A 139,272-nucleotide genomic window follows, 5' to 3' on the forward strand; every position below is an offset into this window, starting at 1 on the left:
GAATCAGGAGAATTCACCAAAATTTATCCAGAGTAAGACATTGGGGCATTCGACATATCCCTAGGGAACATAATAGAGAAACTGATGGAATTGGAAAACAATTTAAAGAGCGGAGAAAAGGCCTTCAAGTTTTTGAAGTTTCCCTGTTGGGGAACTAGTTATTTTTTTATTGTAATCTTTTCAGTTTATTTTACTTATTTCACAAAAAAAAAAAAACTAAATGCACTACAATTGTTAATATATACAATTTACGGAGGTAATAAAATATGCATAATAAAATTAAAATGTATAAATAAATTAAAATAATGTCTTTGTTGAGTGGTAGAATTAAAGATTTTGCAATGTAAATGGCATGGGTTCAAATTTCACCATATGCATATTTTTATTGTTATTTTTAAATTAAAAAAATTGGATTACTTTCAAATAATATAACTTAGTTTAAATATAAAATGTCATTTTTGTAATTTTCCCAATTGAGTTGGTATCTGGTTAACTCATGACACCAACTCAATTGGGGACTTTATTAATAGTATAGATATAAATAATAATATAATTCTTATAAAATAAAAAGAGATGAGAGAATAAAGAATAAAGAAAATATGAAAGCAATAGAGAATGTACTTTATTAATCAAAGGGATAATTACAATGCTTCATCAGAGTCTCTATTTATAGGCATAAGAAGTATAAAAGAAGTAGAGATCTAATTCTAATAACTATTAGAATTTAAAGTACATTAAAACTTTATATTGATCATGATGGATATCCACTTAATAAGATATTCATAACACTCCTTATTGGATGTTCATTAATAGATAGTGTGTCTCGTTAAAACCTTATGAGGAAAAACCTAATAAAGGAAAAAGAGTACACAATAATCTATTACAAGCTGCCTCGTTAAAAACCTTTACCAAGAAAACTCAATGGGGTAAAACCTTGGTTAAAGGAAAATAGTAAAACTTGTTTTCAGACTCCTCCTAATGACAACATTACATTGCATCTTTGAGTCGACGCATTCCAATCTAGTGTAGTAGTCTTTCATATGTTGAAGTTGGCAATGTCTTAGTAACAAGATCCGCTAAATTCTTACTAGAACGAATTTGTTGAACATTTATATCACATCTTTTTTCAAGATCATGAGTGAAAAATAATTTTGGTGAAATATGTTTCGTTCTGTCACCTTTGATATAATCACCCTTCAATTGATACATGTTGCATTATTTCGTATAAGATAGTTGGCATTTTTTCCTATAAAGGCAACTTACATATCTTTTGAATATGTTGGGTCAATAACCTTAACCAAACACACTTGCGACTTGCCTCATGCATTGTAATTATTTTTGCATGATTTGAAAAAGCAACAACTAATGTTTGCTTTGTTGAACGCCATGATATGGTAGTACCACCACATGTAAATAAATATCCTGTTTGAGATCGACCTTTATGTGGATCTAATAAGTATCCAGCATCAACATAGCCAACTAATAGGGATTTTGAATCATTTGAATAAAATAACCCCATATCAATAGTCCCTCTGAGATATCTAAATACATGTTTAATTCTATTCCAATATTTACGTATTGGAGAAGAACTAAATCTTACTAACAAGTTTACAGCGAAAGTTATATCAGCTCTTGTGTTGTTTGTAAGATACATCAATGCCCCTATGTCACTTAAATGTGGTACTTCAGGACCAAGAAACTCTTCACCATTCTCGTAAGGATGAAATTGATCTTTATTTACATCTAATGATCGTACAACCATCGGAGTACTTAATGGGTGTGCTTTATCCATGTAAAATTTCTTTAATATCTTTTCCATATAAGTTGATTAATGAACATGAATTTCATCTTTTAAATGCTCGATTTGTAAGCCAAGATTAAACTTTATTTTTCCAAGATCTTTCATCTCAAGTTCTTTATTTAAATAATTTATTGTATTTTGAAGCTCTTCAAGAGTTCCAATAATATTTAGATCATCAACATAAATAGAAATTATTACAAAATTTGATCCAAACCTTTTTATAAAAACACATGGCCAAATTGGATCGTGTTTGTAACATTTTTTTTAACAAATATTCACTAATAATGATTGTACCACATATGTCCAGATTGTTTTAATCCATATAAACTTTTCTTTAATCTGAATGAGCAAGTTTCTCAATAAACTCTATATCTTTTTGAAATTTTAAATCCTTTTGGGATTTTCATATAAATTTCACTATCAAGTGTACCATATAAATAGGATGTAACAACTTCCATTAGATGCATGTCAAGTTTTTCACGTACTGCTAGACTAATAAGATATCTAAACGTGATTGCATCCATCACAGGAGAATATGTCTCTTCATAATCAATGTCGGGCCTTTGCGAAAATCATTGTGCTACAAGTTGAGCTTTATATCTTACGACTTCATCAATTTCATTTCGTTTTCGTACAAATACCCATGTATATCCTACCGGCTTTTCACTTTTAGGTGTTTGGACTACAAGTCCAAAAACTTCAAGTTTAGAAAGTGAATTTAATTCTGCTTGAATTGCATCTTTCCATTTTTGCCAATCTTTTCTATTTTTACATTCTTCACTAGATTTAGACTCAAGATCCTCATTTTATTTTATTATTTCAATAGCAATATTATAAGCAAAATTGTTGTCGACAACTACATTTTTTTCGGTTCCATCTTTTTCTCGTATTGACATAACTTATTGAGTTCTCTTTATTTTTATCATTTTCATTTTCACTTTTAGGTAGTTGAATCTCTTCTTGAGTTTTATAATTAGTTATGTTATGGGTCTCTTTAGGAACTTCTGCCTCCACTATATAACCATCTTGAATGTTTGCTCCTTTCCTTTTACGAGGATTTTTATATTTGGAACCGACCGATCTTCCACGCTTCAGGCATTACTTTCTTTTTCACTAACAGTTTGCCCTATTAGGACATCAATTTGTATTGGAGCATTTTCAGCTGGTATATCAGATTTAATGAATCTGACAGTTGATTTGTAAAATGAATCATCTGTTGAACTTCTGGTTCACATTGCTTTGTACGAGAATCTTAGACATTGATAATTCATTTCAAGTATTATTAATCCAGCTTTTTATCCTCTCCCCCTAATATTGGGAAAACTGACAACTCATGTCATAATTAAATCTCGAATTAATACCTCAAATATTATAAGGAGACTCATATAAATATACATTCCCAATATCTTATTATGACCCATCTTTGTGTGTTGTGGTGGAGCAGTTGGAACATATACCGCACATCCAAAAATTGTAAGATGGGAAATATTTGGCTCATGACCAAAAATCAATTGTAATGGGGAGTATTTATAATTTATTGGCTTGATGCGTACAACATGTAAATCAATACAATCTCATGTTGAAATATAAAGTTTTGTTCTCATAAGTAATGATTTAACTATTAGTTGGAGGCATTTGATAAACAATTTAGCTAAATCATTTTGTGTGTGAACATGAGCTACAAGATGTTCAACTTTTATCCCAATTGACATACAATAATCATTGAAAACTTGGGACGTAAACTCACCAACATTAACAAGATAAATTGTTTTAATTGCATAATCTGAAATTAATAATTTAAACAAGCAATCTCGCAAACGATAGGTTGCGAGTTGATAACGCATGTGATTATTTTGTAGATGCATCTACCAAAATCATATAATATCAAAACCATCCACATGGTGGATGAATGGACCCACATTCATTTCAGAAATGCAAGACATTAAATCTCAACTTTAGCTAGTAAGTGTCTAAGAATTAATTTTCATTAAGAACAAGTAACTAATGAGAATTCTTTAATGAATATCCATATGAATTCTCAATTAATTTTTGCATCATATATGATCTAGGATGCTCTAACTGGTCATGCCAAGTAATACATGCATTTTTATTAGTAAACATCTGGTTTACTTTAACATGTGTTTCATCTGTACTAAATTGTAACAAATTAATAATTTTACTATCATTCCTTTTACTTTGTATCCACATATAAGTGTTATTGTGACATTTACTACTGGAAATGTCTAAATCAATGTGAATATTATAATGTCACTAAGTCAACAAAATAAATATAATTTCCAAACAATTATATGCAATATTCACTTCAGGGAATATGTCATATTCGCTTCAGGGAATATGCCAAAATCTTCAAATATCTTAAAATTTTTTTTGCTACTTCAGGTGCATCCAACCATAACGAGCTTTAGATAGAATTATCATATATTATTGCTCATAAATAGATCTTTCACGGTAAAATATTTTGCTTCCAACCCCTTAATGGGAATGATGGCAAAAGAAGATCACAAAGATTAAAATATAAATTTATAACCCAATCCTCTCTTTTTCATCCTTTTAAAATAGATATTTTTAGCAATAGTGATTCATATGAAATATAATATTTTCCTCATTCATAATCTCAATATAAGGTCTATTGTAAATATCTTTTAAAACTAATGGATTAACCATCACAAGATATTAATATATTAGCTCTTCTGGAGCTTTCGACTAATTTTGTACTACCAAATATTGGAATAATATTTGTTTGTTTCAGTACCAAATAAGATAAATATTTTCTATCTGTAATGATAGAATTCATTACTACATTCTCATATCCTTCCTCAAATAATATTAATAGAAACAAAATATTTGGACAAACACCGCATATATGGCCAATAATATTTCATATCATATTGATAACACAAGTTATCTTTACCTTTTGAAGAGTTATCTTAAAAACTCTTATTGTTCTCTTATATATTAGTATGTTCTCACTTTTAGTGGTTCATTATTATATATGTTGTTTTCTTTATATTTGCATTCACTTCAGGGAATGCAATAATAAATTTGGTAGGACAAATTTCTAACGCTTTTATTAATTTTTTTATTTCATAATCACCGTCGTAAACATGCGTGGATTTTAAATCAGAATCTATTCATTCATGTTGTCATGATTGTTCTTCAATTATAATAAGCATGATATAATAAATAAAATATAGTAAAATATACCTAAAGATCTTTAACATCAACGTCATTGTCTTGACATAATCCATTCTAAAGAACAAAAAGTAAAATAACTTAATCAAAAAGATGGTAACGTATAATGAAAGAAGAATGAAAAATAATAATCAAATATGAAACATTAAATAAAAAAAAACTTCCTGTAAAAACTTTGCATCTTGCCGTCAAAGATATTGAAAATCATGAAGGATAAATTTGATCATCGATAAAAGCAACTATCACTTTGAGTAAGATCGTGCTGCTAATGTGTTATAAAATAAAGAGAGATGGAGAGCATAAAGAACAAAGAAAATATGAAAGCAACAGAGAATGTACTTTATTAATCAAAGGGATGATTACAATACTTCATCAGATTCTCTATTTATAGGCATAAGAAATATAAAAGAGGTAGAGATCTAATTCTAATAACTATTAGAATTTAAAGTACATCAAAACTTTATCTTGATCATGATGGACATCTACTTAATAAGGTATTCATAACAATAATATAAATCTCGTAAAATATTTAAGTTGTTAATGTTTAAAAAATATAAAAAAATTAATAAATATAAAATGAAAACACAATTTTTTTTATAAAATTAAAAAATAATAAACAAATTTAAATAGGTTTGGATTCTTTAAATATATATATTGTGGGGGGTTTGACAAAATTTACATTGATAAAAAAAAAATAAAGTTGAAACGCAAACAAAAACTTAAGGAGGAGGAGAAACTCTAAACTCAAGTGAATAGGTTTACCCCATATATTTAGATCGTTTGTCTCGTTTCCAGATTAAACTTAAACTAGAAAGAATTGAATCTAGGTTTTACATAGAATAAAGCTACCCCAGTTAAAGAGTGAGTGGCTTTATTTCAACTTCATCGAGTCCATTGAAAAAACACATTAAGGATTTAATTGCTTCTGAAAGAGTTAACAATAATGTATGATGTTGATATCTGATTCGATTTAGAAATTATAAAAGGTGTTTGGTTCGTCGATTTTTAGATTACGTTTCATAATAGGATTACGGGTGGGATGTAAGATTACTTTGTTTGATTCATTTGACTGGAATGTAATATTTAGATATTCGGTGGACGGAATGTAAGATTACTTAGAAATACATTTTACTCAGATTGTCTTTGTTATAGATTTTGTTTTTTTTAACAAGTTTAGTTCCTTTAATATTTTTTAGTCTCAATTTTCATAAAATTATGATAAATTATTACAACTTTTATTTTTTATTATAATTTATATATTAATAAGTAAATATATTGTGTTGAAATAAATTTATAAATCATAATTATAATAATTTATGAAAATTGATGGCAACACCAACCATAATTAATATATTAATAAATAAAATATAATGATTGTAACATCCTTTACCTGAGTAAACTCAAGCAACGAGTGTTACGTTTAAAACTGAGCATTTATTTACGAATTCAAATACAGTTAAATTGGACTTTTATGAATAATTTTAGATCCTTATTATGCTTTTAGGAACATAATTTGATCGATAATAAAGATTAATTGCATGTAAAATTTGTTTCGAGTCTCATATCACCTAATTAAAAATATTGTATTGTAGGTTTGTATGTCTCGAGACATTGCCATGACATTGTAGAAATTTTGTTTCAAAGTTGCCTGTCTTGAGACAATGAGGCTTTTGTCTCGAGACAAAGTTCAATATGTTTCGAGACATGACATTATTACTGTAGATTTTTAAGATATGCCAGTTTGAAAAAAAATACTTTAGGGAAAATAAAAGTTGATGCAAAAACACTATGAGGCCTAAGATATACATGAAAAAAAAATCGATTTTCCATTCTTACAATTAAACAATGAAGTTCAAGAAAAAAAATTATATAATATAGAAGCATACCTACCAATTCGATGTAATATTCTAAAGTTCATACAAGTTGGTCCGACTTGTATAAAGTTGTCATCCATAATCATGCTAAAAGAAGCATACCATTTGATACATAAACAAAGATATCGGTGTAACCAGGGGCAAAGCTAGAACAAATTTTTAGGGAAGACCGAATGAAATTTTAATTTTTTATAGTTTATATCTTTAAAATTTTTAAAGGATTAAATCGAATTTTTATAATTTAAAGAGGGGTCAAAGTATAATTTTACCTTTATTAATTTAAATTTTTTTAAAAAAATTAAAAGCCTAAATAAAAATTTTACATTTTAGGGGGGGCCGTGGCCCCTGCCAGCCCCCCTAAATCCGCCTCTGGGTGCAACCAAGAACTTTGATCAATGCATTATTCTAAAATTGAATGCAAAGAATGATTCAAAACAATCATATGCAATTTCTATTTCGAGTACTCCCCGCTAGATGCATATTCTAATCACCTTTTTTTCTAGGTACCAATTGTTATTAAAAACAAAAAAACAAGGCATCGAAAGCACAAATGTACCTAATTTGGATATCAAAAGCTATCAAAAGTACAATGATACCTAACATGAGCATAAAAAGAAGAAAATTCATGCAAGCATACTCTATAAACAAAGACCATGAGCGGATCAACCATCACGAGTTATCACTATGCTTAATCAAATAAAAGTTTTAAAAAGCATCCACAACCACTACAAGGTGAAGCATTGTAATCATACAATGGGTATCAATGTGAGTGTGATGTGAGGGGGTGATTATGACATTCATACAAATTAGTACCAAATGCAAGCTTAACTAAACATGCTACGACAAAATGGTATATGAAGATATATCAAATTAATGGAAGATACCAGTGATGATTTATCCCAAATAGGATCTACAAAGGTAAAGGGAAGAAGAAAAAGAATAATATATAGAGAGAGACTCAAACATATCATGTTTGGTAAGGAGTTAACCAGAGAGTTCCAAGCGACAAAAGCTCTATACAAAAGATAAAAAGAAAGCTTCGCTGAGAAAAGAAACATATCAAAGTCGGTTAATCATTTGATTATGATGGATGGAGATCCAATAGTTTCTTGGTTAGAACTTCGGGTTTAAATCACTTGAGTTTTAGGCCATTTCAAAGAAAAATAAATCATAAAGTTGAAAGAAGAGGAAAAAAATTTGGTTTGGTGTGTTTCTTTGCCAGAGAAGGAGGAGGTTGGATGTAGCGAGTTCATTGAGATACAACTCTAATGAAGATCCTTGAAACCCTGAAATTTTCAAATAGATCGGTGACCAACTTATAACTTCTTTTAAATTGAGTGACAAAAGTGTAAACTTAATAATAATTAATTGACCTTAAGTATGGTTTACTCTGCGATGAATAGTGAGTTAATGTCACATCTAACATCTTTTACCAAGTTAATGACCTAGTAATCAACGTGTAACTTTTAAACAGTTCAATGATCAATTTGTAACTTTTTAAAATTGAATGACAAAATTGTAAATTTATTAATACTTGAGTAACCTTGGGTGTAATTTACCCTTATTATTATTGAGCGTAACGAGAGAAAATCTTTGATTCTAGTCGAAGAAGCATAAATTCTGTCAAAAGAATAAGGAAAAGGTGTTACTGTGTAAGCATTGAAACTTCAAATAAGAAGCCGGCATTTACACTGTTTGATTCATTCCTAGGTGTGTGTACATATATATACTATTATATATAACACCAAAATAAAAGATACAAATTTGCAAATCACAGAATATTCGTAAAATTCCAAAGAAATCGTTTAAATCAATGGCAGCATTGCTTACTGTTAGCCGTCACCTTAATTTTTTTCAAGTTTTTATCCAATGAATTAACGAGAAAATTTAAAAAATCGATAATAAAGATGGCAAACTCGAGGCAAAAATCCAACTCCATTTGCTATTCTCTTATCATTAATCCACGTCGAAACCAATGAAAAGACAGTCTTAACAATGGTGTCTTCTCAAGTTCAATGATTTGCAACGCAGGTAAAGATCATATGTACTGTGAACTTCATAGGGAAATTCAACATCGAAAAAGAAACTGACCCATTGTTTGGTTTTGAATTTTGATTCGTAAATGACAGGTTTTAGCAGAAGTTAACTTAGATTGTTCTTTGTTTCCGGCATGGTCAGAGCTTGAAAAGTGTTTGGTTCTACGATGAAGACGTCTTCCTTGTTTTTTTTCCTTGGAGGGGTTGTTGTGTTAATAATATTATTGATTATAGTGTTAATGTATTGGAAAATTTGGAAACCAGCAGGGATTAAGAGTTTTATATCAGAGAGTAGAAGGCATGCAGGTAACGTATTTGATGAATTTGCTGATAAAAGAGTGAGGTATGATTTGGTTGGGAATTATTGGCTTGTGAAGTTTAATTTTATGCGTCTCTTGCAGCATCGACGGATTTCTTTAGTGGGGACCTTCGAACTATTTTCTATTTTGACTTCAGGACATTGAAGAGAGCAACCAAGAATTTTCACCCTGATAATCTCCTTGGAAAAGGTGGATTTGGGCCTGTCTACAAGGTAAGCAAGCTCAAATATTCGGACTTTTCATTTTCTTTTCAAAAGTATTCATGTTTGATATCCGTGTTTGTCACATAGTTCAGATATAAGGTATGATCCTCTAAATATATGTCATTACTTTTGACAAAATTGAGCGTCCTTGTGTGGGATATATAACCGTATCCAGCACACATCCTTGAATTTAGATAACATAGATGCATTAGAAATAATTGAGCATAACTATATAATAGTTGTATTCAAAACTCGTCATCAAATCAAGAAAATATAGATATAGTGCAGTGTACATGTGTATATATATTATTTCCATGTATCTATAAAGTGAGAGATATGGTATGAGCCCTTGTTGTAGTAATGTCTTATTTTGAAGTTTCAAAGTCTTGAGAAATATGGTTAGTTGTAGGAGTTACCTTTGTACCTTTAGAAATCATATATTACGTTGCTTTTGGGATGCATTGGGCATTTGAAACTGACAAAAAAAAATGAGGATTTTTTTGCTATTTTTCTTTGAATATTTGATAGGGGAAGCTTAAAGATGGAAGAATGGTTGCTGTGAAAAGGCTGTCCCATGATAAATCCCAACAAGGAGAGTCAGAGTTTCTGGCAGAAGTGAGGTTGATCACAAGCATCCAACACAAGAATCTGGTTCGCCTTCTAGGATGTTGCTCAGATGGGTCTCAACGTTTACTTGTATATGAATTTATGAAGAATGGTAGCTTGGACCACATAATCTATGGTACATGTAACTCACCAACCCCAATTTCTTCTTCTAAAAATCATACATACTATTATATATATATATATGCTGAGACTTGTTTGGAACAGCCGTCAAAGTTTTTGTCTAGCTCCTAAGTGACAAGAGTTTAAACTTTGTCATCTCCCTTATTTCTTTCCCGATATTTTAATGATAAAAAAGCGGTAAACTACAGTAAATGTCAACCAACTATGAAAAGTTACAAAGTGGTCACCCAACAATTCAATTTTGTCTTTTTTGGTCTCCAGATGGCTAATGTAAAAATAGAAACATCCAAAAATCTAAGATAGCTAGGTGACAAAAAAAAGAGAAAATTGAATAGCTGAGTGATCATTTTGTAACTTTTCATAGTTGGGTGACCAAAAAAGAAAAAAAACATAATTGGGTGACTACTAATATAGTTTACACTAAAAAATCTTAGGTCAATGATGCATTTTACTCTTACTATAATTTTTATATGTACTCTTGCTAGCTACATGAAGGAATAATCTGTCCTTTTTTGGTACAAAGAATGCTATATTCTAGTCATAAAGAGAAGGGGTTGCACATATTCAGGCTCAAATTTCGTCTTATTACAATGCCACCTCTTAAAGATGATTACATGAACATATTTGGATTCAAACTTGTGCATGAACTTGGTTTATATAATGTGTTTTTCTTTTCTTTGTGCAAGAAGGTTTTTGATGATTTGCTAAACAAAAAATCTCCATGATTTTGTAGAACTAGAACTATACATACATATATGTAATCCAAACCTTGGAATTAACTTGTATATATATATATGCAGGTAAGAAAGTGTACTTGAACTGGGAGACTCGGTTTCAAATAATATTGGGTGTAGCACGAGGACTTCAGTATCTACACGAGGATTCTCATCTAAGGATTGTTCATAGAGATATCAAAGCAAGCAACATTCTTCTTGATGATAAGTTTCATCCTAGAATTGGTGATTTTGGACTGGCTAGGTTCTTTCCTGAAGATGAAGCTTATCTTAGCACCACATTTGCTGGCACTTTGTAAGCCCTCTCTTCCCCTATAATGATAAGTAGTATTGGAATTAATGTATGATGATGATGATGATGATGATGATGAAATGATTGGTTTTGATATTGTTAAAAGAGGTTATACAGCGCCAGAATATGCGATTAGAGGAGAATTGTCTGAAAAAGCAGATATTTATAGCTTTGGAGTTCTTGTGCTTGAAATTGTTAGCTGCAGGAAGAATACTGATCTTACTCTGCCTTCGGAAATGCAGTATCTACCTGAATATGTAAGCAATTTTTAAGTCCTTCTTCTTAATTTTAATTTTAATTCATAGTTAGACAAATCAAGATACATGGTAAAACTCGAGCACTTTTACAGATTTTATATCGATCCACTCCGAATAAGAAGTATTTTTTTAATTAAAACAACGGGAGTTGCGGTCAATAGAGCAAGGCGGTTTTAGTAAATGCCTACTCTGTTCCACCCGGTCCTACTTTTTAAAATGTTTTTATGTGTTTTTTTATCTATTTAATAGATATATGAATTTATAATCATTATACATATTTTTATAATAATAAATTAAAAAATCATTACTAAAAAGTATAGTAGAAGTGCTAGTTTACCATTGAGATTGAAAAGTGCTTTCTAAAAGTGTCGTAGAATTTTAAAAAAAAAGTACTTTAAAAAAAATTTGATAGTGTTTACTATTATTATCAAATAATGCTTCTGATAAATAAAATGACAATTTTAGACATGATGTTGTAAACTAAAGTATAGAAGATTTAAAGAGTGGATAAAAAGGTAACTTAATTGAAAAATACTTTTCTTAAAGCCAGAAGCTAAAAATTTTGATTTTTTGGTTTGGGTTAAAATCCTAATTTAAAATCAAGGTTTGGTTTGAAAAGCTGCTTGTTTATCTTTTTTTTTTTTTTAAATCAAAATTGAGTGAAATGATTATGATGTGATTCATAATAATTTATGGAAACAGAACGTCAACATAAAAATGAGATGAAGGTGATGTATACAATCCCCAGTCTAGACATAGCAAAGGAGGGTAGGTTGGGGATTGATACCCCTCTCTCTTGTAGTGTTAATGGAATTAAACCGAACTGGTTGGATTTAAAAGTGACAAATATGTTGGTCCAAGTATAGGGACTGAATTCATCTTTGAACGAATTAATCAAAAGTCCGAACTGATAAAAATTCTAAAATTAAGACCAAAAGCCAACGACTGAACCAATTTATAAATTTTTCAATATTTTAATTATTTATAAAATTTTAGTTGTTTATGTAATTATTATTAAACCAACGATTAAATTAATTAAATCGAAAATTAATAATCAAATTGGTTTGACCACCAATTTGGCTTTTAAGACAATGTCCCCTTGGATTGTTCAAAAAATTAGTAGAGGAAATCATTTTGTTCCTAAATTTGTATACATGTATGTCATTGACAAAGTATTAATGATTATTACTGCATGTGTTTTTTAAAATTAGCTAGGCATGGAAGTTATATGAGCGATCTCGTGTGCTTGATCTAGTAGATCCAAGACTGAAACAACTAGGATCATTGGTGGAGAAAGATGTGGTTCGTGTTGTAAACGTAGCCTTCTTCTGCCTTCAGCTTCACCCGAACCTAAGACCGCCCATGTCCGAGATCGTAACCATGTTAACTTGCACCCCCGAAATGGTCGGAACGCCCTCCAGACCGGCCTTTTTTAATCGGAGCCGACGTAAGAAGAATAGTGAAAAGCTGTCACATGTGTCTTGGGATACTATGCCTGATCCTTTCCCTTCTCCACTTGAATCTGAATCCACCCCATCAATTCAGGCTCACACTCAATTGCCTTGTTGAATATCACTTTTGTTTGTAGCTTTAAAGCACCATTGTTTAATTTCTAATTGCTTGAATATTTTTTAGGATATAAGTAGAGGTGTAAATGAGTGCTTGTGAACCACTCGAGTTTGAATCGAACCAAGTTTAAATACTTTTTTAGTATTTATCATAGCGAACAAGCTGATTTTATCTTAATAATGCTCGACTCGAGTAGTTCATAGCTTTAAATATATATTTTAACTAAATTGTTTTTCTACCCTTAATAGCTCAAAATTCCATTTTAGGGATACTTTTCTGATTATAGCTAGGAAGAGAAAAAAATGTTACTTTTTGTTTGCTATTTGTTAATGGAAATGGAACGCTTGTAATTTGGATATTCCGAAAATGCACACTTGTATATATATCATTTTTGTTATTGGTATTTGATTCCCCATAAATATAAATTGTTGAAATTGAACAATTCGATTTTATTTCAAACTAAACTTGAGTTTAGAAAATGAAACTCAATAGAACTTGAATCCAATGCTTTTAAAACCGAATTAATAGTCAAACTGGTCAAACCATTAGTTCATCGATTAAGCCGGTTCAACCAACTCTGATAAGTTCGATTAAAAATTTTAAAATTCAAAAAAATATATTAAAAAAATAACCAAATTTAACCTGATCTGTACTAATTCTCGATCCAACTAATTCAATTACATTTCTTCCAACCAATAATTGATCGATTCCCGATCTAACTAGGCCGATTCGGTCTCGCATCATTGTTTGAATCAAATAATGAGCCAGAAGTCTTGAATCGAGCTTGTTATTATTCGAGATCAACTTAGCTTGATTATAGCCCTAGATAAGAGATAATTTATGGGTTGCTTGAACCACACGTAGCATTTTTTTCAAAAAATTTGTTATAAATAGAAAATCGTTTATAAAAACCAAAATTACATGAATCCTCTTCTTATCTACAATTCCAACCAAGAATAGAGAGTTGAAATTCATACCCGTTTTGCAGGGAATTCTGGATTTGATTCAACTCACAAAACTGTTGCCCATTGAGCACTTCAAAATTGTGAATTACTGAGGAAAGTCACCAGGCATCTTGTTCGTTGAAACATTGTATCGATTTTCTGCCATACGTCAGATTGGATTTCAAGGAGCTTCTTTGCCTTGCCTTGTAACTTCGGATGGCGTCGTATCGTTTCACCGTGGATCTGAAAGAATATGATATGACATCAAAGAAAAACCAAGACAAGCCACATTAGAAAACAGGGCAGAAGATTAATGACGATGCATAACCAATTGTGACTCAAGATAGCATTAAATATATTAATCAAGGAAAACTAGGTCAAACACTTCGAGATTATGATGCTGGCTCTCTCAGTTTATGAATTGCTTTGGGCTTGGTTCATTTCGTGTTTGGAGGTTTTGGATTACTACATGTTCAAATCATTTCGGATTCGGATCATATCTGGTTTCGGTCATCTTCGAGTTAGGTCAGGTGAGTTCAGGTCGTTTACTATATATAATCAAACTGGGTTCAGTCAAGTTCAAGTTTAGGTAATTGGTTGGTTTTTCAGGTTCGGGCCATGACCGGCGCGTCTACATACCCAAAGTGCCTATTGGCCAAAAAATTCCTAACCATATAAAATAGAATTCCTTCAAATAAGGTAAGAAAACAATACCTTCAGGAATAACCTGATAACAGCTTGTATGAACTCAAAATTATTCTTGTAGGAGATCTCACAAACAAAATAATCCAATAACAGTTCAATTGAAATCATCTCAGGTTTCCCATCAAGATCTTCCAAATTCTCATCGTCTATGATCTGAAGCATCCGAAGCTCCATGTCCAAAGCCGAAGGAGATAAACCTTTAATATAATCAGTAAACGCTGAAACTGTAACATGTTAAAAACACACAAATATTATGCAAAGACGTTTTTGACGAATATTTGATAAAATCTCAAGATGGAACTTACAGTTTTTTATCTCCGTGGAGGACTGAAGAAGTTGCAAAAAAGGAGACGGTGCCATGTCAAGTTTCCTATCATTCATTTCCACGCCATTGCCTTTTACATCACCATTAGCTTCACTAGGTGTAAATAATATTTCTCCAGAAAGAGATGGAACTGAAGGCAAGAAGAAAGGAGCCTTCTCGGGTTTCTTCGGAGGCTCAATTGGTTTGTTGCGAACCTGCAATTATAAATAATACAATACTGGAGTCAATCCTCACGGAAACCCTCTATCTAAACGGAGTGCAAAAAAGAAACCAGAATCAACATATTTAATTCCAATACCCAACTCTCAAAAAAAAAAAAAACAAGAAGATAAAGAGAGACCTTTATAATGTCTAAATTGATCAAGCCTTGCCATTGGCTTTTTGGCAATAGTGAGAGAGTAACTAGTTCCGGTATTTGCTTAATGAAGGTTGGAGAAACAGAAGCATCTTTTGAAACTGAGTTGTCCGTAACAGGTTCATCGGAATCCTCAGTTTGGGATCCATTCATAGATGAGATGGATGGCAACCTGACATTTACAACTTCCTTTCCGCTTGCAAAAGAATCCACATTTGAAGCTCCAGAGAAGATCGACCGGTTAACCCTGATTTAACAATTCCAGCCGCTTATTTTTTTTATTACTAAGAATTAAAACTATAGTTACACGTAACACCTGCATATTAAACACTGAATGTCTAAAATATATAACATTTATTGTTGCCACGTTCCAGTTTCAAAAATTATCATTCATGTTGTTTACCAAGAAAAAATTTCATCATATCAATAAGATTCTTTTTTAAGTTTTTCAGCTATTTAGAGTGAATATAAGATCGTAAATTAAGATAATTGAACCTAATAGCCAACTTCTTTGACCCATAAAGATAAAGGTGATACAAAACTGGAAACTTACCACAGATAAACCCCTTTCTGATCAACATGCGTGGTTGCTAAAACATCCATATTTGGTGACAAGGACAATGCTGTGATAGATACATCAACATGTATAGCGTCAATTTGTCTCGCTAAGACAACATCCCAAATTCTCAGACTCCCATCCATGCTGGATGATAGCAGCCATTTGCCATCCTCACTGAAACATAAATCAGTGATACGGTCTGTATGGCCTTCAAATTTACGAACCATTCTTAATGCCACAACATCATACAAACGTATAACCAAATCATCTGTTACTGTGGCCAAAAGACCTGCAAAATACAGTCAAAATAAAAGCAGTTGCTAAATATATGTTTGAAGACCAGAAAAGACCAAGGAAGAAAAGCAGAAACAGAGATATCGTAGAGAGGCAGGAGTACATGCCCAATGACAGACCGACACACACACAGAAAAACCAAAGGTTAAAGGCTGATAATAACAAATACCAAAAGAAGCACTCACCATTGAGCCGATTGTAAACAATCTTAACCACAGTACATCCAATTTCCCAGCTAGATTTTACGTAACATCCCTTGAAATCCCATACCTGCACAAAGAAACAAAATTATTAAATTACACCCGGCAAAAACTCAAACAAAATTTTCTCTTTGTACTGCATGCTTAACGTAAGTTTTATAAATTAAATTTCAATCAGCTCTTCTCATTAACAGTAGGAAAATATTTCAAAGTAAAACATAAACCAAGGTGGATCAATTTCTACAGTTGCTTTCTTGTCTACAGAAAAACAAAAAGGTGGTAAAAATGCTTTCCCCGCAACAGAATCTAAAACCTATGTAAGGCTATAAATGCCCCTACCTTGTATGTAATTTCCTTTTCACAAAATCTTTATGGTTGGGCTATTAAAAAAGAAACAACAACAACCACCACCACTTTCAACTGACTTGCAAAAGTCAGATTCAATCCAAAACATCCAACGTATTCAAGGACTACACCTACCTGATAAGGGGTACCACAATATTTAACACATTTCCAAGCAAAGCACACTCAACAAGTTAAAAACCTTTAGTGGACAAATGACACAAAAAGGCAATTACCATCTGTCTTCATCTTTTAGTTATTTTAATGTAACTGAGAGAAAATGCTGCTCAATTTTAAACAACTACACCCAACAGAGGAATATCCAAAGCTATAATGACATGTTACTCTTAGAAGTGCATGTTAAGAATAGGAAAATAGAACAAGCATCAGGGAAAGAATATACCTTAATGTCTCCATGATACCCTGCACTTATCATCAAGGTATTTGTAGAATCACATGCAACTCCAACGACTTCTCCATCATGAGCACTTCCTTTTGGCGTGTCCACATAACTACCTCGACTTATTCCAGATTGGAGATTGAATCTCTCAATCCAACCCCCTGCCGTCCCTAGAACCGCAAAATTACCACAAGCGCTGATGGCACAGGCCTGCAACCGGATAGAAAAAACCATCAGTCACAATTCGTATAGTTCAAGAAATACTAGTTTCTAGCAGGGTTTCTCAACTTTGAATAGTTTAATATCAGTAGTATTTGCTGCTTAATGTTTTAAATGAAGATGAATACATCAGCCATCTTGGCTATATTCTATAAATAGATAAATTCAGAAAAAGCACTGAATGTATTCACTACATTTTGGTGCAGGGAAAGAGATATTAATACATAAAACTCGTGGAACTAAATACTAAATAGTAGGAATTTGATAGAGCATAACCTTCACAGGAGTTGGATTTTCAGGACATGGTCTCAGGATATGCTCACCAATCACAAAATTTTGAAGTCGCCACACATATGCCTGTTCAGTATCCATATGGCATGTAACCACATTGCACCAATCTCGTTCCCTGATTTCAGCTTTTTTATTGAAAGAGAGAGCCAAACTTAGATCACTTTGACATAACAAAAGAACATACCACCGTGCCAAAATCAGACGGTTTGCAAATTTTCATTTAAGTTTAAACGATAAAAGAGCATATAGCAGAAGATCATACCACAATCAAATGCGATAACAGGCTTTAATTTCAGTTCCTCCTCCTGAAATTGAATATAAGAAACTAAGTTGAATGCAAAAATTCACTCAAAAAATTACAACAGCCGAGTAATACATGCAGACATAGCCAGAAAAGTGCCAACATTTCACCCCAGCCATACCTTCATTCTTAGTTTCTTGGCTCGCTTAGATATGTGACCTTGAGACAGCTCTCTGCTTTGCTGATCCTGATCATAACAAAATTGACAATTTTTACCAACAAATTATAAAATTATATTAATTGTGAAGTAGCATGTAAATATAGAAATTCATGGATGGAGGGTGAGAATAAAAGCAAACAATAAGTACAGTTTACCCAAGAACCAAAGCTCCTTTCAAATTGCAGATTAGATAAATAAAGGATTTTAGCAGGTCTTAGAATCAGACAAAAAAGCAAAGTTTATATGATATTCACACCCAGATTTAGTTCAGACAATTTAATCAATTGAAGATCAGATTTGCATCAAAGAACCAACATGCAAAAGTAAAGATATGGAATCTAGGATAGTATTAAATCCTACACACAAAATAATACATGGATAACCGACCTCTTACAAAAATAATTGTCAATACAAGTACCAATAACAAAAACTCCCATTATAAAAATTTTAAAAAAAATGAACAAAAACAATAAATAAACAAAGATTAAGAAAGGAAATCTTTCATGGAAAAGCAGATCAATTAATTTCAAACATAAATGATCAGTATAAGAGATAGAATAAAAAGCCTGCAGATTGCATTGATAATGATAAATCTAAAATCATACTTATCAATGCATGAACATGGTAATATTTCCTTCTATATTTTTCCTGTAAACGTAGTGTAATTGTACAACCATCAAAAGAAGATTTGAAGAATTGAACATTGTACTAAACACGCGTGGTACATTATGAACAGATTGAGGGGTATGTGTTATCTACTTAAATAGATCATTGCCACCAAAAAACACTCAAGAACTGCATGCAAACCTTTTGATTAAAAAGGCCATTGGGATGCATAAAAGTTTGGGCAATGGTCAACCAGAAACTTCATGCATGTCAAAAAAAAAAAAAAACCCTCTTTCAACTATAGATGCAAACCTGGATTACAGAGAAAAGGCGAAAAGCGCGATCTTGGCCGGCAGACAGGATATGCCTTCCATTGGCATAGAACCTGCCAAAGTGGGTAAAATTGCAATTAGGTATTTCATGAGCAAAATGATCTCCCAAAGAAAGCTTTGAACTAATTGAAGCACAGGTTCGATAGAAATCCAGTACAACAAATATTAAATTTTCAGAATTCATATGCCCAAGTACTACAAGACGAAGATTAGCACACTTCTTGAATTGTATTGACCATATTCACAATACGGTTCTAATACGATTTTAATTATTAAAGATATTAGGGGTGAAATGAATATGTAGAATGTTGCATATGGATACAATATATGGAGTACTATTACCTGATGCAAAGTGGAGGAGCACTGTGTCCACTTCGAAACCGCAGGAGACGAGGATCTCCATCACTTGTGTCAAAGATCCACATCTGCAGAAGAAGATAAATTCGAAATGCATTTCCTGATAATATAGATGAGCATGCAAGGCATAGACCATAATGCAAGGAAACACCAATAATTTACCACTGATCTGAAAGAATATCAGGAATGTAGCAAACATGCATACAACCCATTTTTGCTAGCAAATTTCTGTATCAAAACAACAACTAGCCAAAGATGGTAAAAAGGAAACTTGTCATAGTGGTAACAATCTACATGTATCTAAAAAATCCAGCCTCTTGTTTAGGAAGAAGAAGAATAAGAATCAGACTTGGCAAAATGCATAGGATAGATTAGTTTCAAATTTTAAAAAACCACAACATAGTTCATGCCACAATCTAAAGCATCAAATATGATACAAAACAACTAAATGCATATGCTGCATCCAGATTGTGCTCCACCTTACTTTAACCACTTAAAACTTTCGACATATCAAATTCATCAGATGGTGCATAAAAGGAAAAAGATTGATACTAAATCAGTCATACCTTAATTGAGTTGTCAGCTGATGAGCTCATTAGCACAGGCTCATTAGCAAAAAAGTGAAGTGAAATAATTGAACTCTCATGAGCCTCTCGTATGACCGATTGGAGCCTTTTCTTCTCAAGATTCCATATGCTTATGACACCAGAAGAACCTCCAGATGCTAGAAGGGGCTGTCCATCTGCAGAATATAGAACACAGATCAGCATAAACATGCTAGGTGGTGGCTTGAGTAAACTGATATTTTTCTAATAGAAAATACTAGGAAAAAGCCCTATCCTAAACATCTACCACTGTTTAGTATTAAAGTTATCGAGTCTAATTGACTTGAGATTGAGTAGCTGGATTATATTTTGTGTCAAAAACAAGAAAATAAAGCTGGCCAAGATCTAGTCTGGCATGTGCTGGCTTGTCTCAATTACCCTACTGCAGCCTAAGCAAATTCTGATATGTCTACAAGCTCGAGATCAAGGAAAAAGCTCTTATTGGGAATACCTGTGCTGAAAGATAAGGCAGTGACAGTGCCTCGTGCAGAATGTTTAAATGTTACAACTTCTTTATCATAACGAATATTATGAACATGAATTGTTCCATCAGAACAACCAACAGCAGTAACATCTAGTGCAGGGGATGAAACACAACTGCAGATACTCGAATTCCATCCCTTGAATTCATAAAGTTTTTTCTTTGCGCTAATGTTCCAAAGCTGCAAAGAACCCTCCTGACTCCCAATAAGAACCTGTTCAAATCTTTTTAGTTATACATGTTCATTTTATCATAACATATAAATTCATCTATTACCATATTAGCAACAAATCAGGGACTGTTACCTTGTTTAAGTAAGTATCTGGATGCATTATACAAGTAGGAGTGAAGTTGGCATCTAGCTTAATATGTTCAATTGGAGCAGGATTGTCTTCAATTCCTTTAAACGACCATATGAAAACATTACCATCAGCATCTACACTTAGAATGTGGTCCCCAAATAAAAGCAAAAAGTTGACTTTAGCACTGTGTCCGCTCCAATTTGCTACCTACAAATACATTAATTTAATCACCAAATCCAAAAGAACAAAATCTTAAGGATAAAAAAAAGTTCTACATAAGATACGGTGCTCAAGCCAAGAGACACATTCACATTAGCTTAACCATTTGAGAACTAAACTTGAAATAAATAAAAGACCAAAGATAAACCTGGTGAGCTCGTTTAAATACGGCAATATCAGTCCCATAGGCAGCAAATGTGAAATCACGGTACGAAGCAAGAGCTCGAATCTTCTTAGGTAGTTGAGGACCTACATGAACAGAATTAGGGCCATGAAAAAAACTTTAACCGAAAGCTAAATTCAAACACACACACTCACCAATAAGCATCAACTTGAGGTTTGAGCACTGCAAAAGGAAGCTAAAAGTGAGAAGATGAATAATTTCAACATCAGAAATTAGAGAGAGAGGAAAGATGAGCACTGACATTGTAAATCTGAAAAGCTTTGCCGACGGTGACCGTGACGAAAGTTTCGGTGCCCAATCGTTGAACGGAGAAAGGAACTCCGCTAGTTATGTAACCTATTGCTCTGTACGGCTCAAATATCCCCATTTTTTTTTCTCTTCTCTTTTCTTTCACTTGACCTGAACGGGAAATACTGGTTTGGTTTTGGTTTAAAAGTGAGATTGGCGGAGAGGGTTTAGGGTTTTGGCCTTTTGGACGAGAACTTAAATGGTATTTAAGGGCAATAGACGTAATTTTCGTTGATTGTTTGGGTATTTTTGTCGTTTCAGGTGTATTTTTCCATTTCATTGTAAATTCTGATTTATTAACTTTGAATAATTGTAAGAGTATGCACAAAAAAGGAGGGAAAAGGACTTGTAAGAAAATGGATTTCTTTTCTTTGTTCAGCTTAAAATATATTTTTAAGACATTTCCTAAAAAATCCATAATCCTCGAAATCTTAACTCGAAGATTCATTGAAAATTTAAGAAGGCTTGAACAAAAATATTAGTTGTTTAAAATGTATGTTAAGCTTGAGTTTTAATATTGAAAACCTAGATTCAATTTGACTTCTTTTTAAGTTTATGATAGATTATTTTTTATTTTATTATATATATTATTAAATGAGTAAATAACACCCAGGTCATTAAGCTATCAATAAGTCTTTATTTTAGTCATTTAATTTTAAAAATTTATAAAATGGTCACTGAATTACTCGAAAATTTTTATTCAAGTTATTGTGTTGTTAAAATCGTCGCTATATGACCTTCTTTGTTTGTGCCAATCGAAAGCTCTATTTCCTCTTCTCTTCTGCAATTCAGTTTCTTTTTATGATGTAGTTTTAAACGTTACGAATCTACAAATCAAAATTCAAATAACTTTCTTCTCTGATCTCTGACACTAACCGTCAAATGAATTTGGATTTAAGATATTTTTTTATTGTCGATAGGTATTGATCCACTATATTTCTTGTCAAATTGTCACTTGGAATTCATTTGTTAGACTTTTAAAAAAAAAATTAACAACCTAGCGATGACTTAGATAAAAAGTTTTGAATAATTCAATGACTTGAATGAAAACTACTAAATAGTTCAATGACCATTTTGTAACTTTTTAAAGTCAAATAAACAAAACGTAAATTTGCCAATAATTTAGTGAAATGGGATGTAGTTAACTCTTATCTAATTATATATCATATGAAAATTAATATACTATTATTATAGAATACCTCACAACCAGAAATCTGACCCGACCTTGTGACCTGGAATCCGACCCTTAACTGGCACTCTCATGATCTCGTGAGATGGACATCAATGTCTGTCACGACATGGAACACCTTGCAAGATGAAATGTCAGCCTCTCGCGAGGGAAAAAATGCAAACACACCTCGCGACCTTGTGAGGCAGGACATGTGAGCACATATGACGACACTTGGGTGTGAATCCTATTAGAAAGACTATACGTGTCAAACCTAAAGGGGATATGTGTGTGTCGTCCTGAGTTATATGTATAACACCTAATTACCTCCCTAGCATATCACATCAAGGGAAACGTGACATATAAATAAGGAAGAGCCGCTCCCAAGTGAATGAGGTAGAAATAAACCGCAACAACTATATTGTAATATGAATATTAAAAAATATACTACATACTTTATAAATAATTAATTAAAATAATAATTATGTTGATGGAGTTTTAGCGTGTTAAAACATATTTATCTTCAATTTAAGAATTGTGAAGAGTTATAAGTAGTTATAGACATTATATAAAAAAACAATTAAAATAACTATTACAAGAGTCAATAAACAAAAAAAAAATTACACTTTGACATTGAAAACTTATAATCCAATTTTTATCTCTAATTTTTTTAGCTTTTCCCTTATATATATATTTTTGAGAATTTTACCCTTACATATTTAATACTTATAATTTTATCATTTTATATTAGATTAATGTACAATTTGAAATTTGAGTTCGATTTTAACCTATAAGTAAGTACTCAAGCCAAACAACATCATGTGACTTAATAAATGTTTGACATATGTTCTTTAATAAAAAAGCATAAGTATCAAAGTGAACATTGAAACTAAACTCAGATACCAAATTGGAATAAAATATTCAAGTACCAAATTAAATATTAAAGTCAAACTTAGATACCAAGTAATATATTAATCAGGGGAGAAACCAAGAAATATTTTAGGGGGCCAAAATTAAATTATATATTTTTACGATAGTAAAAATATAATTTCATCATTTTAAATTTTTATTATCTATATCTTTATAAATTTTAAAGAATTAAATAAAAAATTTATTATTTTTAGGGGCTAAAATTATAATTTAAATTTTTATAAATTTTATAGCGGACCCAGCTACCAACACCCATGGTAAGTGTATAATATATGTTTTTTTTTTTTCTGTTTAGATTAAAACGTAAATTAAAAATTTTAAATTAAAAAAGAAGAAGAGAAAAACCGTTAGCTTGGCGCGGGAAGATAGGAAGCTAGAAATAGAAAGGACTCAACTGAGAGTGATTGGATCTAGAATTTTGAATGAACTCGAAATTTCAAGTGAAAGATTACTGGTTTTGTTGATCGAAATTTGAAACTAAATAGTAGAGCAATTCTTTTACTGTTTTATAAGCAGATCAGATCGGTAGCGAAATGCTTCGGCTAAGGGCGTTTCGAGGGACCAATGATAAGATTGTAAAGATGGCAGTGCATCCAACGCATCCTTGGTTAGTAACCGCCGATGCCTCCGATTATGTCTCCGTTTGGAACTGGGAGCATCGTCAGATTATTTACGAGCTCAAGGCCGGTGGTGTTGACCGTAGACGTCTTGTTGGTGCTAAATTGGAGAAGCTTGCTGAGGGCGATGGTTCGTAATCTATTTCTCTTTTGATTTTTAATCCTTTTTTTTTTTTGCGTTTGATTTGATTTGATTTGACAAATTTTTTTCCACTTAACAGCTTCCAAAGGGAAACATGCAGAGGCCATTCGTGGAGGGAGGTAATTAATTAGTAGCAGTGCCTTTTTTTTAGCCTTTCTTTTTCCATTCTTTAAATCGAAAATCTGAAAGCGAAATCTGAGGTTTCGACCATTTTTGTTTCGTTGAATCGTTGAAAGTGTTAAGCAGGTGAGCTTTTTTGATGATGATGTGAGGTATTGGCAATATTGGCGTAACCATTCTGCTGCAGCGGAGGCGCCTTCTGCTACCAATAATTTCGATTGTGCCTTTCGGCCTTCATCAATAAGAGGACAACATTATCTCGTCGTCTGTTGTGAAAACAAAGCCATCTTTTTGGACCTGGTTACCATGCGTGGCCGTGATGTACCCAAGTTTGAGCTTGACAACAAATCGCTTCTATGGTGAGTTATCTTTACTTAGCTCAGTTTGAAAATAGCAGTTCCATTGTCATATTTGAAGTACTCCATACATTTATTAGTGTTGATAAATAGCAAAGCACAGCTTCATTTATGTCACATCATTTTCTGAGCACAAAATCTAGAATTGAAGCTTCTTATTTCTTGTTGTCTGTTGGCTTTTTAACCGCGAATGCTTTCATCCATTCATATCCTTGAATGACCTGTATTAGGCGGTGTTATCCTTTATCTATTAAGTATTAGGTTTCCTTTGGTTTTATATCAAAGTTAGGCCTCTCCACCTATTACCAATTGATTTTGAGCTGAATGCTTTATATGGTGTGAGAGCTTAGGTTTTGTTGTGTTGTTCTTTCTATGTAACCCACGTGAGGAGGTTGATGACCCCTGCTGCGGTTGTCCATGTCTAGCTCTGTGAACTTTACATGAGAGGAGTTCTAAGTGATGTTACTCTCACATTTGTTAACTAATAGGTTTCTTGTGGTCTTATGTTAAAAGTTAGGCCTTCCATCTATTATCAATTAGCTTTAATCTGGATGCTAAACGACTTGCATAGCATGTTGATTTCATTGGTGTGCTCCTCAGTTTTGCAAGGTGTTTGTTGCCTTCGACTATGCTGACTGCCCCTTATTTTCTCAGATTATGGAACCATTTTAAGTAGCTTTTGCAGTATCTATAATCCTTTTTCTGCTTTATTTTCATTTTAGCAACTATCCCTACGGTGATTTTAGTTTTCTTCTACCATCGTTTTTCTATCACCATAATTTACACAAATTCACTGATATCTGGCTTTTTTTACAACAGTATGGAGTTCCTTCCTTGGTTAGCTACGGGTGATAGTCCTCTTGTTGCGTTTGGTGGATCTGATGGTGTTATTAGGACCCTTTCAATGATGACATGGAAGGTTTGGTCTTTATTTTTTGTCATATCTAGCTAATATGTTGCTTATCCCTTTTTAGCTTAAAGTTCTAGTAGGTTTTATTATGGCATCATCGTTATTTTGTTTTAAATTCAGTTTATTTTGGCAGCTTGCAGCAAGATGCATGGGGGGGCATAAAGGATCAATTTCTTGTATGATGACATTCCTGACTTCTTCCGGTGAGGTAGGTCATAGTTTTCAGAGCAAAATCAATGCAGCTATTATTTGTTTTGGAAATCCTTATTGTTAATGAATAACAAATTTGCCCAACTATGAACATTAAGTGTGAGTTAATTATAACTTTATCATGATGTTAACACTTAGGTGGTCACAAGGTTACTGCAAATCTTATCCTTGATATCAAATCAAGATAGCCAAAAAAAGAAAAAAGAAAAAAAATAAGAATGCTGACTTATGAATGAATAAAAATACAAGTAATTTGTGATGTTTTTACCAGGATTTGACAAATTCGAGTGCCATACCAGTGTAACATGACATGACATGAAATTGGTATAAGAACGAAATTTACATCTTTAGATTAGGTGGTATAGCATAGAATAAGGATTTACTTCTTTCTACAACATAACAGTAACTAAACGTCTACATCCATTTCTAAAAACACTAAAAATGAAAATCCAACAAAAATGAAAATCCAACAATTTGACTTTCAATGTTAACCAATTTCTTCACTCGTTGGTGCAGATCAGCATGTTGTAGGCTCAAAAATTGGGTCAGATTGGCTGTTTCAAGTCTGGTCAGGTTATGAATATTTGCTGGGAATTACCTTTTATCAAATAGTACCTTACCAAGGATGATAGGTTATGAATAAGACTTACAAAGACCTTATAACAAGTTGAATGACATTATCAATCGAATAAACCTGTTGTTGGTAAAGATCTTAATGCTAATCCAGGGTTAGAATATCAATAAAAACTAGGTATAGTAATAATTTCCTACTTAATAAATAATAAAATAATACTTCATTCTTAGGTTAGACAAACGATATAAAAACAATAATTAATAGGCATATAAAGAAGAAGAAGTCCATTTGCTTATTATCAAGATCAAGACAAACAGGTACAAGTTGTTGTTACATTTCTACTATTCGATTGGAACTTAGAAAATGAGTAGTAATTCTGGGGCTAATTCTATTCATTGAGTCAGGAAATAGTAAGCAATAATCTAAGAGCAACTTGACAGTCATGGATGGGAAGAGGAAAAAGAGGTAGACAGAGATAGACACATAAGGTGAAGATTGACTCATTTGGTGGTGGATCTAAAACATTGAAAATAATGGAATTCTTGGTAGAAAAAGAGATTAACTATGTTTTGAACGGATGAAATGGAGAAAGAGAAATAGGCAAGATCGGTAAAAGAAATGCTTTATAGCATTTAGTAATGATTTAATTTTTATCCACAGGTTAAAAAGAAGTGCCAAAACTTTTAAATTTTGTATTGGTGTTATTCTCATTAGTGTCAGATTATTGCTTTGAGATCTTTCAAGTTTTTTAGGATGTTTAGATAAATTGAGTCTCTATTGTGTTACAAGTCAACATATAATTTCGTGTTTAAAAATATTATATAATATTTATACATATCATATAAAATGAAATAAATACATTCTTTTCTATTTTCTATCTTCTCTAAAATTTGGTTACTAAATCATTTCAAATTAGCTTGTAACATATTGATATTGGAACTATAGTGTGGTTGAATATGATTTTTCACTATCATACAATATATTATGTATTTTTATTATTATTATCTAGCAATCAATATATATTGTTTTGCGATCTTGTATATCTAAAGTTTGGTTGAATATGATTTTTTATTATCATGCAATATATATTTATTGTGTAATTTTTTTTTTAAATTTCAATTGCAGGCACTTCTTATTTCAGGTGGTAGTGATGGTTTACTTATAATTTGGAATGCACTCGAAACACACCATGGTCATGGTGTGCGAGATCTTGTAGCCAAGCTAAGCATGAAGGTGCCTCCATCTTTAATTATTGACTCACCTACTTAAATGTTAATAATCAACACTAGAAATTAATCATTCATTAATTTAAAAAATCTGAAAGGAATAGCATTCTAATAGACATTAAGAGCCAACCTCAATTAAAGTTGTCAAAAAAAGAATTATGTACGGTATGGTATGTATGTATGTGTGTATGTGTTTGTGGTGTATATAAAATATGAAATTCTTTTTATCGGCCGATATGCCTGATTACCTTATGATCCTATCTTTTTTTGTTAAATGCTCTTTAATGGGAAATAGAGTTTGATCCTTTAGGGTACATCAAATGAGAAGGAAAAAGAAAAAAGAAATTAAATAAATTTCTTGTATCATATTAAAAAAATTATGTTTATACTGATATTGTTGGGAGGATAGACGAATCCTGAACATGAATGGAACCAAGCTTGCGCCTCACCTGAGAGGGTTTGAAGCACTTTTATTGTCTAGCTCTAACGTGCAAGTACAGGCTCGCGTAGGCGTACCGATTAAGAATAAGGTGTTTTTTTTGGATTGTATAGGTTTCTGTTCTCTCCTTGTGAACTGCTGGAATGTTAATGCTCTATAATAATAAATGTTGCTTTTACTTTTTCCTTCCTTAAAAGAATTCTTCAATCTATATATATTTTATGTATTCACTTAAAACTTTTAGTACCTATTTTGTGTGCATGTTTTCTGGATGCACCTTCCATAGGAAACTTTTCATTTCTATATGATATCAAATAGGCACACGACGGTGGAGTTGTTGCTATTGAGCTTAATAGAGTGATTGGAGGCAGTCCTCAACTTATTACAATCGGTGCAGACAAGACATTGGCTATATGGGATACAAACAAATTTAAGGTTTTATACTGTCTCTTGAGAAGTTTTAATAGCTGTGAATAGCAGTTCCTCTAACCGAAATCTCCATGGTAAAGAGTTGCCATGTTTTCTCTTTTCATTCCTGTTAACTTCTCTGCTACAGGAGTTACGTCGAATGAAACCTGTTCCAAAGCTTGCCTGTCATAGTGTGGCATCTTGGCGTCATCCTCGAGCTCCGAACCTTGATATTTTGACTTGTGTTAAAGATTCATATATATGGTACGCTAAGTTTTTGGTTTTCTCAATGGTACCCACTTAATAGATTCATGTCTTCTTCTTCTTCTTCTTCTTCTTTTTTTTTTTCCACTCTACTGCGGCTCTTGTTGTTACAGTAAACTGGTGGAAGCTAAATGCTTTAAATAATGACAATTCAAGGCAGTATTATTTGTTTAGTTATTTCAAGGATATCATACTTTTTTGCAGGGCTATTGAGCACCCAACTTTTTCAGCACTTACAAGACCATTGTGTGATCTGTATTCACTTATTCCTCCTCTTCTAGTTTCAACGCATAAGAAACTCAGGGTATGTAGTTGTTTTTGTAGTTGTGATCTTAGGACCTCCATTGGTTGGGAATTTTTTCGTAAAACTTAAGTTTTAGGTTTAGTTCAATATTATATGTTCTTAATGTTATGTTGAGTGTTAATATCACTGAAGCCCTAATTATTAATCTAATGAGCTATAAAGGAAAGAAATTTACATAGATAACAAAAATGGTCAAGCGCTTTGGGTAATTTACTAATTTCTATTTGCTTGTACTAGATCCCAATTAAGGGTATAGAGGAATGTGTTGGATCCCCATTGATATAACCTTCGGTAGCTAGATTAGGCTTGTGCAGATGTGTTAAAATTCCTTGTGATTATCTCTGAAAATTCAGAAACTATAGCACTAGAAGCATTAACATATCATCTACTTACTCTATGAAGAAATTAAATGTTATATCTATTCTTTTCCCTTGAATGAAATTGGCCTTTATATGATTGTCATTCTTTTCACTTAGTATGATGTTTCTTTTCCTTTGTTCTTCCTCCTCACCTCCGAATATCTTTCCAAAGATATCTGTTTTGACAACTATAAGTTTCTATTGCAGGTTTATTGCATGGTTGCACATCCTTTACAACCTCATCTTGTTGCTACTGGGACCAATGTTGGTGTTATTGTCAGTGAATTTGATCCAGGATCTCTTCCTCCTGTTACTCCTCTCCTAATGTCAGCCGAAAGTCGAAACCTTTCTGCTGTCTGCATTCTTGCTAAGGAGCTGAAGCTATTAAATTTTCAATTGTCCAACACAACGGATCCATCGCTTGGAAATGATAACTCTTTATCTGAAACAGGAAATTTAAAGGGTGATTCACTTGAACCATTGCATGTGGCTCAGACTAGAAAGCGCATTAATGCACCTGTTCCTCATGATTCATATTCAGTTCTTTCAGTAAGCAGTTCTGGAAAGTAAGTACTCTTTACTTTTGTTTCGATTTGATTGTTGATTTGTTGTTTCTTTACTGAGTGCCTGTTTCAGCAATAAGTGTAGTAGATGATTTTGGATGCGGACATGCATTAAACTTTGTGGTCTGTTTACATGCTATTTCATCTCCAGTTTGGACAATTGTTTCCTATTCTTCTCTCCTCCCAGCCTGGAAGAGAAAAATAGAACACTATGCCCTTGTCCCAGTCAACTATAAATACATCCTACTTTGCCTTGTGCATACACACATGTTATGAATGTAGAGAGAGATTTCAGCTGGAATATGCAGCCCTTTAACCATACTGTTTATAGTGAGACGTCATCTAAGTGAAGAACTTCCGTGCAGGTATGTTGCTATTGTGTGGCCTGATATTCCTTATTTCTCAATCTACAAGGTTAGCAATTGGTCCATTGTTGATTCAGGGAGTGCAAGGCTTCTGGCTTGGGATACATGTTGTGACAGATTTGCTATATTAGAGTCTACATTACCTCCTAGAATGCCAATTATTCCCAAAGGAAGTTCATCAAGAAAAGCTAAAGAAGCAGCTGCAGCTGCAGCTCAGGCAGCAGCAGCAGCAGCTGCTAATTCTGCTTCTGCTAATGTTCAAGTCCGCATTTTGCTAGATGATGGAACATCAAACATATTAATGAGGTCCATAGGTAGTCGCAATGAACCGGTATTTTAATCTCCTTGCGTAATGTATCTGTTACTTCATTTCGGTAGAATTTGATTCATTCAGGATGCATTGGTTCTTCAAATATGAGAGATGATTTCTTAGCGCCAATGTGTATGTAACAAAATTTTTATACAAATTATGTTTTCTTTCAACAAATCATTTTTTTTTCTTTTAACTAGGGGAGAAATTCTGATCATGCTAGTTGTGTTTATTATCTGTGAAAAATAACTGGATAGATTCTTTGCTGCCGACTATTTCTGGAAATTTCAATGACTTGCTGAAAGAATTTGTACTTCCAGCATTAAACAGCACCAATAAGATTTCGTATTGTTAGATTTGGATGTGTTTCTCAGAACACTCCATTTTTGCTGCACAGCACAAGGTTAGACTCCTATCATAACTTGCAAATTTCTCTACTAGGTCGCTGGCCTGTATGGAGGGGCACTATTTGGTATTGGCTATCGAACATCTCGCAGGGCTACCTTTGGTTCTGCAATAACTATATCAACAATTCAGTCTATGCCTGTGTCGGGATTTGGTTCTTATGATGATGGGTTTTCTTCTCAGAGATCTACTGCTGAGGCGGCGACTCAAAACTTTCAGTTTTTCAGGTGAAAATTGTTGAAATATGTATATATTTTAAATTTATTTAGGTAGATAAATCTTATTTAGGTAGATAAATTTTATTCATATTTTATTTTATCTTTTAGTAGTTTATTAGAATAAGGGAATTATTTTTCCTTATGTTTTAGTAGTTGATTAGAATAAATGAATTATTTTCCCAATTTAGGATTAGGACTCTTTTCTCTATTTAAGTTCAATTATTTAGTTAATAAAATATAGAATACTTTTATTAAAAGCTCTCTTGAAAACTTTCATGGTACCAGAGCTAGGTTAAATCTCTAGTAACATCATGGTTAAAACAGTCTTCACTGGAGATAAGAGATCCAGCAATCAAACAGAGGAAGAAAGTTCTACCGTTGAAACAACTATCGAGAGTAGAATGACTCAAGGGACAGAGGCGTCTCACCTTTCTTTTCAGCTAACATCTCACAAGCTGAATGGCAAGAATTATCTGGAATGGTCGCAGCCCGTAAAATTAGAAATTGATGGGCGTGACAAGCTAGGTCATTTAACTGGAGAAGTCAAGCAGCCATAGGTGGGCGATCCAAAGATGAGCAAGTGGAGGTCAAGAAATTCTATGATAATTGCGTGGCTTATTAATTTCATGGAAGCATCCGTAGGTAAACCTTTTCTTTTTCTCCCGACTGTTAAAAATGTTTGGGATGCTGTAAAAGACACCTATTCAGATTTAGAAAACGCTTCACAAATCTTTGAGTTAAAAATAAAACTTTGGAAAGCTAGGCAAGGGGAAAAAGAAGTTACTTTTTATTATAATGAGATGATGTCTCTTTGGCAAGAATTGAATCAGTGTTATAATGATGAATGAGAGTGTCTCGGAGATGGTGTAAAAGCTATGAAAAAAGAAGAGAATGAACGAGCTTATTTGTTTCTGGATGGTTTAAATAAAGAATTTGATGAAGTGAGATCTCGGATCTTAGGGAAAAAACCGCTTCCAAAACTTCATGAGATTTTTTTTGATGTTAGAAGAGAGGAGACAAGAAGAAAAGTAATATTAAGGCCAGGGTTTGAAGCTAATGATGATAATTTTGCTCTTGTAACTACTAAAAATAATGATGATAGTGAAAAAAGGAAAAAAAACCTTGGTGCGATCACTGCAAAAAATATTGGCACACTCGAGAAACGTGTTGGAAGCTCTATGGGATGAATGGAAGAAAAAAGAGTGGCAATGGTCATGATTCACAATCAGGGGATAGCAAAGCTTTCCAAATAACTAATGAAAATTATGAGGGCCAAAGTTCTCTGGAAGGGTCTATATTCACTAATGAACAATTAGAGCATCTACACAAGCTTTTTCAATCACCATAGTTTTGGATGAATTCTTCTATTCCTAACTCATCCAATAATCCTTCTTCTTTTGCCCAATCAGGTATTGATTTTGCTATTTTTTTCAATGTCAAACCTTGTAAAACAAACATGTGGATCGTTGATTCTGGAGCTAGTGATCATATGACTAGTAGCCATTTTCTTTTTTCAACTTACACACCTTGTGCAGGAAACAAAAAGATCAAAGTAGCAAATGGGTCGTTCTAAGCAATAGCCGAGAAAGGCATTGTTAAAATTTCGTCTTCCTTGGTTTTACATGATGTATTACATGTGTTAAATCTAGCTTGTAATCTCATATCGGTCAGTAAATTATCCTAGTTCTTGAATTGTCATGTTATATTTGACTCCTCTATGTGTAAATTTTAGGACATGGTCTTGGGAAAGATGATTGACAATGCTAAAGAATTTGGCAAAATTTACTTTCTTGACGACGACCATCTAAGTCAACCAACAACTACTTTATGTTTAAATTCTGTTTCTAATTTTGATAAGGTTATGATTTGGCATTATAGGCTTGGACATCCTAATTTTTACTATTTAAGATATTTGTTACCTAATCTATTTAAAAATAAAAGTCCTTATCACTGTGAATTTTGTGAATTGGCTAAACATCATCGGTCATTCTTTCCACCTCAAAAATATAAAGCCTCCAAACCTTTTTCATTAATTCATAGTGATGTTTTGGAACCTTCAAAAGTTTCAAATTTTTTAGGAAAACATTGGTTTGTCACATTTATTAATGATCATACTCGTACTTGTTGGGTGTTTTTATTAAAAGATAAGTCTAAAGTTAAAAATGTGTTTCAGTCTTTTTATGCTATGGTGAAAACACAATTTTGTGTGAAAATAAAAGTATTTCGGAGTGACAATGGAGGGGAATTTTTTAGTGACCAATTAGGTGGTTTATTAACCAAACATGGAATAGTCCACCAAAGTTCTTGTACAAATACACCACAACAAAATGTGATTGCAGAAAGAAAAAATCGACATCTTTTAGAAGTAACTAGAGCCTTGATGTTCACTAGTCAGGTACCACGTTATTTTTGGGGCAAAACCTTGTTAACAGCTACATATCTTATTAATAGAATGCCCAATAAAAATCTAAACTATAGAACTCCTTTTCACCTTTTTAAAGATAACTTTCCTAACTCTAAATTGATCACAGATTTATCCCTCTGAGTTTTTGGGTGTAGTGTTTTTGTTCATCTTCACAACCAAGGTAAACTAGATCCTAGAGCAAAAAAATGTGTCTTTGTTGGCTATGCTTCTAATAAAAAGGGTTATAAATGTTATGATCCACTTGATAGGAAGATTATTGTTACCATGGATGTTATATTTGTTGAAACACAATCTTATTTTGATTCTAACCTTCAGGAAGAGAATTATAGTAAGAGGATTCTATAACTGATCAATAAAAGACTAGGAATATACAACATAAGGATTCTAATAATGGGGAATGCGAATTTATGATTAACACAGAAATTAATGATGTTAATGTTGTTAATAAAAATGAGTATGAAGGTGTAGAGTCTGATCATGAGAATAAAGAACAAACAAAGGAGTTAATTGTTCACTCAAGAAGAAATCGAAATCAAGAAAGTGGAATCCACCAGATTCATCACCAAGAATTTGACCCGCAAATTCTTGTCAAAAGTCCAGGTAAATATCATAATCTGACCAATGAATTTTCTAATTTAGATATTCCAATTGCTAAAAGAAAATGTGTTAGAAATATTGTCAAATGTCCCATGTCTAACTTTGTATCTATAAAGCCTTATCTTCGACATTCTCAGCCTTTGTTTCGTGTCTCGATACTGTGAAAATACCCAAAAATGTGAAAGATGCTTTACAGGTTCCTGAGTGGAAGGAGGCTATTTTAGAGGAGATGCGCGTTCTTGAAAAAATAGGTACATTTGAAACAATAGAATTACCTGTAGGAAAAAAAATAGTGGGCTGTAAATGAGTGTTCACAACCAAATTTAAACCAGATGGATCTTTAGATAAACACAAAGCCCGATTGGTGGCTAAAGGGTACACTCAAACATATGGGATAGATTATCTTGAAACATTTGCTCCAGTAGCCAAATTAAACTCTGTTAGAGTTCTTTTATCAATCGTTGTTAATCTTGATTGGTCTTTACAGCAGCTAGATATGAAGAATGCTTTCCTAAATGGGAAAATTGAAGAAGAAGTTTACATGGATCCTCCTCTAGGTTTTGAAGAAAAATTTGGAACTTGAGTATGTAAACTCAAGAAATTTTTGTATGGTCTAAAGTAGTCTCATTGAGCTTGGTTTGAACGGTCCACTCAAGTTGTTAAAAAACAAAGTTACTCACAAGGGTAAGCTGATCACACAATATTCTATCGACATTCATAAAAAAAGTAGAATAACAATTATTATAGTTTATGTTGATGGTATAATTCTTACAAGAAATGATGTGGATGAAATAAGGCGTCTCAAGGAGCATTTAGCATTGGAGTTCGAGATCAAAGACTTGGGTCCTTTGAAATACTTTCTTGGAATGGAAGTTGCTCGATCAAAGAAGGGTCTTGTGGTCTCTCAGAAAAAAATATGTAATTGATCTTTTAAAAGAGGTTGGGATGTGTGGTTGCCGCCTAACTAACACACCAATCGATCCAAATGTAAAATTAGGAAATAAAGAAGGTCGATTAGTTGATAAAGGGCAGTACAAAAGATTAGTTGGTAAGGTAATTTACTTATCACATACAATGCCAGACATAGCTTTTGCAGTCAATTTATGCACTCCCCAATGGAGGAAAATGAAGAAGCAGTGTTTTGGATTCTAAGATACTTGAAAAGTTCACCTGGAAAGGGCTTATTCTTCAAGAAATCCAAACAAAGAGGAATTGAAGCTTACAGATGCAGATTGGGCAGGCTCAATAATAGATAGAAGATCTACATCAGGATACTGTACATTTGTTTGGGGAAACCTTTTGACTTGGCAAAGCGAAAAACAAAGTGTTGTAGCAAAAAGTAGTGCAGAGGCTGAGTTTAGATCAATAGCTCAAGGAATTTATGAAATGATGTGGTTAAAAAGAATTATGGAAGAGTTGAGGAAACCAATAACTTCACCAATGAAGTTGTACTGTGATAGCAAAGCTGCCATTAGTATTGCTCACAACCCAGTCCAGCATGACAGAACTAAGCATGTTAAGATTGATAGACACTTTATCAAGGAGAAGATTGAAGAAGGCCAAGTATGTATGCCGTTTGTTACTTCAAAACAACAGATTGCTGACATACTCACCAAAGGGCTTTCTAAGACAAGCTTTGATTTTCTTGTAAGCAAGTTCGGCATGATTGATATATATGCACCAACTTGAGGGAGGGTTTAAATTTATTTAGGTAGATAAGTTTTATTCATATTCTAGGAATATTTTATTTTATCTTTTAGTAGTTTATTAGAATAAGGGAATTATTTACCCAATTAGGATTAAGACTCTTTTCTCTATTTAAGTTCAAATTTTTAGTTAATAAAATATAGAACAATTTTATTAAAAGCTCTCTTGAAAACTTTCAAAAATGGTTATTATAATTCCTGTATGCTAGTAACATGATTTTGTCTGGCATAAATAGTACAACTTTTGGTTGGGTTCTAAGCATAAAGCGTGAATTAAGATATTTGAGAGACTAAATTTGTAGGGATTTGAATAATTTCCACTCATACTAAAAAAGATGATTACATAAGCTTTTATACAAAGAGAAAAAAAAGGCAAGAAATAATATACAATCTCTAATATCAAGGATATCTAATCTCTAATTTACAGAGATTGAAAGAATCTCACGGCTATCAATATTGCTATCGTCAGCTAGTATTTAAAGTTGTCAATACTCTTCTTCAAGTTGGTGCATAGATACTACATATACTCAACTTACAAATCAGGTTCAATTACTTAATCCTTTAGTGAACTGCTTGTCTGATGTCACATGAACTAAGTCTAAGAGATTGAGTTCAATTTTTCTTTGATGAAGTGGCGATATATGTCAATATGTTTTGTTCGATCATGTTAGATTGAGTTTCGAGCTATGCTTATTGCAGCCTTATTATCACAGTGCAATGGTAATTTTCCTTTACTTGACAGTTTCAAGTCCTCTAACACCTTCTGTAGCCAAATAAGTTCGCAAACACCTTGAGTCATAATCCTGTATTTTGCCTCAACACTAGATCGAGCAACTACGTTTTGCTTTTTACTTCCCCAAGTGACTAAATTTCCCTCCACAAGTGTGCAATAACCAGTTGTAGACCTTTGATCGTTTAAAAATCCAACCCAATTTACACCTGTAAAAACCTCTATCTAGAGGTGACCATTTTTAGAGAAGAAAAATCTCTTTTCTAGAGTAGATTTTAAATAGCGTAGTATGTAAAAGACAGCCTGCATATAAGGTTCTCAAGTATCATACATTAATTAACTAATCACACTAATCGAGTATGCTATATGCTATGTCTCGTCTAGTTTGTGAGAAATAAATCAAATTCGCCACTAATCTTTGATACCTCTATCCACTGTTTCTCTGATCCCAACTTGCAACTTATAATGCTCTCCATGGGTGACTCTGCAAGTTTGCAACCCACCATGCTTGTTTCTGTCAAGAGATCAATGATGTATCTGTTTTAGGAGATGAAGATTCTTTTATTTGATCAGAAAAAATTTAATTACCAAGGAGTACTGCAATTTCCCTAGATTTTTTATTTCAAATTCTTAAGTCAACCGTTGCTTCAGTTGAACAATTTTTTCCTCATCATTTTTTGTTACCACTATATATATCATCAACACAAACAATAAGAATGACAAACTTATCTTTATGATGTCTTATAAAAAGGGTATGGTCTGCATCACTCTGCCGATAGCCAAAAGAGATTATGACTTTATTGAATCTGTCAAACCATGTTCTAGTGTCACGGGGCTAGAGTTTTCTCTTGCGATCCGTGCGGCCTTAGGCGATCCGTTCGTCCAAAATCGCCTAAGTCAGCCTTAACTCAAGTGAGGATTCCTTAAGAACTCCTCCAAGGCACCAAATTGAAGAGCGGAAGCGATTTATGCCAAAAGAAGCTAAACCAAATAATAACAGAAAGAGCACTCGCAACGCGTTTGAGTTAATACTTTCAATTCTCTTATTCACAAAGAATAATAAAACAATGAATGGAGTGAGTACAACTGAGGGGGAGGCTCTCTATTTATAGTTGAGCTCCCTCAAAATTGACGGTTAAGATACATTTACATCGATGGACGAGATTAACCATATCCCTTTATTTTAGGGATTTACAAGATATGTCATATCAAATCTAATCTAATATTTACAAGATATGATTCCCTCTATCTTCTAAGATTAGTTACCATATTAGCCTAAGTTTCTATGTCTTCATCATCGGGCCAACTAGGCTTAAATTTGACAGGCTTCTCCAATAGCTCTTTGAATCGGGCCAGTTCTCGTGAGCCAAATGATCCCCATCTAAGCAATAGAACTCTATTGGATGCATTTGGTGCGATAGTCACGGGCTTTGAACTGCGGCCCGTGACATTCTCCCCTACCTATTCTTGTAACGTCCTTATTGCGACTTCCGAATGGCACTGACTTGATTTGCCTCGATCTCGTCTCGACGCCTTAGCCTTTCCCTTCCTTCGGGACTTCTACCTCGGCTTACGTCGCTTCTTAACTCAAACCGTCTTACTCGTTTGTACATCTCGATGACAAGAAGCTATGTCACTCTCTTGTCCACATTCTAACTTTACTCGAACAGAATCCTCTTGATTCACCACACTTGGCTTCGCTTTGCCCACAGTCTCTCGGCCTCTTTGCTCAAGAACTTCGAAAGGGCCCCTACGTTCTCGCTAAGTCAACAAGTTAGAATGCAACACACTATTAAAGTGTTCGGAATGTACCTTTGCATTTACTTTGGTCAACTATCCCTCATGCATCACTTCTTTTTCCTAGAAGTTCGATGCACCACCCACCTCTCCCATAGGTGGGAGCCTTGTCGATGACTCGGCCAACTCCGACGCTTCACTCAACTTGAGCCTCATTTGTCCCAGCTTTACTGTTTTCACCGTAACTTTTCCTCTAAGTCTGATGACAAACTCACATTTTCTTTGGGTGGAAGCCCCTCCGATGACTCACCAAGCTCAGACATTGCCTTTCCTTTGACTCCGGCTTACTTTCGACAGTTCCGCAACTCATATAGACCACGGCACAAGAAACACTTTACTCGCTTCTTTTTACTCCTTTTTACCCTCTTAGCTTCGACTTTTCCCTTGCTCGAACCAAGTTTCTTGGGCTCTTTGTTTGCTACATCGTTCCCTTCGATGACAGACTTCCTCGGACACTTCCGCAACCTATACGGACCATGACACAAGAAGCACTCCACTGGCTTCTTCTCGCTTTCGGCCTCCTTGGCTTCGATACCCCTTGCGCTCGAACCAAATACCAAAGCCTTACCCACCGACTTCTCTTTAAGCACGGATTTCCTCGGACATTTCTTCAACATGTGTGGACCGTCGCAGAGAAAGCATTTCAGCTTGTCCCTTTTCCTCTTGGGTTTCTTATTCCCAACTCGTGGTTTCCCATTACCACCATTGTCACCGTTGCCATTGCCATCAACAATATCTTCCTTGTGATCCATTTCACATACGCCCCTTTCCTCGGACTTGGAAGACCCAAGCTTGTCTTTCCCTAGACCAAGCTTGACCATGGACTTAACTACCGTCATGGCTTCCGACAGTTTTTGGACACCTCTTTGTTCCACCTCCTGTCTGACCCACGACTTCAATCCATTCTAAAAAACAAGTAATACTTCTCTTTCGGTCACCTCTGAAACTTGGAGCATGAGTTCCTTGAACTCTCGAACATACTCCCCCACTGTGCCCCGTTGCGTTATCCCTTGCAACTTTTCTCGAGCTTCTTCCTCGACAAATTTTGGGTAAAATTGTCCCTTCAATTCGCATTGGAACTCTTGCTACATCCCAATCTCATCTTGCCTTTTATCTGTGGTCCAGCCTCGCCACCATAAAAGCGTAATGTCTAGGGGTGAGCATTCGATCGAATCGAATCGAATCGAATCAAAAATTTTCGAGTTAATCGAGTTTTCGAATCTCATTTTATCATCCTAACTTTATTTGAAGTTTTCTCGAATCGAGTCGAGTGAGATGGAATTCGAATCGAATATATTTGTTCGAGTTAAATTTTAAAAAATAATTTTGGGTCCTTGTAACCGTTGTCACCCATCGTAATAAAATTTGTCTACCTTAATCAAATTTTTTATTAACTTTCATCACCTCATAATTTATTTATTAATTTTTTATATACTGGTTAGCTTCTTTACTTGCTTAGTTGTTTCAATTATCTTCAGATTCTTGTCACTATGTATTTTGGAATTAAAAAATATATTAAATATAAAAATATGATTTTTTTAATAAAATTTATTTTAAAAATAAAATGTGAAATTGATAGCAATATAAAATTTTAACACGAATATTTTATGGCATAATTAATAATTCAATTTTAATATAAATATTCAATATGACTAAACAATTCAATAATATAAATAATATAAAATGTGAAATTTAATTTAATAATATAAATAGTAAATATAAATAAAATTATTATTATTTATGTTTAATGATTTTTTTTGGATAATTTTGATTTTTTATTTGAAAGTAAAGGGTGAGAAGTAAAAGTTTAGGGGGAAAATAAAAAGTTTTGGAGAATAAAAGTTTGAGGGAAAGTAAATAGGGGAGAGTAAAATTTTGGAGGGAAAATATTAAAAAAAATTGGAGGGGGGAAGGTTTGGGGTAGATGGGAGGTGGGATGGAAAGGGAATAAAAGTTTTAGGGGAAAAGTGGGAAGGAGTAAAAATTTTGAGAGAAAATAAAAGGTTTTGAGGGTTTTTGGGAGTAAAATTTTGAGAAAAAGTAAATGGGAGAGTAAAATTTTGGTAGGAAATGGATTTTGGGTAGATTGGGAGGGGAGGGGAGTAAAAGTTTTGGGGTGAAAGTGGGAAGGAGTAAAAGTTTTGAGGGAAAAGTAAAAATGTTTGGGAGTTTAGGGTAAAACTGTCAAATATTATAGTTTGATATTCGAATTATTCGAATTATTCGAGTTATTCGAATTCGAAAACTCAACTCGTTTCGAACTCGAAATTCGAAAAAAAAAATTCGAGTTGATTCGAATAACTCGAATAACTCGATTCGTTTAACTCGAAATTCGAATTTTTTTTCGATTTTTTCGAGTCGAATCGAGTTTTGCTCACCCCTAGTAATGTCAGTAAGAAACATTGAAGCAGTGTTTACCTTAACCGCATCATCCATGATGCCTTGGCACGTAAGTAGTTTTCCATCCTCCACAAGAAATTGTCCACATCGCATGCAGACCTTGTCCCCACAAAATCTTTCGGCTTAGGAACATCCTCGTTACTGAGTGCTGCATTTGCCACTCCTTTCCCACGGTTGCTCGGCACAAGGCCAGCTCTCCCTCGAGCTCCTCTATTCTTGTGTTCAAAGCCATCGTCGTGGCTATTGTTTCCTCCTTCAAAGCCATCATCATGGCCTCAAGAGCATTATTCCTTTCCAACAGCTTATCCCTGTGTGAATTAAACAACTCGTTTACCTTATCCATGGTGGAATCAAGAGACATCTTTACATAGTCTCTAGATTGCTCCTTCCAATTTGCTATGCGATCTTCGACCCCATCGAGTGCCTCATTTACATCCTGCATGGATCCTTTGAGTTTACCCACACGTTCCTTTACTGCCGACAATGTCTCCCTCAAAGACTTCCTCGTCCACCTTTGTTCGAACTCTTCTTTCGACATCCCAATGGTACCTTTGAACCAATAACTCAGATATCACTTGGTTTGAACCAACAGCTCGGATACCACTTGTCATGGGGATAGAGTTTTCTCTTGCGATCCGTGCGGCCTTAGGCGACTCGTTCGTCCAAACTCGCCTAAGTCAGCCTTAACTTAAGTGAGGATTCTTTAAGAACTCCTCTAAAGCACCAAATTGAAGATCGTGAGCGATTTATGCCAAAAGAAGCTAAACCAAATAACAATAGAAAGAGCGCTCGCAACGTGTTTGAGTAAATGCTCTCAATTCTCTTATTCACAAAGAATAATGAAACAATGAATGGAGTGAGTACAACTGAGGGGGAGGCTCTCTATTTATAGCTGAGCTTCCCCAAAACTGACGGTTAAGATACATTTACATCGACGGACGAGATTAACCATATCGTTTTATTTTAGGGATTTACAAGATATGTCATATTAAATCTAATCTAATCTTTACAATATATGATTCATTCTATCTTCTAAGATTAGTTACCATATTAGCCTAAGTTATTATGTCTTCATCATCGGGCCAACTAGGCTTCAATCTGACAGGCTTCCCCAATAGCTCTTTGAATCAGGCCAGTTCTCGTGAGCCAAATGATCCCCATCTGAGTAATAGACCTTCAGTGGATGTATTTGGTGCGATGGTCACAGGCTTTGAACTGTTGCCCGTGGCACTAGGAGACTGTTTTAGCCCATATAGGGTTTTTTTGTGATTTAAGGGTAACTCACCAGAAGAAGAAGATTCTTGGCGCATAGTAGGTTGCATGATGGCCTTTTTTGTTCCATGCCTCCTTGAATACATCTTCAAATTCGGTCTATCCAATCACTCCACAATCTCCCCCTCAACATCAATCTCTATTTCTTCTACAGTAGCCTCTTCTTGACCTTCTAGAGTTTGATACTCCATTCTTTCTCTTAGGACAAGTTTTTTCAAGGTTATTGAGCTAGGTATCACTTCTTCTCTATCATTCTCCCCCTAAAGAGGTGATTTGTGTAGATCATAGTAAGCCCTAGTTTCTTTGAAAGTGACATTCATACTAACAAAGACATGTCGTGAAGGAGGCCGATAGCACTTGTATCCTTTTTATGTTGGAGAATACTCAATGAACACACATTTAAGTGCTCGTGGGTCTAACTTTTCAGCTTTCTGATCATGAACATAACAAATATATCCAAACATTCTTGGAATAATATATTCGTTTTTACCTTTTAAGATTTCTAAGGGACTTTTGTAATCAAGGCCTTTAGAGGCATTCTATTTATAAGGTAACCAGTTACGAGTATTGCATCACCCCCAATATGGTTTCGACAGATTTATAGTGAAAATGAGAGATCTAACTCCCTCAAGCAAATGCCGGTTCTTTCTTTCCCCTAATCCATTTTGAGCACTAGTTCTTGGGCAACTAGTTTAATGAATTATCGCAAAACACTCCAAATAGTCGTCACAGTTGTACTTTGTACCATAATCAATTTTAAAAAAATTGTATTTTAGCATCAAATTGAGTATACATCATTTTATGAAAAGATTGAAAGTACACAAATACATCACTCTTCGACTTCAATAAATATATTTAAGTCATTCTTGTACAACAATTAATAAAGATAACAAACCATCGATTACTAGACAATGAGGTATGCCGAGTTGGTCCCCAAACATCAAAGTGGATAGTAATAAAAGGAATGATACTTATGTTATTCCTCAAAGGATAAGAGTTCCTACTATATTTAGCATACTCACAAACTTCACAAAACAACGAATTAAACTGAGTCTTTGAAAATAACTTGTTGAGCGCTTGAATAGGCTAATCATGTGCAATTGCTAACATTGTCCTTGACTTATAACTTGTTAAGGACCATGAGTTGGACCTCAACATATCTGATATTGTTTTTGGTGGGGTTTTCTCCTGTGAGCCTGAGTATCTGAGGAGATGGCGATTCATAGAGTGGAGTGCCTTGTTGGGTGGTTATGTAGGCTAATCATGCGCAATTGCTAACATTGCCTACATGTCGACAACCTCACCTAGGGTTGTTGACATCGTATGCTGTCAGGCAGGAAGAACAACATAATATAATTTGGAATCTAATCCCTCGTTAAAGCATCCAACTTAAAATCGATCGGTATTGGATGGAGGGCCCAGCTTTAATATAAAATGCTAGAAAACCCATAATAGATGTGGGATGACACCACTTGAACAAGACTCCAGAATCGACTACCTAGAAGTCTTGTTTAACTTGAATTCCTGAACCAGCCTTTGTATATGTATTGTATGTTTAGTTCCAATTTTTCTGTTACCCTTAGTCCTGAAGTAATTGCTTTGAGATATTTATGTTGCCTAATATCCACTCCATTTTTATGCATATTTTAGTTTTACCATAAGTTGAGAAAGACAGAATGCCATTTCTTTTTCTTTAACATAATAATTATTAAAGTGATAATGTACAGTTGGGAAACTTGTCAACCAGTAGGTAGTTTTCTCCCTCAGCCAGAGTGGACCGCATGGGACCAAACCGTTGAGTATTGTGCTCTTGCTTATCAGCGTTATATTGTCATCTCTACATTGCGCCCCCAGTATAGATGCCTTGGAGATGTTGCAATTAGTCATGCCACTGGAGCAGTTTGGCAGCGGAGACAATTGTTTGTGGCTACACCAACTACTATCGAGTAAGATATGGTTCCTTTTTCAGAATTTTTTGTTTATATTAAGTTGGAAGTTTGTGGAAAGTTACTTATTTCAGTTGAGATTTACATTCTTTGCTGGATAATTATCCTCTTATTTCCTTCTTTGAGCAATATAATGAAATTGATGCCAATTTCAAGCATTTATGTCAGTCAAAGCATTGAAAATTATTCATAAAGCTCCATTTCCTTCTGTTTGATGTCCTAAGGCCTAATACTCTCCCCCCCCGGAATGCTACAGGGGCAGAGTAGTAGTTTTGCAGTGCGTATGTAATATGCTGCATTTTTCAGATGTGTTTTTGTGGATGCTGGAGTTGCACCCATTGACATAGAAACAAGAAAGAGAAAAGAAGAGATGAAGCTAAGAGAGGCACAGGCAAGAGCACTTGCTGGTCATGGAGAGTTGGCTCTAATCAATGTAGATGGTCCCCAAACTGCTAAAGAAGAAAAAATAACACTGAGACCACCTATGTTACAGGTCAGAATTCTTATATAACTTGTTTGTAAGTTTTATGTTGGTTGTCATTAGTGTAGGTTGTGCTTTGCACACTCCCTGTCAATGTTGTCAAGGCACATGCAGTGGCACTATGGCACAAGATGAACAAGCCTTCAGATGAGGCAACTTTAATTAGGCACATGCTTTTTGCGCCTGGGTACATTTTTTAAAGTCAAAAGGTGCAGAAAATTATGCTTGACTTAATTTGTCCTTTGGTTTCTTTAGGTTCTTTTTCTTGTTCTAAATGGAAGTGAAGAAAACTTGGAACTTTGTTTGATGATGTTAGTTGTGATACTTCTTGATCTTTGGAACATTAAGCTGTGTAATGTTGTACAATATTTAATGTTTATTAACAAAATCATATACTTTAGGATTTTAGCATTTTAGATATTTTAAGTACAATATATTATTATTCTTAGAAATGAGCACCTTACTTCACTCGGGCAAGCACCTTTTTGCACCTTCCCCCTTTGCCGTTGTAAGGGTTCTAGCATGTAGTCTGCACCATGCACCTTTGACAACGATGCTCTGTCATGCTAAAGATATTCCAAGCTAGTCAAAAGAACAAATTACAGGAAATACACTCAAATAGCTAGCACTCAGTTGACTTCTTATTGCTGTAATTAATTATCTCTTATGGTCCCAAGATAGTGGATTATTCAGTATGCTATGCCTTAATGTCTACAATTTGATTAAGGTTCTTTATTTTGCATCTATGTTTTTGCTTGTCAGGTGGTTCGACTAGCTTCTTTCCAGCATGCTCCTTCTGTGCCACATTTCCTGTCGTTGCCAAAGAAATTTAAAGTTGGTGGGGATGACATGGAAGAAAGAAAGGTTAATGAGATAGCTGTTGGTGGTGGAGGGGTCTCAGTAGCAGTTACTCGTTTTCCAACTGAGCAAAAGCGACCAGTCGGACCAGTAATTGTGGTTGGCGTGAGAGATGGAGTTCTTTGGCTCATTGATAGGTAGCTTGTCCTGCAACTCTGAGATATTTAATGGCTTGCTAAAGCATTTATTAGTTTACTTTTATAGGTACATGACCGTGCATGCTTTGTCCCTAAGCCATCCAGGAATTCGTTGTCGGTGTCTCGCTGCTTATGGAGATGCTGTTAGTGCAGTGAAATGGTATAGCTTTCTTTTATATTTCAAATGAGACCAATTTTGTGCAATCTCATTATTTTCCTTTGCAGGGCAATTCGGCTTGCCAGGGAACACCATGATGATTTAGCACAATTTTTGCTTGGAATGGGATATGCGAATGAAGCACTTCATTTACCTGGCATATCTAAGAGGTTTGCCTTACCTGTTTTGTATTTGATTTCTTTTATGGTTATTATGTCTGCTTTTTTTTTTTTTTCAATTTCAAATTTGAAATGAGCTTTTATTTCAGTCATAACAATTTTCAATGTTAAGATTTTCTCTCCCTTTCACATACTCACATGCCTTTGCATTCTTGCTTTCATATTAGCTATCGTTTCATGTGGCTATCTGTAAATTAACCTGCAGGAATGCCGCTGCTTGCTAAAAAATGTAGGGAAGGAAGTTGATGGTGGAAGGGCTGTACCAGTTAGAGTTTAGATTAGATAATCAATCTCGATACACATATTAAACCATCATCCATGTTTGTGCCAATTAGAGTTCACCAAGAACCACATGTTATTCTTGCATTGCATTCTGATCCCTGTTTTTTCAATTACATTGCTATTCTATATTTACAGGTTAGAGTTTGATTTAGCCATGAAGAGTAATGATTTGAAACGAGCTCTTCAGTGTCTTCTTAAAATGAGCAACAGCAGGGACATGGGACAAGATAACCCAGGGCTTGATAAGAATGATATCCTTAATCTAACAGCTAAGAAGGAAAATTTGGTTGAGGCTGTGCAAGGCATAGTAAAATTCGCAAAGGAGTTTTTGGACCTTATTGATGCAGCTGATGCTACTGCCCAGGTTGACATTGCTCGTGAAGCTCTTAAAAGGTTAGCTACTGCAGGTTCAGTGAAAGGAGCTTTACTGGGGCATGAGCTAAGAGGACTGGCTCTTCGCCTTGCAAATCATGGAGAGTTGACACGCTTGAGTGTAAGTTGGTGATATTTCTAATACTTTCTTGCTATCCAAATATATATCTCCTATGTTATTTAGGATCGGGTGTGAATGTCGGACATAGGTATGTGTCCAACACAGGTATGTTTACTTTTTCTGTCTTTTTCATGTACTTGGAGTGTCCTTTGAGGACCATAATCCATAATCATGTCTGAATGTGTCAACTGCGGGTTATAGACATGGATACTTTAAGAAAAATGAAGAGTCGATGCAACAATTTTATATCCATATCCTTGTTTAAAGCAATTTTCTAGTTTTAGTTTTCACTTATGAGAAAGGTCTTTAGCAGTTCTGTAATAGTTCGAATGAGTTTACTAATTTTTCTGTTTGATTTTTGAATTAAGTAATCATTGTCACGGAGAATATTCAGTTTATCATTATCATCTTTGCACTTGGCGTTCTTGATTTGATCACTGTTTGGTAAAGATATTCTATGTTATTGCAGGGTTTAGGAACTAACTTGATATCACTCGGATTGGGACGGGAAGCGGCGTTTGCAGCTGCATTATTGGGAGATAATGCTCATATGGAAAAGGCATGGCAGGATACTGGGATGCTTGCAGAGGCTGTTTTACATGCACATGTATGACGTGGTTCATGTCAACAATTTGTTACTCATCCGAACCATGTTTCTTGCATTTCCTGACCAGTCTAAAATTTGCTTCAGGCTCATGGACGATCAACATTGAAGAGCCTGGTTGAGGCTTGGAACAAAGTGTTACAGAAGGAGGTGGATCACATTCCAACGGCAAAGACAGATGCTACTGCTGCATTTCTGGCTGTTCTTGAGCCGAAACTTTGGAGTTTGTCAGAAGCAGGGAAGAAACCACCTATTGAAATCTTTCCTCCTGGGATGTCAGCACTCTCTTCTTCAATTGTTATTAAGAAAAATTCTGCTCCTGCAACACAGACTTCCCAGCAACAATCGAACAAACCATTGGAAATAGAAGGACCACGTCCTAGTGGACCAATTGGAGCACCAATAGGTGCACCACCCCCCAGTGCATCAGCTGCAGTACCAGGCACTCCAATAGGAGCACCAACTCCAAGTGCACCAGCTGCAACACAAGGCACACCGGTAGGAGCAGCACCTCCTGGGGAAGCAGTTGCAAAACAAGGCACACCAATAGGAGCGCCATCTCCAGGTGCAACAGCTGCAACATTGGGCATGCCAATAGGAGCACCACCTCCTGGCACAGCAGCTGCAACACCAGGCACACCAGTAGGAGCACCACCTCCCGACACACCAACTGCAACACCAGGCATGGCAATAGGAGCACCACCTCCTGGCACACCAGCTGCAACACCAGGCATGGCAATAGGCGCACCATCTCTTGGTACATCAGCTGGAACACCAGGCATGCCAATAGGAGCACCACCTCCCAGTACATCAGTTGCAACACCTGACATGCCAATTGGAGCAACTCCTCCCAGTGCAGCAGCTGCAGCACCAGGCACACCTATAGAAGCACCACCACCTGGCACTCAAGCTGAAATATCAGCAACGCCATCAAGAGGACCACCTACTGATGCATCAGCTGCAACTCCAGGCATGGTGACAGGAGCACCACCTCCAGCAGCAAAGCAAAACACAACAACAGGAGCATCACCTCCAGCAGAAACATCAGGCATGACAACAAGAGCACCAACTCCTGATGCACCAGATGCAACACCTGGCAAGCCAATAGAAGCACCACCTCCTGGTGCACCAGCTGCAAGACCAGGTACGCCAATAGGTTCACCATCTCTTGCTGCGCCAGCTGCAACAACAGGCATGCCAGTAGGAGCACCACCTACCAGTGCACCGGCCGGAAAACAAAGCACGCCAACTGAAGCACCATGCCCTGCTGCACCAGATGCAAGACAAGGCTCACTAATAGGAGCACCAGCAGCAACACCAGGAATGTCAATTGGAGCACCAGCTTCAACACCAAGCACATCAATAAGAACGCCACCTCCTGGTGCACCGGCCGCAACACCAAGCACGCCAATAGGAGCACCACCTCCCAATGCACCAGCTGCAACACTAGGAAAGCCAATTGGAGCACCACCTCCTGGTGCACCTGCTGTAGCATCAGGGACACCAATAGGATCACCACCTCATGGTGCACAAGAAGCAACACCACACACATCTATAGGAGCACCACCTCCTGGTGCACCCGCTGCAGCAGCAATAGGTGCACCACCACCCATATCAGGAGCAAGTGAACCTGGTTCAGATGATAAAGCTGCTATTTCCTCATCAGGCAATCAACATACGACTGCTTCAGTAGAAAGTAATCCAACAAAGTCTACCAATGACAAACCAGCAGATGCAACACCAACAGATAAACCATTGGCAGATGTACCATCTCTAACACCAGATAACCAAGAAACAAGTGTTCCAACTACAGACCCAACAAGTGAACCACTTGCTTGAGTCTGTTAGGACTAGGACTAGCACATAATGAGTTTATAGTAATTTAACTGATTCCAGACAACAACAATTTGATTTCATTCATATGAACTACCGTGATCCTTGATAGGATTCGGAAAAAGAACCAGCAGCAGGAGCCCATTTTTGTGAGTGCATCAATGTGGCCATATTTGATTTATCTAGACTTCGGTTTGGCTTGATCGAAATCTGTAAGTAGGGATTATATTTGTTCTTGATTTGGCTTTTCCACTCCAGAGCTGCCCATATGAGTAGTTTAATAGGATTTGTTGCAGAGTTGTGCTGTAAGCCTTGCTTGTTATCGAAATTTTATTCAGAATGCATATTAAAGTGCAGAGCTTGCAAAATGATGATGTTATTTAATCGTCGCGGGGGCTTTGTTTCTTGTTTTTTCTTTTGCTACACTTAAATTTACACTTCCATCTCCGGTGGTTGATCTAGTGGTTAAGGTTCGAGCATTCAAGGAGTAACTGATATGTCTTTTTTGAGCAACTCTCTTTAAATTTAGTGTATGCATGTGTAATGTAAATATGTTCCTATCACCACAATCATCTTATAAATAGTTAAATATTTAATTTACTAAAAATTTAATATATATAAATACAATTTAAATAAATATGACATAAAATATCAACAGAACCACAAATGTAGTGATAAAAGATTTGTGTTAAAATTTTTAGTTGACATACCTCGAGTTTCCTCATATAAAAAATATGGCATGAAATATAATAAATAAATTATGCAAGGCTTAATAACTATTTTGGTCCTTGTACTATAGTGAATTTCTCATTTCAATATTATTTTGGGTCACTTTATCTCTTCTATTTTCGTTTCATCCATTATGTTAGCCTCTTGATTATTTCCATTAAAAAAATACGTGGCTATTAAAGCTAATTAAATGTGAACATGTGGACAATAATAAAACGGTTAAAGTGAGAATTTCACTATAGTACAGGGGCAAAAACATGTATTAAGCCTATTTTCAAAAGGCGAACATGTGAGATTTTCTTTTAACGAAAATGTTCAAGGGACTAATGTAATGGATAGAATGAAAGTAGAGGGGGCAAAGTGACCGGAAAAATAGTTAAAGGGTCAAAGTGAGAATTTCACTATAGTACAAGGGCCAAAACAAATGTTAAACCATTATACAATTATAAATTATACTTAGATTTTGTACGTATGAATGGATCGTAATTTGTAAAGCCCAAACTTTAAAGAGCCCAAACCCGAAAGGTTCCGAAATACCCAAAAGTAAGTCCTTTACTCTTTAGTAAGGCAAAACTGTGACATAGAATCACAGAGACCGGCAATGGCGGCCGATCCCACAGCCACAACTAGAACAAGAATACATGTTGGAGGTTTGGGGCAAAGCGTTAACAGCGATGATCTGCGGAAGATATTCTCCGCCGTGGGAACGGTGGAAGGAGTGGACATCGTAAGGACCAAAGGTCGCAGTTTCGCATACGTCGATATCCTCCCATCTACCTCAAACTCCATCTCCAAGCTATTTAGCACGGTGGGAAATCTTTGACCACTGTATGTTTAGGGTTACTGTTTTAGAAATTCATGGTTTGATTTGTTTTTGAAAATTAATACAGTATAATGGGTGCGCTTGGAAAGGCGGCAAGTTGAAGCTTGAAAAGGCTAAAGAACACTTTCTTATTCGCCTGAAACGGGAATGGGCTGAGGCAGAAGCTGAAGATGAAGCTAATGAAGGAAGCCATCAAGCTAAGCCTTCTTCTTCAGATAGCAACAATAGCAAAAACAAAGTTCAGGTTTCTCAAAACAACCAGCTTCGGATCTTCTTTCCTAGATTATCAAAGGTTAGGTTTCTTTTTCACTTAAATTTTCAATTTTGTATTGCAAATTGCTCTCTCAAATCGGTTGTTTGTGTTGTTTCTCCTATATATGTGTGTGTAAATTGTAAAAAATTAAACATTCCCATTTCCTTGTGTTGGATATATACCAGTCCCAAATTCAAGTAACATTGTTCTTTGTTATGTTATAGGGAATTGTTTAGCTTCAGCTGAAACCATAGATGTCATTAGAGACTTATATGGAACCGGATAATTCTAACCATAATTACCTGAATCCAAACCCAATTTGATAATAAAAAGTCAACTGTACTAGGGGTGAAATCGAGCCGAGCCCGGGAGCTCAAGCTCTACTCAAAATTTAGAGCTCGATACTTGGCTTGAGTTCGATTGAGCGTCTAGTTTTAAGCTTGAGCTCCGCTTGAGATATATTCAAGTTACTTGAGCTTGATTAAGGTCATTTATCAATTTTCATACTCAAACTTGAACTCAAGCTTGACTAAGCTCATACGTATTGAAGCTCGATCTCGGCTTGATAATTAAGCTTAGAGTTAATAATATATATTAAGGACAATAAAACAAGCTTGATAATTTGGCTCGATTGGTAGCTCAAACTGCTTGAACTCCAATTCAGCTCGATAATTACCAAATTGAGTTCGAGTTTTATTCGTGTTGAGTTTGAGTAGCTTGTAAGCACTGGTGTCTCATTTACATTTGAAACCATCCAACCCAAATCCGAATTGACTTTAACAAGTAGCCCAAAATGACAAAAATCCAAAGTGATCCAAACCGGTAATAATCTGATTGGCAAACTCAAATGACCCAAACCCGAAACAACATGAACATGAATTGAACTGAATTTGAAATGGTCCAAACTCAAAACTAACCAGCGCTAAAATGACTTGAAAATTTTAAAAGTGGAATTAATCCAATCTAAAACCAACTCGACCAGCTCAACTGACAGGTACTTTCGTGTTGTGCAGATAAAATCGTTGCCATTTAGTGGGACTGGAAAGCATAGATACAGTTTCCAACGTGTTGAAGCCCTTGCTTTTCCTCTACATTTTTGTGATTGTGCAGAGCACTCTGGTCGCTTCAATGCTGTGAAACAAAAAGAAGTTCGACGTCATGAGGAAATAAATGATGGCATGAATGAGGAAGAGCTTAGCTTGATGAGCTCAGTAATGAACAAGCTTTTTGAGAGGGAAAATATTTCCAACACTAGCAGGCCCACCATAGTAAAGGAAAGAAACGATTTCATTGAACCAGTCAAGGATTCGCCCTCCAATGAGGAAGAAAATGATGACGACGATGATGATCTCATAATTAATGTCGTTTCTAATGCAAATAAACGAACAGCTATGTCTAGGATCGGAGAGTCTAAAAAAGTCTCCACTGAGGTATAATCTGATGTTAGTTACTGCAAAAAGCTGTTTGATTTCATGGTGTGTTAGTGTTTTGTTCTCCTTGTAATTAATTTCATTCTCTTGCTCTATTTGACACACAGAAAACTAGACTTAGTGAAAACAAAGTTTCGAAGGATGGAGCAATTCCGAGTGCAAGCAAGTTGCAGAAAAAGAATGCTTTGCATGCTGAAAAGAAGAGGAAACCGAACAGAGATGATAAACATGAAATCACTTCTCTTTCATCTCAACTGAGAATGAATTCACAGTGTGATGAGATTGAAGCAGGTTTTGAGGAGGATGATGAAACTGATGATGACCTCGTAATTAATGTGGCGTCAACGGAAAGCAAAGGGAAGGCTTTGTCAGGAAGCACAAAGCGTGCTAAGGTATCACCAAAACAGGTATACCCTCTCTCTTGATTGGTGCAGAGTAGATGCTTTCTTATATGCTACTAGGATTATGTATATATGTACTATCGGGTCCTAATTTCTTCATATTTCTATGACACCTAGAATTTTAAACCGAGTGAGACACAATCAACTGAGAATGAGCGCGAAGAGAAGAAAGATCGTTTACTTCCTAAAAAGAAGATGAAACTAATTTCTACCAAAGAAAGGGATGGAAATGAAGCTGTCTCCACTGTACCTGCTGAGAAGGGACCCCTCATTGCTCAAATGACTGAACAAGATTGTAGTCTCAAACCGTCGAGTACTAGTTGTTTGTGGTCTCAAAAGTCTTCATGGAAGGCACTTGTTGGAGGTAGAGGCGACAGTGCATTCAGTCTCTCCAATATTCTTCAAAATGCTGATACCACTGAGGAACAACACATTTTTGATGATCCCAAAGTGGACAACACTCTTGATAGCAAGAATGACAAGTTGTCAACACCTGAGAACTTGGAAGGGATGTCAGACAACATGGAAATTGCGAATGCTATTGCAGAAGCTCAGCCAAATAAACCTAGCATGACTTCGAGTAATACAGGAAGAGGTTCTTCATGGCTCCACAAGTCCTCATGGACTCAATTGGTAAGTGATAAGAGCAATTCCTTTAGTATCTCACAAATTTTGCCTGGCACTACTACTTCACAAGAGCTTGCAAAGCCCACTGGTGAGGATGTGGTGCAGTCTGCTGATGGAAATTATACCAACGAAGTGGACCGATTTACGACTGAAGGTATTGGACAAGGAGACTCTGTTGAGAGTATTCCGAAAACCAGCCCTCAAACTCTTGAGGGCAGTAACAATACTTCTCTCCCAGCTGTTGAGAATATAAGCAACTTTGAACCAGTCAAAGGTTTTGCTGTAGATACTAGCACGGGGGGGACATGTTCATTTATGAGAAGCTCTACTTCATTGAAAGAATGGGCTAAAACTAAGGCTGCCCTAAAAGGGTCACGGAAGAAGAAAACAAAAGGCGATTCAATGTAGTAGCATTGAGGTATGTTGTTCAGATTTAAGTCTCATTGTTGAATACATGTATGCTTGGATTTTTTGAAGTCTTTTCATGTATTTGGAGGATCCTTGAAGGGTCAAAATTTCATACTCAGATATGGATTTTGAAAGAAAAAAAATGAATAGTCGGAACAACATAGGTGCTGTGGTTCTAGTGAAATGACTTTGTTCTGATTATTGAATGACATTGTGTTCCATAGAAATATACCTAGAAAAACCAGCTAAAGTCTTTGGTATGCTTTTCATGGTATCAATTAAACCAAGGATTTCATCATTTTCATTTGTGATATTTGTTCATTTCTTCAAATATTCTCAAATCCATTGCTTTCTATTCATTTATAGTCATATATTAAAGTCCTGTGCACCCTAATTACAATTTATTTCTTTAAAATAAAGACACAAAAGAAGTCTTGCATCTCTTCTAAACATTATCAGTTTTCATCACAAACATGACCAAATTATCAAAAAAAAAAAATATTGACAGAAATACTTAAACAAAAGCAGGAACTGTTTTCAGTCATTGCAAAGACTTTTAGCATAGTGAAAACTGTGGAGGGATTTCTGACTCTTTTGGGAAAAATCTTCTAAGTATTGTCCGTCCAGAGCTAGCGGACTTCCAACACGTTCAGTATTGTTACAGGTGGGGGTTTTGTATCCCGATTTTGTTGACAGCCCGAGCCGGAGGCAGGATTCACGGAGCGGGAGTGTTCAATTTGACGAGGTACTCTCACTCTCTAAGCCCTTTGCCACCCTCGACGAAGTCAAGAGACAAAACCCTGACTTAGGACAATACCAAACATGTCGAGGAGTCCGCGACTCTAGGTGGACAAGACTTAAAAAGACTTCTCTCAACATGTTAGAAATATCTCAACAAAAACAAAGAAAGTATTCTTATTCCTATTTATTTTGGGATGTTGGTTTTTAGCTGCTTTCTCCTCTATGCCGCTTTTGACATTGTTCAGATTCAGTAGTTTCAGAGGCTTTATGTTTGGGTGAATGAGTTGAAGAAGAACAATCTGTAATGGACTTAGCTGATCCAGATTTCTGGAAGAAGCTGGCAGTTTCAGCTGAAAATAAAAATGGGTTTTCACTTGGAAACATTTTCTTATCGGCTGATCCAGATTTGCGACGACGTTCATCCATAAGCTTTTTCAAGAGCTGTCCTTGTTGCTGTATTTGCAGCTGAAGCTCCTTTTGCACCTATTGAACCCCAAAAGAGAAAAACACCGGTAAAAAGTGTTCGCAAGAGCATGAGCTGTCGTTACTCGTATTCGAGTGTAAGTGTTGGATGTTCATATAGAAAAAAACTCAAATGGTATAGCTATGAGATAACATTAACACACCTTCAGCTGTTCATGCAACAGCTTTTGAACTTCAATTTGCATTTGCAAGGTCTCTACTACATCGACTTCCCTACAAATAAATGCCATTGAAAAGATGATATTAGTGCTTAATTTTGTGCCATGAATTAATAACTCAAAAACAATTATAAGTTACTTGAATTTGGATCACACCTTCCTATGTTGCCATCACTTTGATGATCATCACTTTCAATTAAAGTTGCTCTCTTTTCTTCAAATCTTGAACTTCCTTTATCTACTAAGTGTAAAAGCAGTAAGTGCATGATCTTGGCATATGCTTAATCAGCAGATTGATTTATGAAAAATTTAAGGGGAAAAGGAGTAAAATGGGAAATGGTATGTGTGCAATATATGTTATCAGGATTCTTTATTTTCTCTAAAGTAACCGTGTTTGGGATTCATGTCTAACACATTTTCTTATGTGTGAGTTGAGAGAATAATCTTCGAAATATGTGAGAAAATTTAAGTTAAAAGTCTATATATTCATTATTGGAAAAGTTTTATCGAAACTCACTTGCAAATATTCTTTAAATTACATTCTAAATACTTAATCAATCATTTTAGTCCACATCATTATTCTTATTTAAATTCTAATCGTCCTAAAATTTATCCAAAATCTACTACAAATATTATAATTGATCATCATATCTATAAATGTAGTTTAAATGGAAAACTACTTACAATTATTAAAATATTTTAACCAATAAAAGAGCATTATATTCAACCCTACTCGTAGCTACATTATAGTGGTTTGGTACCTCTCATAAAAAACTTTCCATCTAAATCTTCAACATCATCTTCATCATGTTCTCGAAGAAGAGCATTGCTAATATGTTTGGTTTCTTTAAACCACCTAATTCTAGCAATATCAAAAATTTCTTAAATTACCATTAAATGTTGGGTGTAGTGGTAAATCGTATTGCATTTCTAATGAGATAATTCAAATTCAAACTTTGAGGATGATAATGTTAAGAGACATAGCCACAAACTCCGAAAGAATTAGTCTTCATGAATGGTAAAATGTGGTGATATAAAAAAATTGCTCTTCAAGAATTAGTCCCATTGTTTAATTAGTAGTACCCCTTCAAGTGAGTTGTCTTTTAACAATATGAACAAGATGAATATTTTCTCTTTCCACCATCTCTTTCACGGTCTTCGTCTCTTGTTTCTTTCTCTTATCACAAAAATTATTTTTTCCTTTGTTAGAAAGACATTCATCTTTTCTTGTTTGAAAGACTCTTTTAGCATGCTCTTCTTGTTTATTTGCTCTTTAGTGTAACCAGCATTGATTAACTCTGATAATGAGATGTTGGCTAAATATTTTGAGTCTTCAAGAGATGAAATTTTCGACTTGTATCACTCTGGTAGAGTTATAATAACTTTTCCCACAATCCTCTTATCACGAAACTCATCTTTAAGCAACCTAATATTGTTAAAAGTGACCATAATCTTATTTGAATACTATTTGACAATTTCATTATTTTTCATCTTTAGATTCTCCAAAATCTCTTGATTTGGTTTTTGTTGAACCTTAAAATTCCTCTTTTTGCTTATTCCAAGCTTGTTTTGGTATCTCACAAGTCATGATTCTTGTGAAAATAATATAAGAAACTTTATTTTACAGACATGACCTTATCTTATATATATATTTTTGTCACACTCATTATGTTGCTTGACCTGAACTATAGTTGGATTGGTCCTCATGGTGATTGATCTCTACCAATTTCCACCAGTTCCCAAAAGACATGTGCTTGCAAGTATGTTTTCATTTTCACCAACAAATAGAGGAGGTAGAGAAAAATTGTTTGAGCTCACGATTCTAGAATTTGACGGTTTAGGGTTGTGTGCTAACAAAGAAGATAAAATTTTCTTTCAAAAACTCCCAAAAAATGCATTTAAGAGCTTAAGTCCCTAAAACTAATTGTTCTGATACCAATTGTTGGGCTTGAGAGAGAGAATATTTATAAGTGTATTATTAACCAGTCATTTTAGTTCAGATTATCATCCTTATCTAAATCCTAATACTCTTTCTTATGCTAAAGTTTATTCAAAATCCACTACAATAATTATAATTGGTCCCCAAAAGATAACTACAAATCTAATTAAAAAAAAAAAACTACGGATCAATGTAATATTTTAACCCGAAAAACAACATTATATTCAACAAATATACAACATAAAACATAATTTATTTTTCTTCATAGAATAGTTGGATATTTACCATTTTTCAGCTCCGAAACACCCTTGGCAAGTCTATACTTCTGCAAATTAGATATACAAAGAAACATTATATACAATCACCACTATATATATACACACACATTCATGAAGATCCCATCATATGTACACAATTTACCTCAAAATTACCTGCAAATGGCTCTTGACATGATAGATACTCAAACCCTCAACATTCATAAGTTTCAAAATATTCTTTGGTGTAGCACCTATATATGATTTCATAGAAAAAAAATTTTAAGTTTAAAAACAAAAGAATACCCAGATATTAGCTCATGATGATCAATCAAAAGATGGTTTATATATATGTTCTCACAGTCAGGGCCACCAAGTTGATCCACTGCATTTAAGAAAAGTTCATGAAGCTCAGGTATCCACCTTATTCTTTGTTTGTGTGCAGCCATAGCATCAGTATGTTGTTGATTCATTGAATGTATATAACCATCCATGTTAACAATTGAGGTAACATGGTTTCTTTTAAATCCCAATTGATGTATCCCTTGATCTGAAGAAACTTGTGGAGTTTCTTCATGTATTTCCTAATTATATAAGATGGATGTTAGATTTCCATGGTACTTTTATCGTTAAACATGATACATATATATATATATATATACATTTACCTGATCAAGGCCAAGAGGTGAACTTTCACTCACATCAATCTCAAGCTCTTTAGTCAAATATTGCAATTGCAGCTTCTCTTTTAATGTTAAACTCTGCTTTGCATACATTGAACCTTGAGGACTGCCACAAGGACTTGATGCTGGTACATGAGTGAATGCCATGAAATCATCTTTTTCACCACAAAGAGATGGGTCACAAACTGCAACTTTTTGATTATATCTTCGGTTTCCATCATGGTTTCCGGTCTTTGAATTCGGTAACCATGACTGGTTTAAACTGGTATTGAACCTATAAGGATGGGGCTGTGACATTGCTGGTTGTGATATTGGTGCAAGGGCTTCTTCTTGTTGGTGCTGTAGCATAAAATAAGGACTTGGTGAGTTCTCATATGCTGAATAAAGCGCTATTGGGTCACTATTGAGGAACTTATGAACAGAAAAAGGTCCAGGATAGCTTGTTTGCATTGCTCCTTTTACACTTGTGATATACTGCAAAAGAACAAAATACCATGACTTGGATTAAGCATTTTGGATTATCATATATATGTGTAATACATGAACATATGATATTGATTTGACGCTTAACAAAAAGAGAGAAAGAGAGGAAATCAGACCTTGGAAGTTGAAAGCTTAATTTCAGGAAAAAGCACAAACACAGATTCTTCAGCTTCTGCTACGAGGTTTTCAGGCTGAGGTTATTTATTGAATTAGAAAAAGAAATGCAAATGGCATACATAGGATTTGATGAATGTTTTGTATTTTAGAGGCAAGATAGTATTAAATTATATATATATAAAAAAGGTTAAAATATATCACACTTTATCGTACTTTTTAGTTTATGTACTTAAAAAAATGAGTTGTAATGAACCTAAATTTAACAAAATAATCAAAGGCGAATTTAACTAAAACTTTTTTCAATTCATTTCTCTTATAAATAAAAAATTATAAATTAATATTATATTTAGCACCCTAAAAATGAAAAAAAAATTGTTTAGTCACGAAATTATAATTTAATACATGATAAACTTATATTTTGATCTATTGAAAATTTATAATCAAATTTCTAAATTTGCCCATGAAAATATTTTAACCAGTTAAACCTAAATTTTAAAATCTGAAAATTCTAAAAACTAAAATTACATCAAATTTACTAAGAATATTCTAATCCTATAAAAAATGATGATGAAGGTGGTGATTTGAATAATAAGCATATAGGTCCACACGGTTGTTGATTAGATTAGTATGGATAAGAAGTAATGAAGTAGTTCCCCATGAAATTTCACAAATGTTTGTGATTTGTCTTTATTGTTCAACTCAATCCTCAATTATTTTAAGTACGTAGGCGGAGATTCACAAGCTTTTGATTGGGAGTCTTTTTGTAAGACACAAATAAACGGCCATTGAATATAATAAACAAGTAGAATAATGCAATTGCCATTTGCTAACAGGTCATAGCTGACAATGACTTATAGGACGAGATTGCCGAGATTGATCATTTGTTTCGTTTAGGAAGCGCTTCGTTTCGTTTCGATTCGATTTTACGTTTAGCATATAAACCATTGTATTTTGAATTAATAGTTCTAGTACTTCTATAAATATTACGATATTATTTTTTGAATTAATTATTGTTTCGATTCGATTTTACATTTCGTATATAAACCATTGTATTTTGAATTAATTATAGTTTTTTATTGGATGGTGGAAAGAATTAATAGTTCTAGTACTTCTAAACCAGTTAGTACTATAGAATATATGTCATCAGGCAATAAATTGTATTTTAAAAACAATTGTATAACAAATACAAATGAAAATTTAGTTTTACCCTCTAGTTCTCAACTAAAGGAAGAAGAGGATAATATTAGTTTAAATAGTATACCAATAGGAATTAAAACTGTTCAAATTCTTATATTTTCTACTGAACCTAGTAATAATTCTAAAAAAGCTAGAATGGAAGAAATTCAAAGTTCAACAATTGATAAAAAGTCAAAAGTTGGAATAAATATCAAAGTTACATTTCAGTTTAGAAAATATAAAAAATATTCTCTAAATGCCTTGATTGATACTGGAGCTACAATCTGTAGTTGCAGAAAGAATGCAATTCCTGTAGAAAAATGGGAATTAATGAGAAAACCTATAATAATAAAGGGTATTGATGGTAATAAAACCATAATTAATTATAAAGCAAAAAATATACCAATCTACATAAACAAGGTTAGATTTGTAATTCTTAAAATAGTATGTTTTTTCTAATATGCAGGGAGATATATTATTAGAAAATAATTTTATACTTAGATTATATTAAAATATTTTATTTTAATATTTGAATTTGATTTTATACGAAATGTAAATTATATTATTAATTATTAAGTTATGGGTAAGTTTTTGCTTTGGCCACTTAATTGAAAAATGTTACAGTTTGGTCACTGAACTACATTAATCGAAAGCTGTCTTTCCCCTTCTTTTCTACAGTTAAGTTTTTTTCATGAAACAATTTTAGATGTTATATATGAATCCGCGAACCAAAATTCAAATAGTTTTTTTCTCTAATCTCTAACACTGAACGTCAGATGGATTTAGATCTAAAGTATATTCTTTTACTCGTCGATGGATACTGATTCGTCGTACTGATCATCGAATCGTTGCTTTGAACTTGCTAGCAAAATTTTTTTCTAAAAAAAAAAAACCTAGTGACATACATTTTTTTTTGAATATATAGTTCAGTGATTTAAATGAAAACTTTCGAATAGTTCAATGATCAAATTGTAATTTTTTAGTTAAGTGGCCAAAACAAAAACTTACTCATAGTTTAGTGATTAATGGTGTAGTTTACCCTTATAAAAAATGTCTACAACTCTTATTTAGAGGTTTTTATAGGTCATGTCCATACATATTGTATCAATATCATATATAGTTATCCAAATTCGACCCTACTTGAAATATAAGACTCAAATTTTGTTCAAGCTTATATTTGTAAATGCTAACTTAAGTCCATTTAAGGTGATCCATGTTAACTTTTTATTTTTAAAATATAATTATTCTATTTAATATTTAGTAATTATATATATCTTTTATTATTATTTTATATTTTTTATTAAAATTTTAAATATAAACAATTTAACATATATATTTTTAATGTTTACATTATAGTTTAGTATATTTAATTTTTATACGATATAAATTACAATATATAAAAGAAAAAAAACCTATTACAAACTTAGGCCAAGTCGAGTTTTAGCTTTGAATTTTAGAGTTTGAGCTTGACCTATATTTTAAACATGCTTTTTTTTCTCAAACTCAATTTTCGTCTCTAATATTTCTATTCAAAGTCTCCTTAATTTCAGGTAGATCTTCGGGTTTGGGTGGGTAACCTTCCTCTTCCTGAAATATTAAATAATTTTACTAGATATTATAAAATCATATAAAAATAGTTAAAATGTTATAAAGTGTTATAAAAACATAGCTTAAACAATTATCAACTGTTGTTTATCCTATGACCCCCATTCACACATATACTAACATTTATATTCATGGATAAGGTATATGAATGTGATTGGAGTTTGATCGACTTATCTACTCCAACTCCAGTGCTCTAATTTCACACATATACTAACATTCATATTCATAGATAAGGTCTTCCACGACCTTAGTTTTTACAGCATTGTTCTATATATAAATATAAAACATGTCTCTCCATCCAATAATATTAACTCATGATGAAAAGAAGCCTCCTTTCATTACCACTAATCTCAATTAATCTTCATGTTGTAGCCTGTAAAAGAAGCCTCCATTTTCTTCTAGTCTCACAAGTTCTCTATAACATACACACATATATATAGTACAATGGTTAATTTGAATGGATGGGAAGTGGGAATCAATTACAGGCCTCTCTGAACTCCAAACCTGAAAGGAAGGTACGGCTGCCAATTCATGAGTGCCCCTGGATGCGTACATTATATGATGTTGATCAAGATTTTCATTAAAGAGGGAATTGTAATGGCAGATCAACAACTATATGTTGCAACACATGAAGCAAAACTTGTTCATTAGTGAGATAAACAAATGAAGAAGATGGTGGCTTTACGAAAGAAGGTCGGGTGAAGGTTCATAACTTGCAATTCTTCTGTTGCTGTTATTATCAAAGAAGGACAGAGAACAAGAAGCAAAAACATGCAGCTAAGAAGCATGAAACAATCTGCTTATTCATTCAACTACAAAAGCAATACATTTAAAGTCAGTTGCTTCACCAAATGCTTTACTACTCCCACTAACTATATTGAAACCAACAAAACATTGCTTACACACATGAATAAGCTGACTAATCAACTCTATCAACACCTAAACATATAGAAAAACATGAACAACAAAGTTCATTCTTAACTAAATTACATAACAAAAGAACTAAACAAGTTTGCCATGCAACTCGACAGGGCCAGCATGCACCAAAGCTTCAGCTGCATCTCGCCACCTACGAAGTCATTTTGCAGTTCGCCACTTCGTGGTTGTTAACATTAATGGGAGACAACATTAATGGCAAACAATACAAAGTGGTGCAAGTTTAGCACCCTAAAGTTGACTTTGAAAAAGTGGCATGGGATAATTTTTTTTGGTCCTTGAGATAATGGGCTATTTATTGTTTGGTCCTTAAACCTCAACTATAAATAGGCCTTCTCATTTCTCATTTCAATTCATCCCAACCAATCTTTCTCTCTTAGTTTTCTCTCTTCTCCCATTTGAGAATTCTTAAGGAATTCTATTTGTTTGTAATACTTTGGAGATAGTAAAGTTATCATCTGGTGTTAGTGCCCGAGGACGTAGGTATAATTTACCGAACCTCGTTAAAACTCTTGTGTTCTTTCTTGTCCTATTTTTCTTTCAATATTTGAGGGTATAATAGTAGTATTTAATTGTGCTATTAAATTACTATAGAAGGGATATTCTGTCTAAGGAAAGACTTGGTATTTAAGAGATCCATGTGATCCACCTCTCTTTCCTGGGAATTGAACTTTGTGTGATTTTTTAGTACAATAATTTACACGCTTCCGACCCTATTGGAACAACAGTGGTGTCATCTCGCAGCTCTCCACTTCGCAGAGACATCTCGTAGTTCTCCACTTGTGGAGACAGCTCGCACTTCACTACTTCGCGGTGTCAACTCGCACTTTGACATGTGCTTGAGCTGTTGCTTGGTTAGCCAACTTGTAATAGCTTTCTATTTGGAAATCCCACCAATAATATTGTTATCGGAAAAACCTAAAACCCACAAATGTGATGTTCGAAAAAAAATCTCCTAGTGAACCACACATCTTTTACTCATTTTAAAATAAAATAAAATAAAATAAAATAAAACAATCAAGTTAACCAAGTTTTAATTGTTCCACTAAAGTCTATCCCATTTTAGACTTTTAGTGCAATTTACATATTTTCTTTTGTAGAAGAAAGAAAGAAGAGACAAGACATTGTTTTCTTGGGAACCAAGTCTTAATTATATCCCAATTTCATTGTCCATACTTTATATTTTGTTAATGAAATTATTGTCTGAAACAAAGAATACGTAAAAGTACAATTGTGGATTTGGAATTTAAGGATTCATGCTAAAGTGATCAGAAAGTTATGAGAATTCAACATCCTTTGGACTCCAACATTGTTTCATTAAATCGAACAAATTTATTATTTCAATCTTATAATTTATAATTACTTGTGAAATTTGACTTGCAAATCATATTTAAACTCCTTCATAACAACTACAATTTTGCATCAAAATTCATATTTAATATTTGCCTAAAAGTCTAAGTTTATGCTGTACTTAAAACATAACTACACAACACTCACAAATATAAATTTAGAAATTATGATCAACACTCGCTCTCAAGGAACTGAACATGCTGAATCTTTCCATCCAATTCAATCTTGAGTTCCAATGCCACTATCACAAATTACAAAAATAGAAAAAAATAAACATTTTTTAAACTAAAATATTAGCTTAAGAAAGATGAAACTTAAGAAATACTTGTTAGAAAAGAAACTCACCTAAGCGATGTTGGATGCAGAGCTAGTTTCTTCTTGCTCTGTTTCTTCGTATCCACCTCGTGAAATTGTATTGCCAGTCTCTCTCCACCTTTGTAACAAACCACCATGGTCTTCCGGTTGTGAATACAATGTAACCCAAGCTCAGTCCTACCACCACTCCACTTCCATACCCCATCAATATAACTTGCCAAAAGAAGGGTATTTCAGAACCTTTATGTTCCACCACCAATGGTGAAGGCGGTTCGGCCCCCCCATGGTTGACGCACTGCTTGGACAATGGTAATCCACACAATCCCAAGTTACCGCTGTAGGAATCATTATCAAAGGTACCAAATTGATTGCCATGAGGAATTGGTCCAACAAGATTGTTGTTTGAAAGATTCAAAACTTCAAGAAATGTTAGACTTGTCATTTCAGAAGGAATCCTACCGTCAAGCTTATTTGATGAAAGATCTAATGATTCAAGTGCTACCAAATTTCCAAACGATGCTGGGATAGGACCGGTGATGTTGTTATGAGAGAAGTTGAGCATTTGCAGGGAAATAAGTTGCCCGACGTCCTTCGGAATTTTTCCACAGAATTGGTTGTTTGACAAGTCCATAGATACGAAAATGGCCACAGTCTTCGTCAATTCCATCTCCAATCTTTTCGTTGTTACATTCACAGGAATTTCATAAATATCACTGCCAAATCTACTTCCCCTAAATTTGAAAGCTATGGAGTATAACCACTCTTTAGGTTTATCTTTCATTGCTCTCAAATTTTGAAAGAGTTTCATCGGCAATGTGCCCGTGAAGTCATTTTCAGAGAGATCAATTATTCGCAATGCAGAAAAGTTAGATGAAGCTACAGAATGAGGCAGTGGTCCATAAAATCTATTAAATCTCAGGATAATAACTTGCAGACTTGGAAGTGAAACTAACCAACATGGAAATCTATCTGTTAACTTGTTATTCCCTAAATTTAAAACTTCCAATGAAATAGAATTAGCCAAAGATGACGGCACTAATCCTTCCAATTGATTGTCGTTGAGTAAAAGATGACTCAACTCACTATTATTCACAAAAGAGTCAGGGATCTTGCCAAAGAAGTTGTTCATTTGCAAATCCAAGAAAGTGAGATGGCTAAAATTTCCAAGACAATCAGGAATAGTTCCACTCAAGCTGTTTTTGGACAAGTCCAGAACATCAAGTGAACTCAAATTGCAAATAGAAGGGATGTTTCCTGTCAAATTATTCTCTGAAATGATGAACACTTCCAACTCCTTTAAAATTGGAATTTGAGAATTCAAGCAAGTTGAGAGAATTGGTCCTTGAAGCAAGTTGGATTGAAGGTTGAGCATTCTCAAATTGTTCCCCGGAAATTGCTCCAAAGCAGTCAAAAAGTTATGAGAAAGGTCCAAAAATAGCAATCGTTCCCACCCTTCAGCTTCCCATTTGGAAATTCCCCCAGAAATCATGTTATTTGAAAGATATAAATATTGCAAGTTCGATGTTTGAAAGAAACTCGGGAACTGCCTTACGCTACAATCAGAGAAGCTCACAGTTGTAAGCTGGGGGAAAGAATAGTTCACATCATTGCTTCTTGTGCTTAATGATAATAATCTATTACTTGAAACATCAAGAACTTCAAGACTCATGAGTTTTGAAAGCATATCTGACTTGATCACACCACTCAAGTTGTTTGATGACAAATCAAGCTCACGAAGGTTCACAAGATCAAAAATGGAATACGGTATGGGACCACTCAAGTTGTTTGATGACAAATCAAGCTCAGTAAGGTTCACAAGATAAAAAATGGAATACGGTATGGGACCACTCAAGTTGTTTGATGACAAATCAAGCTCAGTAAGGTTCACAAGATAAAAAATGGAATACGGTATTGGACCACCAATGTCATTATAACTCAAATCAACATGTTGGACAAAACCAGGCTTCTGAATTTGGTCAATAGGACCAATTAGTTTATTATAACCGAGGTCCAATTGTAGAAGAGATGGCAAAGTAAACAGCCAAGATGGTACTCCACCACTTATAGAGTTATTATTTAACAGAAGGTCCTCTAGAAATTGAAGCTCATTAACATGATTTGGAAAGGGACCTTCCAAGTGATTACTTCGCAAATCCAAATGGGTAATTTTTGTGAGGTTGAAGATACTTCTTGGAAGTGGACCACTCAAATTGCAATAAGGAAAGCTCAAAGAAGTTAGTTTTCTAAGGCTTCCAAAAACATCTGGAATCTGTCCTTCAAGCGAATTTCCAGATAAATCAACGGCAATGATTTGAGTGAGATTTCCAAATAATGTTGGGATTGACCCCCTAAAATCACATGAGGAAAGGTCCAACAACTCAAGGCTACTACTCCAATTTGTTTTAGGGAGATAACCTGTGAGATTGAAATTCCCATTTAAACCTAAAACTTTGAGGTTCGGAAGCTGAAAAACTTGAGATGGAAATTCCCCGTGTAATTCACAAGCTTCGAGACTCAAATGTTCAAGTGATGAAGACAAGTTTAGAAAGGAAGTAAGTTCAACATCAGACATATCTACAGTGTCAAGCACAAGGTTTCTTAATTTGGTCAAGTTTCTTGCAAGCATGTCGAAACCTTCGCCATCAAATCTCAAATATGATTCAACATCATCAAAGATCCCATTAAAAGAGAGATTAAGATGGGTTAAACTCACCAACTGGCTAAATAACTTTGATGAGATGGTGCCATTGAAACTATTACCAGCAAGGTTGAGTCGTCGGAGTCCATGAAAGTGAAACAAGCTGCTAGTGTTCTCAAGAAGAGAGCCTCTGAGGTTGTTGGAGCTCAAGTCAAGCCATTGGAGGTTGTGAAGTTGAAAGAGGCTGTTGTTTGCAAAGAGAGAACCAACAAGGCAACTGTGACTAAGATCGATGCCGATTACATGACCGGCCACGTTGTCGCATTTCACTCCCTCCCATGAACAACAATCAGTGCTTTTGTTCCATGACTCTATGTCTATCCTGGGGTAAGGATCTTTATTATAACTACCAGAATTCAAATCACAATCAACAGAAATGGTGGTTTTAGAATGGAGCAAAGCGTCTCGTTCGTGAGGGAGACATACATGAGAGGATGGAGGGGGAACAGAGGAAGACAAAGTCCATGAAAGTTGCAAGACCACCAAAACTAGGCAAAGGCTTCCCATAGTTTTTTTCTCCAAAAAAAGAGAGGGTGAGTGATGAGATACGGATGGAATTAGTGATAATTATTTCGAGAATGGTAAGCTTGGAAGACTAGATGGGTCAAAGTCTCTCAAAGTTGAGTGACTCAGGGGGATTTGGTTATGAGGAATTTAAGGCTTTGATTACATATGTTTTTGAAAGCAGGTTGGAACAAACACTCAGCATTTCCAAACGCTTTCCTGGAAATTGCTCCAAAGTGATAAAAGAGAAGTTATTTGAAGGGTCTACTAATAGTTGGATTTGCAACAATGAATAAAATATTCTAAATTTAATCACCTTTTTACCCAATTAGAAAGTTTAAAATAGTTTCATGGATGAAGGAAACAAAAATGTAGGCCTTACTGTTACTGCCTTCAGGTTTAAACATGTAATTCAAATTCAATTACTTCAAATATTATTAATAAGTATAGCAAATGTCTTATTAAATTGATCAAAATAAAAACCAAATTTAATAAATAATTTTCTTATATATTAAAATGTTACATATTTAAATTAACGGAATGCTATTAATATTATTATCGATTAGATTTCAATTTTTAAAATGGGAAAACATAATAACAATACTTTTAAAGTAAAATTATATGGATTAACAAAATAATTAAACCAAAATATAATTTACAACTTTATTATTATTTATTTGAAAACATTAATCATAAATTGTAAGATGATCATCTATATATAAAAAAACTTATCAATGGATCATACAATTCAATTACACAAGTAGACACATGATACTCAAATTAATAGTATTTTTTTTAATATATATTGGTTATTTTTACCTATAATTTCGTGCCAACATCTTCTTAATTATTCTCAGTTTACAAATTAATAAAATCTCAATTATATCACATAAAAGTCTATCCCATTTTATACGGTAAATTAATAAAATCTTAGTTGTACCATATAAAAGTCTATCCCACTTTATATATGAATCCGCGAACCAAAATTCAAATAGTTCTTTTCTCTAATCTCTGACACTGAACGTCAGATGGATTTAGATTTAAGGTATATTCTTTTACTCGTCGATAGATACTGATTCGTCGTACTGATCATCGAATCGTTGCTTTGAACTTGCTAGCAAAATTTTTTTCTAAAAAAAAATGAACCCAGTGACATATATATATTTTTTTGAATATATAGTTCAGTGATTTAAATGAAAACTTTCGAATAGTTAAATGATCAAATTGCAATTTTTTAGTTAAGTGGCCAAAACAAAAACTTACTCATAGTTTAGTGATTAATGGTGTAGTTTACCCTTATAAAAAATGTCTACAACTCTTATTTAGAGGTTTTTATAGGTCATGTCCATACATATTGTATCAATATCATATATAGTTATCCAAATTCGATCCTACTTGAAATATAAGACTCAAATTTTGTTCAAGCTTATATTTGTAAATGCTAACTTAAGTCCATTTAAGGTGATCCATGTTAACTTTTTATTTTTAAAATATAATTATTCTATTTAATATTTAGTAATTATATATATCTTTTATTATTATTTTATATTTTTTATTAAAATTTTAAATATAAACAATTTAACATATATATTTTTAATGTTTACATTATAGTTTAGTATATTTAATTTTTATACGATATAAATTACAATATATAAAAGAAAAAAAAACCTATGACAAACTTAGGCCAAGTCGAGTTTTAGCTTTGAATTTTAGAGTTTGAGCTTGACCTATATTTTAAACATGCTTTTTTTTTCTCAAACTCAATTTTGGTCTCTAATATTTCTATTCAAAGTCTCCTTAATTTCAGGTAGATCTTCGGGTTTGGGTGGGTAACCTTTCTCTTCCTGAAATAGTAAATAATTTTACTAGATATTATAAAATCATATAAAAATAGTTAAAATGTTATAAAGTGTTATAAAAACATAGCTTAAACAATTATCAACTGTTGTTTATCCTATGACCCCCATTCACACATATACTAACATTTATATTCATGGATAAGGTATATGAATGTGATTGGAGTTTGATCAGCTTATCTACTCCAACTCCAGTGCTCTAATTTCACACATATACTAACATTCATATTCATAGATGAGGTCTTCCACGACCTTAGTTTTTACAGCATTGTTCTATATATAAATATAAAACATGTCTCTCCATCCAATAATATTAATTCATGATGAAAAGAAGCCTCCTTTCATTACCACTAATCTCAATTAATCTTCATGTTGTAGCCTGTAAAAGAAGCCTCCATTTTCTTCTAGTCTCACAAGTTCTCTATAACATACACACATATATATAGTACAATGGTTAATTTGAATGGATGGGAAGTGGGAATCAATTACAGGCCTCTCTGAACTCCAAACCTGAAAGGAAGGTACGGCTGCCAATTCATGAGTGCCCCTGGATGCGTACATTATATGATGTTGATCAAGATTTTCATTAAAGAGGGAATTGTAATGGCAGATCAACAACTATATGTTGCAACACATGAAGCAAAACTTGTTAATTAGTGAGATAAACAAATGAAGAAGATGGTGGCTTTACGAAAGAAGGTCGGGTGAAGGTTCATAACTTGCAATTCTTCTGTTGCTGTTATTGTCAAAGGACAGAGAACAAGAAGCAAAAACATGCAGCTAAGAAGCATGAAACAATCTGCTTATTCATTCAACTACAAAAGCAATACATTTAAAGTCAGTTGCTTCACCAAATGCTTTACTACTCCCACTAACTATATTGAAACCAACAAAACATTGCTTACACACATGAATAAGCTGACTAATCAACTCTATCAACACCTAAACATATAGAAAAACATGAACAACAAAGTTCATTCTTAACTAAATTACATAACAAAAGAACTAAACAAGTTTGCCATGCAGCTCGCCACCTACGAAGTCATTTTGCAGCTCTCCACTTCGTGGTGTCATCTCGCAGCTCTCCACTTCGCATAGACATCTCGTAGTTCTCCACTTGTGGAGACAGCTCGCACTTCACTACTTCGCGGTGTCAGCTCGCACTTTGACATGTGCTTGAGCTGTTGCTTGGTTAGCCAACTTGTAATAGCTTTCCATTTGGAAATCCCACCAATAATATTGTTATCGGAAAAACCTAAAACCCACAAATGTGATGTTTGAAAAAAAATCTCCGAGTGAACCACACATCTTTTACTCATTTTAAAATAAAATAAAATAAAACAAAACAGTCAAGTTAACCAAGTTTTAATTGTTCCACTAAAGTCTATCCCATGTTAGACTTAGTGCAATTTACATTTTTTCTTTTGTAGAAGAAAGAAAGAAGAGACAAGACATTGTTTTCTTGGGAACCAAGTCTTAATTATATCCCAATTTCATTGTCCATACTTTATATTTTGTTAATGAAATTATTGTCTGAAATAAAGAATACGTAAAAGTACATTTGTGGATTTGGAATTTAAGGATTCATGCTAAAGTGATCAGAAAGTTATGAGAATTCAACATCCTTTGGACTCCAATTTGGAAATTTAATCAGAAAGTTATCAGAAAGTTTTAAAGAGTGGGTTGAATATTTTGTTTGTATTGATATTCGTCATCGTATTTTGAAAATATGCGGAAATTTGCCATTAAACTTTTATGTGATTAAATTTTACTATTAAGCATTAAATTTTAATTAAATTTTACTACTCAGTATCAATTTTAATGATTTGAAAACATAATTTAATAATAAAATTTATTTCAGTCAAAAATAGAATGTTGATAATGGCAAGAAAAGAGTGAAAAATAGAACACGTGAAAACTCTCTTGGGAAAAAAATCACGAGCAGAGGAGAAGAAAAATCACTATATTACAAGGAGTATAGACTGCGTCTATTTATAGATTCAGAAAACATTATTCTAACCAACATCTAATAGAAGTAATGCGGTAAGGTTGAAATAACTTATTCAAATCAATATCAAACAGAGGAAGTAAACTTCTATACGAATCCACGTCGATTTAAATAAAATCAATATCATTCGAATTCAACATAACAAACAGAGGAAGTAAACTTCTATATGGATCCACCTCCGCCCCTTGGCCTTCGCCCTTGTGGATCCCCCCATCTTGCCACTTATATTTTATTTTAATAAGAATTTGGGTCACAACTCTAACACTTTCAAATATTTTATTTAATAGTTATTTTAACTTATAAATATTAAAAATCAATAAATTAAGTTTAAATTTCTATTTAATGAAATAAAAACTTGGAAAATGAAAATATACATATCTTAAAAGGAAAAAAAAATTAAGTTAAAGTACTAGTTGCTTAACAGCTTATGTTTATGCACTACTTATAAAATTTAAGTGTTGATGGTTTTATATTAAGAATAAGAATTGAAAGTTGAAGAACAATAAATCAATTGTTTCATTAAATTGAACAAATTTATTATTTCAATCTTATAATTTATAATTATTTGTGAAATTTGGCTTGCAAATCATATTTAAACTCCTTCATAACAATTACAATTTGGCATCAAAATTCATATTTAATATTTGCCTAAAAGTTTAAGTTTATGGTGTACTTAAAACATATCTACACAACACTCACAAATACAAATTTAAAAATTATGATCAACACAAAGACCCTTGCTCCCAAGGAACTGAACATGCTGAATCTTTCCATCCAATTCAATCTTGAGTTCTAATGCCACTATCACAAATTACAAAAATAGAAAAAAATAAACATTTTTTTAACTAAAATAATAGATTAAGAAAGATGAAACTTAAGAAATACTTGTTAGAAAAGAAACTCACCTAAGTGATGTTGGATGCATAGCTAGTTTCTTCTTGGTCTGTTTCTTCGTATCCACCTCATGAAATTGTATTGCCAGTCTCTCTCCACCTTTCTAACAAGCCACCATGGTCTTCTGATTGTGAATACAATGTATCCCAAGCTCAGTCCTACCACCACTCCACTTCCATACCCCATCAATACAACTTGCCAAAAGAAGGGTATTTCAGAACCTTCATGTTCCACCACCAATGGTGAAGGCGGTTCAGGCCCCCCATGGTTGATGCATGGCTTAGACAATGGTAATCCACACAATCCCAAGTTACCGCTGTAGGAATCATTATCAAAGGTATCGAATTGGTTCCCATGAGGAATTGGTCCAACAAGATTGTTGTTTGAAAGATTCAACACTTCAAGAAATGTTAGCTTCGTCATTTGAGCTGGAATCTCGCCACTGAGCTTGTTTGATGAAAGATCCAATGATTCAAGTTCTACCAAATTTCTAAATGATGCTGGGATAGAACCAGTGAAGTTGTTGTGAGAGAAGTTGAGCATTTGTAGGGAAATAAGTTGCCCGACGTCCTCAGGAATTTTTCCACAGAATTGGTTGTTTGACAAGTCAATAGATACGAAAATGGCTACTGTCTTTGTCAATTCCATCTCCAATCTTTTCGTTGTCACATTCACAGAAATTTCATCACCACTATCGCCATATGCCTCAGGAATTTGAACAATACCCCTGCCAATTCTCCTACCAACTTGGAAGACTGAGGAGTATAACCACTCTTTAGGTTTCTCTTTCATTGCTCTCAAATTTTGAAAGAGTTTCGTGGGCAATGTACCCGTAAACTTATTTCCAGAGAGATCAATTAGTCACAATGTAGAGAAGTTAGATGAAGCTATGGAATGAGGCAGTGATCCATAAAATCTATTAAATCTCAAGATAAGAACTTGTAGTCTTGGAAGCGACTCTAACCAATGGGGAAACCTATCCGTTAACTTATTGTTCCCTAAATTCAAAAGTTCCAATGAAGTACAGTTAGCCAAAGATAGCGGCACTAATCCTTCCAATTGATTGTTATTGAGTAAAAGATGGCTCAAGTCACTATTTCTCAAAAAAGAATTAGGGATCTTGCCAATGAAGTTGTTCATTTGCAAATCCAAGAGCTGGAGACATCCGATATTTCCAAGGCAATCAGGAATAGTTCCACTCAAGTTGTTTTTGGACAAGTCCAGAACTGTAAGTTGACTCCAATTGCAAATAGAAGAAGTGATATTTCCTATCAGAAAGTTGGAATGAAGGTTGAGATATTCCAAACTGTTACCCGGAAATTGCTCCAAAGCAGTCAGAAAGTTATGAGAAAGGTCCAACCATAGCAATCCTTCCCACCGTACAGCTTCCCATTTGGAAATTCCACCAGAAATCATGTTATTGGAAAGATCTAAAATTTGCAAGTACGATGTCTGAAAGAAATTCGGGAACTGCATTACACTGCAACCAGAGAATATCACAGTTCTAAGCTGGGGGAAAGAATACTCCACATCATTGCCGCTTGTGCTTAATGATAATAAACTATTACTTGAAACATTAATAAATTCAAGACTCGTGAGTTTTGAAAGCATATCTGACTTGATCACGCCACTCAAGTTGTTTGATGACAAATCGAGTAAAGTAAGGTATGCAAGATCAAAAATGGAATCTGGGATTGGACCACTCAAGTTGTTGGAGGACAAATGAAGCTTAGTAAGGTTCACAAGATAAAAAATAGAATAGGGTATTGAATCACTAATGTTATTATAACTCAAATCAACCTCTTGGATGGAACTAGGCTTCTGAATTCGATCAATCGGGCCAACTAGTTTGTTATAACCGAGGTCCACCATGTTGGTGCAAGAGGCAATAACAGGCTGTTTTATGTCTTGCTTGTATAGCAAGCCTCGAGCCTTGGTGAAGAAACAAACTCGGAAGCAGAAAACAGAAAATGAAGCTAGCTAGTGAATAACAGAAAAAGAGAAGAAGATTGAATGAAAATGAGCTGATATTTTTCATTAACACATCAACAAGGCATTAAGCCATTACATATATCAGTCAACAAGTAAAACAAACAAGTAATCACCTAATAACATACCTAACACCACTAAATTGCCTAGTAACTTGGTAAACTTGATTGAAAACATAAACTTCTACCTAAACTTGTCATTCAGCACCTAATTACATCAAAATACAGTTACCAACTTGGTTCAAAACAAACTAAAACACAAAATGTTCATTTGAATAACCAAATGAAACAATGCAGTTTCGGTTTGCTGTTAAAGCACGATCCCTGCATGGCCACATTGCATGGTCACCTTGGCTGCTGCATGGGGGTTGACTTCAACACTCCTCCTCAGCTTCTATGCAGCAGACTCCTAGTTGCTTCCTTAGGTTTACAAATCTAGATGCACCAAGTGATTTTGTGAAGATATCGGCGATCTGATCTTCTGAGCTGCAATGAATTAGCTTGATCTCTCGAGCTTGTTCCATTTCTCTTATCACATGGAGTTTAATGTTGAAATGTTTTGTCCTGCCATGGAAGACAGGGTTTTTAGCAATAGCAACTGCTGACTTGTTGTCACAATGTATCACAGTTGCATCATTCTGCTGTAGATTCAAATCACTCAAAATTTTTCTCAGCCACATAGCTTGATTAACAGCATTGGCAGCTGCTACATACTCTGCTTCTGCTGTCGATTGAGCCACCATTGTTTGTTTTCTTGAGCTCCAACAAATCATAGCTGAGCCAAGTGTAAAAGCATAGCCAGAAGTGCTCTTCATGTCATCCTTTGAACCAGCCCAATCGCTATCAGTGTAGCCAATCAGTTTCAACTCTTCAGTCTTTCTAAACTGTATTCCATGGTTTAAGGTACCTTTGATGTATCTTAGCACCCTTTTCCCAGCCTTGTAATGTTGCTGGTTACAGCAGTGCATGAACCTTGATAGCATGCTCACAGCAAACAGAATGTCAGGTCTTGTTGCTGTTAAATACAGCAAACAACCAACAAGGCTCCTATAAAATGATTCATTAACAGGCTCATGTTCTTCTTGGCTCGACAGTTTTATGCCAACTGCCATAGGTGTGCATGTTGGCTTGCAATTTTGCATTGAAAACTTGGATAAAACTTTCAAAGCAAACGCCTTTTGTCCCAAAAAGATTCCTTGATCAGCTTGTTGTATTTCTATTCCAAGGAAATAAGTCATCAACCCTAAATCTGACATCTCGAACATCTCCTTCATTTTTCTTTTGAAATCTTCTAACATAGTCTTGTCTCCTCCTGTTACAAGGAGATCATCCACATAAAGAGACACAATAAGCTGTGTTTCTGCTTGATCCTTCTTAACATAAAGTGTTGGCTCACTAGCACTCCTTTCAAATCCCAAACTGACCAAGTATGAGTCAATTCGAGCATACCAGGCTCGAGGGGCCTGTTTTAGGCCATACAAGGCCTTTCTTAGCCTATACACCAAATGTTCCTTACCAGGCATTATAAAACCTGGCGGTTGCTCGATGTATATCTCCTCTTCTAGGAATCCATTGAGGAATGCAGACTTGACATCCATTTGGTGGATTGTCCACTGGTTCTGAGCAGCAACTGCAATCAACAATCTGATTGTATCGAGTCTGGCTACTGGAGCAAATGTTTCTATGTAGTCCAGACCATACCTTTGACTGAAGCCCTTTACAACTAGCCTGGCCTTTAGCTTGTTTAAACTTCCATCCGCATTGTGCTTCACTCGATAGACCCATTTTACACCAATAGTCTTTCTGTTGGCATGCTTTTCAACCAACTCCCATGTCTGATTTTTTACAATCATGTTGATTTCATCAACCATAGCCTGTTTCCAACCTTCATCTGCCTCAGCCTCTTCAAAACTGCTAGGTTCTGCTATTGCAACCTGTGCCCTTTCATAAATATCTTCTAGGGGCCTTGTGCCTCTCACAGGCACATCATCAACATCCATTTCAGGTCCTAGCTGCTCAAGTTCAGCTTGATTAGGCACTAGGTCTTCTGAAACTGCTTCTGGCTCATTTTTCTCCCAATTCCAGCAGGCTTTTTCATCAAAGATAACATCTCTGCTCACCTGGACTTTGTTTGTCAAGGGATCCAGAACCCTGTAGCCCTTTTTGACTGAGCTGTAGCCTACTAGAACACCTGGTTGAGCCCTTTTAGAGAGCTTGTCTCTCTTTGCTGCTGGTATTTGTGCATAACACAGGCAACCAAACACCTTCAGATGTGCTAAGGAAGGCTTGAAACTGAACCAAGCCTCGAAAGGTGTCTCAGATGCAAGAGCTTTGGTAGGAAGCCTGTTCTGAAGGTAAACAGCAGTGTTTACTGCCTCAGCCCACATGGTCTTGGGCAGTTTCTTTTCAAACAGGAGACATCTGGCCATATCCATCAGACTTCTGTTCTTTCTTTTAGCTACCCCATTCTGCTGAGGTGTGTAGACATTTGTAAGCTGATGTTTGATACCAGCATCATTGCAAATGGCTTGAAACTGAGCTGAAGTGTACTCAGTGCCATTGTCTGTCCTTATCGATTTCAGCTTGCAACCTGTTTCTGTTTCTACAGCATTTTTAAACTTCACAAACACTTGAGCTACCTCAGACTTGTGTTTTAAGAAGAAAATCCAGCAAAACCTTGTAAGATCATCAATAAAGAGGATGAAATACCTGTTTTTGCTGAGTGATTCAGTTCTCATCGGGCCACATACATCAGAGTGCACCAGCTGCAGTCTTTCAGTAGCTCTCCAAGCTGAATTTGTAGGAAATGGCAGTCTTGCCTCTTCCCCATCTGGCAAACTTCACACACATCATCATGCTCCACTGAGCTGGTGAAGTTCTCTGCCAAGCCCTCTTTGGCCAATCGAGTCATTGATCTGAAGTTGGCATGTCCAAGCCTTTGATGCCAAAGCTTGAAGTCATCAACAGAAGTTGTGTATGCTGAGTTTGAGTCATTTGCCCAGTGAACCTCAAAGCATTTATCAGTCATTGTGACTGTCATAAGGCTTGATCCACTTGGATTAGTAATGTGGTATTGTTTGTCCTTGAACACAACAGAATAACCTTTCTCGAGCAGTTGAGCTATGCTGAGAAGGTTTCTGTCAATCTCTGGCACCAACAGCACATTTGGAATGATCTTGTTGCCTGTGGGAGTACATATCAGCACTTCTCCTCTTCCTTCAGCCCTTATAAACTGACCATTTCCAACCTTGACCTTGGTTTTATAACTTCTGTCCAAGGTTTTAAACAAGGAGGCATCTAGTGACATGTGGTTAGTGCAACCACTGTCCAACAACCAGCCTTTTGAGCATTTCTTCTCAGCAGCTAAACAGGAAACAACAAAGACCTGTTCTTCTTGGTCACTACTGTCCTCAGCTACTCGAGCTTCAACCTTTGACTGCTGAAATTGATTCTGCCTTGGCTTACTCCTGTTTTTACAGACCCTTTCAACATGGCCCTTCTTCTTGCAGTGTTGGCATACTGCATCTGGCCTAAACCAGCATCTGTCTTCTGGATGGCCTAGCTTCTTGCAATATCTGCAGGGCTGGTCATTGCTCCTTGCAGCATCAGGCTTAGGCCTGCTTTTCCAAGGCTTTTTGCCTCTTTGAGCATTGGTGCTCGAGGCTTCTCTGGCCTTGGCTTGAAATGCACCTTCTTGGTGATCTTCAGCTCTGCTAGCTCTCCTTTGTTCCTGAGCATAGAAGGTGTTGATTAACTCAGTCAAAGAAATGCTAGCAAGGTCTCTTGAGTCCTCTAGGGAGGATATCTTTGCTTCATATTTCTCAGGCAAAGTGGAGAGGACTTTCTCCACAATTCTTGCCTCATCAAAGTGCTCACCTAGGAGCCTTATGCTGTTAACCACTGCCATAATTCTATCTGAATACTGCTTCACTGTTTCTTCTTCCTTCATCTTCAAATTCTCGAAATCCCTTCTCAAGTTCAACAGCTGCTGTTGCCTTGTTCTCTCAGTGCCTTGAAACTCCTCCTTAAGCTTGTCCCAGGCCTGTTTTGGAGTCTCACAGGCCATAATTCTGGTAAAGATGACATCTGATACACAGTTCTGAATGCAGGACATGGCTTTATGCCTTTTGGTCCTCTCATCAGCATGTTGTCTGATCTGAGCTACTGTGGGATTAGCCCTCAGTGGTGCTGGCTCAGCATCTGTGTTAACAACTTCCCACAGATCAAAGGCCTGCAGGTAAGTCTTCATCTTTACCAGCCATATGTGAAAGCTTTCTCCATTGAAGACTGGTGGGGCTGCTGGTGAAAATCTTGAAGAAGCCATCAGGTTCCTTGGTTTGAAGCAACAGGTCCACTAAGACAACGGCTCTAGATACCAATTGTTGGTGCAAGAGGCAATAAAAGGCTATTTTATGTCTTGCTTGTATAGCAAGCCTCGAGCCTTGGTGAAGAAACAAACTCGGAAGCAGAAAACAGAAAATGAAGCTAGCTAGTGAATAACAGAAAAAGAGAAGAAGATTGAATGAAAATGAGCTGATATTTTTCATTAACACATCAACAAGGCATTAAGCCATTACATATATCAGTCAACAAGTAAAACAAACAAGTAATCACCTAGTAACATACCTAACACCACTAAATTGCCTAGTAACTTGGTAAACTTGATTGAAAACATAAACTTCTACCTAAACTTGTCATTCAGCACCTAATTACATCAAAATACAGTTACCAACTTGGTTCAAAACAAACTAAAACACAAAATGTTCATTCGAGTAACCAAATGAAACAATGCAGTTTCAGTTTGCTGTTAAAGCACGATCCCTGCATGGCCACCTTGCATGGTCACCTTGGCTGCTGCATGGGGGTTGACTTCAACACACCAGTAGAAGAGATGGCAGAGTAAACAGCCAAGATGGTACTCCACCACTTATAGAGTTATTATATAAGAAAAGTTCGTCTAGAAATTGAAGCCCACTAACATGATTTGGCAAGGGACCTTCCAAGTGAATATTTGACAAATCCAAATGGGTAATTTTTGTGAGGTTGAAGATAGTTATTGGAAGTGGACCACTCAAATTGTTTGAAGAAAAGCTCAAAGAAGTTAATTTTTTAAGGTTTCCAAAAACATCTGGAATCTGTCCTTCAAGCGAATTTCCTTGTAAATGAATGGAAATGATTTGAGTGAGATTTCCAAATGATGCCGGGATTGACCCCTTAAAACCACAAAGGGAAAGGTCTAACAACTCAAGGCCACTACTCCAGTTAGGATGGAGGAGATAACCTGTGAAATTCTCATTCCCTCTTAAATTTAAAACTTTGAGGTTTGGAAGCTGAGAAACTTGAGTTGGGAATTCTCCATATAATTGACAATCTAATAGACTCAAATGTTCAAGTGATGAAGACAAGTTTAGAAAGGAAGTAAGTGCAACATTAGACATATCTACACCATTAAGTGCAAGGTTTCTTAATTTGGTTAAGTTTCTTGCAAGCATGTCAAAACCTTGGCCATCAAATCTCAAGTCATAAGGAAAGGAAAGATCAAGTGAAACCAAACTGGACAAGCCACTGATTTGATGCGAGATTTAGCCAGAGAAGGCATTATGAGAGAGATTAAGATGGGTTAAACTCACCAACTGGCTAAATAACTTTGATGAAATGGTGCCATTGAAAATATTTTCAGCAAGGTTGAGTCGTCGGAGTCCATGAAAGTGAAACAAGCTGCTAGTGTTCTCAAGAAGAGAGCCTCTGAAGTGGTTGGAGCTCAAGTCAAGCCATTGGAGGTTGTGAAGTTGAAAGAGGCTGTTGCTTGCAAAGAGAGAACCAAGAAGGTGTTGAAGTCAACCCCCATGCAGCAGCCAAGGTGACCATGCAAGGTGGCCATGCAGGGATCGTGCTTTAACAGCAAACCGAAACTGCATTGTTTCATTTGGTTACTCAAATGAACATTTTGTGTTTTAGTTTGTTTTGAACCAAGTTGGTAACTGTATTTTGATGTAATTAGGTGCTGAATGACAAGTTTAGGTAGAAGTTTATGTTTTCAATCAAGTTTACCAAGTTACTAGGCAATGTAGTGGTGTTAAGTATGTTATTAGGTGATTACTTGTTTGTTTTACTTGTTGACTGATATATGTAATGGCTTAATGCCTTGTTGATGTGTTAATGAAAAATATCAGCCCATTTTCATTCAATCTTCTTCTCTTTTTCTGTTATTCACTAGCTAGCTTCATTTTCTGTTTTCTGCTTCCGAGTTTGTTTCTTCACCAAGGCTCGAGGCTTGCTATACAAGCAAGACATAAAACAGCCTGTTATTGCCTATTGCACCAACAATTGGTATCTAGAGCCGTTGTCTTAGTGGACCTGTTGCTTCAAACCAAGGAACCTGATGGCTTCTTCAGGATTTTCACCAGCAGCCCCACCAGTCTTCAATGGAGAAAGCTTTCACATATGGCTGGTAAAGATGAAGACTTACCTGCAGGCCTTTGATCTGTGGGAAGTTGTTAACACAGATGCTGAGCCAGCACCACTGAGGGCTAATCCCATAGTAGCTCAGATCAGACAACATGCTGATGAGAGGACCAAAAGGCATAAAGCCATGTCCTGCATTCAGAACTATGTATCAGATGTCATCTTTACCAGAATTATGGCCTGTGAGACTCCAAAACAGGCCTGGGACAAGCTTAAGGAGGAGTTTCAAGGCACTGAGAGAACAAGGCAACAGCAGCTGTTGAACTTGAGAAGGGATTTCGAGAATTTGAAGATGAAGGAAGAAGAAACAGTGAAGCAGTATTCAGATAGAATTATGGCGGTGGTTAACAGCATAAGGCTCCTAGGTGAGCACTTTGATGAGGCAAGAATTGTGGAGAAAGTCCTCTCCACTTTGCCTGAGAAATATGAAGCAAAGATATCCTCCCTAGAGGACTCAAGAGACCTTGCTAGCATTTCTTTGACTGAGTTAATCAACACCTTCTATGCTCAGGAACAAAGGAGAGCTAGCAGAGCTGAAGATCACCAAGAAGGTGCATTTCAAGCCAAGGCCAGAGAAGCCTCGAGCACCAATGCTCAAAGAGGCAAAAAGCCTTGGAAAAGCAGGCCTAAGCCTGATGCTGCAAGGAGCAACGACCAGCCCTGCAGATATTGTAAGAAGCTAGGCCATCCAGAAGACAGATGCTGGTTTAGGCCAGATGCAGTATGCCAACACTGCAAGAAGAAGGGCCATGTTGAAAGGGTCTGTAAAAATAGGAGTAAGCCAGGGCAGAATCAATTTCAGCAGTCAAAGGTTGAAGCTCGAGTAGCTGAGGACAGTAGTGACCAAGAAGAACAGGTCTTTGCTGTTTCCTGTTTAGCTGCTGAGAAGAAATGCTCAAAAGGCTGGTTGTTGGACAGTGGTTGCACTAACCACATGTCACCAGATGCCTCCTTGTTTAAAACCTTGGACAGAAGTTATAAAACCAAGGTCAAGGTTGGAAATGGTCAGTTTATAAGGGCTGAAGGAAGAGGAGAAGTGCTGATATGTACTCCCACAGGCAACAAGATCATTCAAAATGTGCTGTTGGTGCCAGAGATTGACAGAAAGCTTCTCAGCATAGCTCAACTGCTCGAGAAAGGTTATTCTGTTGTGTTCAAGGACAAACAATGCCACATTACTGATCCAAGTGGATCAAGCCTTATGACAGTCACAATGACTGATAAATGCTTTGAGGTTCACTGGGCAAATGACTCAAACTCAGCATACACAACTTCTGTTGATGACTTCAAGCTTTGGCATCAAAGGCTTGGACATGCCAACTTCAGATCAATGACTCGATTGGCCAAAGAGGGCTTGGCAGAGAACTTCACCAGCTCAGTGGAGCATGATGATGTGTGTGAAGTTTGCCAGATGGGGAAGAGGCAAGACTGCCATTTCCTACAAATTCAGCTTGGAGAGCTACTGAAAGACTGCAGCTGGTGCATTCTGATGTATGTGGCCCGATGAGGACTGAATCACTCAGCAAAAATAGGTATTTCATCCTCTTTATTGATGATCTTACAAGGTTTTGCTGGATTTTTTTCTTAAAACACAAGTCTGAGGTAGCTCAAGTGTTTGTGAAGTTTAAAAATGCTGTAGAAACAGAAACATGTTGCAAGCTGAAATCGATAAGGACAGACAATGGCACTGAGTACACTTCAGCTCAGTTTCAAGCCATTTGCAATGATGCTGGTATCAAACATCAGCTTACAAATGTCTACACACCTCAGCAGAATGGGGTAGCTGAAAGAAAGAACAGAAGTCTGATGGATATGGCCAGATGTCTCCTGTTTGAAAAGAAACTGCCCAAGACCATGTGGGCTGAGGCAGTAAACACTGCTGTTTACCTTCAGAACAGGCTTCCTACCAAAGCTCTTGCATCCGAGACACCTTTCGAGGCTTGGTTCAGTTTCAAGCCTTCCTTGGCACATCTGAAGGTGTTTGGTTGCCTGTGTTATGCACAAATACTAGCAGCAAAGAGAGACAAGCTCTCTAAAAGGGCTCAACCAGGTGTTCTAGTAGGCTACAGCTCAGTCAAAAAGGGCTACAGGGTTCTGGATCCCTTGACAAACAAAATCCAGGTGAGCAGAGATGTTATCTTTAATGAAAAAGCCTGCTGGAATTGGGAGAAAAATGAGCCAGAAGCAGTTTCAGAAGACCTAGTGCCTAATCAAGCTGAACTTGAGCAGCTAGGACCTGAAATGGATGTTGATGATGTGCCTGTGAGAGGCACAAGGTCCCTAGAAGATATTTATGAAAGGGCACAGGTTGCAATAGCAGAACCTAGCAGTTTTGAAGAGGCTGAGGCAGATGAAGGTTGGAAACAGGCTATGGTTGATGAAATCAACATGATTGTAAAAAATTAGACATGGGAGTTGGTTGAAAAGCCTGCCAACAGAAAGACTATTGGTGTAAAATGGGTCTATCGAGTGAAGCACAATGCGGATGGAAGTTTAAACCAGCTAAAGGCCAGGCTAGTTGTAAAGGGCTTCAGTCAAAGGTATGGTCTGGACTACATGGAAACATTTGCTCCAGTAGCCAGACTCGATACAATCAGATTGCTGATTGCAGTTGCTGCTCAGAACCAGTGGACAATCCACCAAATGGATGTCAAGTCTGCATTCCTCAATGGATTCCTAGAAGAGGAGATATACATCGAGCAACCCCCAGGTTTTATAATGCCTGGTAAGGAACATTTGGTGTATAGGCTAAGAAAGGCCTTGTATGGCCTAAAACAAGCCCCTCGAGCCTGGTATGCTCGAATTGACTCATACTTGGTCAGTTTGGGATTTGAAAGGAGTGCTAGTGAGCCAACACTTTATGTTAAGAAGGATCAAGCAGAAACACAGCTTATTGTGTCTCTTTATGTGGATGATCTCCTTGTAACAGGAGGAGACAAGGCTATGTTAGAAGATTTCAAAAGAAAAATGAAGGAGATGTTCGAGATGTCAGATTTGGGGTTGATAACTTATTTCTTTGGAATAGAAATACAACAAGCTGATCAATGAATCTTTTGGGACAAAAGGCGTTTGCTTTGAAAGTTTTATCCAAGTTTTCAATGCAAATTGCAAGCCAACATGCACACCTATGGCAGTTGGCATAAAACTGTCGAGCCAAGAAGAACATGAGCCTGTTAATGAATCATTTTATAGGAGCCTTGTTGGTTGTTTGCTGTATTTAACAGCAACAAGACCTGACATTCTGTTTGCTGTGAGCATGCTATCAAGGTTCATGCACTGCTGTAACCAGCAACATTACAAGGCTGGGAAAAGGGTGCTAAGATACATCAAAGGTACCTTAAACCATGGAATACAGTTTAGAAAGACTGAAGAGTTGAAACTGATTGGCTACACTGATAGCGATTGGGCTGGTTCAAAGGATGACATGAAGAGCACTTCTGGTTATGCTTTTACACTTGGCTCAGCTATGATTTGTTGGAGCTCAAGAAAACAAACAATGGTGGCTCAATCGACAGCAGAAGCAGAGCATGTAGCAGCTGCCAATGCTGTTAATCAAGCTATGTGGCTGAGAAAAATTTTAAGTGATTTGAATCTACAGCAGAATGATGCAACTGTGATACATTGTGACAACAAGTCAGCAGTTGCTATTGCTAAAAACCCTGTCTTCCATGGCAGGACAAAACATTTCAACATTAAACTCCATGTGATAAGAGAAATGGAACAAGCTCGAGAGATCAAGCTAATTCATTGCAGCTCAGAAGATCAGATCGCCGATATCTTCACAAAATCACTTGGTGCATCGAGATTTGTAAACCTAAGGAAGCAACTAGGAGTCTGCTGCATAGAAGCTGAGGAGGAGTGTTGAAGTCAACCCCCATGCAGCAGCCAAGGTGACCATGCAAGGTGGCCATGCAGGGATCGTGCTTTAACGGCAAACCGAAACTGCATTGTTTCATTTGGTTACTCAAATGAACATTTTGTGTTTTAGTTTGTTTTGAACCAAGTTGGTAACTGTATTTTGATGTAATTAGGTGCTGAATGACAAGTTTAGGTAGAAGTTTATGTTTTCAATCAAGTTTACCAAGTTACTAGGCAATTTAGTGGTGTTAGATATGTTATTAGGTGATTACTTGTTTGTTTTACTTGTTGACTGATATATGTAATGGCTTAATGCCTTGTTGATGTGTTAATGAAAAATATCAGCTCATTTTCATTCAATCTTCTTCTCTTTTTCTGTTATTCACTAGCTAGCTTCATTTTCTATTTTCGGCTTCCGAGTTTGTTTCTTCACCAAGGCTCGAGGCTTGCTATACAAGCAAGACATAAAACAGCCTGTTATTGCCTCTTGCACCAACAGAAGGCAACTATGACTAAGATCGATGTCGATTACATGACCAGTTATGTTGTCACATTTGATTCCCTCCCATGAACAGCAATCAAGGCTTTTTTTCCATGACTCTATGTCTATCCTGGGGTAAGAATAATCTCCATAACGACCATAATGATCACAATCAACAGAAATGGTGGTTTTAAAATGGAACAAAGCATCTCTCTGGTGTGGGAGACATAAATGAGAGGATGGAGGAGGACCAGAGGAAGACAAAGTCCATGAAAGTAGCAACACCACCAAAACCAGGCAAAGGCTTCCCATATATTTTTTTCTCCAAAAAAGAAAGAAGTTCAAAGTTAAGAAACAAATGGAAGATAGACAGAGAGGAAATCCCACCTTTGAAGTTGAAAGCTTAATTTCAGGAAAAAAAAGCACAGATTCTTCGGCTTCTGTTATGAGGTTTTCAGGTTGACGTTATTTATTGGATTATAAACAAGAAGCAAATGGCATACATAGGATTTGAATCATTTGATAAATGTTTTGTATTTTTGGGGCAAGGTTAAATATTTCATAGGTCACTACACTTTTTACAAATTTCAAATTTAGTCTTTTATTTTTTAAATTTCAAAATTGAATTCTAATTGTTAACATTATTTCATTTTAATCCTATAAAAAATGATGATGAAGGTGGTGATTTGAATAATAAGCATATAGGTCCACACGGTTGTTGATTTGATTAATGTGGATAAGAAGTAATGAAGTTTCCCATGAAATTTCACAAATGTTTGCGATTTGTCTTTATTGTTCAATTCAATCCTCAATTATTCAAAGTAGGCGGAGATTCTAATGCCAGATTCACAAGCTTTTGATTGGGATTCTTTTTACAAGACATAAGTAAACGGCCATTGACTATATATATATATATAAGTAGAAAAATATTGGTGTAATCCAATTGCCATTTTGCCAACGGGTCATAGCTGACAATGACTTATAAGACGAGAATGACGATCTTGTATATTTGTTTCGTTTAGTGAGTGTGAGGCGGGACGTGGTTTTTTATTCGTTCCGACTCGATTTAATTTTTATAAAAAGAATAAATTATAGTATTAATCATTAAATTATAGGTAAATTTTTGCTTTAGTCACTTAATTTAAAAATGTTACAATTTGGTCACTGAACTACACTAATTGAAAGCTCTCTTTCCCCTTCTTTTCTACCGTTATGTTGTTTTTTTCATGATGCTATGAATCCACGAATCAGAATTCAAATAACTTTTTTCTTTGATCTCTGACACTGACCGATAGATGGCTTTGGATCTTAGGTATGTTCTTTTACTCGTCGATGGATACTGATTCGTCGTACCGATCACCGAATCGTTATTTTGAGCTTGCTAGCGAAAGTTTTTTCCAAAAAACTTAACAATCCAATGGCATGAATAAATTTTTTTGAATAGTTTAGTGACCAAATTATAATTTTTTAGTTAACTGACCAAAACAAAACTTACCCGTAGTTTAGTGACTAATGATGTAGTTTACCCTTATTAAAATGTCTACAATTAATATCATATATAGTTATCCAAATCTGACCCAACTTGAAATGACCATTTCGAGATATAAGACTCAAATTTTGTTCAAGCTTATATTTATAAATGGCTAACTTAAGCCTATTTAGAGTCATCCATGTTAACTTTTTATTTTTAAAATATAATTATTTTATTTAATATTTAGTAATTATATATATTTTTTACTATCATTTTACAATTATTTTTTAACAAAATTTTAAATATAAACAATTTAACATATATATTTTTAATATTTACGCTATAGGTTAATATATTAATTTATTTTGAAGAGAAATTTATTAATACATTTAATGAATAAGACCATACAATTGGGGGGAAAATAACAAACATCCATTGTACGCGCTAAAGGGCAAGCTCCACAAACACAATAAAAGCTTCAGCTTCAACATTATTAGAATATTATGACACGTTGACAATCAGCTTTGCCACAACTCAATCACAACATAGCAGGAGTGATTGCAAGCACTTAATACAATAAGAAAATCAACCCCAGATGGTCTAAAGCGGCGGACATAAATCGATAAAAAAACTGAGCATCCACCAAACTAGAGGGGATGGCGACAAAACCAACCCTAAAATTACTCACAAAAGAAAGACTGCATGCATAAGCAAAACTAAAAATCGTACTACAAGAGTAGACAAAAACTTCTAAAAGTAGAAACTTATTAAATAATGGATTAATAAATAAAAAACATATAAAACTTAAGATAACACGAGTCCAAACCGACTCATGAAATCATTTATTATTCTGAAACTCTCTCAAAAAAAAGATTAAGAAGTCAACGAAGAGCTATCCACTTTCTAAAAGAAACTGTCAGCGGTCGGTGGTGTTTCAATGATGATAGACACCGTTATCTATCCATCACAACTTGTGAAGACAATAAAAATACTCAGAAAATAGATCTGTAAACTAAAAAGAGAGAAGACGCATGGAGTGAATAAAAAAAATTCCTGAAACATTAAATAATTTTTTATAATATAATAATTTTACAATATTAAAATAAATACATATTATAAAATCATATAAAAACTAATATATATTAGTTAAATTGTTATAAAGTGTTATAAAAGTTAAAATAGAAGTCTAATTAAAAATAAAATTAGTTATAAAATATAAAAGGGGTTATCTTGGTAAATATTTTTCAAAAAGGGGTGTGGATTTGATCTAAGCACAATCCCAACTCAAACCCAAAAATTTTAATTGAAAACCCACCTTGTTCAAACTTTAAAAGAAAAAAAATTCTTTAAGGTTAGATCGGGTCAAAACATGACGAGTTAAAAAATAAATATTCCCAATGCATTAAAAATATATTAAAATAAATTATTTATAACTTAAATTATATTAAAATAGGAAGCAAAACAGTAACAAAATAACAATAAAATAGTACTAAAACAACACGAAAACCGTGGCATAACAACAATTTATTTGGGCTGAGAGAGTGACTATGGGTAGGCTCCCTAGAGCTTGGTGTAATGGATTTAATTATTTTTAGATTAGTGATTAAATATCAATATTTATGTTATGAGTCTTTTACTCATGGTTATAAACTTTGTGTGTAACATTAGGAACACCGGTATAAACCTTTAATGACGGTAATGTATACACCTTATTCGTCACTAAAACCGTTGTCGGCTATTTTTATCCCGTCATTGTTAATAGGTTTTTTGTTGACGACTTTGTTAAACTGATTCCAAATAACATGAAAAAGGAATGATGCAACCAAATGAAATAATAAGTTGACTTGTATCGTAATCAAAGACTAGAAAGCACTTGTAATTTGGACCCATTGTTTCAACCTTGATCATCAAGCATGCATCACCACCATTAACCATTATTCTTTATTTTTATTCACCATATATAAAATTCTCCTCCTTCGTTTTTTCTAACAATCATAAGGCTTTAAAAATGTCTTTTAAGATACAATAAAGCTCTTAACAATCTAAAGAGAATTGTACAAATGACTAACAGAAAAGTCCTTAGTTGAGGCTTTTTACAAGATATCTTTTCATAGAGACGTATCTTTTAATGAGATGCCCTTTTATGAAATTGTATTGTTTTACAAAAATAACTTTACATTCAACTTTAAGTACAAAAGTTACGCTTCGCAACACAACTATTTATTAATAATTAAGAATAAGAATTTAAAGTAGAGCAACATCAACTCAATTGTTTGATTAAATCTAACAAATCTACTATTCAAATCTTATAATCTACAATTACTTGTCAAATGCTACTTGCATTGATTAAAAAAAAATTAAACTCCTTCATAACAACTAGAATTTGACATTGGAAATCACATGACAAGAATTTGATAGCTACAGTGATATTTGCTTAACCATTTAAGTTTATACAGTACTTAAACATAATTACACAACACTCACAAATACAAATTTAGAAATTATGAATATAAAATACACTCATATCAACTGCAAAATTAACAACACCTCCACTTATTTATTCTAATGCTCCCAAGGAACATGTTGAATCTTCTCATCCAATTCAATCCCGAATTCCAATGCCACTATCACAAATTACAAAAAAAAAACAAACAAACATGTTTTAACTTAAATATTAAATTAAGAAAGATGGAACTTATGAAATACTTGTTAGAAAATAAACTCACCTAAGCAAGATGTTGGGTGCATAGTTAGTTTCTTCTTGTTTTGTTTCTTCGTACCCACCTTGTGAAATTGTATTGCCAATCTCTCTCCACCTTTATAACAAACCACTATGGTTTTCCAGTTGTGAATACAATATAACCCAGGCTCAGTCCTAGCACAACTCCACTTCCATACCCCATCATTACAACTTGCCAAAAGAAGGGTATTTCAGAACCTTCATGTTCCACCGCCAATGGTGAAGGCGGTTCGGCCCCCCCATGGTTGACGCACTACTTGGACAATGGTAATCCACACAATCCCAAGTTACCGTAGTAGGAATCATTGTCAAAGGTATCGAATTGATTCCCATGAGGAATTGGTCCAACAAGATTGTTGTTTGAAAGATTCAACACTTCAAGAAATGTTAGCTTCGTCATTTGAGCTGGAATCTCGCCACTGAGCTTGTTTGATGAAAGATCCAATGATTCAAGTTATACCAAATTTCCAAATGATGCTAGGATAGAACCAGTGAAGTTGTTGTGAGACAAGTTAAGCATTTGCAGGGAAATAAGTTGCTCGATGTCCTCAGGAATTTTTCCACAGAATTGGTTGTTTGACAAGTCCATAGATACAAAAATGGCCATGGTATTGGATACCTACAATCTTTGACTTTTCAAAGATGAATAGTGGCAGAAAGTTGGCACCGAAAGGCACCGAAAGTAGAAAGTAAGATTGGTTGGCAAGTTGGGTTAAAAGTTGGCATGGGATAATTGCAATTTTGGTCCCTAATTGTATAGGGACATTGCAAGTTGATCCTTGAACCTCAACTATAAATAGGCCTAACCATTTCTTACTTTCTTCATCCCACACTTGCCATTCTCTACTTAAGGCAATTGTTCTCTCTCCCTATTTGTAAACTTTCACTTGTATTTTTGGAGTGAAATATATTTGGTAGTGTCCGAGGACGTAAGAAAAATTTGCTGAACCTCGTTAAAATTCTAGTGTTCTTTATTTTTTGTTCTGCATATTTTGCAAGTGTCATTGTAGTGATTTATTGTGCTATTAAATTATGATAGAGGGATATTCTGGCTAGGAAAGATCTGGTATGTAAGCGATCCTCGTGATCCACCTCTCTTTCCTGGGAATTGAACTTAGTGTGATTTTTCAGTACAATAATTTTACTCTTTCACACGCTTCCGCGCAATAATTGGTATCAGAGCCAGGTTCGTACTTGGAGAATACGACCGTTTACGGTACTATTCACGTATACGATACTATTCACATATACGGTACTGTTCACGTATACAGTAGTTGGGATTGAGGAGAAAAATGGCAGCAGCATCGTCATCAGCAAGGACTACTGTGACAAATGCAAAATTTGAAGTAGAGAAATTTGACGGTACCAATAATTTTGGTATGTGGCAGTGTGAGATCCTGGATGTCTTATGTCAGCAAGAGCTGGATATAGCCCTTGAAGAAAAACCTGACAAGATAGATGACAAGGAGTGGGCCAAGATCAATAGACAGGCGTGTGGTACAATCCGCCTATGTTTGGCCAAAGAGCAGAAGTACTCCGTCATGAGGGAGACATCAGCGAAGAAGCTGTGGGATACATTGGAAGAAAAGTTTCTAACGAAAAGTCTTGAAAATAGGTTTTATATGAAAAAGAAACTTTTTCGGTTCACGTATGCACCCGGTATGTCGATGAATGACCATGTGAACTCATTCAATAAAATTTTAGCAGACTTGCTAAATTTGGATGAGAAATTTGAAGATGAAGACAAGGCATTATTGTTGTTGAATTCCCTTCCTGATGAATATGATCATCTTACCACCACATTACTTCATGGGAAAGATTCAATCACATTTGATGCAGTCTGTAGTGCGTTGTATAGATTTGAGACTCGAAAGAAAGATAAAAGAGATCATAGAGATACAACTGCAGAAGTCTTAACAGTAAGGGGTTGTTCACACAGCAGCAAACCTTGTAGAAGGGGTAAGTCCAAAGGGAGACCCGCCAAAGATGAATGTGCCTTTTGTCGTGAGAAAGGGCATTGGAAAAAGAATTGTCCTAAGCTACAAAAGGGCAAGGCTATTTCTAATGCATGTGTAGCGGAGCATGATGAGGAGTCAGACTTTAGCTTGGTTGGCATGGCAATGGCATGTCAAACGGATGAGTGGATTTTGGATTCAGGATGTACTTACCATATGTGTCCTAATAAGGACCGGTTTTCTAGTCTTAAAGAGCTAGAAGGTGGAATTGTTCTTATGGGCAATGATAGTGCTTGTAAGACAATGGGAGTGGGTACAGTCCAATTGAAGAATCACGACGGCTCAATCCAAGTCTTGACAGATGTTCACTACGTACCTAGCTTGAAGAAAAATCTCATCTCATTAGGGGCCCTAGAATCTAAAGGGCTCACAATCACTTTGAGAGATGGATTACTAAAGGTAGTAGCTGGGGTATTGACGGTGATGAAAGGCACTAGAAAAAATAACTTGTACTATTTAAATGGAAGTACAGTTATTGGATCAACATCAACAGCTTCTGCGAAAGATGCAGATTCAGAGGCTACCAGGTTATGGCATAGGCGATTGGGACATGCTGGTGAAAAAGCTTTGTAGACTTTGGCGAAGCAAGGCTTGTTGAAAGGTGCAAATTCTTGCAAATTGGAATTCTGTGAACATTGTGTTCTGGGCAAGCAGACGAGGGTAAAATTTGGTTCAGCAATTCACAATACGAAAGGAATTCTGGACTATGTTCACAGTGATGTGTGGGGACCTACCAAAGTGGCTTCTTTGGGAGGTATGCACTATTTTGTCACTTTTCTTGATGATTATTCAAGAAAAGTATGGGTGTATCTAATGAAAAGAAAAAGTGAAGTTTTGGATGCATTTCTGAAATGGAAGAAGATTGTGGAGACTCAGACTGGTCGAAAGGTCAAACGACTTTGATCAGATAATGGTACTGAGTACAAAATGATCCATTTCTACAAGTATGCCAAGATGAGGGCATTGTGCGACACTTCACTGTTCGAGATACACCACAGCAGAATGGGGTGGCAGAACGCATGAATCGGACTATACTGGAGAAAGTTCGATGTATGTTGTCCAATGCTGGATTGGGCAAGGAATTTTGGGCTGAGGCAGTTACATATGCGTGCCATCTAATTAACCGATTGCCATCAGTTGCAATAAATGGAAAAACTCCTATGGAGATGTGGACTGGTAAACCTGCTACTGATTATGATTCTTTACATGTTTTTGGTTCCACTGCATATTATCATGTAAAAGAATCTAAGTTAGACCCAAGAGCAAAGGAAGTATTATTCATGGGTATAACTGGTGGTGTGAAAGGATACCGTCTCTGGTGTCCTGATACAAGGAAGATTGTTTTCAGTAGAGATGTAACTTTTGATGAATCAACCATGATGAAGAACGAGGATTCACAAAAGGATGACAAAACCAGTAGTACTTTGCAGCAGGTGGAGTTTGAAAAGGTTAATGATGATCCAGCTAATATTGAAAGAACAAACGATGAAGAAGTTTCGACCCAAGAACTTCTACAGCAACAAGATTCAATTGCATATAGGAGGCTAAGAAGAGAGATTCGTAAGCCTGCTCGCTTTGATGATATGGTGGCCTATGCACTTCCAATTGCAGATGATGATGTTCCTTCCACTTACACAGAAGCAATAAGTAACTCTGATGGTGTAAAGTGGAAGCAAGCTATGAATGAAGAAATGCAGTCTCTTCATAAAAATAGGACTTGGGAGTTGGTGAGACTGCCCAAGGGAAAGAAGGCAATTGGATGCAAATGGGTATATGCAAAGAAGGAAGGATTTCCTGGTAAAAATGAAATTCGATACAAGGCTAGATTGGTAGCAAAGGGTTACGCTCAGAAAGAAGGAATAGAATACAATGAAGTGTTTTCTTCAGTTGTGAAGCATTCGTCTATTCGAATTTTGCTAGCCTTGGTTGCGCAATACGATCTTGAACTAGTTCAGCTTGATGTGAAGACAGCATTTTTACACGGTGATTTGGAAGAGGAAATCTATATGACTCAGCCTGATGGATTCAATGTTGCTGATAAAGAAAATTGGGTTTGCAAACTGACAAAGTCGCTTTATGGATTGAAACAATCTCCGAGGCAGTGGTACAAGCGATTTGATCAGTTCATGAAAGGGCAAAGGTACACAAGAAGTAAATTTGATCATTGCGTATATTTTCAGAAGCTACAAGAAGGAACTTTCATATACTTGCTCTTATATGTTGATGATATGCTGATAGCATCTAAGAGCAAAGTTGAGATTGAGAGATTGAAGACTCAACTCAATCTCGAGTTTGAGATGAAAGATCTAGGTGAAGCTAAGAAGATTCTTGGCATGGAAATATGTAGAGATAGAGCTCATGGCAGAGTTAGCTTGTCTCAGAAGCAGTATTTGAAGAAAGTACTACAGCAGTTTGGCATGAACGAGCAAACCAAACCTGTAAGTACCCCGTTGGCTTCTCATTTCAAGCTTTCTGCAAAACTATCTCCTTCGACGAATACGGAACGAGAATACATGTTGCAAGTTCCGTATTCTAATGCAGTGGGTAGCTTGATGTATGCAATGGTGTGTACAAGACCCGACATTTCACAGGCAGTTAGTATAGTGAGCAGGTATATGCATAATCCTGGAAAAGGACATTGGCAAGCTGTGAAATGGATTCTACGGTATATTCAGAAGACCGTGGATGTTGGATTACTGTTCAAGCAGGATAATACACTTGGTAAAGGTGTTATTGGGTACGTTGATTCTGACTATGCCGGTGATTTGGACAAGAGAAGATCAACCACCGGTTATGTGTTTACACTTGCTGGAGGACCAATAAGTTGGAAGTCTACACTACAGTCTACAGTTGCATTGTCAACCACAGAAGCCGAATACATGGCTGTAACAGAGGCTGTAAAGGAGGCTATTTGGTTACAAGGTATGGCTAAAACCTTGGGGTTGGTTCAGGAGCATATTAACGTGTATTGTGATAGTCAAAGTGCTATTCATTTAGCAAAGAATCAAGTCTATCATGCACGTACAAAACATATCGACGTACGATTCCATTTTGTGCGGGAAATTATTTAAGAGGGGAAAATTTGTCTTCAGAAGATCAAGACTGCAGATAATCCCGCAGATATGATGACCAAGGTGGTAACAACAACCAAGTTCGAACATTGTTTGAACTTGATCAATATCCTGCAAGTTTAACAGTTGAAGAAGGCACTATCAAGTATTGTTGTCAAAGGCAGAAAGAATTGTGTGAAGATAAGATTATCCTAATCAAATCTTCAAGGTGGAGATTATTGGATACCTACAATCTTTGACTTTTCAAAGATGAATAGTGGCAGAAAGTTGGCACCGAAAGGCACCGAAAGTAGAAAGTAAGATTGGTTGGCAAGTTGGGTTAAAAGTTGACATGGGATAATTGCAATTTTGGTCCCTAATTGTATAGGGACATTGCAAGTTGATCCTTGAACCTCAACTATAAATAGGCCTAACCATTTCTTACTTTCTTCATCCCACACTTGCCATTCTCTACTTAAGGCAATTGTTCTCTCTCCCTATTTGTAAACTTTCACTTGTATTTTTGGAGTGAAATATATTTGGTAGTGCCCGAGGACGTAGGCAAAATTTGCTGAACCTCGTTAAAATTCTAGTGTTCTTTATTTTTTGTTCTGCATATTTTGCAAGTGTCATTGTAGTGATTTATTGTGCTATTAAATTACGATAGAGGGATATTCTGGCTAGGAAAGATCTGGTATGTAAGCGATCCTCGTGATCCACCTCTCTTTCCTGGGAATTGAACTTAGTGTGATTTTTCAGTACAATAATTTTACTCTTTCACACGCTTCCGCGCACACATGGTCTTCGTCAATTCCATCTCCAATCTTTTCAATGTTACATTCACAGGATTTTCATCAATACCAAGAAAACTTGAGGAGTATAACCACTTTTCAGGTTTACCTTTCATTACTCTCAAATTTCGAAAGAGTTTCGTGGGTAATGTGCCCGTGAAATCATTTCGAGAGAGATCAATTATTCGCAATGCAGAGAAGTTATATGAAATTATGGAATGAGACAATGATCCATAAAATCTATTCAATCTCAGGATAATAACTTGCAAATCTTCAAGCGAAGTTAACCAATAGGGAAATTTATCCGTTAACTTGTTGTTACCTAAATTTAAAAGTTCCAATGAAGTACAATTAACCAAAGATGGCGGTACTAATCCTTCCAATTGATTGTCATTAAGTAAAAGATGGCTCAACTCAGTATTACTCACAAAAGAATTGGGGATCTCGCCAATGAATTTGTTCATTTGCAAATCCAAGAGCACGAGATGGCTGAAATTTCCAAGACAATCAGGAATAGCTCCACTCAAGCGGTTTTCGGACAAGTCCAGAACAACAAGTGAACTCAACTTGCAAATAAAAGAAGGGATGTTTCCTGTCAATTTATTCTTTGAAATGATAACCCTTGACAACTTTAAAATTAGAATTTGAGGATTGAAGCAAGTTGAGAGAATTGGTCCTTGAAGCAAGTTGGAATGAAGGTTGAGATATTCCAAATTGTTTCCTGGATATTGCTCCAAAGCAGTCAAAAAGTTATGAGAAAGGTCCAACCATGCCAATCCTTCCCACCCTTCAGCTTCCCATTTGGAAATTCCACCAGAAATCATGTTATTGGAAAGATCTAATTCCTCCAAGTTAGATGTTTGAAAGAAATTCGGGAACTGCCTTACGCTACAACCAGAGAATATCACAGTTCTAAGCTGGGAGAAAGAATAGTTCACATCATTTCTGCTTTTGCTTAATGATAATAAACTATTACTTGAAACATCAATAGCTTCAAGATTCATGAGTTTTGAAAGCGTATCTGACTTGATCACACCACTCAAGTTGTTGGATGACAAATAAAGTGAAGAAAGGTTCACAAGATCAAAAATAGAACCTGGTATTGGACCACTCAAGTTGTTTGATGACAAATCAAGCCTAGTAAGGTTCACAAGATTAAAAATGGAATCTGGTATTGGACCACCAATGTTATTATAACTCAAATCAACCTCTTGGATGGAACTAGGCTTCTGAATTCGATCTATCGGACCAACCAATTTGTTATAACGGAGGTCCAAGAGTGGAAGAGATGGCAGAGTAAACAGCCAAGATGGAACTCCACCACTTATAGAGTTACTAAATAACTGAAGTTCCTCTAGAAATTGAAGCCCACTAACATGATTTGGAAAGGGACCTTCCAAGTAATTTTATGACAAATCCAAATGGGTAATTTTTGTGAGATTGAAGATAGTTATTGGAAGTGGACCACTCAAATTGCATGAAGAAAAGCTTAAAGAAGTTAATTTTCTAAGGTTTCCAAAAACATCTGGAATCTGCCCTTCAAGCGAATTTCCATCTAAATCAAGGGAAATGATTTGAGTGAGATTTCCAAATGATGCTGGAATTGACCCCCTAAAACCACAATTGGAAAGATCCAACAACTCAAGGCCACTACTCCAGTTTGTGTTAGGGAGATAACCTGTGAGATCATTCACACTTAAAGGTAAAACTTTGAGGTTTGGAAGCTGAGAAACTTGAGTTGGAAATTCTCCATGTAATTGAGAATATGAGAGACTCAAATGTTCAAGTGATGAAGACAAGTTTAGAAAGGAAGTAAGTGCAACATCAGACATATGTACACCATCAAGTGAAAGGTTTCTTAATTTGGTCAAGTTTCTTGCAAGCATGTCAAAACCTTGGTCATCAAATCTCAAGTTCAAAGCATTCCAGGAAAGATCAAGTGAACCAAACTTGATAGGATATTGATTTGATGCGGGATCAAGCCAAAGAAGTCATTATAAGAGAGATTAAGATGGGTTAAACTCACCAACTGGCTAAATAACTCTGTTGAGATAGCACCATCGAAAGCGTTGTAAGCAAGGTTGAGTTGTCGGAGTCCATGAAAGTGAAACGAGCTGCTAGTGTTCTCAAGAAGAGAGCCTCCGAGGTGGTTGGAGCTCAAGTCAAGCCATTGGAGGTTGTGAAGTTGAAAGAGGCTGGCATTTGCAAATAGAGAACCAACAAGGCAACTCTGACTAAGATCGATGCCGATTATATGACCAGTCACGTGGTCGCATTTCACTCCCTCCCATGAACAACAAACAATGCTTTTGTTCCATGACTCTATGTCTATCTTGGGATCTCCATAACCACGACAATCAACAGCAATAGTGGTTTTAAAATGGAGCAAAGCCTTTCTTTGGTGTGGGAGACATAAATGAGAGGATGGAGGAGGAACAGAGGAAGACAAAGTCCATGAAAGTTGCAAGACCACCAAAACCAGGCAGAGGCTTCCCATAATTCTTTTCGCCAAAAAGAAACAAGTAGAAAGTTATGAAACAAAGGGACGTGTATTATACCAACAACCAAGCCCTTCATATAAGTAAGGATGTTCCTTCATTGTCTCCTTTTATTGAATTAGACTATTTACTGTAGTTAAAAATAATTTATCATATTTTAAAATACTTTTATACATTTTTATTTATTTGATATTTAAAAATATGTGCTCTAATAATGTCCCTAGTTCCTGAACGCTTATAAAATAAGTCAAGTGAATTGGCCCTTAAAGCATTTTCAAACTCTTTCCTAGAAATTGCTCCAAAGTGCAAGGGTAAAATTAGAAAACCTTTTAGGGGCCAAAACTAAATTGCAATTTTACGATAGTAAGAATTTAATTTTACCATTTTAATAGTCTATATTTTTATAATTTTTAAGGGATTATGTCAAAGTTTTACCATTTTTGGAAGGTTAAAGTGTAATTTTACACTTACTAATTAAAAATTTTAAAGAGCCTACATAGAAAATTTTCCACTTGAGGCCCTAATTAAGGCAAGTTAAGAGAATTGGAGGATAATGCGATTTAACACACTCGAACCCGCATCCTCCTATTCTAACAATAATACCCATGCCAATCAAACTAATACTCAATTAGAAATTTACCATTAAACTTTTATGTGATTGAATGTTGCTATTAAACTTTGCCACCAACTTCGATTTTTTTTTTATTATCCTCCATTGTCTACTTTTATTTTGTAACAAAAGTTCACGTATTTATTTTTAATTTAATTTTAAAATTGTCGATAATTTTATTGAATTAAACTATTTAATTTTATTAAAATAATTTATCATATTTTTAAATGCTTTTATGCATATTTATTTATTTAATATTTAAAAATTTGTGGTCTAATAATGTCTCTAGTTCTTATACCCTTTGAATTTTTAAAATTTAATCCCTATGCTTTTAATTCTAAGAATTTAATCTTTATATTTGTTTGATTTAAAAAAATTGATAATATTATTAGTTATGTTGATTTTAAATGTATTATGAATTAGATTTTAATTTTTAAATAAAACCTTTAAATGCTAAAATGTCATATGTTCCATAAGTTCATTAATAATATTATTAATGAGACCTTAATTTTAAAATAGAAGATAAAAAGATTAAATTTTAAAACTTCGAACAATACAAGTGGGATATAGTTAAACTAAAATTTTGATATGACTTACAACTTTATTTTTTTATTTAAAAATCATTATTCATTAAATTTTAACATAATTAACGATTAATTTAGTGACTCGTACTTCAATTACATTAAATACTAACCATGAAAATTAAAACCGTGTCTATTTAAATATCGAGTGAACCCATAATAGATAGGTAGAATGATTTATTTAGTTCTCCAATCATCTTTTTACTATATCTATTTTTCAGCTTTGTTTTAACCTTTCACATAACTGTATCTATTTTGAAAGTGTGTGGAACAGTATTCGGGAATTATTGCAGTCTAAGATGTTTTGTAGAATTTTTTCTATTCACCTCCGACTTATAAAATAAGTCAAGAGACTTGGCCCTTATAGCAGGCTGGAAGAGCATTTCCAAACTCTTTCCTGGAAATTGCTCTCAAGTGATCAAAAGTTATGAGATAAGTCAGATTTCCAACAACAATGCCAGTCTATGTTGTGGAAAATTGAATGTTTTATGTAAATTGATGACACTTTCAAGTCTCTCTCCTCCCATTCACAGAAGTCGCAACAAATAGGCTCAACTCTTACTTTTTGTTTTCATATGAGGAGACCTTGACTTCCATATTTTCATCACTTCCCGTTTCATTATTTACTTTTATTTTTTTAATAATAAGTTATTATACTTTTCCTTAATTGCATTTCAAATGCGACTTCCATTGATTAAAAAAATCATAATTTCTTTTTACTTATATGATATGTTGGAAATTATAAGATTGCAAATTCAATTTTTGATCGATGAGCAATTATTCAATTTTGGAAAGTGATAATTTATCTCAAAAGATACATTTAGAATGTGATAATTTATCATTCAATGGATACATTTTCATGGGACGTATTTCTTACATGAAAGGTTGTGATTCTTCAAATTAACATCATTTGAGTGCTTATAAATAGAGGGTCTATGATGCTCACAAAAACCAATTACAATCAATCACATTTTCAGAAATTAATTAGAGTAAGAGTTTAGAAATTCCTCGATTTTGCTAATCAAATAAAATTCAAAACTTAATTGTATCTCGGGAGGATCTTTGTCTTATCCCTCTAATAGCTTTGTGTGGGGGCAAATAGTTCTCTTTAAAAAGCGTTATCCGCGCCTCAAAATCTATTGTTTATTTGTTTTAAGAAAGACTCATCACAATTTGTAAGTTTGATATATATAATTTAATTTTTTAAGAGTATATATAAAATTTAATATAATTATAATTTAACCATTATAATTAATATTGTTTGGAATTATTTTGGAGTGAGAGTTTTAGCACTTATTATATTTATTAGGAATTGATTGTTGTTAGTGCATTTTGTAAGTAAACAATTGACTCACTTGGGTTACAAACTAAGTTTTCAGGGGGAAAATTTAATGGAAAGAGACCTAGATCTTTTAAGTGCAAAAGTGAGGTTGCTAAATCGGAGTTGTAAGAGCCCAATTTTGCCCGCGCCAAATATTAAAACAACAACAAAAAAATAACAGTCCATTTACAAGGCCCGAGAGCCCCAAAAAAATTATTACAAGCCCAAATACAAAGAGAGGCCCAATGGCCCAAAATCCTAATCTTTCAGCAGAAAACCTAGTTGCCCTAGCCCCCTGTCGCGCCGCTCCCCGACATGTCAGCGGACGCGGCGCCTAAAACCTTCTCCCTTGCACCAAAACGGCAGCAGCAACCCCGTTGACTTCCACCGCCCTTGCAAAAAACACAAAAAGGAAAAAAGGCAAAAATAAGCAATCAAAAAAATATATATTGTAATATTATTTCAGTTATAAAAACTGATCTTTGTAACACAAAAAAGAGAATCGAATACATTGAAATACAAAAAAAGTATCAGAAGAATCGAAATAAAAATACCATAAAGTTAAAAAAAGGTAACATTTTATTGTTTATTATTATTAATATTATTTTGATTTTGATTTCTCTTTTTGAAACAAAAAATAAAAAAGGAGAAACTTTACCTATTTTGCACTGTTGCCGAAGGTCCCCTCCAACTCAAGAAGCCTCGGACCCCTTAGGGTCCATGGAGGGCCTTGTCGGAGAGAGTAGAAACCGAAAGGTTTCTCTCTTTTTTTTTGTGATTTTGGCTAAGTTTTCGGTTATTCCGACTCTAGATCAAAGGTCTATGTGAAAAAGGATTCTGGGGAATTTTTTTGGCGATCTCCGGCCACCGGAGGCAGTGATCTTCGTCGCCAGTGACCAGCGACCACGGCGGAGACTCGTAGGCCTGGTTGCCGGACTTGAAGCCACTTCAGAGAGAAAAAGGAGAACGAAGTTTTTTTTTTAAAGAACAGGCTAAAATAATTTTTTTTCAAAATTTTAACTTATATAGACATAGCAAAATGACGTCATTTTGACCTGGCTTTAGAAACCCCAAAACGACGTCATTTTGAACTCAACCCAAAAACCGACTCGATTTTATTTGTTTTAATTTTCGCCCCATAATTTAAATTCCTGTGCAATTTAGTCCCTTGACCCACTGTGAACCCCTTCAGGAGTGACACGTGTCAATATGATGGGGATAATTTCCATTTGACCCCCTAAAGTTTTCTATCTTATTTTAATTTAATCCTTTAAGTTTCGTTTCTTCATAATTTAACCTTTTAGTTTTGTTATATTTTTAATTTATTCCCTTATTCCCCTTTCCTTTATTTTTTTTCTTGCAAATTGTGCTTTAAATTTTGTTTGAATTTTAATTTAATCCTCCATTCATTTAATTAAGGCCATATATTTACTTTTTTTTTTCATTTTTTACCGTCTGATTTTTCAAGTATTTTATTTTGATCCTTACTTTTAATTATTGATATTACTAACATTATTAAGTAATTATTGTTGTTAATTGATATTAATTTTGTTAAAATTTGCTCAAAGAACCAATATTTTATGAACATAATTCTATTATTATCATGCATTTTTTATATTATTTCATTATTAGTATCATTAGATAATATTATTAATTGAATATTTTTATTTTTTTTCATTTGTACTCATTATATTATTGTCATTTTCTTTTATTAATTATGTTATTTTACCATAATTTTCTCCATTATCGTACATTGTTAACAATTGCTACATACATTCATTTTTCAGCATAAGCACATAAAAGAATAAAGAGTAAGGTGATATTCTTTATTTTGAGGATTCGAGAAATTGTGTCCCTAAGTTACAGGGTAACGATTTTCTCATTGGACCAAAATAATCGAACGTCCCTTCTCATTTTTGGAAGAAATAATAATTAAAAATATATAAGATTTGAGCAATAGTTAAAAAAATGAGCATTATTATTTTCGGGAATTCGAGACTTCGTGCCCTAACTTACGGGGCATGTTTTTCTTCACAATTAACTTGAAATACGAAGACATTCTTCATAAAATTTGATTTAATTTCTTATTTTTGGAGATTCGAGACATTGTACCCTAACTTACGAGACATGATTTTCTTCCCTATTAACTCAAAATACGAAGACATTTTTCATAAAATTTGATTTAATTAGCGATATTTTAATCAAATAATATCATACAAAAAAAGGGGATCGTACTGTAAATTTTCTTCTAATTCACAAGTAATTAACTAGGTACTAATTTTGAGCGTTATGAGAGGGTTAATACTTCCTCATGCATAACCGACTCCCGAACCCATTTCCTGGGTTTGTGAACCAAAAATCACTGTTTTAGTAAATTTAACCTTTTATTAAAATTGTCGAATTTCAAGGTGACCCGATCACACCTAAATAAAAAAGATTGGTGGCGACTCCATTTTCATTTTAAAAAATAAAAGTCGATTTCAAAAAAGGGTTCCGACAGGAGTGTGTTAGGATTTAAATTACTTGTTGTACGAGGTTGAAAGATAGTGGATTATTATTTTGAGAAAGACCCCATAAGCATAAGAAAATCGAATTGCATAAACAATTTTATTCTTTCGTAGTTGGCATTGCTCTTAATACTACAACTATAGACTCTATCACATGGGGTTTATCTTCTCTACTCTTTTAAGTGTTGATGGTTTTACATTAAGAACAATAATTGTAAGTAGAAGAATAACAAACCAACTGTTTGATTAAATCTAACAAATCTACTATTTCAATCTTATAATTTACAAATCAAATCTATTTCCTTTGTACTTGATATGATCTTGATCAAGATTTTAATTAAAGTTTGAGGGCTTATTTTATCAATAAGCCTTAATTTAATCATTATAGTTTATTAATGGTTCATAATTTAATTAGGCATAAAAAATGAAAAAAAAGAGAGTGAAAACATCAATAATCATTTTCAAATCAACCAAGTCTTAGTTGTACCACAAAAGTCTATCCCATTTTAGAAGTTAGGTTTTACATATTTTCTTGATTTCCCATTTCATTCTCTACTTGTACAAAAAAAAAAGTCACTTATTTAACTTTTAATCTAATTTTATTTCTTTCTGCTCTGATTATTTTTTTTAATTTCATTGAATTAGACCATTTAATTTAGTTAATAATAAATTATTTTTAAAAATATTTTTAAAAATTTCTGTTTATTTTATATTTAAAATTTTTAGGTCCAATAGTTCCCCTGTTCTCCATTCACTTTAAATTTTTGAAATTTAGCCCATTTACTTTTAATTCCATGAATTTAATTCCTTTAGTTGTATGATTTAAAAATTAAATTTCAATTCCCTAAAAAAATTAATGTTTGATTGAAAATAATGTTAATTGATTCATAATCAATTTGAATATATATAATATGTGTCGAAACCGTTTTTTGAAAACAAAAATTTTAGTTTCGACTTAAAAATAAAAATAAAAATGGAGTCGCCACCGATCCTTTATTAAGGTGTGATCGGCCCACCTTAAAAATAATTTTGGTCTGCGAAATTTGAGAAAACAGGCTCGGGAGTCAGTTATGCACGAGGAAGGATTAGCACCCTCGTAACGTCCAAAATTGGTACCAAATTGATTTTTTAAATGCCTTGGTGTCGAAAATTTGAAAACATTTTAAAAGGAAACTTTTTATTTCATGAATGGATTAAAATAACAAGACAATTCTTATTTCAAAGAAATAAAACACCACACCCAGTAAGTTAGGGCACAATGTTTTTAAATCTTCAAAATACCCGAATATTGCCTTTTGTTTCTGAAAATTCTTATTTCGAGAAGAAAATGTCATGACCAGTAAGTTAGGACCCAACATTCTGAATTCTCGAGAATAAGCTTTTATTTAAAATTTGTGAATTTGTTGCAAAACAAATACCTGGCCTCCTAAATTCATCGAAAAATAATCGCGATCCAGTAAGTTAGGACACAATCTTTCACGAGAATCATGAATGCCAAATATTCTGGAGTTTATAAAATAGGATGATTTAAATACTTTGAGAAAATCAAAATAGATATTTTTAAAATGGATGCTAAAAAGGGTTAAGGATAACATGAAACAAATACCCTAATTTCAAACATATATGAATAAATATTTACAATTATATATGCAAGTACACTATACACGTACATTTGCAAACGAAAAAAGAAGGAATGAAATACATCAGATGAAAACGAATAGAAATACATGCATTAAAAAAATAAAAGTATGCATATGTATTTATTTACAAAAAAATGTATAAGTATATATGTAAAATATAAGGTATATAAAAGTTAAAAAATATAGAAAAACGTATAGATAAAAGATATGCATATGTACATATAAAATAGAAATATACAAATATATACGTATTTACAGAAAAAACAAAAGTATGTATATAAAAAGTACGCTTGTATGTACAAAAATATATATATTCAAAATCTTTTAAAAATATATGTATGTATATTATCTAAAACATGCGTGTATATGTATAATAGTAATAGTAATAATAATAATAATAATAATAACAATAATAATAATAAAAATAATAATGATAAATATTTTAAAAAAATAAAAAAATAAGAAAAATAGCTAAACTGGACCAAATTGAATCTTGAAAACAAAAAACGGGCGAATTTTGAATAAATTTTTAAAAGAAAAGGGTCCACTTGAACACGCGCGTAACAACGGAGGACCAAAAGGGAAATTATCCCCTCCTTCCGAAATGCCGCGCAGCAAGGGACCAAATTGAAACAAAAATAAAATATGCGGCCCAATTTCTAAAATAAGTAAAAAGGATTTAATTGAAAAGCGTTGCAAAAAGGAAGGGCCAATTGCGCAAATAGACCATGTGACGTCAGAGCGCGCGGATCCTCCCCTCCGGGTCGGGTCACCGCGCGGGTCGCACCTGGCTTGAAACGGCGCCATTTTCAAATCGGTATTTAAGTTTGCTTTTCTGAAAAAAACCTAATAGCTGCCGTTTTTTTAAAAAAGAAAATAAAAAACAACAGAAAATAAAGTAAAAGCAGAGATTTCTCTGCTAGGGTTTCAAACCCCTTTTGCCACCGCCGCTCTCGGCCTTCGGCCGTTTCAAATCCTGGCCCTCCGACTCCGGTTCCAACTGAAGCAAGCCTAGGACGTCGACGACGACACCGCAGGTAAGAAACCCCCCCTTTTTAAACTTCTCTTTTTGTAAAGAAAAGGAAAAATAAGCATAAAAAAACCAAAAAAGAATCGAAATCACCTTTAGATCTAAAAAACTTTCTTGTATTCTCTCTGTATTTTCAATTTTTTCCCCTCTTTTACAGATTTGATAGGCCTTTTATAGGCCGAAAATAAAGAAAATAAAACAGTCTAAATGTTGTTTTTGCTGTTTCTTCTCTCTGGGACTCTCTAAGTTCGTGTTTTCGCAGGTGACGTGCATGGAGAGGGGTCGACCTCCGTGTTGTGCGGCGACTGGGCGTTAGGCGCGACGCGAGGCTACTGGACGCGCCTAGAGGCTTGCTGCGGCGCTCCTTAGGGCTAGGGTTCTTTCTTTTATTTTGCTTTGGGCCAGGGTTATTTTGGGCTTAGGTTAGTTTTGTTGGGCCTGTAATTGTTGGACTGTTCCTGGACCTGGGTCGATTGGGCCCTATTACAATATGAATTGGATTTTAATTTTTAGACTTATAAATACTAAAATGCCACATATTTAAATGTAAAGAAGTTCACTAAGAGTATTATCAATTGAGCTCGAATGTTCAAATTAAAAAAAGAAATAGAGAAAAACCCTGAACAAATAGAAAAGCCACTTAAAAATAGTACATATCAAGTATTTGAGTAAATACTCTCAAAAGTATTCTATTACTTTGAAGGTTTACAATTGAGTGATTACAAATGAGGGTAAAAGCCTCTATTTATAATTGAGCACTCCTAGATTCGACAATATAGATATTAAAATGTTACATATTTAAGCTTAATAAAAGTTCATTAGTAGTGTTACCGATTAGACTTAAAACATAATGACTATATTTTTAAAGTAAGAGTATGGATTAACAAAATAATTAAACCAAAATATAATTTACAATTTTATTATTATTATTTGAAAACTTTAATCATGATGATCGACTATGCATAAATTTTAATATAATTAATTTAACCAATGGATCGTGCTTCAATTACACAAGTAGATAAATGATCCTCAAATTAGGTCTTTTTTTAATATATACAATCTATTTTTAACATAAGTACATTCAAACCAACGTTGTCTTAATTTTTCTTAATCGACAAATCAATAAAATCTTAATTCTACCGTATAAAATCCCATTTTACTCCTTATGACATTTTTTATTTCCCATTTAATGACCTCCAACATGGGTTTGTACCGCCAAAGTCCACCCCAGTTTGAACCAGCTGTTGAGAATATAAGCAACTTTGAACCAGTCAAAGGTTTTGCTGTAGATACTAGCACAGGGGGGACATGTTCATTTATGAGAAGCTCTACTTCATTGAAAGAATGGGCTAAAACTAAGGCTGCCCTAAAAGGGTCACGGAAGAAGAAAACAAAAGGCAATTCAATGTAGTAGCATTGAGGCATGTTGTTCGGATTTAAGTCTCATTGTTGAATACAGTCGGAACAACATAGGTGCTGTGGTTCTAGTGAAATGATTTTGTTCTGATTATTGAATGACATTGTGTTCCATAGAAATATACCTAGAAAAACCATCTAAAGTCTTTGGTATGCTTTTCATGGTATCAGTTAAACCAAGGATTTCATCATTTTCATTTGTGATGTTTGTTCATTTCTTCAAATTTTCTCAAATCCATTGCCTTCTATTCATTTATAGTCCTATATTAAAGTCCTGTCCACCCTAATTACAATTTATTTCTTTAAAATAAAGACACTTACAAAAGAAGTCTTGCATCTCTTCTAAACATTATCAGTTCTCATCACAAACAATGCTTTTGTTCCATGACTCTATGTCTATCTTGGGATCTCCATAACCACGACAATCAACAGCAATAGTGGTTCTAAAATGGAGCAAAGCCTTTCTTTGGTGTGGGAGATATAAATGAGAGGATGGAGGAGGAACAAGGAAGACAAAGTCCATAAAGTTGCAAGACCACCAAAACCAGGCAGAGGCTTCCCATAATTTTTTTCGCCAAAAAGAAACAAGTAGAAAGTTATGAAACAAAGGGACGTGTATTATGCCAACAACCAAGCCCTTAATATAAATAAGGATGTTCCTTCTATTTACTTTAGTTAAAAATAATTTATCATATTTTAAAATACTTTTAATACATTTTTATTTATTTGATATTTAAAAATTTGTGCTCTAATAATGTCCCTAGTTCCTGTACGCTTATAAAATAAGTCAAGTGAATTGGCCCTTGAAGCATTTTCAAACTCTTTCCTAGAAATTGCTCCAAAGTGCAGGGGTAAAAACAGAAAACTTTTTAAATTGTAATTTTTATGATATTAAGAATGTAATTTTACCATTTTAATAGTCTATATCTTTATAAATTTTAAAGGATTAAATCAAATTTTTATCATTTTTAGAGCCTAAATAGAAAATTTCCCATTTTAGGAGGCCCTAATTAGGGCAAGTTAAGAGAATTGAAGGATATATAATACGTTTCAACACACTCGAACCCACATTATCTTATTTTGACAATAATACTCATGCTAATCAAACTAATACTCAATCAGAAATTTACCATTAAACTTTTATGTGATTAAATGTTACTATTAAACTTTGCCACCAACTTCGATTTTTTTTAACTATCCTCCTTTGTCTACTTTTATTTTGTAACAAAAGTTCACTTATTTATTTTTAATTTAATTTTAAAATTTTCGATAATTTTATTGAATTAAACTATTTAATTTTATTAAAATAATTTATCATATTTTTAAATACTTTTATGCATATTTATTTGATATTTAAAAATTTGTGGTCTAATAATGTTTCTAATTCTTACATCCTTTGAATTTTTAAAATTTAATCCTTATACTTTTAATTCTAAGAATTTAATCTTTATATTTGTTTGATTTAAAAATTATAGCCCGATTGATAATATTGTTAGTTATGTTGATTTTAAATGTGTTTCATAAGTTCATTTATAATATTATTAATGAGACCTTAATTTTAAAATAAAAGATAAAAAGATTAAATTTTAAAACTCGGAACAATACAAGAAGTGGGACATAGTTAAACTAAAATTTTGATATGATTTACAACTTTATTTTTTATTCAAAAATTATTTATTCATTAAATTTTAACATAGTTAATGATTAATTTAGTGACTCGTACTTCAATTACATTAAATAGAAAATCAAAATCGTATCTATTTAAATATCGAGTGAATCCATAATAGGAAAAATAATTTATTTAGTCCTCCGTCTTTATTAAAAAAAAAAACATCTTAACTATATCCATTTTCCAGCTTTATTTTAATCTTTTATATAACTGTGTTTGTTATTTTAATTCACCCAAAATAGATAGAAAAAGTTAACCTACAGTTAAATATTTGACATGACATTCTACGCATAAAAGATCTGTATTTAATTTATGTGTAACTCTGCATATAAAAAAAAAGGGATTTAAGGCAATTAAACCCAAAATATCAAAAGGGAAAAAATAATAGGAAATAAATTTCAAATTAAGAAACTTTACGACATATGAGTTGACTTGTGGTGGGTTTGGATGGACGATTGGGTGCGGTGCGGTGCGTTTAGCTTACTTTTTGTCTCACGCTACAGTATCACTATAGTATCTAATCTCACTGCCACCGCTGTTTTTACACTAACCGCAGGTAAACGCACCGCTCATCCAAACTCACCCTTGATCATGTGCGAGAAATAAATGTATGCGTAAAACCTCTCAATCAACACTCCAATAATTGTGGCCAATATTTTCTCATGTTCAAAATTATCAATGCTCAATAAAAGTTGTCGACATTATTTTTCTTTTTAATGCTCCGATCTTTATATTATGAGTTTAATTATATTTTATTTTTTATATTCAAAAAATTAGATTCAACTCATTTTTTGCTCGATTTAACTGGTCTGTATCAGCTTTCGGATTAACTGGTTCAAAGCTCTTATTCAGACTCGTACTTCGACCGATTCCCAATCCAACCGATTAATCTAATCCGATTTGGTTCAAACTGCTTTTCCTTTTCCTTTTCCTTTTCGATTTCCAGAAATTTGATCCCAAACGTCTGCATTCAGCCAGAATGGTACCAATCTAATTAGCAGGATGAGGTAAGTTCCCCAATCTTCAATTTTGTTATAGGAAGAGATCAACCAAGTCTTTCATTATACCAACTCCTTTACCTCCCAATCAACACTCCAATTATAAAGTTGTGGGCAATATTTTCTCATGTTCAATAAAAGTTGTGGACAATATTTTCCCATACTCAAAAACAATAGTTCACCAAACGAGGATAAAATGAACTGTAATAATTATCTATTTGGGTATTATCTGCTTTTGCATTGAAACAAGAGTTTCAAATTTATAAATTCTTTGAATTGTTGACTGGTTATTCATGAAAGTTTTTTTTTTCCTTCTTGTTAAAAAAAATTCTATCAGTGCCATTAGTTGGATTTGCAACTAGAGCTAATTTATGCAGTGGGAAGGTTTCTTCTTTTGGAGAAAACTTCATGTTTTCTTCACTTTCTAGTATATTGATAAGTTCCCGGCTTAATTCGTTTGGCTAATCAATTCAGTTCTGTTTTAAGAATATTGGTCACGTTATCAAATCTTGATCGAATCCATGTTTAGATATTAAAATGAACCAAGTTAAAAATTATATTATCCCTAAAATTTATTAGTGACCCGATCTTCAAAACATTAAATACTAACTGTGAATTAAAAAAATTAAAATCATATCTAATTAAATTTTGAGTGAGTGACCAATTTTTCTTTTTGAGAAATAAACTTCATTATGTATCAATAGGAGCTTTGATTGTCCCTATTCACGTTTCCATTGACGTATTGAAAGTGGCAAGACCAGAAATTTGACCCCAAACGTCTGCATTCAGCCAGAATCTTACCAATCTCAGTAGGATGAGGTAAGTTCCCCAATCTTCAATTTTGTTATAAGAAATCAACCAAGTGTTTCATTGTACCAACTCCTTTACCTCCCAATCAACACTCCAAATATGAAGTTGTGGGCAATATTTTCTCATGTTCGAAATTATCAATGCTCAATAAAAGTTGTGGACAATATTTTCCATTACCTCCAGATGAACACTCTGATGTTGGGGGTCAAGTTTAATTTTAGAGATAAAAGTATGGTGGAAGTCTTTCTATTACAAATTAGATTGCATTTTGTTCCTATACTCAAAAAATTTAATTAAACTAATTGTTTGCTTGATTCAACCGGTTCATATTGATTCTCAAATCAATTGGTTCAGAGCTCTTTTTCGAACCAGTAACTTGGCCGATTCCCGATCTGATCAGCCAGTCCGGTCAAATCTGGTTCAAGCAACACTACATTGCTTTTCCTTTTCTACTTCTTGTTACAAACAAAAATTAATGTTGAAAATGAACCATATGAGCTAGTTAGACCGTGAATCAGAAGTTTAACTTAGTTACTGATGGTGGGTTGCAGAGATTTCAAGAATTTATCATTGGAGCCAATTTCCAGATTAATCTATGGAAATGATATGAGTGAGAAATCCTGATAACAACTAGCAAAATTTGTTGGGTTTAAAAAAAGGAAGAATAATCATATATTGCTATGATGATCAATCGAAAGAAGGTTTATATCTAAGGGCAACCAAGTTGTTCCCTGCATTTAAGAAAAGTTATTTAGATTTTGATTCATTCACTGTGTTCATAACCATTCATATTAACAATCGAAGAAAGACGATTTTATTTTACTTTCAGCTGTCTTAAGGAGAGAATACATAATCTAATTTTGGAAACAATTTTATTAGGAGATAACCACAAATCTTGAATGAAAAAAAATCACTATAGAAGAAAACATTGCAAAAGACAAAGGAGAGATTGTCTTAGGTCATCAATCTTCTTTAGAAACAGAGAAAATGTTTGTGTCTATCCCAAAAGTCTATCTCATTTTTGACGACTGCAATATTTTCTTTGCTACCCATTTTCTTTACTTAAATTTTATTGCTTTTATTTTCATAAAAAATTTAAATTTTAAATTAAAAAAAATATTTTTTTTGCATTCTTGATTTTTTTTATGTTAAAAAAGAATTGAAAGTAGAAAAGAATAACACTTCAATTGTTCCATAAACTTAACAAATTTACTATTTGAATCTTATAATTTCGAATTACTTGTGAAATACAAATTCCATTGATTAATCTCCTTCATAACAACTAGAATTTGGCATTAGAATTCATACAACAAAGATTTGACAGTTACAGTAATATTTGCTTAACAATTTTAAGTTTGCAGTATTTAAACATGATTACATAACACCCCAAATACAAATTTAGAAATTATGATGAACACAAAAACATTTATATCATCTGCTAAATTAACAACACCCCCACTTATTTATTCTAATCGCTCTCATGAAAACTGAACATGTTGAATCTTCCCATCCAATTCAATCCCGAGTTTCAATGCCACTATCACAAATTACAAAAACAGAAAGATTAGAAAACATGTGTTAACTTAATTAGATTAAGAAAGATGAAACTTATGAAATACTTGTTAAAAAAGGGAACTCACCTGAGCAAGATGTAGGATGGAAAGCTAGTTTCTTCTTACTCTGTTTCTTCGTACCCACCTCGAGAAATTGTATTGCCAGTCTCTTTCCACTTTTCTAATAAACCACCATGGCCTTCCGGTTGTGAATACAATGTAACCCAGGCTCAATCCTAGCACCACTCCACTTCCATACCCCATCATTACAACTTCCCAAAAGAAGGGTATTACAGAACCTTCATGTTCCACCACCAATGGTGAAGGCGGTTCGGCCCCCACATGGTTGACGCATTGCTTGGACAATGGTAATCCACACAATCCCGAGTTATCGTTGTAGGAATCATTATCAAAGGTATCGAATTGATTCCCATGAGGAATTGGTCCAACAAGATTGTTGTTTGAAAGATTCAATACTTCAAGAAATGTCAGCTTCGTCATTTGAGAAGGAATCCTGCCATTGAGCTTGTTTGATGAAAGATCCAATGATTCAAGTGCTACCAAATTTCCAAACGATGTTGGGATAGGACCAATGAAGTTATTGTGAGAGAAGTTGAGCATTTGCAGGGAAATAAGTTGCCCGACATTCTCAGGAATTTTTCCACAAAATTGGTTGTTCGACAAGTCCATAGATACGAAATTGGCCACGACCTTCGTAAATTCAAGCTCCAATCTTTTGGTTGTTAAATTCACAGGAATTTCATAAAACTCACCGTCATATTGGAAATTTGAGGAGTATGATTGTTGTTTATGTTTATCTTTCATTGCTCTCAAATTTCGAAAGAGTTTCGTGGACAATGTACCTGTGAACTCATTTTCAGAGAGATCAAATATTCGCAATGCCAAGAAGTCATATGAAGCTATGGAATGAGGCAGGAATCCATAAAATCTATTAAATCTTAGGATGAGAACTTGCAATCTTGAAAGTGAAGCTAACCAATGGGGAAATTTATCCCTTAACTTGTTGTTCCCTAAATTTAAAAGTTCCAACGAAGTACAATTAGCCAATGATGGTGGTACTAATCCTTCCAATTGATTGTCATTGAGTAAAAGATGGCTCAACTTCCTATTATTCACAAAAGAATTAGGGATCTTCCCATAAAAGTTGTTCACCTGCAAATCCATCAACTGCAAAGAGCTCAAATTTCCAAGACAATCAGGAATAGTTCCACTCAAGCTGTTTTCAGACAAGTCCAGAACGCTAAGTAAACTCAATTTGCAAATAGAAGAAGGGATGTTTCCTGTCAATTTATTCTTTGAAATGATGATCCCAAACAACTCCTTTAAAATTGGAATTTCAGGACTCAAGCAAGTTGAGAGAATTGGTCCCTGAAGCAAGTTGGAATGAAGGTTGAGATATTCCAAATTGTTTCCCGGAAATTGCTCCAAAGCAGTCAAAAAGTTATGAGAAAGGTCCAAGTACCGCAATCCTTCCCACCCTTCAGCTTCCCATTTGGAAATTCCACCAGAAATCATGTTATTGGAAAGATCTAATTCCTCCAAGTTCGATGTTTGAAAGAAATTCGGGAACTGCCTTACGCTACAACCAGAGAAGTTCACAATTGCAAGCTGGGGGAAAGAATAGTTCACATCATTGCCGCTTGTGCTTAATGATAATAAACTATTACTTGAAACAAGAAGAAAGTAAAGACTCGTGAGTTTTGAAAGCATATTTGACTTGATCACACCACTCAAGTTGTTTGATGACAAATCAAGATAACTCATGTTCGTAAGATCAAAAAGGGAATCGGGTATTGGATCACTCAAGTTGTTTGAAGACAAGTCAAGTAAAGTAAGGTTCACAAGATAAAAAATGGAATACGGTATTGAACCACCGATGTTATTATTACTCAAATGAACCTCTTTGATGGAACTAGGCTTCTGAATTCGATCAATCGGACCAACTAGTTTGTTATAACCGAGGTCCAAGATTGGAAGAGATGGCAGAGTAAACAACCAAGATGGTACTCCACCACTTATAGAGTTATTATGTAACCGAAGTTCCTTTAGAAATTGAAGCTTATTAACATGATTTGGCAACGGACCTTCCAAGTGATTATTTGACAAATCCAAATGGATAATTTTTGTGAGGTTGAAGATAGTTATTGGAAGTGGACCACTCAAATTGCAAGAAGATAATCTCAAGGTAGTTAATTTTCTAAGGTTTCCAAAAACATCTGGAATCTGTCCTTCAAGCGAGTTTCTTTCTAAATCAACGGAAATGATTTGAGTGAGATTTCCAAATGATGCTGGAATTGATCCCCTAAAGCCACAATGGGAAAAGTCTAACAACTCAAGGGCATGACTCCAGTTTGTGTTAGAGAGATAACCTCTGAGATTTTTACTCCTACTTAAATCTATAAGTTTGAGGTTTGGAAGCTGAGAAACTTGAGTTGGGAATTCCCCATGTAATTGAGAAAATGAGAGACTCATATGTTCAAGTGATGAAGACAAGTTTAGAAAGGAAGTAAGTGCAACATCAGACATATCTACATAGTCAAGCACAAGGTTTCTTAATTTGGTCAAGTTTCTTGCAAGCATGTCAAAACCTTGGCCATCAAATCTCAAGTCAGAAGAAGAGCTGGAAAGATCAAGTGAAACCAAACTTGACAAGACATTGATTTGATGCGAGATTAAGCCAGAGAAGTCATTAACAGCGAGAATAAGATGGGTTAAACTCACCAACTGGCTAAATAACTTTGATGAGATGGTGCCATTGAAACGATTACCAGCAAGGTTGAGTCGTCGTAGTCCATGAAAGTGAAACAAGTTGCTACTGTTCTCAAGAAGAGAGCCTTCGAGGTTGTTGTAGCTCAAGTCAAGCCATCGGAGGTTGTGAAGTTGAAAGAGGCTGTTGTTTGCAAAGAGAGAACCACCAAGGCAACTCTGACTAAGATGGATACCAATCACATGACCAGTCACGTGGTCGCATTTCACTCCCTCCCATGAACAACAATCAATGCTTTTGTTCCATGACTCCATGTGCATCTTGGGGTAAGTATCTCCATAATAAAAAAATTCACAATCAACAGAAATGGTGGTTTTAAAATGGAGCAAAGCATCTCTCTGGTGTGGGAGACATAAATGAGAGGATGGAGGAACAGAGAAAGACAAACTCCATGAAAGTTGCAAGACCACCAAAACCAGGCAAAGGCTTCCCATATTTTTATGTTTGTCCAAAAAAGAAACAAGTACAAAGTGAAGAAACGAAGGGATGTGTATTATAAGAACAAGCAAGTCATAATTCCAAGTAAAAAGGTTTGGTAAAAACAGTGAAGACATTCGTTTCAAGTCAATTAAGTAAACATTTCAACCCCCACAAAATTAGCCATTGACTAATCCTTAATATAAGTAAGGATGTTCCTTCTCTACTTTTCATTTTGTACAAAAAAAAAGAGTCACTTTTTTAAATTTTGATAATACTCTTAATTTTTTTATGTTAAATTTAATATGGGTTATGAATTAAATTTTTATTTTTAAATAAGGTTTTTTTAATACTGAAATGCCACATAAAAAAAAGTAATTAAAGGGACTAAAATTTAATTTTAATACTGAAATGTGACAGTCATTAATAGTGTTATCAATTAAACTTTAATTTTCAAATAAAAAAAGTAATTAAAGAGACTAAATTTTAAAAATTGAAAGAGTATAGGTAGGGATTGAGGGTTACTTAAACCAAAATTTTCGTATTAGAAATTAGGCATAATGATAAATTTAGCTCTCAATATTTACATTTTTTTATCAATTTGGCCCTTATTTCTTTTTAGTTAAATTGGACCATTAACCTTTCAAAAAATGTCAAGTCATTTTTCTTTAATGAAAATACTGACTAAATAACAATTTTTTTAATAAAGTTGGCGTGATAATCTTCGTGGCAGTCCACATGCACTTCACCTCAATATGACACTATTAATCTTATTGTCACATCAACATATGATATAAAAAAAATTAAATTTTAAATTATAAAAAGTTCATAAATTTTCAAAAATATTAGCATGAAGTATGCGTAAATTGCCATATAGACTATTGTGCTTAAAAAATATAATATTTTAGTCAGTATTTCCTTTAAAAAGAAATCAATCTGACTCTTTTTTAAAAAATTGAAGGTCAAATTTTACTCTCTTTTTTTTAATTTTGAGGATAAAATTTAGCTCAAAAAAGAATAATAGTCAAATTGATGAAAGATATAAATGTTAGAAATTAAATTTAACAAGTATGTGATGGGATATGGATGGAATCAGTGATAATAGGCTTGAAAGACTAGATGGGTCAAAGTCAGTGTTTAGGTGTTTAGGGTTTGAATATGGGTTTAAATGTCTTGAAATTAATGGTGATTATATATGTTTTGGAAAGCAACTTTAGAATGTGTGGACAAATATTTTGAATTGGGTATTATTACTTATAAAATAAGTCAAGATAATTGGTTCTTAAAGCAATTTGGAACCAACGTTGAGCATATCCAAACTCTTTCCTGGAATGGCTCCAAAGTAGTCAAAAAGTTATAATAGAGGATCTACAAGTGGTGCCATTAGTTGGATTTGCAACAGCAATGCCAGTCTATGGTCTGGAAAATTGTTTCATTTAGTCTACCACATGGGCATCACTGTTTGGCATTCAATCTATCAAAACAATATATATTGTAACATTACTATTTAATTATGGGTAAACTACAAAAATAGTCATTGTTGTTTGCCTTAGATTACATATTAGTCACTTATGTTTGAAATGTTACGTTTTAGTCACTTACGTTATTGTTTTGTTACGAAATGGTCACTCCACTGTTAAGCTTTGTTACCTCCCTAACAGTGATCCTACATGGCAGTCCAAATGAGTTTTAAATGCCAAATTGGATTTCCTACGTGGTAGTCCAAATTAAATTTATTTAATTAAAAAAAACTTATTTTTATCCTAGCAACTAGAAATCCAAGTTGGCATTTAAAACCCATTTAGACTGCCATGTAGGACTGTCGTTAAGGAGATAACGGAGTTTAACGGTAGAGTGATCACTTCGTAACAAAACAATAACATAAGTGACTAAAACATAGCATTTCAAACATAAGTGACTAATATGTAATTTAAGGCAAACAAAAGTGACCATTTTTGTAGTTTACCCTTTAATTATTTAATCAACCAAATGAATAACCCTTCACCATTTAAAATTCAAGATTGTCGGAACCAACAGGCATTTCCATTCCAAAATCCAATAGGCACTAACCCTTTAATGATTTCTTTATTTCTTTCTTTCACATACATATAAATATTAAATACACAACAGCAAAAATATTAGCGATAGCAAAAATATTCGTTACTATAAAGCATAAAAAGTCACTATAGGCTTGAAGAATTATACCAGAAGACCAGTGGGATATACCTTGATGAAGATATAACGTTACTATAGAGAACATTCATATAACCCTTTACCGACAGCAATAAATACAATTTTGGTCTATATTGACGCTTATTCGCCACTAAAAGTGTTGTCGACAGCCTTTTTGCTGACAATTCTGTTACCATATGATTTTGTGACAATCATTTATCGATAGAATTTTTTGTTTGTCAGTAATGCTATTAAAAGTTAAAAAAAAATTATGCATAATTTTAACTAAATTCTTGAAATTATCTATCCATAAATTATATTCCAAATAACATGAAAAAAATATGCAACAAAATGAAACAATTAATTGACTTATATTGTAATCAAAGACCATACTTGTAATAGCCATAGAATAATTCTTCCTTTGTCCACCATATATAAAATTCTCATATGAAGAAATCCTCATATGAAGGCATTTTTAAAGCTTTAAGAAAAGTGTTTTATACACGGCAAAGTCATTATATTTTAATATTATTATTTAAATTTTTTTGTTTCAATTTTCCTATCTATTTTTCCTAACAATCTTAATGTTCTTAAAATGCCTTCAAGATACAACAAAGTCATCAACAATCCAAACATAATCGTAAAACTGACTAATAGAAAAGTTCTTTATATAGACATTTAATGAGATACCCATTCATTGAGACGTATCCTTTTCATAAAATTATTTTGTTTTACAAAATAAGTTTACATAAAGTTAGCGTACAAAAGTTACACACCTTTACAACACAACTATTCATTAATAATTAAGAAGAATAATTGAAAATAGAATAACAACAAATCAATTATTTCATTAAATCCAACAGATCTAATATTTGAATCTTATAATTTACAATTACTTGCATCGATTATTTAAACTCCTTCATAACAACTAGAATTTGGCACAGTAATATTTGCTTAACAGTTTTAAGTTTATGCTACTGAAACATAATTACACAACACCCATAAATACAAATTAAGAAATTATGATAAACACAAAAACATTCATGTAACAGTTCGGTTTAGACCCTAGTCGGAATAGTGGTTTTGGGACTACAAATCCGAGTCCAAAAAATATTTTAATATTATTTTCCGAGTCTACAGCATGTGAATTGGTATGTGTGAAATTTTCGTGATTTAATTTGATCGTTTGTGTGCTTAATTTGCAAAAAGAACTAAATCGCAAAAAATGCAAAATTGTCCTTCTATTTGAATAATGGCCGAATTGATGTGTCTTTATAAAGAGGTCATTATGTGGTTATCTAACCATTGAATGCATTAAATGAAAAAGTTGGACATTACTTAGTGGATTTTAAATGATGTTATAAAGGTTAAAAATGGAAATTGATAATTAAATGATGAAATAATAAAACAAAAGTATGAAAATAGGCATTATGTTCATCTTTGTCCAAAAATAACAAGAAAAGAAAAGAAAAAGACTAAGCTAGGGTTCGACTTTGATAATTGGTGATTAAGGTATGTGTTTTGATCCATTTTTGACAATTTCTATGTTTTTGTGATTGTTGCTTAGCATTTTATTAAGCCCATGCCTCAATTTCTGATCTTGATGAAGATTGTGAGTTAAGCCATTGATGAATTTGTGAGTTTAATGATGTTAATTGATGAATTATGAAAGATATGTGTTGGATTAATATGTTTTGTATTGAGATTTTTGATGAATTTGAGTATTTTGGGCTAAATTGTGAAAATGATAAATTGAGGGGCTAAAATATGGAATAAATAAAATATGTGGGCTTATATGAGCTAAAGGAATATTCGGCCAAGCTATGATATTGTTAAATTATGTGTATTTTGTGATTTTATGAAATAGGGACTAAAATGTGAAAATACGAGGGCTAATTTGTAAAATGCCCTAAATATGTGTATATAGATTGAATTGAATGATTTGGTGAATGAATAAGCTAAATTTGAATGTGTATAGATCAAGAACCAAAGAAAACGAAATTAGATCGGGGGAAATCTAAAGTGGTCGAATAATCATTTATTTCTATCCAAATCAGTACGAGGTAAGTCGATATACAAATAAATGTGTTTGAATTGAATTATTATTGCTTATATGTGAATGAATTGTGATATATGTCTATTTGAGCTGAATACGTGAAATCCGAGAAAGTTTTGATAATGTGACGACGTCCGAAAAGCCCCGTACAAACCTTAGAAAATAGTTAGGATACCTATGTCATGCCATAGGATTCCAATATAAGTTATCGTGTAAGACCATGTATGGGACATCGGCATCAATTTGAGATTTACGTGTAAGACCATGTCTGAAACATCGGCATCATATTTGATTTCGTGTAAGACCCTATTTGGGAGAGTGGCAGTGATATTTGATTACATGTAAGACCACGTCTGGGACGTTGGCATTGTACCAGCTTTCGAGCTATATGAGTATCCTTATTTGATTCCGAACGGTTCAACGGGCACTCCGAGAAATGTATGACTATGTTAAAGTATATCTGAATCAGGTACGTTTGAGATGTGTTCAATATTTGATCATGAAAGGTATGTATATGTGCCATAGAAGATATGTGAAATATGAATGAGAAAAATGTGCCATATGTGCAAGTGAAATGGGATTATATGAAATGTATGTTAACTTCAAAGTTGGTGTATGGATTTGGCTATGGAATACATGTGTGATATGATGTATATTTGCTTTGATGATAAGTTTATTTGTATATGGCTTACTAAGCTCTTGGAAGCTTACTTTGTGTGTGTGTGTGTTGCATTGTTTTATAGATATCGAAGCTACCGGGAGCTCGGGGATCGTCGAGGATCATCACCACACTATCGAACTCTATTTTGTTACCTTTTGAAAATGTGAATATGAAAGTATGGCATGTATAGACTAGATAAGTTAAGATATGTTTTTGAGTTGAATGTAATATGCCATATGATATGGCTAGCTTATGGTTCCAAATATGGTTTGGTTTTGGTATTGAATATGTGATGAGAAAATGGTGTGTTTTGATGTTCATGAATGACCAAAAGAAATGGTCAATTTGGTTTGTGCTTGGATGAGATTTTGGTATGTTTTGGCTTGTGAAAGAATGTGATAACTTGGTATAATGATCATGTATGAATGATGATTTGTGAAATGTTAGTAAAATGTTCCGATAAGTCCGGTAATGCCTCTTATCCCTAGTCCGGCGACGAATACGGGTTAGGGGTGTTACAATTCATATCATCTGCTATATCAACAACACTCCACACTTATTTATTCTAGTCTCTCCCAAGGAAATTGAACATGATGAATCTTCCAATCCAATTCAATCTAGAGTTCCAATGCCACTAGCACAAATTACAACAACAACAACAAAAAACATGTTTTAACTTAAATACTAGATTAAGAAAGATGAAACTTGCGAAATACTTGTTAGAAAAGTAACTCACCTAAATAAGATGTTAGACGCAGAGCTAGTTTCTTCTTCCTCTGTTTCTTCGTACCTACCTCATGAAATTGTATTGCCAGTCTCTCTCCACCTTTCTAACAAACCACCATGGTCTTCCGGTTGTAAATATAATATAACCTAGGCTCAGTCCTAGCACCACTCCACTTCCATATCCCATCATTACAACTTGCCAAAAGAAGGGTATTTCAAAACCTTCATGTTCCACCACCAATGGTGAAGGCGATTCGGCCCCTCATGGTTGACACATTGTTTGGATAGTGGTAATCCACACAATCCCAAGTTACCACTGTAGGAATCATTATCAAAGGTATCAAATTGATACCCATGAGGAATCGGTCCAACAAGATTGTTATTTGGAAGATTCAATACTTCAAGAAATGTTAGCTTTGTCATTTCAGAAGGAATCCTGCCACTGAGCTTGTTTGATGAAAGATCCAATGATTCAAGTGCTACCAAATTTCCAAACAATGCCGGGATAGGACCAATGAAGTTGTGAGAGAAGTTGAGCATTTGCAAAGAAATAAGTTGCCCGACGTCCTCCTGAATTTTTCCACAAAATTGGTTGTTTGACAAGTCCATAGATGGAAAAATGGGCAGAGTCTTTGTCAATTCCATATCCAATCTTTTCATTGTTACATTCACATGAATTTCATAAATAACAAAGCTTGCTGAGGAGTATAACCACTCATCTTTCATTGCTATTAAATTTCGTAAGAGTTTCATGGATAATGTGCCCTAAATTTGAAAGTTTCAATGAAGTACAATTAGCCAAAGATGGTGGCACTAATCCTTCCAATTGATTGTCATTGCGTGAAAGATGACTCAATTCACTCTTATTCACAAAAGAATTAGGGATCTTGCCAATTAAGTTGTTCATTTGCAAAACCAAGAGCTGGAGATAGTTGAAATTTCCAAGACAATCAGGAATAGTTCCACAAAAGTTGTTTTTGGACAAGTCAAGAATACTAAGTGAACTCAATTTGCAAACGTACCTGATTCGGCCACTCACAAATTTAATTACTTAGCTATTAAGTCAAGCCTAATCAGTAAGCTGAAGCACCAATTAAATCATAATAATTATCATTACCAATCAAGTTATTGAGTTTAAGACCCATACCTTATTTTACGGTCTTTCACAGCACACTTGTAAATCTCTAATAAGCTTTAAAATTAACCTAAATTAAAAATCATTATTAAATTCAATCAATATGCCTCTTAAACAACCCCAAACACCCACTTATGGGTTCAATCCAACCATTACAAATACATCAATTTTCAGAATCCAAACTAGTTAGATTTCTTACACTAATTTGAGGCAAATTGTAAGCGCGAACGTCTTTCGAATTTACTGCTAATTTGGGGCATTGAAGTCGGCACCTAACACATTTAATTACTGAAAACTCAGTATCTAATCTATGATTAAAAATTCCTTTTTTGATCAATTAACAAATTTTCTCAATATCTAATCTGAAACTATTCACTAGTTTACAATTACCCATACTTATGCTTCTCGAATTGTTAGATCTGAAGTATCGATTGATCAAGATCAATTTTCCCTAATTAACACATGTTTCAAGGTTGATTAGGATGGGTTCAAGAACCCAAGATCATGCTGGAAAAAGATGGGAAAGAAATAAAGAAAAACATCCCCCTTTCTTGCTAACAGGTGCGCGCACCACCACCTGTGATGGCGGAATTAGAGCTAATTTAAAACCACTTTCAAGATCAATTAAAAAGATGGAAAATATTCATTAAATCTTTAAAAATCTCACAAATTTCAAATTTAAAAGTTTGGGTTTTTAACTTACAAGATTCATCAAGAAATTAAAGAAAACAAAGAACTTACACAAGTTAGGTGAAATGAGTAGCAATGGAGTACTTTTGGGGCATCAATGGAGGTTGATCTTGAGTGCTAAAATTTCAGATTTAAGGATGAAAATTTTATAATAAAATGACAGCAAGAAGAAGAAAGTAACGGTGCACGAACCCGTTGCAAAAAGAAGATAAATTGATGGTGAATCTTGGTGGCTTGAGCGACGGCACACAAGGGCCGTTGCAAAAAGAAGATAAATTGATGGTGAATCTTGGTGGCTTGAGCGGCGGCACACAAGGGAAGAAAGAAAAGAGGAGAGGAAGAGGGTGAACGATTATGGTAGGGAAAATTGACAATTGACTTAGCTGAAAAATACAATAGAAAGTTGTATTTATACCTAGCTTTCAAGGTATGGCTGGCACACACATTAATAAAATAAGGATTGGGAAAAGATTTGTACTTGTGACCTTAATCTAATTTCCATGTTTTTTCATTTATCCATTAACTACTAGGCTATTTTCTTATTTTTGAAATATTTTTACAATATTTATTTTAAAAACAAGGCGTATCATGTGCTAGGATTTGAGGCAAAATTTGTAAACTAATAAAAATGGTGCAATAAAAGTGATTTGAACTTGGGTTTCAAGTAACGTTTCATTAACACTTATCCAACAAATCAATACCTCATTTATTTTTTTTAAAAATGCACAAATAATATAAAAAATTAGGGCATAACCACACACTCTCTCAACTCACAAACCCGATTCTACTAACCCCCAATTTTTGGGGTGTTACAAACACTGGACCTATTGGCCAAAATGGTATTCATTTATTCTTAGGTTTTGGATTCGATTCACAAGTTCATTAGTAGTGTAATTTATGTGGATGTGAGAGTTACGAACTAAAAAAATAGTAACATAAACATACCCAATATAAACTTTTTATTTATATCTTTTCTTTTTTATCATAAGATACATATCTAATTGGTAAATTTAAGTAAGCATTAAGCAAGTTATATCAACCTAAGCAGATGCAGTATTTCCCTTGAGGGCCTGAAGCACAAGTTGCACTAAGGAATTTCTCATGCAAAATCTTTTTACATGCAGCAATACATTGATCGAGAGTGCATGGATTGAGCTGGATCCCGAATGCACCTTCCGCAAGACTAGGACTCAAAACTAGCACCCCCATTGCCATTGCCATGACAATCAACACTAACTCAAACTTCACCCCTTTAGCCTCCATTGGAAATATCTTCAAAGTTCAACAAACCCCCCTTTGTTGCTCCCTACAACAAAAAACAACAGATCTGATCACTTTAACAATAACTACAACTTAATGTATTATCAATTTGGGCCTACTAATAATATTATCAAAATAAAGAGAACAAATTATGTTAAATTTAAAATAGGTATAAGAGTTCCTTAATGATCCCCAAAATAACAATGGAGGGTCATATGATAAACCAACAAAGTTGAAGAAAAGAGCACAAGATTAGAGATGAAAGGTATATGCACATATATTAATGGAGATTCACAATCTATGAGCCAACCCCATTTTGGTTTATAATAGTATTGTGTGCTTTAACTAGGAAAGAGATGTTAAAATGTAATAAAATGAAAATAATGAGTAAAAAAAATGAATTACTATTATTACCTTGCTATTCTTCGATGTAAAGCTTTGTTCACTGATGTTTTTTGTTTGAATATGTGGATGGTATTTATAGGTGTGAATGGTATACCTGAAAGGGTCAAATCTAATTTAAAAATATATATTACCATATATGATCAATATATGTTACCATATATCCATATCTTGCATATTTATGGATCGTAACTGTAGAATTATAAATAAATATTATACCAAATATAACTTATTTAACATTTGATAAAATCACTGTTTAATATTGTAAAAATTTTTAATAATGTTTAAAACTTCGAAAAGAAATATATTCAAATATTGAATTTTTAATAAGTAAATATTAATTTAAATATTGCTGTTATAAAATTTTGATTTCAATAAGTAAACATTGTAAATTTTTTAATTACGGTTAAAACTTAAAAGTTTCAAAAAATTATTATTTAGGAATTTAAAATTGTTACTTAAAAGGATTTCAAAAGAGTTTTATGGATATATACCCGTGAATCATTTTCAGAGAGATCAATTATTCGCAATGTAAAAAAAATTAAATGAAATTACGGAATGAGGTAATAATCTATAAAATCTATTAAATCTCAGTATAAGAACTTGCAGACTTGGAAGCGAAGCTAACCAACAAGGAAACCTATCCGTTTAGGTGTTGTTACCTAAATTTAAAAGTTTAAATGAAGTACAATTAGCCATAGATGGCTGTACTAATCCGTCCAATTGATTGTCATTGAATACAAGATGGGCCAATTCATTATTCACAAAAGAATTAGGGATCTTGCCAATGAAGTTATTCATTTGCAAATCAAAGAGCTGGAGATGGTTGAGATTTCCAAGACAATCAGGAATAATCCCACTCAAGTTGATTTCGGACAAGTCCAGAACACCAAGTGAACTCAAATTGCAAATAGAAGAAGGGGTGTTTCCTATCAATTTATTCTTTGAAATGATGAGCACTTCCAACTCCTTTAAAATTGGAATTTGAGGATTCAAGCAAGTTGAAAGAATTGGTCCTTGAAGCAAGTTGGAATGAAGGTTGAGATAATCCAAATTGTTTCCTGGATATTGCTCCAAAGCAGTCAAAAAGTTATGAGAAAGGTCCAAGTATTGCAATCCTTCCCACCCTTCAGCTTCCCATCTGGATATTCCCCCAGAAATCATGTTATTTGAGAGATCTAAAACCTCCAACTGCGATGATTGAAAGAAATTCGGGAACTGCCCTACGCTACAACCAGAGAATCTCACAGCCGGGGGAAAGAATAGTTCACATCATTGCCGCTTGTGCTTAATGATAATAAACTATTACTTGAAACATCAAGAACTTCAAGACTCGTGAGTTTTGAAAGCATATCTGACTTGATCACACTACTCAAGTTATTTGATGACAAATCAAGATAACTAAGGTACACAAGATCAAAAATGGAATATGGTATTGGACCACTCAAGTTGTTTGATGACAAATCAAGTGAAGTAAGGTTCACAAGATCAAAAATGGAACACCGTATCGAACCACCAATGTTATTATAACTCAATTTAACATCTTGGATGGAACTAGGCTGCTGAATTCGATCAATGGGACCAACTAGTTTGTTATAACTGAGGTCCAAGAGTGGAAGAGATGGCAGAGAAAACAGCCAAGATGGTACTCCACCACTTATAGAGTTTTTATATAACTCAAGTACCTCTAGAAATTGAAGCTCACTAACATGATTTGGAAAGGGGCCTTCCAAGTGATTATTTGACAAATCCAAATGGGCAATTTTTGTGAGGTTTAAGATAGTTATCGGAAGTGGACCTGGACCACTCAAATTGCATGAAGAAAAGTTCAAATAAGTTAATTTTCTAAGGTTTCCAAAAACATCTGGAATCTGTCCTCTAAACGAATTTCCATGTAAACCAACGGAAATGATTTGACTGAGATTTCCTAATGATGCTGGAATTGACCCCTAAAACCACATTTGGAAAGGTCCAACAACTCAAGGTCACTACTCTAGTTTGTGTTAGGGAGATAACCTGCTGTGAGATTTTCATCCTCACTTAAATCTAAAACTTTGAGGTTTGGAAGCTGAGAAACTTGAGTTGGAAATTCCCCTTGTAATTGAGAATATGAGAGACTTAAATGTTCAAGTGATGAAGACAAGTTTAGAAAGGAAGTAAGTGCAACATCAGACATATCTACACCATTAAGTGCAAGGTTTCTTAATTTGGTCAAGTTTGTTGCAAGCGTGTCAAAACCTTGGCCATCAAATCTTGAGATTAAGTCAAAGAGCCCATTAAAAGAGAGATCAAGATGGGTTAAACTCACCGACTGGCTAAAAAACTTCGATGAGATGGTGCCATTGAAATCATTATCAGCAAGGTTGAGTCGTTGGAGTCCATTAACGTGAAACAAGTTGCTAGCGTTCTCTAGAAGAGAGCCTCTAAGGTTGTTGGAACTCAAGTCAAGCCATTGGAGGTTTTTGAAGTTGAAAGAGGCTGTTGTTTGCAAAGAGAGAACCAACAACGCAACTCTGACTAAGATCGAAGCCGATTACATGACCAGTCACGTTGTTGCATTTCACTCTCTCCCATGTGTTGGAACATTTGGCAGCAGCAACCAAACAATGAAACACTAAGAGCATAAGCTCTTCAAACAGCAAGCAGAAACACAAAGCATCAAGAGCATAAGCTCTCGGTTAACAGGAAGAAAAAAGAAAAAGAAAGAACAATGGCAGCAGCTCTTAGAAAAAGAACAAAACAGAGAACAAAGGAGGAAGAAACAAAAACAATTTACTTGCTCACAAACGTGCAGCAAGGAAGCAATCTGCCTTACAACTGATATGCTTAATTTTTCAATAAGAAAAACAATACATTTATAGCCAACTACATCAGTTATTACTACCTAATACCACTAAGTAGCCTAGTAACTTTAAAAACATTGCTTGTACACATGGATAAGCTGACTTATCAGCTCAACCAACCCATCAAAACATCAACATCAAAGTTCATTCTCAACCAAACTAAATTAAATTGCAACTAAAACAGAAAATATGTTGCTGCAACATGCATACAAGCAGTATGCATTCAACAGAATCATCATAGTACCATGCATTTTAACAAAACATAATAGCAGCATGGTTGGCCATTTTCAACACCATGAACAACAATCAATGCTTTTGTTCATATAATTTGTTTGAAATATAATGTTTAAATATTAGTTATAAATATTTTTTTTTGGAAAGAAAAGAAATAGAATAAACACAATATTTCACTATTTTTGAAATATTGATGGTTAAATTGACCTTTTAAAAAGGTTGAGGATTAAATTTAACTCAAAAGAAAAATAAAGATCAAATTGACAAAAAAATAAAAAGATTGAAGGCTAAATTTGATATTATACCTAATTTCCCTCTACTTGTCTTGTTTAAAAATTAAATTCCTTTTAATAATACTATTAATTTATTTATGTTAAATTTAATATGTGTTATAAATTAAATTTTTATTTTTAAATCAGGTTTTTTAATACTAAAATACCACATATTCAAATGTGACGAAAATTCATTAATAGTGTTATCAATTAGACTTTGATTTCCAAATAAAGAGACTAAATTTTAAAATTTGAAAGAATAAAGGTAGGGACCAAGGGTTAATTAAACTAAAATTTTCGTATTAGAAATTAGACATAATGATAAATTTAGCTCTTAACATTTATATTTTTTTGTCAATTTGATCCTTATTTTTTTTAGTTAAATTTGACCATTAATCTTTCAAAAAAGTGTCAAATCACTTTTCTTTAATGAAATTACTGACTGAGCAATAATTTTTTAATAAAGTTAGCACGACAATACACATACAATTAATGCCGACATGATATTATTTGTCTTATATGTTATACCAACATATAATTTTAAAAAATAAAGATAAAAAATTTTAAATTCTAAAATTATTATAAAAAGTTCATAAATTTTCAGAAATATTAGCATAAAAAGCATACATGAATTGACATGATGACTGCTATGTTTAAAAATGTAACATTTTAGTCCGTATTTCCACTAAAAAATCGATCTAACTCTTTTTCAAAAGATTGAGGTTCAATTTGACTCCTATTAAAATGTCGAAAGATAAATTTAACTCAAAAAATAATAATAATCAAATTGACAAAAAATATAAACATCCAAAAATTAAATTTAACAATCATGTGATGGGATATGGATGGAATTATGATAATTATTTCCAGGATGGTAGGCCTAGAAGACTAGACTGGTCAAAGTCTTTGAAAGTTGAGTGACTCATTGGGATTTGGTTAAGTGGAATTTAAGGCTTTGAATTTGGGTTTAGATGTTTTGAAATTAAAGGTGATTACATATATTTTTGGAAGCAAAATTTTCTTTCAACACTTTCTTTATAAAATTTGATTATATCTGTTTTTTCTTTCCATAGTACTTATAATTATTTAAGGTCTTCTTCAATCCATAAATAGGAGGATAACGTATTTCAGCGCACTCGAACCCACATCTTTATACGTTGATAACAATAATCATACCAATCGAGTTAAGACTAAATTGTTCCAAAGTGATAAAAAAAAAAGTTATGAGAGAGGGTCTACTACTCGTGCCAGTTAATTTAAGGTTAGATTTTACTAGTGCTATTAGCTGGATTTGCAACAACAATGCTAGTCAATGCTCTGAAAAAGTATGAATGTTTAATAAAAATGGATGGTATTTCAACTATGAAATTCATCGATGCTCTTAAGTGATGATACACGTAATAAAAATTGAAGTTTTATGTAAGTTGATGCTATGAGTTCAAATAGTTTATTGGTCGGACGTTCACTTTCTTCAAGGATAATCTGTGTTCGAATCACAAATATATCAAAACAAATAAACAAACAAAACATTGCAGAAGACAAAATAGAGAATCCAGTCTTTTCCCTGTCTATTGGAAATTTGATTTCAAGTCTCTCTCCCATTCACAGAAGCTGCAACAAATAAGCTGAACTCCTACTTTTTGTTTTGAGACCTTGACTTCCATATTTTCTTCACTTCCCATAATTTCATTCTTTACTTATTTACGTTATTAATAATAAGTTAATATAGTTTCATTCAATCGATAGCTTTCCATAATTTAAAAAAATCATATTGTCAATAGTAAGAACACCATAATTTTTTTACTCATCTCATATGCCATACATGCAAAGCAATAATAACAACTAGAATTTGGCTTCAGAATTCAGATAACAGGAAGTTGACAGTTAAACATCATATTGGCTTACACTTATGCAATACTTAAACATAATTACACTAAAACCTGAAAATACAAATTTAGAAATTATGATGAAGACAAATGCACTCTTATGATCTGTGAGTTAATTTGAAGTTAGATTTTACTATTGTTATTAGTTGGATTTGCAGCAAGAACCCTCATTTATGCAGCCAAAAAGTTTTCTTAGGATAAATAAGTATGGTGATGTGATTAAAATTATTGCTTTCATTATATCGTCTTCAAAATTATTGAGGCAATCAATTTTATATCAATATTCAAAATTATGAATGTTGAAGGAAAGTAGTGTGTACATAGTATTTTCCTTTACCTTCCAATGAACAATCCAATAATTAAAGTTATATAGTGGATGTCAAGTGTTTGATCATATTTATGATTAATGGGACCAGAATAACGTATAACCAAAATCAAATTGTTTTTTCATACGTAAAAAAAGAAAAACCATAATTAGCTTTCTCTTTAGAGGCAGCAATGGTAGTGGTGCCGAAGTGGAAGAGGAAGGTAAATTTTGAGTATCAAATTGAGACCATTTGTAAATTTTGAGGGTTAATTTTTTAAAAAGTATAACTAAATCAATATATGTCAAAATTTAGGGCTAAATTTATTATTTTACTGATACTATCAGAACATTCTTTTAGGGGGGCCGAAATAAAATTTTAATTTTTAATAGTTTAAATCTTTATAATTTTTAAAGGATTAAATTCAATTTTTATAATTAATTTGAAATTTTAAACTTTTCTAAAGAGCCAAAATAATAATTTTCCAGACCGAGTCTTTGCAATGCCCCTAAATTCTCCTTTGGACTGCTCCACTAAAGTGAACACATCATTTTAAAGTTAACCAAGTTTTAATTGCTCCACTAAAGTCCATCCCATTTTAGACTTTAGTACTACTTTACTCTTCTTCTTCTTCTTTTTCTTTCTTTGGAAAAAGAAAGAAAGAAAGAAAGAATAGTGAACACGTTGTTTTCAAGTCAACCAAGTCTTAATTATATCCCAATTTCATTGTCCATACTTTATATTTATTATGAAACTATTCTCCGAAATAAAGTGCGTAAAAGTATATTTGTGAATTTCAAAGAAAGAAAGAAAGAAAGAATAGTGAACACGTTGTTTTCAAGTCAACCAAGTCTTAATTATATCCCAATTTCATTGTCCATACTTTATATTTATTATGAAACTATTCTCCGAAATAAAGTGCGTAAAAGTATATTTGTGAATTTGGAATTCAAGGATTCAAGCAAGTTGGAATGAAGGTGGAAAATTCTCCAACTATTTTCTTCAAATTGCTCTAAAATTATCAGAAACTTACGAGAACTCAACATCCTTTGGCCTTCCATTTGAAAATATGAGTAAATTTGTCATTAAACTCTTATGCGATTACATTTTACTATTAAATTTTGAATTTTACTAAATTTTATTATTATTTTAATTTTTTAATTAAATTTTACCGTTCAATATCAATTTTAAGAATTTGAAAACATAGTTTAATAAGATTTTTTTTCAAATATTTTATTTTAATAATTAACAATAATTTAACTTATAAATATTAAGAATAAGAATTGAAAGTAGAACAACAACAAATCAAATGTTTCACTAAATCTAACAAATTTACTACTTCAATCTTATAATTTAAGAAAAATCATATTTAAACTCCTTCATAACAATTAGAATTTGGCATTGGAATTCATACAACAAGAATTTGACACTTACAGTAATATTTGTTTAATAGTTTAAGTTTATGCAATACTTAAAACATTACTACACAACACCCACGAATACAAATTTAGAAATTATAATGAATACAAATACACTCATATCATTTGCTAAATTAACAATCCCACTGATTTATTTTAATCCCTCTCAAGGAAGCTGAACATGATGAATTTTCCCATCCAATTCAATCCCAGATTTCCAATGCCACTATCACAAATTACAAAACAGAAAAAGAGAACATGTTTTAACTCAAATATTAGATTAAGAAAGATGAAACTTATGAAATACTTGTTAGAAAAGAAACTCACCTAAGCAAGATGTTGGATGCAGAGCTAGTTTCTTCTTCCTCTCTTTCTTCGTACCCACCTTGTGAAATTGTATTGCCAATCTCTCTCCACCATTCTAACAAACCACCATGGTCTTCCGGTTGTGACTACAATGTAACCCAAGCTCAATCCTATCACTACTCCACTTCCATACCCCATCATTACAACTTGCCAAAAGAAGGGTATTTTAGAACCATCATGTTCCACCACCAATGGTGAAGGAGGTTCTCCCCCCTCATGGTTGATACATTGCTTGGACAATGGCAATCCACACAATCCCAAGTTATTGCTATAGGAATCATTATCAAAGGTATAAAATTGATTCCCATGAGGAATTGGTCCAACAAGATTGTTTTCCGAAAGATTCAACACTTCAAGAAATGTCAGATTTGTCATTTCAGAAGGAATGCTACCGCCAAGCTTGTTTGATGAAAGGTCTAATGATTCAAGTGCTACCAAATTTCCAAACGATGCTGGGATAGGACCAGTGAAATTGTTGTGAGAGAAGTTGAGCATTTGCAGGGAAATAAGTTGCCCGATGTCCTCGGGAATTTTTCCATAGAATTGGTTGTTTGACAAGTCGATAGATACAAAAAAGGCCACGGCCTTCGTCAATTCAAGCTCCAATCTTTTTGTTGTTACATTCACAGGAACTTCATAACTGCCACTACCATATGTAGCTGTGGAGTACGACCACTCATTAGGTTTATCTTTCATTGCTCTCAAATTTCGAAAGAGTTTTGTGGACAAAGTGCCCGTAAATTCATTTCCAGATATATCAATTATTCGCAATGCAGAGAAGTTTGATGAAGCTACAGAATGAGGCAGTGATCCATAAAATCTATTAAATCTCAAGATAAGTATTTGCAAACTTGGAAGCGAAGCTAACCAATGGGGAAATCTATCCTTTAACTTGTTGTTCCCTAAATTTAAAAGTTCCAATGAAGTAGAATTAACCAAAGATGGCGGTACCAATCCTTCCAGTTGATTGTCATTGAGTAAAAGATGGTTCAAATGATTACTCACAAAAGAATCAGGGATCTTGCCAATGAAGTTGTTCATTTGCAAATCCAAGAACGTGAGATGGCTAAAATTTCCAAGACAATCAGGAATAGTTCCACTCAAGTTGTTTTCGGACAAGTCCAGAACATCAATTGAACTCAAATTGCAAATAGAAGAAGGGATGTTTCCTGTCAATTTGTTCTTTGAAATGATGATCACTTCCAACTCCTTTAAATTTGGAATTTGAGGATTCAAGCAAGTTGAAAGAATTGGTCCTTGAAGCAAGTTGGAATGAAGGTTGAGATAATCCAAATTGCTCCCCGGAAATTGGTCCAAAGCAATCAAAAAGTTATGAGAAAGGTCCAACGATAGCAATCCTTCCCACCCTTCAGCTTCCCATTTGGAAATTCCACCAGAAATCATATTATTTGAAAGATCTAATTCCTCCAAGTTCGATGTTTGAAAGAAATTCGGGAACTGCCTTATGCTACAACCAGAGAAGTTCACAGATCTAAGCTGGGGGAAAGAATAGTTCACATCATTGCCGCTTGTGCTTAATGATAATAAACTATTATTTGAAACATCAAGAACTTCAAGACTCGTGAGTTTTGAAAGCATATCTGACTTGATCACACCACTCAAGTTGTTTGAAGACAAGTCAAGTGAAGTAAGGTTCACAAGATAAAAAATGGAATACGGTATTGAACCACCAATGTTATTATTACTCAAATCAACTGATCGGATGGAACTAGGCTTCTGAATTCGATCAATCGGACCAACTAGTTTGTTATAACTGAGGTCCAAGAGTGGAGATGGCAGAGTAAACAACCAAGATGGTACTCCACCACTTATAGAGTTATTATGTAACCAAAGACCCTCAAGAAATTGAAGCCCACTAACATGATTTGGCAAGGGACCCTCCAAGTGATTATTTGACAAATCCAAACCGATAATTTTTGTGAGGTTGAAGATAGTTGTCGGAAGTGGACCACTCAAATTGCATGAAGAAAAGCTCAAAGAAGTTAATTTTCTAAGCTCTCCAAAAACATCTGGAATCTGTCCTTCAAGCGAATTTCGTTGTAAATTAACGGAAATGATTTTAGTGAGATTTCCAAATGTTGCTGGAATTGGCCCCCTAAAACCACAATGGGAAAGGTCCAACAACTCAAGGCCACTACTCCAGTTTGTGTTAGGGAGATAACCTGTGAGATTTTCATTCTCACTTAAATCTAAATATTTGAGGTTTGGAAGCTGAGAAACTTGAGTTGGAAATTCCCCATGTAATTGACAATGGGAGAGACTCAAATGTTCAAGGGATGAAGACAAGTTTAGAAAGGAAGTAAGTGCAACATCAGACATATCTACACCATTAAGTACAAGGTTTCTTAATTTGGTCAAGTTTGTTACAAGCATGTCAAAACCTTGGCCATCAAATCTCGAGATTAAGCCAGAGAATTCATTACCCGCGATATTAAGATGGGTTAAACTCACCAACTGGCTAAATAACTTTGATGAGATGGGGCCATTGAAATCATTATCAGCAAGGTTGAGTCGTTGGAGTCCATGAAAGTGAAACAAGCTGCTGGTGTTCTCAAGAAGAGAGCCTCTGAGGTTGTTGGAGCTCAAGTCAAGCCATTGGAGATTGTGAAGTTGAAAGAGGCTGTTGTTTGCAAAGAGAGAACCAACAAGGCAACTCTGACTAAGATCGACGCCGATTACATGACCAGTCACATTGTCGCATTTCACTCCGTCCCATGAACAACAATCAATGCTTTTGCTCCATGACTCTATGTCTATCCTGGGGTAAGGATCTCGATAATCACTATCATAACTAAAATAACAATCAACAGAAATGGTGGTTTTAAAACGGAGCAAAGCATCTCTCTGGTGTGGGAGACATAAATGAGAGGATGGAGGAGGAAGAGAGGAAGACAAAGTCCATGAAAGTTGCAAGACCACCAAAACCAGGTAAAGGCTTCCCATATTTTTTTTTCTCCAAAAAAGAAACAAGTACAAAGTTGAGAAACAAAGGATGTCTATTATAACAAAGGATGTTCCAAAAAAGAAACAAGTAGAAAGTTAAGAAAGAAAGGGATGTGTATTATAAGAACAACCAAGTAAGTCTATCTCATTTTTAGACGTTAGTAAAATTTGTGGTCTAATAACGTCGCTAGTTCCCGTATCCTTTGAAGTTTTGAAATTTAGCCCCTACGCTTTTAATTCTAGGAATTTAATTTTTTTTACTTGTCTGATTTAAAAATTAAAATTCAGTTGATAAACTTTTTGAAATATTAATGGTTAAATTGACTCTTTTTAAAAGACTGAGAGTTAAATTTAACTCAAAAAAAAGGACAAAGACTAAATTGAAAATATATATGTTGACAGTTAAATTTGACATTATGCCTAATTTCCCTCTACTTATTTGATTTAAAAATTGAAGCCGCTATGATCATACTGTTAACTTATGTTAAATTTAATATGTGTTATGAATTAAATTTTGATTTTTAAATCAAGTTTCTTAATACTAAAATGTCACATATTTAAATGCGAACGAAGTTCATTAATAGTGTTATCAATTAGATCACTTTAAGAAAAGTAATTAAATTTGGCCCTTATTCTTTTTTTTAGTTAAATTTGACCATAAACCTTTCAAATAGTGTCAGGTCACTTTTTTGTAATGAAAATACTGACTAAACAATAACTTTTTTTAATAAAATTGGCGTGACAATTCATATGGCAATCCACACACTTCATCAATAGATAATTTAAAAATATAAAAATTCAAAATTCAAAATTCAAAATTCAAAATTCAAAAGAATTGTAAAAAATTTATGCAGTACTTTAAACATAATTACACCAACTTGCAAAATAAGTCGAGAGAATTCGCTTGTAAAAAATAGGTTGGAACAAAAACCAAGCATTTCCAAACTTTTTTCTTGGAAATTGCTCTAAAGTGGTCAAAAAGTTAGGATAAAGGGTCACTACCAATACCAATTAATTTAAGGTTAAATTCGACTATTGCCATTAGTTGGATTTTAATCATGGATTATGAATGTTAAATAAAATTTGATGGTATCTTAATCATGAATTATGAATGTTAAATAAAAGTTGATGGTATTTTAATAATGAAAATACTGATTAAATAATAATTTTTTAATAAAATTAACGTGACAATTCGTGCGATAATTTATACATATTTCAAAGATAACATTATTTATCTTATATCCTACGTCAACTTGCAATTTAAAAATATAAAAATAAGTAGAGAGAATTAGCTTGTAAAACAGGTTGGAACAAAAATTGAGCATTTCCAAACTCTTTCCTGGGAATTGCTCCAAAGTGGTCAAAAAGTTTACGAGAGAGGGTCCACTACTATTGCCGTTAGTTGAATTTGCAGCAACAATGTTAGTCTACCCTGTGGAAAATTATGAATGTTTTAATCATGAAATCGATGGATACAACACATGTACTAAATGTTTTAGACAAATTTTTCCATCTATACAAACAAAACATTGCAAAAGACAAAAGATAGACTCTTAACTCTACACTAGAGGTGATCATGGCCGCCCAGATAAAATTTTAGACCCATTTTCTAGGCCCAGGCCCTGTCTAAAAAAATTGCTAAGTCCGAGCCTAGTCCGGCTTGGCCTATATTTGATTAAAAATAAAATATATATATTTAATATATAATTCAGATTAAAAGTCCAAAAATATATATATTTAATAAAAAGTATATTTGATTAAAAATAAAAATATATATATTTAATATAAAAGTCTTACCCGAGGCCCGGCTCGTTTTCTAAACGGCTCTCTTTTTTTGCCCAAACCCATATTTTGAGCCTATATTTTTACCTGAACCCTCTCATTTTTTGGGCGAGCCGTCAGGCCGGGTCAAGTAGCCCAACCCATAATCACCTTTAATTCTACAGTTTCTTGTTTTCATATATTGTATTATTAATGAGAAGACCTTGACTTTCATATTTTCTTCACATTCCCATGTCATTGTTTACTTATATTTTATTTTATTTTATTAATAATAAGTTTTATAATTTCATTGATTTGATCATTTTCCATAACTACATTTAAAATGCAACTTCCATTGATTAAAAAGAAAATCACATTCGCAATACTAAGAACACCTTAATTATTTTACTTATCATCTCCTAAATCAACAACACCTCCCATTTATTTATTCTAATATCTTCTAAGAAATTAAACATGCTTAATCACTTAACGTGCAAGAACAAATACACTAGTGTACAAAAAAAGTCACTCAATTGTAATTTTTTTTAAATTAAGTAGCCAAAATATAAACTTATCCATGATTTAGTAACTAATGGTGTAGTTTACCCTTATATCATACGTAGTTGTCCAAATCTGCCCTAGCTCGAAATGACCATTCCAGTATGTAGGCTCACTTATATTTGTAAATGGGTAACTTAAGCCCATTTAGGCTATCCATATTAACTTTTTTATTTAATATTTAGTAATTATACTTTTATTAAATTTTAAAAATCTTTAGTAATTATTTTTAAAAAAAATCATATTTTTGAGGCAAAATTAAGGAGTGCAGGCAGGCATGGGCTTCAATTCGTCTAATTCTTTTTTTCTAGCAGATTGAGTCTTAACTCAATTGACATCGATATTGTTGTCAGTGCAGGAGGACGTGGGTTTGAGTGCACTGAAGCGCATTATCCTCCTATTTAAGGGTTGCGGAGAGGCTATGAGTAATTCTAAGCATTGTATAAAAAAAGGAGCAAATGCAATAATAATCTGAGATTAAAATTAAAAAAAATTGTTTTGAAAATTTGATAAAATATTTATTTTGTATAAAATAAATTATATTTAAACAAATCACTTTTTGAAATTCAGGCATATCCGTATATCACAATCCTAAGTAACATATCTTTAAATTTACTTTACTACAATAGCCTTTTTGAAATATTACTGGTTAAATTTGACTTTTTTTAAAAGGTTGAGAGTTTAATTTAATTCAAAAGGAGGAATAAGGGTTAAATTGACAAAAGATATAAATATTGAGGGCTAAATTTGATATTATGCCTAATTTCCCTCTACTTGTCTAATTAAAGTATTTTTTATAATACTACTAACTTTTTATGTTAAATTTAATATGTGTTAAATTTTCATTTTTAAATTAAGACTTTTTAATATTAAAATACTACCGCATATTCAAATGTGACAGAAGTTTATTAATAGTGTTATCAATTAGGTTAAAAATTTTAAATCAATTAGACAATTTTATGTACACAAATTATGTCTTCACAACACAACTATTTATTAATAATTAAAAATAATAATTGAAAGTAAAAGAACAACAAATCAATTGTTTCATTAAATCTAACAAATCTACCATTTGAATTTTATAATTTACAATTACTTGTCAAATGCGATTTGCATTTATTAAAAAAATCATATTTAAATTCCTTCATAACAACTTGAATACTGGCATCTCATGCAAAGATATACCTTATATAAAGAACTTTTTTATTAATATTTTTACAATTCTACTTGGAGTATTTTGGAACTATTTTTTATTAATATTTTTTTGTTCTAATTTGTGCAAACATGTTGAGTAATCTAATATGGTGTGTTAGTTAAGTGCCTTGGAAATATGCTTAAGGATCATAGATCAATTTTCTTGTTTTCAATTTTTCTTATCTATTTGGTATTATGGTCAACTTAGCTTTTTTAGGGCTTAAATTATTTTCTTTGTTGGGTTGTGACAAAGATGAACCTAGTAGTTCAATAGTCTTGAGTTTGAATCCCATTATACATAAGCCGGAAATATTTTTGCGTGGGACTTTGTTGGGTATTAGAATTTAATTTAAATTCTATAAAATCCTTTTTTAAATCTATTGTAACTTAATTTTTATCCAATCCCTATTTTTGCTCCCTAATCAACCATCTAAGGCTTCATTTGGATTGAGGTTTAAAGGCAGTGAGATGCGTTTACATGGAAAATATGGTGCCAAACTCACTGCTGTGTTGTTTGGTTTAGACTATCAGTGCAGTGGGGTTTCTTTTTCACCACGCTGGTTAGCTGATTTTCAGCTGGAGAAGTGGAAGGCTAAACGCAGCCGTTGGCACTGTAGCAGACAAAAATAACCTTATTATCATTTCCAATAGGGATAAAACATGACAAGGAATATTATTTAGTTGTAGGAAGGACCATAAAACCACCTGCAAGAACTTGATGATGTTGCTAGCACCAAAGACACGATGAGCAATTGCGAACTTGGCTGGTTCAGTAGGAGGAAAATAAGGTGCCAACACTCATTTATCAGCACACCTTCTCCTCAAAATTTTGCAAGCGACACATGGGCTAATAACCACCAGCGGTGGCGACAACGGTGGAGAAGGTGGTGAGTTCGAAGAGATCAAAGAATTGGGAGAAAGGGATGGAGAAGAAGAAATAGTAGGAGTTGGAATTGGTTCACTGTATTCCATATCTTGCAAAATGAGTTTTTAGGGAAAGGATATGAAAAAGCAAGATGAAATTGTAAAAGAGAAAAAGAGTTATGGAGCTTATAAATTAGCTTTGGGTACAAATGGGTATACTATTATTTATACTGCAAACGAAGCATATAATAATAAGGTCATGTAGTATGAAACATGACCTCAACGGTTCTAAGTTCTTCTAATCTTTGTATACGTGTTCCTTTTCCCCCCTTAATTATCTCAGTTAAGGGTAAATACATTCAAGGCCACTAAACTATTATTAAATTTACGTTTTGGTCACTCAATTTCAAAAAGTTATAAAAATGATTATTAAGTTATTTGAATTACAACAAAATTCACATATTTTAATAATTTTTAAAAAAAGTAAAATAATTTAAAAAACTTCTATTATATATCAATTCTAATATGATGTCCTTAATAGTCATTTTTAATTCTCACATCACCGCTACAGCTGCGTTTGAATCTAAACACACACTCCACCATTGTTTCTAATCTCACCGCTACAGTGTACAATCTC

General features: G+C 34.0%; 14 protein-coding genes and 1 long non-coding RNA gene across 24 annotated transcripts; 4 read left to right on the top strand and 11 right to left on the bottom strand.

Moving 5' to 3' along the window:
* Nucleotides 1–8,573: 8,573 nt before the first annotated feature.
* Nucleotides 8,574–13,570, top strand: LOC107926235 (cold-responsive protein kinase 1). Its single transcript, XM_016857027.2, has 7 exons — nt 8,574–8,919; nt 9,018–9,230; nt 9,326–9,456; nt 9,976–10,189; nt 10,995–11,223; nt 11,327–11,477; nt 12,693–13,570. The coding sequence occupies exons 2-7, from the start codon at nt 9,092–9,094 to the stop codon at nt 13,044–13,046; spliced, it is 1,218 nt and encodes a 405-aa protein (XP_016712516.2). The 5' UTR covers nt 8,574–8,919; nt 9,018–9,091; the 3' UTR covers nt 13,047–13,570.
* A 104-nt stretch (nt 13,571–13,674) lies between these two features.
* On the bottom strand, nt 13,675–21,696 carry LOC107926233 (WD repeat-containing protein 36). Of its 3 annotated transcripts, none has more exons than XM_041099462.1 (18): nt 21,469–21,696; nt 21,362–21,389; nt 21,192–21,292; nt 20,828–21,031; nt 20,493–20,736; nt 20,003–20,178; nt 19,422–19,504; nt 19,060–19,132; nt 18,103–18,168; nt 17,943–17,985; nt 17,666–17,805; nt 17,174–17,380; nt 16,414–16,498; nt 15,929–16,223; nt 15,361–15,622; nt 15,001–15,214; nt 14,705–14,892; nt 13,675–14,233 (listed from the first exon to the last, which is right to left on the bottom strand). In XM_041099462.1, exons 1-18 carry the CDS (start codon nt 21,592–21,594, stop codon nt 14,084–14,086), a joined length of 2,685 nt encoding a protein of 894 aa, XP_040955396.1. In that variant the 5' UTR covers nt 21,595–21,696; the 3' UTR covers nt 13,675–14,083. The 3 variants fall into 3 exon arrangements, with proteins under 3 accessions (XP_040955396.1, XP_040955395.1, XP_040955394.1); XM_041099461.1 differs by having other exon boundaries at nt 14,705–14,913; XM_041099460.1 differs by having other exon boundaries at nt 14,705–14,919.
* A 2,283-nt stretch (nt 21,697–23,979) lies between these two features.
* On the top strand, nt 23,980–49,501 carry LOC107926234 (uncharacterized). The gene is made up of 20 exons (XM_041099463.1): nt 23,980–24,360; nt 24,452–24,491; nt 24,609–24,851; nt 25,668–25,767; nt 25,892–25,966; nt 27,668–27,775; nt 28,526–28,642; nt 28,764–28,879; nt 29,084–29,183; nt 29,750–30,108; nt 30,471–30,801; nt 31,222–31,412; nt 44,058–44,276; nt 44,583–44,769; nt 45,520–45,752; nt 45,820–45,912; nt 45,978–46,079; nt 46,506–46,863; nt 47,333–47,470; nt 47,555–49,501. Exons 1-20 carry the CDS (start codon nt 24,147–24,149, stop codon nt 49,304–49,306), a joined length of 5,076 nt encoding a protein of 1,691 aa, XP_040955397.1. The 5' UTR covers nt 23,980–24,146; the 3' UTR covers nt 49,307–49,501.
* Nucleotides 49,502–50,589: 1,088 nt separating this feature from the next.
* LOC107926250 (protein REPRESSOR OF SILENCING 3) lies at nt 50,590–55,493 on the top strand. 5 transcript variants are annotated; one of them, XM_016857044.2, is made up of 6 exons: nt 50,590–50,837; nt 50,920–51,144; nt 52,119–52,535; nt 52,643–52,942; nt 53,054–53,981; nt 54,636–55,493. In XM_016857044.2, exons 1-5 carry the CDS (start codon nt 50,631–50,633, stop codon nt 53,969–53,971), a joined length of 2,067 nt encoding a protein of 688 aa, XP_016712533.2. In that variant the 5' UTR covers nt 50,590–50,630; the 3' UTR covers nt 53,972–53,981; nt 54,636–55,493. The 5 variants fall into 5 exon arrangements, with proteins under 5 accessions (XP_016712533.2, XP_016712536.2, XP_016712535.2 ...); XM_016857047.2 differs by having other exon boundaries at nt 54,958–55,493; XM_016857046.2 differs by having other exon boundaries at nt 54,964–55,493.
* LOC121220184 (myb family transcription factor PHL6-like) lies at nt 54,917–55,783 on the bottom strand. Its single transcript, XM_041099465.1, has 3 exons — nt 55,510–55,783; nt 55,339–55,408; nt 54,917–55,195 (listed from the first exon to the last, which is right to left on the bottom strand). Exons 1-3 carry the CDS (start codon nt 55,617–55,619, stop codon nt 54,917–54,919), a joined length of 459 nt encoding a protein of 152 aa, XP_040955399.1. The 5' UTR covers nt 55,620–55,783.
* A 1,771-nt stretch (nt 55,784–57,554) lies between these two features.
* LOC121220059 (uncharacterized) lies at nt 57,555–62,165 on the bottom strand. The gene is made up of 6 exons (XM_041099209.1): nt 62,115–62,165; nt 58,829–58,903; nt 58,215–58,703; nt 57,908–58,130; nt 57,724–57,800; nt 57,555–57,617 (listed from the first exon to the last, which is right to left on the bottom strand). The coding sequence occupies exons 1-6, from the start codon at nt 62,163–62,165 to the stop codon at nt 57,555–57,557; spliced, it is 978 nt and encodes a 325-aa protein (XP_040955143.1).
* Nucleotides 62,166–63,208: 1,043 nt separating this feature from the next.
* Nucleotides 63,209–67,791, bottom strand: LOC121220185 (receptor-like protein 9DC3). Of its 3 annotated transcripts, XR_005917364.1 has the most exons (3): nt 64,242–67,789; nt 64,044–64,137; nt 63,211–63,464 (listed from the first exon to the last, which is right to left on the bottom strand). XR_005917364.1 is itself a non-coding variant. In XM_041099467.1 (2 exons), the coding sequence occupies exon 1, from the start codon at nt 67,414–67,416 to the stop codon at nt 64,264–64,266; it is 3,153 nt and encodes a 1,050-aa protein (XP_040955401.1). In that variant the 5' UTR covers nt 67,417–67,791; the 3' UTR covers nt 63,209–63,464; nt 64,242–64,263. The 3 variants fall into 3 exon arrangements, 2 of the variants coding, with proteins under 2 accessions (XP_040955401.1, XP_040955400.1); XM_041099467.1 differs by lacking the exon at nt 64,044–64,137 and having other exon boundaries at nt 63,209–63,464; nt 64,242–67,791; XM_041099466.1 differs by lacking the exon at nt 63,211–63,464 and having other exon boundaries at nt 63,918–64,137.
* A 4,413-nt stretch (nt 67,792–72,204) lies between these two features.
* On the bottom strand, nt 72,205–72,963 carry LOC121220060 (receptor-like protein 9DC3). The gene has a single exon (XM_041099210.1). It carries the CDS (start codon nt 72,961–72,963, stop codon nt 72,205–72,207), a length of 759 nt encoding a protein of 252 aa, XP_040955144.1.
* An 11,904-nt stretch (nt 72,964–84,867) lies between these two features.
* On the bottom strand, nt 84,868–85,275 carry LOC121220061 (receptor-like protein 35). The gene has a single exon (XM_041099211.1). It carries the CDS (start codon nt 85,273–85,275, stop codon nt 84,868–84,870), a length of 408 nt encoding a protein of 135 aa, XP_040955145.1.
* Nucleotides 85,276–95,008: 9,733 nt separating this feature from the next.
* Nucleotides 95,009–97,527, bottom strand: LOC121220062 (receptor-like protein 35). Its single transcript, XM_041099212.1, has 3 exons — nt 97,057–97,527; nt 96,496–96,979; nt 95,009–96,384 (listed from the first exon to the last, which is right to left on the bottom strand). Exons 1-3 carry the CDS (start codon nt 97,525–97,527, stop codon nt 95,009–95,011), a joined length of 2,331 nt encoding a protein of 776 aa, XP_040955146.1.
* Nucleotides 97,528–105,051: 7,524 nt separating this feature from the next.
* Nucleotides 105,052–105,768, top strand: LOC121220186 (uncharacterized). The gene is made up of 2 exons (XR_005917365.1): nt 105,052–105,224; nt 105,480–105,768. It is a non-coding gene; the product is annotated as an uncharacterized lncRNA (long non-coding RNA).
* Nucleotides 105,769–111,369: 5,601 nt separating this feature from the next.
* On the bottom strand, nt 111,370–114,991 carry LOC121220187 (receptor-like protein 19). 2 transcript variants are annotated; one of them, XM_041099469.1, is made up of 3 exons: nt 114,406–114,987; nt 111,751–113,292; nt 111,370–111,647 (listed from the first exon to the last, which is right to left on the bottom strand). In XM_041099469.1, exons 1-2 carry the CDS (start codon nt 114,883–114,885, stop codon nt 111,775–111,777), a joined length of 1,998 nt encoding a protein of 665 aa, XP_040955403.1. In that variant the 5' UTR covers nt 114,886–114,987; the 3' UTR covers nt 111,370–111,647; nt 111,751–111,774. The 2 variants fall into 2 exon arrangements, with proteins under 2 accessions (XP_040955403.1, XP_040955402.1); XM_041099468.1 differs by having other exon boundaries at nt 111,751–114,991.
* Nucleotides 114,992–120,672: 5,681 nt separating this feature from the next.
* On the bottom strand, nt 120,673–121,209 carry LOC121220063 (receptor-like protein 9DC3). The gene has a single exon (XM_041099213.1). It carries the CDS (start codon nt 121,207–121,209, stop codon nt 120,673–120,675), a length of 537 nt encoding a protein of 178 aa, XP_040955147.1.
* Nucleotides 121,210–123,582: 2,373 nt separating this feature from the next.
* Nucleotides 123,583–126,544, bottom strand: LOC121220064 (receptor-like protein 36). The gene is made up of 5 exons (XM_041099214.1): nt 126,508–126,544; nt 125,987–126,448; nt 125,280–125,768; nt 124,660–125,193; nt 123,583–123,614 (listed from the first exon to the last, which is right to left on the bottom strand). The coding sequence occupies exons 1-5, from the start codon at nt 126,542–126,544 to the stop codon at nt 123,583–123,585; spliced, it is 1,554 nt and encodes a 517-aa protein (XP_040955148.1).
* A 4,348-nt stretch (nt 126,545–130,892) lies between these two features.
* LOC121220188 (receptor-like protein 7) lies at nt 130,893–134,345 on the bottom strand. The gene is made up of 2 exons (XM_041099470.1): nt 131,256–134,345; nt 130,893–131,154 (listed from the first exon to the last, which is right to left on the bottom strand). The coding sequence occupies exon 1, from the start codon at nt 134,256–134,258 to the stop codon at nt 131,280–131,282; it is 2,979 nt and encodes a 992-aa protein (XP_040955404.1). The 5' UTR covers nt 134,259–134,345; the 3' UTR covers nt 130,893–131,154; nt 131,256–131,279.
* Between the last annotated feature and the right edge of the window lie 4,927 nt (nt 134,346–139,272).

Source organism: Gossypium hirsutum, chromosome D08, assembly GCF_007990345.1.
Source record: "Gossypium hirsutum isolate 1008001.06 chromosome D08, Gossypium_hirsutum_v2.1, whole genome shotgun sequence".
NCBI classification, from domain to species: Eukaryota; Viridiplantae; Streptophyta; class Magnoliopsida; order Malvales; family Malvaceae; genus Gossypium; species Gossypium hirsutum.

Bases quoted from the DNA above. Each gene is read 5' to 3' on its own strand.
- LOC107926235 (XM_016857027.2), top strand. From the start codon at position 9,092: ATGAAGACGTCTTCCTTGTTTTTTTTCCTTGGAGGGGTTGTTGTGTTA. The intron at 9,231-9,325 runs GTAACGTATTTG...CGTCTCTTGCAG, and splicing joins AGAGAGTAGAAGGCATGCAG to CATCGACGGATTTCTTTAGT. The intron at 11,224-11,326 runs GTAAGCCCTCTC...TATTGTTAAAAG, and splicing joins ACCACATTTGCTGGCACTTT to AGGTTATACAGCGCCAGAAT.
- LOC107926233 (XM_041099460.1), bottom strand. From the start codon at position 21,594: ATGGGGATATTTGAGCCGTACAGAGCAATAGGTTACATAACTAGCGGA. The intron at 19,133-19,421 runs GTAATAGTACTC...CCACTTTGGCAG, and splicing joins GCTCCTCCACTTTGCATCAG to GTTCTATGCCAATGGAAGGC. The intron at 16,224-16,413 runs GTGAGTGCTTCT...TGTATTTTGCAG, and splicing joins TGTTTACAATCGGCTCAATG to GTCTTTTGGCCACAGTAACA.
- LOC107926234 (XM_041099463.1), top strand. From the start codon at position 24,147: ATGCTTCGGCTAAGGGCGTTTCGAGGGACCAATGATAAGATTGTAAAG. The intron at 45,913-45,977 runs GTATAGCTTTCT...TTTCCTTTGCAG, and splicing joins GCTGTTAGTGCAGTGAAATG to GGCAATTCGGCTTGCCAGGG. The intron at 46,080-46,505 runs GTTTGCCTTACC...CTATATTTACAG, and splicing joins TTACCTGGCATATCTAAGAG to GTTAGAGTTTGATTTAGCCA.
- LOC107926250 (XM_016857044.2), top strand. From the start codon at position 50,631: ATGGCGGCCGATCCCACAGCCACAACTAGAACAAGAATACATGTTGGA. The intron at 50,838-50,919 runs GTGGGAAATCTT...AAATTAATACAG, and splicing joins TCTCCAAGCTATTTAGCACG to TATAATGGGTGCGCTTGGAA. The intron at 51,145-52,118 runs GTTAGGTTTCTT...CGTGTTGTGCAG, and splicing joins TCTTTCCTAGATTATCAAAG to ATAAAATCGTTGCCATTTAG.
- LOC121220184 (XM_041099465.1), bottom strand. From the start codon at position 55,619: ATGCACTTACTGCTTTTACACTTAGTAGATAAAGGAAGTTCAAGATTT. The intron at 55,409-55,509 runs GTGTGATCCAAA...ATTTATTTGTAG, and splicing joins AGTGATGGCAACATAGGAAG to GGAAGTCGATGTAGTAGAGA. The intron at 55,196-55,338 runs GTGTGTTAATGT...GGGGTTCAATAG, and splicing joins TGTTGCATGAACAGCTGAAG to GTGCAAAAGGAGCTTCAGCT.
- LOC121220059 (XM_041099209.1), bottom strand. From the start codon at position 62,165: ATGTACGCATCCAGGGGCACTCATGAATTGGCAGCCGTACCTTCCTTT. The intron at 58,904-62,114 runs GTTTGGAGTTCA...AAATAACCTCAG, and splicing joins CAGCCGTACCTTCCTTTCAG to CCTGAAAACCTCGTAGCAGA. The intron at 58,131-58,214 runs GTAAATGTATAT...TTATATAATTAG, and splicing joins CACCTCTTGGCCTTGATCAG to GAAATACATGAAGAAACTCC.
- LOC121220185 (XM_041099467.1), bottom strand. From the start codon at position 67,416: ATGGGAAGCCTTTGCCTAGTTTTGGTGGTCTTGCAACTTTCATGGACT.
- LOC121220060 (XM_041099210.1), bottom strand. From the start codon at position 72,963: ATGAAAGAGAAACCTAAAGAGTGGTTATACTCCTCAGTCTTCCAAGTT.
- LOC121220061 (XM_041099211.1), bottom strand. From the start codon at position 85,275: ATGGGAAGCCTTTGCCTGGTTTTGGTGGTGTTGCTACTTTCATGGACT.
- LOC121220062 (XM_041099212.1), bottom strand. From the start codon at position 97,527: ATGGGAAGCCTCTGCCTGGTTTTGGTGGTCTTGCAACTTTCATGGACT. The intron at 96,980-97,056 runs GTGAGTTTAACC...TATCCTATCAAG, and splicing joins CAGAGTTATTTAGCCAGTTG to TTTGGTTCACTTGATCTTTC. The intron at 96,385-96,495 runs GTCCACTTCCAA...TTCAATTTCTAG, and splicing joins TTCTTCATGCAATTTGAGTG to AGGAACTTCAGTTATTTAGT.
- LOC121220187 (XM_041099468.1), bottom strand. From the start codon at position 114,885: ATGGGAAGCCTTTGCCTGGTTTTGGTGGTCTTGCAACTTTCATGGAGT.
- LOC121220063 (XM_041099213.1), bottom strand. From the start codon at position 121,209: ATGAAAGATGAGTGGTTATACTCCTCAGCAAGCTTTGTTATTTATGAA.
- LOC121220064 (XM_041099214.1), bottom strand. From the start codon at position 126,544: ATGGGAGAGAGTGAAATGCAACAACGTGACTGGTCAT. The intron at 125,769-125,986 runs GTTATCTCCCTA...TGAGTGGTCCAG, and splicing joins GGATGAAAATCTCACAGCAG to GTCCACTTCCGATAACTATC. The intron at 125,194-125,279 runs GTAATAGTTTAT...GTTGTAGCGTAG, and splicing joins TGAAGTTCTTGATGTTTCAA to GGCAGTTCCCGAATTTCTTT.
- LOC121220188 (XM_041099470.1), bottom strand. From the start codon at position 134,258: ATGGGAAGCCTTTACCTGGTTTTGGTGGTCTTGCAACTTTCATGGACT.